The sequence below is a fragment of the Crinia signifera genome, chromosome 7, assembly GCF_055691185.1.
Source record: "Crinia signifera chromosome 7, ASM5569118v1, whole genome shotgun sequence".
NCBI classification, from domain to species: domain Eukaryota; kingdom Metazoa; phylum Chordata; class Amphibia; order Anura; family Myobatrachidae; genus Crinia; species Crinia signifera.
Genome location: NC_139223.1, coordinates 47,657,451 through 47,780,568, shown reverse-complemented (window position 1 = coordinate 47,780,568; position 123,118 = coordinate 47,657,451). Strand labels below are relative to the sequence as shown.

The following is a 123,118-nucleotide window of genomic DNA, read 5'->3' as shown; positions in this document are numbered from 1 at the left end:
CAGCATGACGGGATCTCCCCACCACGGGATCCTCTCAAGGTGGGGGGGTCGTCTGTCGTACTTCAGCCAGGTGTGGGATGCCTCGTGCCTAGATTCTTGGGCCAGGACTCTTATTTCGCAGGGCTACAGGCTGGAGTTCGACAGACCGCCTCCCAGAAGGTTCTTCAAGTCGGCCTTCCCCGCAGCAGTGGAGGACCAGATTCTCCTACAAGGGGCAATCCAGGGACTGCTCCAGTCCAGGGTAATCCTGCCGGTTCCAGTGCAGGGGCAGGGTTACTACTCGAACCTCTTCCTGGTGCCCAAGCCAGATGGGTCAGTGAGGCTCATTCTGAACCTGAAGGATTTGAACCCGTACCTGCGGGTGTTCAAATCCAGAATGGAGTCCCTCCATTCGGTCATCGCCAGTCTCGAGCCATAGGAGTTCCTGGCTTCCATAGACGTCAAGGACGCCTATCTACATGTCCCCATTTGGCCCCCACACCAAATGTTTCTGAGGTTTGCGCTGGGAAGGGAACATTATCAGTTCCGGGCGTTGCCCTTCGGCCTGTCCACGGCTCCGCGCATCTTCACGAAGATCATGGCGGAGATGATGTCCCTTCTACGGCAGCATCGGGTGAATGTCATCCCGTACCTCGACGACCTGCTGATCAAGGCAGGGTCGGCAGGAGCCTGTTGCAGTGCTATTCAGCTGACCAGGAGGATCCTCTCGGACCACGGGTGGATTTTGAACCTGAAGAAATCATCCCTGGTCCCAAGTCAAAGGATGCTGTTCCTGGGCATGATCCTGGACACAGCAGAACAGAAGGTATTCCTTCCACCGGAGAAGGTGGCTGCAATCCAGCAACTGGTGGTAGAGGTGTTGGCGGGCCCACAGGTGTCGGTTCACCTCTGCTTGAGGCTGATGGGCAAAATGGTGGCCTCCTTCGAGGCCATACAGTATGCCAGATTTCACTCAAGGACATTCCAGCTGGATATCCTGACAAAGTGGTCGGGGTGCCCCAGCCAGATGCGCAGGCTGATAACACTCTCTGCAACCACAAGGCTGTCGCTCCAATGGTGGTTGGAGTCGACAAATCTACTGGCCAGCCGTTCCTTTCAAATCCAGGATTGGCTTCTGTTGACCACGGATGCCAGCCTGAGAGGATGGGGGGCCGTGGTTCAGGGTGTCCATCTTCAGGGCAGATGGTCCCTGTTGGAAGCCAAGCTCCATATCAACAGGCTGGAATTGAAGGCGGTTTACTACGCCCTGTTGAAGGCTGCTCCTCTGCTCCAGGGCAGGGCTGTGCAGGTGCAGTCCGACAATGCGACCACGGTTGCCTACATATGGAATACTGGGCACCCGCCTCAGTGCGGAATTTTCTGATGCAGGTAACACCTTGCTTTCTTGGGCTTGTTGCCTTGTTGAAGGTTAACGTTCTTGTATTGGCTGGTTGCCGTTTTGAACGAGTGAAGTTCTAATATTGTCTTGTTGCCATATATGCATATATATATACAGATTATATATTTATTAAATATTTCAGTTATGGTGTTCACCATAGGTTATTATAGGTTTCTTCAGCTATTTGTTATTTTTGTGACGGTGTGCTGGTATGAATCTCACCACATTTACTCGCTTACTCCTCATATACTTTGCTCTCCTTCGGCACAGTTTTTCATTAACTGACTAGAGAAGGGAGGATAGAGGGGAGGAGCCAGTGCACCCACACTGAAAGATCTTATGCGCCTGTCTCTCCTGCGGAGGATCGCTATCCCCATAGTATTGAACCCCAGTATTCCATATGGACTACGAGAAAAGGATTTACCGGTAGGTATATTAAAATCCTATTTTTTCGTCTTTACTTATTTAATAATTTAGGTATGTCATTAACATATAGGTATATAAGATGTACACATTGGGCAGTATTCAATGCCTTTTTTTCGGCATGTGCAGCGAATCCTGTTTAGGATTCGCTGCATGTTCGCCACATTCCGGAGGGCTGGAGCATCCGCTGCCAGCCTTTATTGTCACCCTATTCAACGCCGCAGGGGCTCACTGCCCCTGGCGGCTATTTTTAACCCCTGCCGGGGGACGGCGCTAGGAAGGGAGACCCTGCCACACACCCTGCCTGTGCCGGAATGTGTGTGGGGGGGCTCCCAGGGACACAGGCTGATTTTTTTACACCAAATATTTTAAAAGATCACTTTCCAGTTCACCTTCAAAAGATGTCGAATGCAAAACGGTGAATCATGGCGAAAATCATGCTGAAAGCAGTTCTCCATCCTAGCATTGAATACACTCCCGGCGAATCCCAGTGAAAACCCCATTGAAATACACCAGTGAATTGCAGCTAGCATGAAACGGAGAACTGGCTGGCATTCACTGTTCGCTTTCGGCGAACAGTGAACCTTGAATAGGGTGAATCAGATTTTCAGTGAAAAAGATTCACAGCAAGGAGTGAAAACAGCCCGATTTGCCGAATCGGTGAATCGGGAGCATTGAATACTGGCCATTGTATGTAGGCATTAGAGAAATTACAATGAAGGATACAACAATAAAAAGGGAAAAGAATATTCATATTTGTCTGACGCTCACTCGCTAGTTAGTGTTATAGGGGGCCACCCATTAAGTTGTGGGTCTCACCATTCAGTTAGATGCATGGTATTATGGATCTGGGATTGCAGTGAAACCGGTAGGGTAGCGATAAAGCTTTCCCATGTATTAAAAAAGGAAGCAGCTTTCTTTTCCTTATCAAATATGGTTTCAATACAGTCCATACGAAAAATAAAGGTAAGTTTTTCCTTGTAAAGTTGATAGGTCTAAGGAACTTATGTTTCCTATCTGACTTCAGGACCATGGACAGGAAATGCACGTTGCATATAGTATGTCACCTGACTACTACACTGCTGCACTACTATTAGCAGTAGCCAACCGACCTTTTCTTACCCCCCCCCCCCCCATCCACGTTGGCGTGGAGTTGATTTTAGATAGTGTGGCGAGCGCAGCGAGCCACCAAGCCCGAAGCGTGGCGAGCGCAGCAGGCCCCACGCGGGGACGTGGAATACACGTGGAATACATGTAATACGCGTCCCCTCGCAGGGCTTGCTGCGCTCACCACACTTCGGGGCTCGCCGCGCTATGTAAAATCAACTCCACGCCGACATGGATAGTGGGGTATGAAAAGGTCGTAGCACGCGTACTGCTGCCCCTCGCAGGCTCGCTGTGCTCGACACACTTCGGGTTGGCATTGATAGTGGGGGTGCATTTAACATTGTAAGCACCCATTAGGGTGCTTATACAATTTAAAATCGTATAGGGTGCTTAAATCGCATTGCATGCGGCTATATGGCATGTGATGTGATACAATGCATAAGATGCCATACGACTGAAAATCGGGGGCGCCGTGCTAGGAAACAAGTACCAAAAGTTTTTTCCTGCCCCAAACTCTTAAAACGTACCATTCACCTAGGCCTGAACTGTCTTTGGTGTTTGGTAAACATTTCAGATTAACCTGTTATCTACCAAACTAAACACTGATGAGAAAGATGAAATATGATTTTACTTCTATGGTATCGCACCATGAGAATATTAGCGTAATCTCTGTGTGATAAGGGCCAAGGGTGGATAATGGGTTCAAAAGTTCTCCGAGATTACGGGACTCCTGAGAAGGGAGGACTGAAAATGCTGTGAGCGAGTAGACAATGTGACTGTCTGGTAAAATGAAAGTTACTGAGGTTTATAAAGTGGAAGAGAAGAAGTGCAAACATAGGCTACAAAGATAACTGTGAGTGATGGAGTCCAGGCCTGATTAAGGGTTCCAGCCACACTAGGCTAATGCATAAGTGGCCACCCCCGGCCTTCCCCACCACCAATTTTTTCACACAGACTCAGCTAAAAATCTGTAACAGTCTCAGGCCTCAGCTCCATTCCTATTGCCACTTAGCACCCTAGCAGTGCTGGCAAAGGCGCCGGTGGCATCAATCACAGCCTTGGCGGTAGAGCCAGCCACAGCTCTCACATGGTCTCCTATTCTCAGCATCCTTGCCTTGGTGACGCCACCAATCCCAGCAGGCATTGCAGCTCCCACAGTTCCCAGGGGAGTTCTAATGAGACCTTGCTCGTCCCCAACTCCAGCAGTGCTCCCATCCCAGCGCAATCTATTGTTCCTATGCACCCCTCAGGACCTAGCTCTCCAGGCTGCAGTCTGATCAGCCTATTGGTTAATCAGGCCCTGATGGGAGAGGACCTTAGGAGATAATGACATTTACCCAGACTGTTGCCGAGAGTATAGCATCTGGGGGTAAAAAGCCCTAGGGGCCCATTTACAATGCGATGGGCGGAATATTACCGCCCAGGATCGCATTGTAAAATGCGATATTAGCATACCTCCCAACTGTCACGCTTACCGCGGGAACGTCCCGATATTCGGGGACGTTCCCGCATCCCGCCCGGGGCCGCCATTGTCCCGCGGTGGGGGGGACAGTTGGGAGCCCCCCCAGCTTGCCAAGAATAGACGCTGTGCGCATGCGCACAGCGTCTATTCAGCGCCGACGAGCGCCGAAAACGGGAGAGTGGCCGGAGTTCGAGTCACCCCGTGAGGCCTTGCCCCCTTCTCTCGAGGCCGCGCTCCCTTTCTGGGAGGGCGCGCGGCTTAGCCGCGCGAACGTCCCGACCTCCCAGCTTCAAAAGTTGGGAGGTATGATATTAGCGCTGGAATGTATCATCCCACAAGTGCAGGGACAGGGCTCCGAAAGGAGCCCATCACTGCAATGTGCTCAGCTCAAAGCCGGGGTGTCTGTGCATGTGCGCTGACCCCGCTGACTGCACTGCCCCCGCATCAGTGCGATCCCATAGCCCATAGGCTACATTTTGCTATCGCCATCTCAGAATGGCGATAGCCCAGGGATGCTAAGCCGGGCTGCCCAATGTTGATACATCGGGCAGCTTCTCATCCCCCATAGAAACCTCCGGCAGTGATGCGGGGGGGGGGGGGGGGGATTGCAGCAGGGATCGGAGATTCCTGCAGTGGTTCCCCCTTGGTACATTCAGGGGATGCTTAATATTATCGGCTAACCACCGGGGAATCAGCCGCAAATATTGTTTGATCAATTTGGCCCTATATATGGGAGTAGATGGGTTTCAGCAGCAGTAATGCATAATCCTGACCACAAGTCTCATTGGGGCTAATTCCTAATCACCATATCTTCCGTTATGCGCACAAACAGGGAACGTTGCCATATCTGCAATCGATTCCCAGTTGGATGGGTATCGCTTTTAGTGCACTTGGCAGTAACCGGTTGGCACTGCTCAACAGATCTGTCACATGGGAGAATGGAAACTAGTGATGGCGCTTGCTGGGGGTGACATAAAATCAGTGGGCACTACGGGTTTGCACCTTAAAGACACATGGAGTTTGCCTTAGCAGCCCACAAGCTCACATTGGCATAAGGTAGTAAATCTGGCACTTTGCGGGCTCACGCCAAGAGCCACTTTGTGTCAACTGAGTATCAGGACATCATGCGAGTTCGGTATAGGGGTAAAGTGTTTATTGGGCATCCTCATCGGCTCATACATGCCCAGCATGGTGATAAGGGCAAGTATCTGATGGGTATGAGAGGGCTCGCCAGTCCGTGCATGCCCAGTAATACATTCAGTCTCTTAATACAAAGCAGCCTTTAGCCAGAGCTGGGAGTGGATCAGTGCATCAACTATGTTATCTGCATTAGGTCAACACCAAATGGTTGACATGCATTAGATTGACGAGAACAAAGGGATCCTGTCACTAGGTCGACATGCATGAAGGTCGACATGACTGAAGGTCAACATGGGGTTAGGTCGACATGGGGATGATCGACAGTCAAAAAGGTTGACCATGGATTTTTTTCACCTATTTTTTCTATAGTAGACATGTGCCGACAGGCGGTATTTCATGCCTTACCCTCCACTAGGGGACACGGTTCTACGTTTCAGTGTCCATGTTGACTGTGTTGACATTAGGGGAAAAAAAGTGAAAAACCCCATGTTGACCTTCCCCATGCCGACCTAATGCTTGTGTTGACCTAATGACCCTGCCAACCTAACCCCATGTCGACCTACAGTCATGTCGACTTTCATGCATGTCGACCTAGTAGTGTCTATCCTTACCCGGTACAAAAAGTCAAAAGATGAAAGGTTCGGGAAGCACAGAAGCCGCCTGGCTGGCACAGGCCTGGGAGGCCTCCTGTCTTGGATTCCCTGGGCCCCCTCTGGGAGACCTCCTGTCTTGTATGCCCTGGGGGCCCCAACGGCTTAATCTGGCCCTGTAGATATCACAACGCTCACCAATCGCTTCCTTCTCACTAGAAAGGGGGCAGGATATGGGGTTTCCCAAGTACTTCTGGAGTCCCTGGGACTGCCCAAGTGTTTATTTGTCTCTTGGATCCCTTGACTCGCGCTCATGTGATCACTGAGAGCCAATGTACTGAGAGCTAGCAACTGGATGATGTCATAGGATGTATTTCAGCAGCAGCGGCTCTTCCCATCCTCATCAATACTCATACATATTCATATCTGCAGCTGTCTGCCCACTGTATGTGGAGGGTACTCGCTAAATGCATGGTTTGTCTTTGGCACAAAAAAACAATGTTTTGCAAATTATCTTTTTGGAAAAAGATTACAAATAAAAAATGATGGCCATCTCCCTCCATTGATTTAATTGTTCTTGCCTTAGAGTAAACGTTGTAATGACACAGATGATGGATTGTGTATTTAAATGGCCTGCTGCAAATGTCGCTCCGTTCCTAATGCACAGCACAGAAAAAGCAACCAATTTCAGTCTGGAACAAGAGAAAACATAGGTGATAGTTTATCTGTTATCTGAAGGCAAACCGTATAAAAGTTTTGTTAATGTCCATCTAATGGCTTAAGCTAAGCTGCAGTCCTTGTGTGCCTAATGGATCGTGTAATTCATTGGAGCTCTCCTTAAGTGCAAACATATTGTAGCTATTGATTTTTGCCTAGTAAAATCAATGAGTGAAGACAAGGAGGGAAGGGGAGGGGTGTAGTAATAACAGAGGTTTGGGATTTTTTTTTTTAAGTTTCTGGGCAACCAACAGGCTATAGCAGGGGTGTCTCTGACCTCCAATGTGATGGGCTGATAAGAAAAGGTAACTGGAAATTCAGCACAGGGAGCTAGCAGGGTAGCAGATGCTCAGACATATGTCAGGTGTTGTCATATTGCTCTGTCTATGTGTGCCGCCTGATTGGTCGGGAAATATATCTAGCCAGGTATCTGGCTAGTGCAGATCGGGCCTAATTCAGATCTTGTTGGAGGTGCTTTTCGCTGATACTTAATTGGAAGCAGTAGCGATAGCGCTGTACGGTGATGCAGCAGGAGAGATCTATTACAAGTAGACGTCTCCTGTTGCCGTAGTGATGTGACCTGTGTCCTAGGACACAGCATCGGATCACTGCGGCACCAACTCGCCCGTCGCAGATGCTTGTAAGTGCCAGAAAATCTACATCCAATGACAGAGATCCCTGGCCTCTTCCCTCACCGATGATGACACACAGAGGCATCACTGGGTGTGGTGACACCCGGAGCACACTCTGCACTGCCCCCACGCCGTATCTTTGGCAGGAGTGGCCAAAATAAGAGTGGGGCCTATTTAATTCCCAGAGAAGTTGGCTGCCCCATGTAGACGAGGCTGTGTTAAGTGGCGGCTCATTGGTGTAACCCATTTTGAGACCCATTTTTTGGTGACACACCTCCGCTTCCATAGAGGCAGGCTAATGCCACTCCCCCGTTACTTTCCACAGATGGTCTCTGAAAATTCTCACTGCGATCGCCATTGCAAAACCATGGCTACATGTAGACACCGCGGTTTATACTCAAGCACCTGTATTATTGATTAGTAAGGTCTGATGTTTTGTGATATCACAACTGAGGCCATGATTAATCAGCTACTAAACATAAAATACACGTTTCTTGTGTTGTAGATACTACAGCTTGCAACATTAACAATGTGTTATTTTTCTCATACCAATATCAATTAGGGGGGAGAGAGAGATGAAGTGAACAGAGATAAATCATACCTCCCAACATTTGTTGTCTTTAAAGATGGACACACACTCCGCCGCACATGCCCGAAAAAAGGGGCGTGGCCTTGCGGAGATGCTGCACCTCAGGCCTTGCCCCCATTTTCATCACTATGGGGCATGGTCAGCACTTTGAAAGCTGCTGGCCATGCACCCAGCCCCTCTGCATCTCTGAATAGATGCTGTGTACAGGCAGGGGGTACTCCCAAGTACCTCCCCTACCGCGCGACACTGCCGGCCCGGGTGGGACGTCCAAAAAAACAGAACGGTCCCAAGAAAAATGGGACCGTTAGGAGGTATGAATAGGTACCTTCTTTTTTTTTTTTAGAAAAATAGTTTATTTGGTTTTAAACACATATCAAATGAAAGGGGAGCTGGTAAAACCAATAACAGAATTATTCAACCAGTCACTAGCTACTGGAGTAATCCCAGAGGACTGGAAAACAGCGAATGTAGTCCCACTGCACAAAAGTGGAAGCAAGGAAGAGGTAAGCAACAATCGACCAGTGAGCCTTACATCAGTAGTAGGGAAATTGATGGAAACACTCTTAAAACAAAGAGTTGTAGAATATCTCAAAACCAGCAATTTACAGGATCCAAAACAGCATGGGTTTACTGGGGGAAGATCATGTCAAACAAATCTTATTGACTTTTTTGACTGGGTGACTAAAGTAATAGATCAAGGTGGGGCTGTAGATGTAGCTTATCTAGACTTTAGTAAAGCTTTTGACACTGTCCCACATCGCAGACTGTTAAATAAACTTGAAAGCTTGGGATTGGATTCTAAGATAGTTGAATGGATAAGAGCGTGGTTGCAGGACAGAAAACAGAGAGTTGTAGTAAACGGAGTACAGTCAAAGGAGGGAAAGGTTACAAGTGGAGTACCCCAGGGATCTGTACTTGGACCGGTGCTTTTTAATATCTTTATTGGTGATATTGCAAATGGAATTGAGGGTAAAATGTGCCTTTTTGCAGATGACACAAAGGTATGCAACAGGGTAGACACACCAGGAGGGGTAAAACAAATGATTGAGGATCTAGGCAGATTAGAGAAATGGTCAAGAGAATGGCAACTACAGTTTAATGCCAAAAAATGCAAAATCATGCACTTGGGTCTCAGAAATCCAAAGACTCAATATAGTATAAATGGCACTATAATGGAAACTACAGAGGAAGAGAGGGATCTAGGTGTCACTATTTCAGGGGACTTAAAAGCAGGTAGGCAATGTAACAAAGCAATGAATAAGGCAAGTCAGATGCTTGGTTGCATAGGGAGAGGTATCAGCAGTAGAAAGAAAGAAGTAATAATGCCACTGTATAGGTCATTGGTACGACCTCACCTAGAGTATTGTGTTCAGTTCTGAAGGCCATATCTCCAGAAGGATATAAATACATTAGAGACTGTACAAAGAAGAGCAACTAAAATGGTGCATGGCCTACATCACAAAACGTACCAGGAAAGACTAAAAGATCTTCACAGGAAGAGGAGCAACAGAACACGAGGACATGCACTGAAACTAGAGGGAGGAAGATTCAGGGGAAATGTGAGGAAGAATTTTTTCACAGAAAGAGTAGTAGATAAGTGGAATAGCCTCCCAACAGAGGTGGTAGACGCAAATACAGTAGTACAATTTAAACATGCTTGGGATAAGCATATTGATATCCTTACAATAAAATAAGGATCAAATATGGTTTGAGGTAACATGTTTAACCCCTTCCTGACAGAGCCAGTTTTTGCATTCCTGACAGAGCCCTTTTTTTCAAATCTGACATGTATCACTTAAGTGGGGATAACTTTTTTTTGCTTTTACTTATCCCAGTGATTTTGAGATTGTTTTTTCGTGACACATTGTACTTCAAATTAGTGGTAAATTTGGGTCGATACAGTCTGTGTTTTTTTGTGAAAAATACCAAAATGTCGGAAAAAAATGGAAAATTTAGCAATTTGCAAAATGTTAAATTTTCTGCTTGTGAGACAAATAATCTTACCACTCAAAATAGTTAATAACTAACATAGACCATATGTCTACTTTATGTTGCCATCATTATTTCAACTTCCTTTTCATTTTTTTGGACACTAGGAGGCGTAAAATATGAATAGCAAATTCTCAAGAAAATTTCAAACACTGATTTTTTTAGGGACCAGTTCAGTTCTGATGTGACTTTGAGGGACTTGTATGTGAGACACCCCCATAAATGATGCCATTTCAAAAACTGCACCCCTCACAGTATTCAAAACAGCATTTTGGAAGTTTGTTAACCCTTTAGGTGTTTCACAGGAATTAAAACAAAGTGTAGGTGAAATTTCAAAATTTCATTTTTTTTGCAGATTTTCAATTTTAATACATTTTTCTAAGGAACACAGTAGATTTTACTAGAGAAATGTGACTAAAAATTGATTCCCCCAATTCTTTGGTTTTCATAAATGTCCTATATGTGGCCCTAGTGTGCACGGTGACCAAACCACAGGCTTCATAATAGAAGGAGCACCTACTTGATTTTGGAGCCTCCTTTTTATGAGATTATTTTTTAGGCACCATGTAGGTTTCTAGGCACCATAAGATGCTAAAAGTTAGGAACCTCCCCCACAAGTGACCCCATTTTGCAAACTACACCCTTCAGGGAATTCATCTAGGGGTATAGTGTACATTTCAAACCCCCAGGGGTTTCACCAATTTTGATACAACTGGGCTGTGCAAATGAAAAAATTTAATTTTTCATTTTCACAGCTCAGTTGTATCAAAATTGGTGAAACCCCTGGGGGTTTGAAATGTACACTATACCCCTAGATGAATTCCCTGAAGGGTGTAGTTTGCAAAATGGGGTCACTTGTGGGGGGGTTCCACTGTATGGGTGCTTCAGGGGTCATTCAACCAGAATCTGTGCTGCAAAATCCAAATATCACTCCTTCCCTTCTGAGTCCTGCCATGCACCCAACTGGTATTTTTTGGTCACATGTGAGGCATTGCCATACTCGGGAGAAATTGGGGCACAGATTTTGGGGTGCTTTGTCTCCTTCATTCCTTGTGAAAATGAAAAATTTTGAGCCAGATCTGCATTTTTGTGTAAAAAAATGTACTTTTTTACACAAAAATGCAGTTCTGGCTCAAAGTTTTTCATTTTCACAAGGAATGAAGGAGACAAAGCACGCCAAAATCTGTGCCCCAATTTCTCCCAAGTATGGCAATGCCTCACATGTGACCAAAAAATACCAGTTGGGTGCATGGCAGGACTCAGAAGGGAAGGAGTGATATTTGGATTTTGCAGCACAGATTCTGGTTGAATGACCCCTGAAGCACCCATACAGTGGAACCCCCCCACATGTGACCCCATTTTGCTCACCAGATTTTGGAGGGGGTCTGGCGCTGCGGCTGGTGGGGGGGTGGGAGGGGTGCTGGCGCTGCAGCAGCCGGGTGGGTGGGAGGGGGGACTGCCGGGTGGGAGGGGGGGGGGGGGCTGGCGATCGGTGGTGATCGGTGCTGTACTTAACAGCACCGATCACCACCGATCACTGTGTTACCGAGCGGCTTAGCCGCCGGTAACACAGAAAACGCTGCAATTGGCTGTTCACATTTGAACAGCCAATCGCAGCGATCGCCGACCGGGGCTCAGGGACAGCAGACATCTCCAAACTGTCACCGCGTCTATGGACGCGGTGACAGTTTAAAACCATGACGTATATATACGTCTTCGGTCGGGAAGTACCTCCCGACCATGACGTATATATACGTCTTCGGTCGGGAATATCTATCTGTATATATATATATATATATATATATAAGCAAGACAATGTTTTTTTGACAGCTGCGCTCAAACCGTGTTGGAGTGACAATTAAGCAGTCCAGCAAGAAAAGTCCTCCTCAGCTAAAAGTATCAAACTCGAGACACACCACTCCTGGGTCTCCTTGCTTAGGTCCCTTTAAACACGGACCGTCGCTCCCCAAAGTATAAGACCCGTGTCCAGCGGGTATTAGAAATCTGCAGAGAAGGAAGGACAATGGGGGCGCCTCATAGCGTAGTATTTTTAATAAAAATTTTGTAGACAATACAGCAGAGTTAAAACCAGTCAGAGGATGGTACCCGTACCATTTGATTCCTCCGCTGTGGGCTTGAATACCACAAGGTTTTTAATATCTACCCGTCCACGGATAACAGCACGCCTCCTCCTGCGGGATTACAGCACACCACTCAACACCTGCAGCCTTCCACAGGCTACAAGCGCGCCGGTACCTTCTCCTCGCTGGGTCAGGGAACGCCGATCACCGGGACACGGAGCACGGATGACGTCACACAGGCACGCCCCAAACGCGTTTCGTCATAGAGACTTCGTCAGTGGGTTGTCCTGTGTGACGCTCATCGCCATCCTTTATTCCCCGTACAGCCAATCACAGCCGGCATAAACCGGACAATCCCTCTAGCCTTAGAAGCCGGGTGTCCGTGTAAGCTTATCTATTAATGGGCAGACAGTGGCAATTATGTTTCAAAAAACATTACAATTAGATTCTAATAAAATATGAGCAAATGTAGTGATCAGCGCAACCAAAAATAAACTTTCTTTTAAGTCAATCGTAAATTTTCTTTTTAGAAGGTCATAGGTCAATGACCTCATATTAGCAGGCAGTGTATTCTCATACTCTAAACTTTTTAGAGGGGCATAGTTCATAGTTTTTGCCCACCGTCTTAGTAATAGTGCCGATATAGCCGGACAATCATATAGGAGTGAGAAACGAATAGAGAGTAGGAATAAGAGCAAAAATGCAGCTATAAATATAGCTACCATAGGGGATCTATACGGTGACAGAAAAAAACAAAGAAAGGATTTTTTTCTAGCTCACCCGTCTTTTAAAGCTACAGCGATTTTACAGTGCATAGTTATTAAACATACAGACTTATCGCCAATAAATAATCTTTGTCACTAAGACAATATCTATGATGATCCTTAGTACTGCTTTGTTCATACAAAGCAGTTGTATAAAAAATAGCACATAATATATACACAATATATACACAATATGTGCAACAAGCAATCAGCATAAAAGGAATATATAAATGAATAAAAAAAAATTTGCGACAATACAATCTTCATATTAGCGCCTGGATGGATATCATATTTTCATATTTTCATATAAAGTGGATCCTTTATTATAGTAAATATGTTTTAGATGTTAAAGAGAAATTTTTCATTTATATATTTTTACAATTTATAAGAGGATAGGAAAGGAAATCTATTTTGGCATTTAATTAATTCCTTAATGTTTTTTCCTCAAGAGTCTTCAATGAACGGTGTAATTTCATAGTTCTCGTTGAGGCCGTGGGGCACTATGGTGTTCAGCATGAGGATCCAATAGGTCTCTCTTTTTATAAGGTCTTTCTCGCGGTCTCCACCCCTTTTATTTTGTAAGACATGTTCTATTCCTTTAAACTTTAAACCTGAGGGGTCCCCATTGTGCGCAGTCTTGAAATGTCTTGGGATGCTATGATTTGTTACTCCGTTTTTAATATTTCGTACATGCTCAAGCATGCGAATTTTTAGGGGTCGTTTTGTCTTCCCTATATAAGACATCCCACAGGGGCAATTTATCATGTATATTGTGAATGTTGTTTTACAATTGATAAGACTTTTAATTTTATATTCTTTCTCCCCATTTGAGTTTTTAAATGATTTTGCTCCCCTTTCTGTTAGCGCACACATTTTACAACTATTACAGGGGTAGAATCCTTTGATGTCTCCTAGGATGGATATATTTTCATTTTTCTTAATTTCCAGGCAGCTTTTGGACACATAGGATTTAATATTTTTAGCCTTTTTATATATTATATCTGGCCTATCCGGAAGGTGTTCAGATAGGACAGGGTCCAGTTTGAGGATGTGCCAATTGTCCTTTATTATTTTTTCTACTCCCTTTTGTGAAGAGCTAAATTCTGTGACAAATGGACAAAAAATTTTTTTGTTGTTATTAATGTTACTACTGGTAGAATGGTTCCTATCCTCTTTCTGTTTGTATACCAGTAGGGAGTCTCTCCCCTTTTCCCTTATTTTAATTTTTGAACTTTCAATTAGGCTCACAGGGTATCCCCTCTCTTTAAATCTTTTTGTGTACACTTCAGCCTGTTCATCATACCTTTCGATATTAGAACAGTTCCTTCTTAGCCTTGTGTACTGTGATGCAGGGATGTTCTGTTTCCAAGATTTTAAATGGCAACTAGAGAATTCCACATAGCTGTTGCTATCTACAGCTTTAAAATGTGTGGAGGTTTCAATCTCTCCCGTGGTCCCAAAATTTTCTGTGCTTATCACAACATCCAAATATTCAATTTTAGTGGGGTTTATGGTGTGGGTGAATTTTAGGTTATATTCGTTGTTGTTTATCCACAGCATAAAGTTTTCAAAATCCTCCTCGCACCCCTTCCATATTATTATAATGTCATCAATATACCGTTTTGTGACAATCAGACATTCTGAATAAGGACAGTTTTTCAAAACCCTTTCCCAATGTGACATGTATAGATTTGCCAGACTTGGGGCACAGATACTCCCCATTGCCGTCCCGCAAGTCTGGATATACCACTCATCTAGGAAGGTAAAATAATTGTGTTTCAACACATATTCTAAACATTTGCAGATAAAATCATTTTTTTCTTTTTTTAAATCACCAAATTCCTCAAGGATGATTCTAATTGTCTCTATGCCCTTTTTATGCGGAATGGCTGTATACAGTGATTGTACATCGATACTACACCATTTAAATTCCTCAGACCATTCTACATCTTTCAAAATTTGCAACAAATGGGTGGTATCTTGGATATAAGTATCCATTTTTGGTACATATTTTTTAAGATATCTATCCACAAATTCAGACATCCGGGATGTTAATGATCCTATACCACTGATTATAGGTCTGCCTGGGGGACGGGATAGTCGCTTATGGATCTTGGGAATATGGTAGAAGGTGGCAAACCTTGGATGTTTATTAAGTAGATATGAAAATTCATCTCGGTCAATGCTCTGAGTGCTAAGACCCTCCCTCAAAAGAACTTCAAGTTCTTCTAAAAATATTTCAGTCGGATTATTCCTTAGTTTTGTATATGATTTTTCATCATGTAGTAAATTGAATGCCTCCTCTATGTAATACTCCCTATCCATCACGACTATCCCGCCCCCCTTATCAGCATTTTTGATCACAATCTCCTGGTTCTCTGCCAGGCCTTTAAGCGCTCTAAATTCACCAGCTGTGAGGTTATTTTCATTTTTCTTTATCGAGCACTCCATTGCATCTATATCTTTTTTTGCCAGTTGTGAAAACATTTCCACATACGGGCCTTTAGATTCAATGGGGAAAAAAGTGGATCTGGGTTTTAGCCCTGATGTTTCTTTGTTAGGTTCATTGTTTTCCCAATTTTTTATAATGGCATCTGATTTTTTCAAGTAGTGTCGTTTTAGAGTTCATTTTCTTACATACAGGTTTAGGTCGATATAGAGATTAAATTTATCTGCTTTACAAGAGGGAGCATAAGAAAGTCCCTTTTTCAATACAGTCATTTCTATCGGTGTTAGTTCTATTTTGGAGATATTGAAAATTCCCTTTTCAGGTGTTATTGGAGAGCTCTCTTTTTGGGGTCTCTTTTTGGTAGCTCTCCTTCCTCTTTTTCTATAAACCTTCTTTTTACCCCTACCGGTGTCGAGGGATTCCCTGTTCTCCAGTTTCTTAAATCTGGATTTTTTATCTGTTGAGCCTGTCCTAAAAAAACCTCATTTTCTCCTGCATTTGATCTGAGTCTCTCAAATCTGTTTGCATGTCTAAAATCATGATATCTATGCGGAACATCATAATATCTAGGGGGACCATTTCTTCTATAATTATTTCTGGGTGCCTCCCATCTTTCTTGTCTATATTCTCTATTGGAGAATTTTCGCCAGGGTTTTTCGTGGTAATTTCTCCTAGGGGGAGCTAAATTATAGTCTTCTCTCACGTTTTCTTTTTTATCCTCATATGTCTTAGTTCTGTGTTGAGCCCAGGTTCTTACTTCGCCCTTATCATAATCTTCCTTGTCTCTTTGGAATTTACGCATTTTTGAATCCTTAATTTTATCCTCAATTCTCTGTACTTTTTGGTTAATAATCTGTACTCGTTCTTTAAATTCACTTGTTTCTTTTATCTCTGTTACCTTTACTTCCTATTCCTCTAGTTCTTTTTCTACATCTTTCTGTGCCCTTTTCTTTTCACAGATTAAGAGTCTCATTAATTCGAGAGAGCAGTCGTCCAGTATTCTGAACCACTCCTTCTCAAATTTTTCATTGTTCTGAATATTTGTGGGATTTTTTGTTAATCTCAATCCCCTAGGGATTCTCCCACATTTTACATAGTTTTCTAAACCCGTGATCTCCCACCACGTTTTCACTTCTTTTATTAGTAGCCTCTCCATCTGGATATATAATGGCTCTCCTCCCATATCGCTATTTGTCACCATGTTGGCTTGATCATCAGATTTTTCATTTGCAAAGATGCGCATGCATTCTTGGCTTCTTTTTGATCTATAGTCTCCATTTCTGAACATGGTAACCACTATTAGATTCACTACAGCTCAGAATAATAACAATAAACAATGTATATAAAATACAAAAATAGAAAAAATAAAAATGGTAATAATAAAAATCAATCTGAAAACACAGTTATAGATTTCAATATAGAATACAAATCCAGCAGCAGCCTGTCAATGGACACAGCACATACACAAGCAAGACAATGGTTTTTTGACAGCTGCGCTCAAACCGTGTTGGAGTGACAATTAAGCAGTCCAGCAAGAAAAGTCCTCCTCAGCTAAAAGTATCAAACTCGAGACACACCACTCCTGGGTCTCCTTGCTTAGGTCCCTTTAAACACGGACCGTCGCTCCCCAAAGTATAAGACCCGTGTCCAGCGGGTATTAGAAATCTGCAGAGAAGGAAGGACAATGGGGGCGCCTCATAGCGTAGTATTTTTAATAAAAATTTTGTAGACAATACAGCAGAGTTAAAACCAGTCAAAGGATGGTACCCGTACCATTTGATTCCTCCGCTGTGGGCTTGAATACCACAAGGTTTTTAATATCTACCCGTCCACGGATAACAGCACGCCTCCTCCTGCGGGATTACAGCACACCACTCAACACCTGCAGCCTTCCACAGGCTACAAGCGCGCCGGTACCTTCTCCTCGCTGGGTCAGGGAACGCCGATCACCGGGACACGGAGCACAGATGACGTCACACAGGCACGCCCCAAACGCGTTTCGTCATAGAGACTTCGTCAGTGGGTTGTCCTGTGTGACGCTCATCGCCATCCTTTATTCCCCGTACAGCCAATCACAGCCGGCATAAACCGGACAATCCCTCTAGCCTTAGAAGCCGGGTGTCCGTGTAAGCTTATCTATTAATGGGCAGACAGTGGCAATTATGTTTCAAAAAACATTACAATTAGATTCTAATAAAATATGAGCAAATGTAGTGATCAGCGCAACCAAAAATAAACTTTCTTTTAAGTCAATCGTAAATTTTCTTTTTAGAAGGTCATAGGTCAATGACCTCATATTAGCAGGCAGTGTATTCTCATACTCTAAACTTTTTAGAGGGGCATAGTTCATAGTTTTTGCCCACCGTCTTAGTAATAGTGCCGATATAGCCGGACAATCATATAGGAGTGAGAAACGAATAGAGAGTAGGAATAAGAGCAAAAATGCAGCTATAAATATAGCTACCATAGGGGATCTATACGGTGACAGAAAAAAACAAAGAAAGGATTTTTTTCTAGCTCACCCGTCTTTTAAAGCTACAGCGATTTTACAGTGCATAGTTATTAAACATACAGACTTATCGCCAATAAATAATCTTTGTCACTAAGACAATTCAAAAATTAAAATAAGGGAAAAGGGGAGAGACTCCCTACTGGTATACAAACAGAAAGAGGATAGGAACCATTCTACCAGTAGTAACATTAATAACAACAAAAAAAAATTTTGTCCATTTGTCACAGAATTTAGCTCTTCACAAAAGGGAGTAGAAAAAATAATAAAGGACAATTGGCACATCCTCAAACTGGACCCTGTCCTATCTGAACACCTTCCGGATAGGCCAGATATAATATATAAAAAGGCTAAAAATATTAAATCCTATGTGTCCAAAAGCTGCCTGGAAATTAAGAAAAATGAAAATATATCCATCCTAGGAGACATCAAAGGATTCTACCCCTGTAATAGTTGTAAAATGTGTGCGCTAACAGAAAGGGGAGCAAAATCATTTAAAAACTCAAATGGGGAGAAAGAATATAAAATTAAAAGTCTTATCAATTGTAAAACAACATTCACAATATACATGATAAATTGCCCCTGTGGGATGTCTTATATAGGGAAGACAAAACGACCCCTAAAAATTCGCATGCTTGAGCATGTACGAAATATTAAAAACGGAGTAACAAATCATAGCATCCCAAGACATTTCAAGACTGCGCACAATGGGGACCCCTCAGGTTTAAAGTTTAAAGGAATAGAACATGTCTTACAAAATAAAAGGGGTGGAGACCGCGAGAAAGACCTTATAAAAAGAGAGACCTATTGGATCCTCATGCTGAACACCATAGTGCCCCACGGCCTCAACGAGAACTATGAAATTACACCGTTCATTGAAGACTCTTGAGGAAAAAACATTAAGGAATTAATTAAATGCCAAAATAGATTTCCTTTCCTATCCTCTTATAAATTGTAAAAATATATAAATGAAAAATTTCTCTTTAACATCTAAAACATATTTACTATAATAAAGGATCCACTTTATATGAAAATATGAAAATATGATATCCATCCAGGCGCTAATATGAAGATTGTATTGTCGCAAAAATTTTTTTATTCATTTATATATTCCTTTTATGCTGATTGCTTGTTGCACATATTGTGTATATATTGTGTATATATTATGTGCTATTTTTTATACAACTGCTTTGTATGAACAAAGCAGTACTAAGGATCATCATAGATATTGTCTTAGTGACAAAGATTATTTATTGGCGATAAGTCTGTATGTTTAATAACTATGCACTGTAAAATCGCTGTAGCTTTAAAAGACGGGTGAGCTAGAAAAAAATCCTTTCTTTGTTTTTTTCTGTCACCGTATAGATCCCCTATGGTAGCTATATTTATAGCTGCATTTTTGCTCTTATTCCTACTCTCTATTCGTTTCTCACTCCTATATGATTGTCCGGCTATATCGGCACTATTACTAAGACGGTGGGCAAAAACTATGAACTATGCCCCTCTAAAAAGTTTAGAGTATGAGAATACACTGCCTGCTAATATGAGGTCATTGACCTATGACCTTCTAAAAAGAAAATTTACGATTGACTTAAAAGAAAGTTTATTTTTGGTTGCGCTGATCACTACATTTGCTCATATTTTATTAGAATCTAATTGTAATGTTTTTTGAAACATAATTGCCACTGTCTGCCCATTAATAGATAAGCTTACACGGACACCCGGCTTCTAAGGCTAGAGGGATTGTCCGGTTTATGCCGGCTGTGATTGGCTGTACGGGGAATAAAGGATGGCGATGAGCGTCACACAGGACAACCCACTGACGAAGTCTCTATGACGAAACGCGTTTGGGGCGTGCCTGTGTGACGTCATCCGTGCTCCGTGTCCCGGTGATCGGCGTTCCCTGACCCAGCGAGGAGAAGGTACCGGCGCGCTTGTAGCCTGTGGAAGGCTGCAGGTGTTGAGTGGTGTGCTGTAATCCCGCAGGAGGAGGCGTGCTGTTATCCGTGGACGGGTAGATATTAAAAACCTTGTGGTATTCAAGCCCACAGCGGAGGAATCAAATGGTACGGGTACCATCCTCTGACTGGTTTTAACTCTGCTGTATTGTCTACAAAATTTTTATTAAAAATACTACGCTATGAGGCGCCCCCATTGTCCTTCCTTCTCTGCATATATATATATATATATATATATATATATATATGTGTGTATATACACACATATATATATATATATATGTGTATATACACACACATATATATATATATATATATATATATATATATATGTGTGTGTGTATATACACACATACACACACACATATATATATATATATATATGTGTGTGTGTGTGTATATACACACATACACACACACATATATATATATATATAATCATTTCATTTCATGTCTCATTTTATTTTTTTCATTTTTAAACTGTCCCTAGTGCTGCTGCTGCTGGCGGGGGGAGGGAGGGGGGAGGCAGCGCTGCGGCGCATAGCAGAGGGAGGAGAGCGGCTGCCGGGTGCCGGCCGGGTAAGCACATAGTGCTGCCGGGTGGGAGGGAGGGGGTGTCCGCGGATCGGTGGTGATCGGTGCTGTACTTAACAGCACCGATCACCACCGTTTTCTGTGTTACCGAGCGGCATAGCCGCCGGTAACACAGAAATAGCTGTGATTGGCTGTTCACATTTGAACAGCCAATCACAGCGATCGCCGACCGGGGGGGGCATCCCTGCCCCCCCCCGGGCGGCGAGGGGGGATGTCTGCTGTCAGGGACAGCAGACATCTCCAAACTGTCACCGCGTCTATAGACGCGGTGACAGTTTACATCCATGACGTACATTTATGCCATGTGTCGGGAAGTACTTCCCGACCATGACGTAAATGTATGTCAATTGTCGGGAAGGGGTTAAAAAAAGGGGCAGACTAGATGGGCCAAGTGGTTCTTATCTGCCGTCAAATTCTATGTTTCTATGTTTCTATGTAACATACATGAAATGGGTGCAGTAATAATTACAGGAAGACATGTATTGTTATGGTATTGACAGTAATATGCTTAAAGAAGACAGGATCATCATTGGATGGGGTAACCGTTCGTGAGAGTGCTGTGGTTATTGCAAGATATGAGTCCTGAACATTTTAAGCAATAAGTTATAATTGAAAGCGTGGGGATTAGTTGGGGGGTAGCGGGGGATAAGAATGAGTAGAGGAATGAGGGGCTAGCACAGAGGGGAAAGGCTGTGAAAAGGAAAGTGTGGTTAAGGAAGTGTCATTATAGGAAGTGGGTTGTCCATGGCGACCATATTTTGATAAAGTTAAGGGAGGTATCATGCAGGATAGAGGTGATTTTTTCAATTTTATAAGTAGCCCAGGTATAGTTAATCGCAGCAGTTATGGATACATACCTTCTGACTGACCTGCTTTTTGTGAGAACAACACGTTTTTTTGTTGTCCCGCGGCGGGGGAGAGCAGTTAGGAGTCCCCCCTGTCACCCATGAAGAGACGCACAGCTTCTATTCCTGCAGCCAGAGGGGCTGGGGGCATAGCCAGCAGCTCACGGAGCTGCTAGGCATGTCCCCACAGCAGCAAAGACAGGGCGTGGCCTCATGGGAGCGTCGCGAGCATAGGCCATGCCCCTTCCCAATAGGCCGTGCCCCCAAAATTTTGGGGCGTGCCTCCAGCGTGCGCAATGTCCCGCCTCACAACAATCAAATGTTGGGGGGTATGTGGCTAAATTCCCAAACAGCTTCTAACTGTCATTTTCAAACACAGCGTGTAACATGGTGGTACTTTATCTCTCAGCTTTATCTGTCTCCAAGCCTTGATATTTAGGGGTTTATTTATTAAGATGGGAGTTCTATTTCAAATGGGTTGATGCAATAGCAACCAATCAGAATCTACTTATTTGTTTTGCACCTTCTGGAAGATAATAGATAGAATCTTATTAGTTGCCCGTAGCAACATCCCATCTGAAGTAGGACTCCCATCTTAGTAAAGAAAGTCTAAAAGTCTGCAGTTTTTTTTTATAGTTTTGCGTAAAGTGAGCTCCTGAGATGATTGGATGCCAGCACATGTTCCTAGCAGCTCCCTCATTAATTAAAAGTAGCTTATTTGAAATTTGAAGTGTACCCATACCTCCCAACAGTCCCGATTACTGTCCCAATGTCCTGCTATTTGGAGACTGTCCCGCTGTCCTCCCCCGGGTGGCAGAGATCACCACTGCTCTGCCGGTGATCTCTTCAGTGCAGGCAGGGAGGGAGCTGGGGGCTGCCCAGTTGCTAGGGGAGCACTGGGTACTACCATGAAAATGATGTAAATGGGGATCGCAGGGTGGCAGGTCCCAATTTCAGAATGAATAAAGTTGGGAGGGTCCTTGTTTCCTAGCACGGCCACTCCGATTTCCATCGGGGTGGTCGTGTCGGAAAAATTGCGTCGGTCGCAATCACATGCGATGCGACCGACGTGATCGATGTGATTTTTTAATTGAATCAAATGTGAATAGGGTCCCTGGGACCCGATTTTACATTGGATTCAATGTAAAATATTCACTACACCCCCAATTTTACACCCTCAACGCCACCCCACGATTTACGCCAACCCGAAGCGTGGCGAGTGCAGCGAGCCCGCGAGGGGTGGCGGTGCGCGTCCTCCGACCTTTTCATTCCCCTACTATCCACGTCGGCGTGGAGTTGAGAATATAAAGTGTGGCGAGCGCAGCGAGGGGACGCGTATAACTTCACAGGTATACGCGGGGCTCGCTGCGCTCGCCACGCTTCGGGCTCGGTGGTTCGCTGCGCTTGCCACACTTTATATTCTCAACTCCACACCGACGTGGATAGTAGGGGAATGAAAAGGTCGGAGGAAGCGCACCACCGCCCCTCGCGGGCTCACTGCGCTCGCCACGCTTCGGGTTCGCGTCAATCGTGGGGTGACGACGGGGCCATATACAATGTTAAATGGGTAATATTGGCCAATTTCACATTGTTTCCTATGTGAGATGGACTTAATCAAGTCCATCTCATCTTGTGCCATTATAATGGCACAAGACCGACGCGATGCTCCCGATTTCAATGTTAAAAAATATTTTAACATTGAAGCCTATGGCAAAATCGCGGGCATTGCGTCGGTCGAGTCGGGGGCAATGTTAATGGCCGCGACCGACGCGATGCCCGCGATTTTGCCAAAATGGACCTGATTTCAAAGGAAATCGGGTCCATCGCGGGCATCGTGTACCTTAACTTTAAGGTTCACGATGCCCGCGATTGTGGCCGTAGTAGGAAACAAGTACCGTTGGGAGGTATGCATACCTCCCAACTGTCCCGTGGGAATGTCCTGAACAGACACTGTGGATCTATTCTCACAGCCAGAGGGCTGGGGGCATGGCTAAAAGCTCAAAAGAGCCTTTTGCAATGCCCCCACAGCTGCAAAATGGAGGTGTGGCCTCGCTAGATGGTTAAACTTTAGGCCACACCCCCAAATTTTGCCTGTGTGCCTTCGTCACGTGCAGATGTCCTGCCGCAGCATTTCATAAAGTTGGGAGGTATGGGTATGGTGTACCTGTGACCTACAGAGGACATACCATAAACATATCCATGATCCTGAAACTAAAACATATGGGCAGTGCTACAGAATATTGTGCAGACATTGTGCAGACATTATATTGTGCAGACATTGTGCAGACATTATATTGTGCAGACATTATATTGTGCAGACATTGTGCAGACATTATATTGTGCAGACATTATACTGTGCAGACATTGTGCAGACATTACATTGTGCAGACATTATACTGCTGAGAAAACAAACATTAGCTTTTAAAAGTTTCACCAAAACATTCATATAATATATTGATCAGGCTGAAATGATACAGGACATCCAGTTACTGTCAGAACTCCTATTCATGCCCATTGCAACGTACAGCATGTGAACAAGTAGGCATACATACAGTATGTATAATCCCATATCCATAACAATGTGTACACATCCCAACTTTGGGCTTCTTGGAAACGTGACCTGCCACACCTGAGACGAGGTCAGTGTGAACAGGGGGAGGATCCTTAAAAAGGTGGGTGTGACCACTGGAGAAAGGGCGTGGCCTAATGCAGCAACCCCCCGTGATCACCAGATCCCCCACCCAACATGGGACACTGTATTACTGTCCCACTGTAATCGGGACAGCTGGGAGGTATGGTAAAAGCAATCATTCCTACTGGTCTCCGCCTGATTCTTCTATGCAATGCTCACCTCAAGATACAGCACCAAGATGAATATTACATACAGATATGTTCTCCCAGTCACTGCGTGGCATCCCAGTTGCAGCATTTCATGGTGTGCAGTATGCCACGAGAGAATTCACGCCATGCAATGTACAATTGACCCGCTGGATGGCAAATGCTCCATGGACAAAAACTACAGTACTGAAAACAATAATGTGTGAGTGGACAGACAGTGATCCCTGATTAGCCGGCCAATCACATACAGGCAGTGATCCCTTATTAGCCAGCCAATCACATACAGGCAGTGATCCCTGATTATCCGGCCAATCACATACAGGCAGTGATCCCTTATTAGCCAGCCAATCACATACAGACAGTGATTCCTGATTAGCCGGCCAATCACATACAGGCAGTGATCCCTCATTAGCCAGCCAATCACATACAGGCAGTGATCCCTGATTATCCGGCCAATCACATACAGGCAGTGATGCCTTATTAGCCAGCCAATCACATACAGACAGTGATTCCTGATTAGCGGGCCAACCACATACAGGCAGTGATCCCTGATTAGCCAGCCAATTGCATACAGGCCGTGATCCCTGATTAGCCGACCAATCACATACAGGCAGTGATCCCTGATTATCCGGCCAATCACATACAGGCAGTGATGCCTTATTAGCCAGCCAATCACATACAGACAGTGATTCCTGATTAGCGGGCCAACCACATACAGGCAGTGATCCATGATTAGCCAGCCAATTGCATACAGGCCGTGATCCCTGATTAGCCGACCAATCACATACAGGCAGTGATCTCTGATTAGCCTGCCAATCACATACTGGCCGTGATCCCTGATTAGCTGACCAATTAAATATAGGCAGTGATCTCTGATTAGTTGGACAATCACATACAGGCAGTGATCCCTGATTGGCCGGCCAATCACATACAAGCAGTGATCCCTGATTATCCGGCCAATCACATACAGGCAGTGATTCCTGATTAGCCGGCCAATCACATACAGGCAGTGATCCCTATTCAGTTGTGCTCGTATGGGTCTGAATTCGGCCCAGTTTTTGATAGTGGTGAGGTCTGTGCATACGCGAATATGCGCATGAGCAAACCCCCTGTGCGAACTCCTTCACCGAGTAAGCGACCATCTAATGATTTCTCACCTGGGCGGCCGCATGCAAGGTGAAAAATACACGTACACATCTACTGAGGAGGAGGGGGGGAGGGGTGCTTACCCGTCTGAATCCATCCCTTCATTTCTATGCTGCGGGATTATCTGACTGAGGGGTAGATGTATGAAGCAGGGATAAGGCAGGAGACGTGATAAAGTGCCTGGTAATAGGCTCCTAACTGTCCCTTTTTTAAACCCAGCCTGTAACTTAACAGTCAGGAGCTGATTGGCCGGTGATAAAGTACCAGGCACTTTATCACTTCTCCTCCCATATCACTGCTTCATGCATCCACCGCTGAAGTAGATGTGGTCAGTGGTAAAGGTGGTATTTATCGTGCAGACAGTACAAGTCCACAGCTATCAGGAGAATTGAGAATTGCCAACAGCTCACATATCTCCATCTGCAAAGTGGTGACCTGGTTCACAAGGCTCTAAGACTTTACAGATTCTAAGGACTTCCACGTTCCGCAAGAGGGGGTTGTGGCTGGAACTGACAATTGAATTAAGATGATGTAACCAACATGTATAACAATATGGGTGTAAATAACTCACATCAATTTGTTGGTGGTGCTCCCTAGAGTTATGGGTAACCATATGTTTAGAGAAGAAAGAGATAACTCTTTTTTTAGGGGCACCATCTTGTTCTGTTAAAAATGTTTACATTTTTAATGATATATGTTAAAAGATAATCTAACTGGGATCTACTTTTGTAGCTCAGCCCCTGGATCACCCCTGTTGGAATCCCAGCGCAGGGGGTCACACACTGGCTGGCCGCAATGAGAGTCCCTTAGAGAGAGTTAGGAGATAGTGGTAACAAATTTCAGAATCAAATGTCAATTATGCATTACTCACAAGTATTTTACTCAGTATGCATTGTGTGCAGGTAAGTATAAATGTGAACTGATTTGATCGCACATCATATCACTATTGCTAGAACATCTCCAAACACAATGTCAACAGAGATAAACAGCAGCTGAAATTTTCTCTATCTAATCTGTAAGCACAGCAAATCTGGCGCAAATAGGAGAAGAAAAATGATACTAGCATGCAATTTGTGTGCCAGTCACAGATTCTACCATAATGAACACTCATTAACTCTCTCAAAACAGGTTACATGTGGGTGGATATAGGTAGATTTTAAGGTTATAAAAGATCCCTGTTTGCATCACCAGGGAATCTACAAACACAATTGTTTGGACATAATGTCTCAACCAAAATGCTACTTATCCTCCCAGGGTATGCTCAGATGTGCATATAGGTCACAGGCGTCCCCTCAGTGGCCGTCATGCCACCTCTCTAGGGGCCTTATTCTGGTCTGTGCGGCCGGAGCCGAATATGCGGCCAGGACAGTGCGTCCTAAACCCCGCCTTCCGTACGGATCGCTTACTCCGTCCGAATGCGGTAAGCCGCTGACCGCACGGAGCACGAGTGGATTTCTCATGTATACACCTCCCCCATCATTCGATGGTCGCATACCATCGAATGCAGGACCGAGTGGTCAGGCAGCTCCCGCGAGCTCAGACCACACGGGCATTTCTCTGTGCAAAAGCAGGGATCTGGGCGGGCAGCTGACATCCGGCAATGTCATATGTCCGCCCCCTACACGTGCGTCACGGCCGCATTACCATATGTACGCCCAGCGTTTTCATGGGAACGCCCATGAAATGCGGGGCGTAGGCATATGTTAATGAGGCCAAACAGCCCTTTACGCCCCTCTCCTCCCCCTGTTCGTAGTGTAAACAATTCATGCGGAATTTGGACGTATGTCCCTTTCGCACATGCGCAGATATGCCTCTGCACATGCGCAGACACAAAACATCGGCGGAACGAACGCACGCGGACATATCCGCACCAACCAGAATAAGGGCCTAGATGCGCGTTTCGCCGTGAAAGACAGGCTTGTTCACCAGATTCTAAGGACTTTACAGACTGAGCAGGTTGTGAAGGTGGAAGCGGCAGCAGTGTGAGATTGGCTGAATGTGGGGAGTCAAAGCAGGAAGCAGAGTAAAGGACGAGGCAGTGTACGTAAGGGACAGAGGTGGGAGTGGTGATGTAACAGACAGGGGCCAATTATCAACCATCACATTTGCAATGCAAGTGGATGCAGTATTAGCCCCCAGGATTGCATTTCAGAATGCAATCATATAGGGTGAATGTATCACTAGGCACAGGCAGGGACAGGGGCTCTGGCAGGGATGTACAGTAGTCCCATTTAGAACTACATCCTGCAAAGGGTAACCCATAGACTACAACTGCTGTGATCCCTCCATTGCTGCCTGCAGCCACCTCCCCCATAGAAAACTATTAGGCAGCAATGGAGAGATGCGATGCTGTCAGAAGTGCTCCTGTTATTGGTCCCCATAACAACCACAATCTTCTGATCGTGGTTGTTGTGTGGACCAAAATCGGGATGGCTGCAGGTAGCAATGGAGGGATTGCAGCTAGGGTTGTCACCTCTCCTCAATTTCTGGGATTCTCCAGGATTTGGTCGCAACACTCCAGCATCCCATCCCGTCAGGGTCTCTTCTAATATACTCCCCCTTGGCAATGAATATTTATTCCCCTGTGGCATTGCGCACAAAGGCCCTAGCATCAATGGCAATTAACATATAGGAAAGTGGCACTTATGTGGCATATGTAAAAGCCATTATGGTGTGTGGTATAATATGTAATGGGCATCATGGCATATTGCTTAATGTGTAATGGGCATCACAGTGTGTGGCATAATGTGTATGTGTAATGGGTATCATGGTGTAAGGCATAATGTGTAATGGGCATTACGGTGTGCAAAATCAAGAATAGAATTGAAGCAAAGGTTAAAAAAATCACCATGATAAGGTGGGTCAAGGGGCTGGGCTGGGGTTGGGTCAAGGAGGCGGGCCACTGACCTGGAATCTCTCAACATAAAGGTGGCAACCCTAATTGCAGCAGGTATCGGTTATATCAGATGCAATTCCTCATTCATATATTGCCCGGATATGTAGGGAAATGCCTTTGAAAAAGTTGCCTGTGTGCAACGAAACACATTAGGAGTACCAGGAGAACCATTGGGATTTATAAGGATCCAAACATTTCACCCAGCTTGTACCAGCTCACCAGACCATACCATCTAACCACCATTGCCCACCAACCCTTGCTTGGGTTCCGGACTGCATCTAAATACCATCAACCATTGGACTCCTTCCATCCGCATAATTGTGAGGACCCCGCCTGCTCCATTTCGAGCCAACAACCCCATTCCTCCAGTGGTAAATTCCATAGCAGTCCGGATTCAAATTGGTGACGTATATCAAAGTGGAGGACTCCATTCTGGGGGCCCCCTTGGAACTATCTATCTGTTGAGCATATAGGAACAAGCTATTTCACTCATTCATCCTTTGTCCCAATTCTTATATTCAATTTTATTTTTACTTTTCCATTTTTAAATATCAGTTTTTATACACTTAAGAAAATCTATGTGCTATATTGTTTATAATAAATCAAGTAGCATTCCAATCTGATCCAGTCAATCACTTCATTATTGTTTCAGCTTTAGCAATTGTTCTATCTTATTGTTTAGACTTATAGAAGCGCCGCTCATTTTGTGTTATTTCTCTATTTGTTTTGGGGAACTCACCTTTCCATAATACCGCTTTCAGACCGCACTCTAGACCCGGGTTATTGCCGTGTCCTAGCGGCCCCAACACGGGTCTAGGTGCGGTCTGAAAGAGCCACCACGGGTCGAGCAACACGGGATTTCATCCCTGGTGTGACACGGTATATGCAGTCTGAAAACAGTAACAGTGACATACTTTCCTTTCTTGTGTTCTGATGCCAATTTGTGCCCAGTGATAGCACACCCTCCCTTGCTCCATATAATACTATTATACCCCTTTCAGACAGAAAATCCCCCAAAACTCAGGTATTTCCCGGATGCAAAAACCCCGGTAGAACTAGGCTGAAAGGTGCTGACCCCCTTTCACACCGCAACAAAAACCCGGGTATTGCCCGTGTCGACCCCTTTCACATCGAAGCCGGATTTTTCCTGCAAATCTCTGTGTGTCATAAGAAAAGGACAGTTTTAAAGGCACACAGAGATGAGGTCATCAAAAGTGGGTGGTGACTGCTCACTGCATTGCATTAACCATGGCATGACACAAGGATATGTTGTAAACAATTTTTATTGTTTTTATATACTGAAAGGTACATGTTACCTCACATGGCTGTCAGTATTTTTGCAATGTTTGAGTACACTGTGGCATCTTTGACTGTCCCAGTCATCTGTTTGCAGATATCCTCCTGCCCTCTCACTGCCAGCAGCTCTCACCTCTTGCTTCTTCCAGTGGGCCATGCTATCCTTTCTTCAGCTCCCTAATGACCTCAGAGGCCAGCCCCATTGCCATGCTCTCCCAGCCAATCAGAGAGTCCCATCCTCACAACCAATCAGCCAGCAACCTACCAGGAGAGCCAATCAGTGCCTAACAATGTGTAATAATCCCAGGGCGTCAGTGAGAATACGCCGGAGGTCCACTGCCTGTCGGATGAGCCGGAGACTCGCAGTGTGGACGTCACACTCTGCGTCTCTCGCTCGGCGGGCTCAGTGGAAACTGACTCGTCAGGTGGGGCTGAAATTGAATGAATCTGAAAATTACATTTTATATTGGTATGTGGGGAGGGGAGAGTGGAAGTCACAACAGAGGCTGACTGGTCAGTGTACACTTCGCTATGGGAGCTTCATCAGGACCAACCTGGCCTGCTCCAGAAAGCCCTTTATATACCTTAATCCTCATGAATATTCATGAAAGGTGCCGGGGGTGGGGGTGTGCACCCGGACACCTGATCACAGGTTACCTTGCTTTGAATTATACATGTAACATATATCAATGTTACTGAGTCTGAACCTGACATTTCAGTTTGAATTTCAATTTCAACTGATACTAGAGTCTAGAGCAGGGGTATCAAACTGAAATTCATCGGGGGCTGCATCAGCAGTTTGGTCACCCTCAAAGGGCCGGTTGTATCTGTAGGACTATGTGTCCACTCTTTATTATCATAAATTATTGTCACTGCATTCAATTATTGTATACTCAGCAGTAGCATTTCCCTCCTGCTATTGCTGTGAACTGCAGTGCATTAGGGCACACGCTGCCTGCACGGAATGGGATCATTCGTCAGACTGCATTTAGGTCTACAGTCATTAGGTCGACCCCACTAGGTCGACTGGCAGGAAGGTCGACCTGACTTAAGGTCGACATGGGCCAAGGTCGACATGACTTAAGGTCGAATTTGCATAAAGGTCGACATGAGGAAGGTCGACTGGTCATAAGGTCGACATGGGTTTTTCACTGTTTTTTTATCCGAATGTCGACACAGTCGACATGGACACAGTTGGCAATGAGAATCGGAGGCTCGCTATGCTTCGGGCACGGTGCCTCGCTGCGCTCGGCACACTATTTTATTCTCCCACCACGCCAGAGTGGATGGTAGGGCATGAAATACCGCCTGTCGGCACATGTCGGCTCAAAAAACAGTGAAAAACCCATGTCGACCTTATGACCAGTCGACCTTCCTCATGTCGACCTTTATGCAAATTCGACCTTAAGTCATGTCGACCTTGGCCCATGTCGACCTTAAGTCAGGTCGACCTTCCTGCCAGTCGACCTAGTGGGGGTCGACCTAATGACTGTAGACCTAAGTTCATTCTAATAGATGACCGCATCCCGCCTGCACAGGGGGGCAGCACTCAGTCTTAGTGCATATGTCCTGCTTATTATCATGGGACACAGCAATTAATGATGGGCTGCAATGTGCCAGTGCACACACACACACACATAGGCAGAGAGTTTGACACTTACCCGCTCTGATGCGTCCACTCCAGTCTGAGCTGCTCCACCACCAAGGACACAGCTGCGCTCTCACACAGGCGCATTTCCCTCTCCCTCCTGTGAGTAGCGCTCCTCGCACTATCTATCCAGGAGTGGGGGGCAGCGTGCTCCCGGACACTGTGCAGTGCACACTCAGCAGTAAGTGACCTGGAGCGCACAGCAGCAGCAGCAGCACCATTCACCATTATGGACCTGCTCTTTCCTCTCTCTGGCTCCTATACAGCAGGTGGGAGCGGAGGAGGGGTTGACGACCGGCGGCACTGCGCTAGAGGGCAGACGTTTTCTGGCTTGTAGGCTGCCGCGCATGCGCTGAAGAGGCGGCTTTCTTGTTTAAAAAAAAAAAATCGAGAATAAAAGGTGAAGGCTGGCGGCGGCTGCGCGGGCCACATGAAGAGGTCTGGCGGGCCGGATTTGGCCCGCGGGCCTTGTGTTTGACACCCCTGGTCTAGAGGTACGAGTATATACACGAGTATTTAAATCACATTAAGTGTTTCATGTGTGTCATGGTCTACTGTGTGTCCATACTTCGCTACTTTTAGATGTATTCATTATAAGTTACATTTTAATAAAATTGTTCTCCATGTGCATCACACAGTGACATACTTTCCTTTCTTGTGTTCAAAATGAACTTGTTCTACCTAAATACTGTATTTACAACTTAAGGAGTTGCACAGCTCCATTCTGGTATAGAATTGGCTGTATGATTATTTGCCGACAGGCGGTATTTCATGCCCTGCCATCCACAAGGGCATGGAGGGAGAATAGTGAGCATGGCGAGCGCAACAATCCATGCGACGGAACGCAGTGCGCCGATACGATGTCCATGTTAACAGTGTCGACATGCGTGTCAAAAAATGTGGAAAATTCATGTTGACCTTTTGACTGTCGACCTTGCTCATGTCGACCTAATGCGTGTGTCGACCTAATGACCATGACAACCTAAAGCCATGTCGACCTTTTGAAGGTGTTGACCTAAGGCCTGTCGACATTCCTTTGGTCGACTTAATGATCCCAACCTGAGTTAGACACGGGTCCATCCTGGGAGCGACCCAGCATTTGCGCGGTTTGCTGCCATAAGCAGGTTCGCTGACGTCATCCAAGGGTAGGGCAGAGCGGTGGCATGTCAGGTGGGAGCGGAGGCAGCAATGAGGTGATGCCTCCTCCTTAGAAGTAAATGGGACCGGGGTGCCCAGCAGCCCGGATATTCGAAATGGCCTTATCACAACACACACCAACCCGGCTCGACCTGGCATCGACCCACGTATTTGTGCGGTGTCTTTCATGTCTGCATATTCCACCTTCTAACAATATTCCAACCGTTTTATACCAATAGCAGCGGCTTGCTCATGCCCATCACCAATGGCTACTATATAATTGATAAAAAGAGATGTGATCAAAACCTCCGAATTCGCACCTGATGAAGCCGGAGGTTTTGATTCCGGGAAACGCGTTGAGCACCTGTAAAACTCTGCTGTCTACATCCACCCATCTACTAGTGACGTGTCCACCACCCCACAGACGACCCTCAAATCCACCTGGATTTAAAATCATTTTTGGATATTGCTTGATCCCTTATTCCATTCCAGTAATCCAAAGAGGACAGCCTCACTGGGAACCTTGAGTCCTTGCAATTATAGGACAATCTAGGACATCATCTTCACGGATCCTGGACACAAATACACCAGGCAACAATGGGATGGTAATATACACAGCTCCTCTTACCAACTCTGTTTTTGAAACAGCTCAAAACCAACCTATACGCCTATTAGCCCTGTGATAGTATCTGATGATTGTGCACTATGAATTTTATGTCAAAGTGATTCACCTTTTTATTTATTTTTAGTATTAATAAATTGTTTTTTATATTTTTGAGAACCGTGTTTTGCTAGCATTCTTCACAGCCAGTGCTAGCACATATCTCTTTTTATTTGCTATAATATTAGGGCCTGACAACCCTGTGCTGGCTGCTGTTGATAGCGCACCACACACTTTCTTCTTTTTATTCTACTATATAATTGATAGCTGATAATAATGTCTTCCAATAGCCAAACACATAATCACCAGATAAAATAGTTTTTACGTTACTGTATGTATCAATTGTTCCCCACAAACAGTAACTATAGTTTATTTCAGCAGGGTCACCGGTACTTCTTTACTTTCACGGCGCCAGCATGGCGCCGCGCGTACTTCCGGGTTACGCTCGCCACTAATTAAGTAAAATAAACTAAGTTAACGCCATGCCAACATGGATAGTTCATACCTCCACTATCCATGTTGGCATGGAGTTGATTTTAATTAGCGTGGCGAGCGTAGCGAGCCACCGAGCCCGCAGCGTGGGCGAGCGAAGCGAGCCCCGCAAGGGGACTCAGACGCACGGCGCCATGCTGGCGCCGTGAAAGTAAAGAAGTACCGGGTCACCTTTAGCTGTATGGTATTTACTGGTACTATGATGTCATCAGTGTACAGTGCTATATGTAGGGTGCTTTGTGACAGATAATAATTATGATATCATAGACAGCTACTACCTTACTACAAGCCAATTTCCTACCATTTCGTTTGCATGGAAAATCCTGAATTTTGCTGAATTTTGGGATTCGTCTGTATGATTGTCCTATGTTTTCTCTATATTTCCTTTTACATTTCTTCTCTTTTTATCCCTTTTTTTTATTTTATTTGATGTGTCTCTTATCAAACACAGCCCTGTTTACAGCGCAGTCTATTTCTTTCCACCTGACTGGGAAAATGTCTATATCAATATTGACTGTTTGTCAAGCATCATGTCCTTTAAGATCCCTACTCCAGAAGTCAAAATAGCATGAAATGTGATTTTCCAGCTATCTGTCAGAGCTCGCCAGAGCCAGAGATCAGTGCTGGTGATAAGAGGCAGGGGTACAAGTGTCGGAGGCAGTCAGGCATCTGTGGGGCTAGACTTAATAGCAGAATTCACAGGTACACCACTTGAGAATCCCCTGGCAAATTGACCATTAAGTTAAAACTCACCATCCGTTCTAATTTGTTCCCTTCCCCTTTCTCCCTGGTTGCTGGGTGCTAAAACAAATCCCTGCTGTGTTTACCAAGTGTACTATTACAATACCCCTATCAAATATTTGTCAACCTGTCAGCTCCAACCTTCCCTATAAATACATTATCTAAAGCCTCAGGTTAGCAGATCAGGAGAACCTGGCTAACTAACAGGGTGAGTTTATTGTTTTTGTAGGTTTGGTTTTAATAGCTATTTAAATATATATATATATATATATATATATATATATATATGTGTATGTATGTATGTATGTGTGTGTGTGTAAGTATAAACCGCACATCGCTATAGAATCATCATATAATCATATCCATATAAACAGGTCATCTAACCTATTGAAGTTAACCAGCACATGACACCTTCATAATATAAAGTGCAATATATTTGAAAAAATCCAGTTCGATATGCAAAAAACTAGCAGCTACATAGGACATATTGATGTCCACACCCTCAGGCATATTTAGCATTATACACTATGGGATTGGTAGGTTCAATCTGCCAAACGTCTCTTGACGGCCGTTTCGGTGCCATGTGCACCTTTCTCTTAACCTAAGCTGCCATCCCTTTTGAGAAATGTGCACGTGGCACCGAAACGGCCGTCAAGGGACGTTTGGCAGATTGAACCTACCAATCCCATAGTGTATAATACTAAATATGCCTGAGGGTATAGACGTCAATATGTCCTATTTAGCTGCTAGTTTTTGCATATTGAACTGAATCTTTTCAAATATATTGCACTTTATAATATGAAGATGTCCTGTGCTGGTTTACTTCAATATGTATTATGACCTGTTTATATGCGAGTGCCGCCATATATATATATATATATACGTATATATACGCAGTGGCGGAGCTTGTGAGTATTTGGCCCAGGTGCAAAAACAGAATTTGGGCCCCCTCCTCCACTCCAACCCAAGTTCACAATATTCTACACAAAAGTGGGCCCTTTAGTCCTCATGGGCCCCGGTGCAATGCACCTGCTGCACCAATGGTAGTTCTGCCTCTGTATATATGTATATATATATATATATATATATATATATATATATATATATATATTCAATATTATATTCTAACAAAAATACAAAAATATAAAAAAAAGTCATTTGTCACTAGGATGTACTGTTTAAGTAACTTTCATTTATTTGATACATTTAGTTCAGAATATTATCTAAGGTAACTTTTTTTTTGGTCATATAATAATGTTTGTTTTTTACTTCTTTCTTTGCTAAATGATTTCTAAATTATATAATAATTGCTTCAGACCCAAGCAGTATTTTTTTTTTCTTTTAAAATTATTTTCTGTAAATTACTTTGGTTCAAAAAAATATTTCTTGCTATGTAAATGATAAATTTGGTAGACATTTATTCTAAAAGTTTTTAACTTTGCTTCTATTGAGAAAAAAAGTATTGCAGATATTGTCATAATTATTAAGACATTATGATTGATAAAAACATCTTCATCTTGAGTAATTTTAAAACATGCAATATTCAGATAAGGTAATATATTTACAGTATTATATATAAATATTGTCTTTTGGAACAGATTTTATTGCCCTGTAAATGTTACCAGGTATTTTACATACTGTGACTTATGAAGATAAAGACATTGATTATTAACTGTTATTATTATTGTGACCAGTTATTTATATAGCGTTTACATATTCCACAGCGTTTAACAGAGAATATTTGTCAATTCACATCAGTGTTTAATGATAAAAATAGTCAAACACTAAGGACTGTCTAAATACATTTAATTATTGTTGTAACAGTTATGAATTTACTAAACGTTAACTTGTTAAAAAACAATGTATGCTGCAAATAAATAAAAAAAAAATAAAAAAAATTACAGATGTGCAGTTCAATATTCTTGAAATGCGAATACACCTAAATGTAGGGATCCAGTCCCCACTTAGGGGGTTCCAAGTCGAAACGAATTGCAGCATACACTGTTTTGCACTTTGGAGTCGAGTGGTACAAAGTCTTGACTCAGGTCTGTTGCCAGTTTTGAATTTGGATTTGAAAATAGAACTTGGATTTTGGATAGCATGTAAACTAATTCCGTGATTTTAGCTGGATTTTAAAACCGATTTTAAAGGATTTCAAACCGAACCATAAACCGAATCTGAACCAGAACACAATGATGATTTAAGACCAAAACACGGGACACCATGTACATCTCTACTACAGATGTTGCCCAGTGATAATATCCAAAATAATAATGGAAATTAGAGCCATTTCTGCTCTAAGCTATTCTACTAGTCAAGCTGCTTTTACAAATCTATTTAACTATATAATATTTTATCTGATGTTTGGTAATTTTTATTTCTATGTCAAATTCAGATAAACATCCAAGTACTCCATGATAATTACACTGTATATATTACACAATCGCAAGGCTTAAATAAGACCGACATACATGGTTTAGGGTGGGAATCATTAGGTCGACCACTATTGGTAGACAGTGAAAAGGTCAACAAATGAAAAAGGTCGAAATGTGTTAGGTTGGCATGGTCAAAAGATCGACATATGAAAACTGTTGACATGAGTTTTTCCACTGTTTTTTGTGTCTATGTTGACACAGGTCTACATGGACACCGTCGGCAATCTGTCGGCAGTGGGTGCCACTGCACCTCTTTTTCTCTCACACATGTACAAACACAGAGGCAATCACAAGGTAGATAGCAGACTAGCTTTCGAAGCATTTGCTCTATTACCGCTTTCACATAGCTATTGCTGGGAAAGAGAGAAAGACACAGAGATGTGCAAATTAATCTCCCATGTTTTTCCTACTTTACACATTACGTTCCTCAGAGATATCAGCTAAATATTGCAGATCTCTATGAGAACAATAAAATATTTGTTACATGTAACTGCAATAAAAAGAAACAATAAATGAGAAGCTTTCAATACAGGACACGGATAAAAATAAAATGGGCAATTGTTTTTTTCCCCTTTGTTTTCCGGTCCTGTGTGGTCTTCTGGATTATCAGTCTGTCTCTGGTTTCTGAGAGAACCTGCACCTATGTAAACATCTCCCGGGTCTACCTGAGACAATGTGTAGTTGTAGATTTACTAATAGCTTGCATTTAAAATGAATTGTAAGGTCAAATATATATATATATATATATATATATATATATATATATATATATATATATATATATATATATATACACACAAGGCTATATATATATATATATATATATATATATATATATATATATACACACAAGGCTGGATTGAAAAGCAATCCCTCCATGGCTATATGTTTTTATTTGTAAACACATTTGAACTTTTTTTTTTGCACATGATAACTCAGTTTATCCTCTGTGTAATGCACCATTCACTTTTCAACATAGTCCCAATCCCTTTCCACGCATGTGTGCCAATGCTTGATGCGCCGGGCAAACTTGTCAGAGAAGAAAGCTGGCGGTTGATGTCAACAACAGGACCCAACGGCAGCTTTCACCTCGTCGTGAGAGTTGAAGTGTTGACCCTTAAGGTGCTCTTTCATCTTTGGGAAAAGGATAAACTGAGTTCTCATGTACAAAAAAAAGTGTTCAAACGTGTTCACAAATAAAAAACGTATAGCCATGGAAGCATTACTTTTCAATCCAGCCTCGTATGTATATATATACAGTAAACACACACATATATATATATATATATATATATATATATAGTAAAAAAAAAAATATATATATATATATTTTACAAAGGATAATCAAATATCACAATATTCAGTCTGTCTTAATCAATCTTTGTATATTAGTCCTAGATAAAGTTATAATCCTCCAGGATTTTTATTTATGACCCTTACCCCCATGAGGTCTTGGATAAATAAACAATAATTACCACCTTAAGCCCCATACACACTAGAGGATATTGGAAGTTATCTCTCAGAAGACCCTTTCTGAGCGATATCTTTTACAATATCCTCGAGTGTGTACACACGATATCATTAATGATGCTCCCTCCCATCTGCTGAACATCTGCGGCCAGGATCACCTAGTGTGCATAGGGCTTTATTCGTCTGATTCAAGTGTAAAGTTAAGCCCTATACACATTAGAAGATAAAGAAAAAGGTATCTGTCAGAAAACCCGCTCTATCTTTTACTTTATCTTCCAGTGTGTGTACTCTTGATGTTGGTCCTGGTAAACGTTGGTCATGTTTCAGTGGCTGCCTGACCATCGCTCACCTTGGAGCCGGCATCGGCAAGTGTGTATGCACTAGCCGGTGCCAGCAACAACCACCCAGTAAGTGTCTTTACTAAGACAATTACGGTGAATAGTAAATCACATGTAAACAATGATAAAATAATTAAAAAAGGTGTAATGATTGATAAAAGTTTTAACTCTCTCAGGATAATTGGTAGAGAATTTTGGGTTTGCCAAAGTGGAATAAATCGTCAAATGGGTAAGTGCACTTTACCAATTGAAGGTTTATTGTGCCGCTAGTAGGTAAGTCCCAGTCCCCGGATAGATTCAGTCCTCACTAGTTGTATGGAGCTCCTTGGCAGCCGCTGGAAGAAGGCAGATGGAATGATCCAATAGGCTGGAGATCAGCGTCCTCTCACACAGGTGGCCAAGGGAAAAGTAAGACACCGGAGATTCCAGAGTTGGTGTCCCAATTGGAAAACGGGGATAATGGAAATGGAGCATCAAATGGTTAATATCCACAACAGGCAATGATATCTCCCATAAGTAGTATATATCCTGGAGGTGAAGGCTGGAAGCAGAGAAGCCTTGACAACACCTTGGGGACTTACACATAAATGTGAGAAAATATATGTAACCAATATCTCTGAATTCTATTATCATGTAGTGTTCTAGACTGGTTACTAATACCATTCAGTGAGCTGGGAGAAACCATGGTTTTTTACTTACTCATTATTACCCCTTATTTTCATGCACCTGAATGGTATTACTAAACTAACTGACCACCTGCCTCTATCTATATGCACAATGGAACTTGTATTGGAAAAAATCTGCTGGTTTCTAAAAAAAATGCTAGAAGAATTAAGTATATCCAAAGTATACAGCTAATTCCCTTTTGAGTTCCATTTTAGAGAAATTTTCATATATTTGACTTTACTTTGCTCTCTTCTGTTCCTAGTGTGCCTATTTGACGCAATGGCAACTGGCGTGATACGGAACCTCTCTGAATTTAAATTACCACCATCCTTCCAGCATCCATTCTTACTCCCAGAACTAGCTCAGGACATAGACTTCCAAGATTCATCAGAAGAGGAGGATGAAATGCTGGAGGAAGAGGAGATGGATGGCTTTTCAGATGGGGAGCAAACAGCCATTAGGCCAACAAACAGTTTAAGCAACCATTATGACAATGTTACAGAAGACAGCTCTACTGAAATGACAGAGCAGCTTTTAAAGTTCTCGGAACTCATCAGCTCTGACATTCAAAGGTATTTTGGACAGAAGACCAAGGAAGAAGACCCAGACTCTTGCAATATTTATGAAGACTATTTCACTCCTAGACTTTCTGGAGGCCAGGAAATGTATTATCAAGATCTCATAAAGATAGCACAAAGCAGAGACCATGATAAGGCTGACTTATTTAACCCACTCACACCTCCTGTAGAGCTAGATCAGAAATTTTTGAAAACCATCTGCGCCAAAGAAGATCCTAAGAAGCTAGGACCTCTGACCGAGTTGTTCAACTTTGGTCTTCGTAAGTACACACGGCAAAAGATGGCGATGGGCAAAGATGGCCGGCTACAGAGACTAGAGAGGAAATACTCTCATATTGTCCCAATGCATAGACGGTTGTTGCCCCTGTCTTTCTGGAAGGAACCATCTCCCATTCTATCGTGCATCCTAAATACAAACACACCAGACTTCAGTGACCTTCTGGAAAACTGGACATCTGATACACATCAAGAGCTACACAACACTGGCAGAGACCTTATTGGTGAATTTACCAGATAGGTCAACACAATGACTGGCAAGGTGCAGGTTACCCAAAAGATTAGAACTTACACTTTGAAATGTTTTAAGAACAGCAGTGACTCCATATATCGGTGAAACACAACAAAAACTTTAATTCACCAAAGATGTATCTATTAGGGATGCTAATCTGGGGGCATTTTTGCAATCCTGGGATCGAATAATGCTCAATCCTGGGATTCCCGTGATCCTGGGATTGACATCTCTAATTGCGGGACACACAGACAGCACAGGCAAAAAAAACAAGCGATGTCCCCCCACACCGGCCACCCCGCCCATTTACTTACATGGGCGGGTGGCCGGGAGCAGGGCAGACAGCAGCAGTGCCTTTGGGAGTGGGTGGGTCGCGGCAGCAGCTGCAAAACCAGAGGCGGACAGCCAAAGCTGCAGACAGGGCGGTGTGGCCGAGACTCAGAGGTGCGTGGTGTGGAGCGTGTATGGGTGGTGCGGCCTGCACAGCGTGATGGTCAGAGGTCATGTTGCTGAGGCTGCAATGTCCAGACCAGCTCCAGACTGCAGGCCAATGATCGTGAACAATTGGGCAGCGTCTGAGCACCCGCTGCAGCTAATCCTGGAATCCCGGAATTGGAAGGTCCTATCCTGGCATTAACTACCCTAGTATCTATGATTTTTTAAAAATACAAAATTGAACTAGTTGATGTAGTTTTACATTTATCTGACTATTTTACTTTAAAGTTTATTAACCCCTTGGGTGGTATGGGCGGAAATTTTCCAGGCTCAGCTACGCTGCCACAGCAGGCTGTCCCGGGAAAATTTTCGGGCATACCACTGATATAGAATAGGTGCGTGCCAGTGGCGTCCAGATGTGCACCACTGGCACACCACCTCTAGAGCCCCCCACGTCACACCCCCCCTCCCCCCCATCACCTTTGCTCCAGCGATCATACGCCGGAGCTCCCCTGACTCAGCCGCCAGCCGTTACTTATTTAACAGCAGTGACGGCGTCAGGCTCGGGTATGTTCGGCGTGACTCGGGGGGACTGGGACTGGCGGCTGGGACAATGGGGGCAGCGGCGGCAGGGAAGCTCCGGCATACAAACGCCAGAGTGGAAGTGAGGTGGTGGTGGGGGGGGTTTTCCAACGTCCTGTAATGGGTTTTGCTGGGGCAGGACAAACCTGCCCTGGTAGGTTTGTCCTGCCCCAGCAAAACCCACCACTCAATAGGTTAATTATCTAAATTAAATATTCTATTACTTCAATAAGAGCGGATACATCTACAGACTATAGGTTAGTATTACATTATACCAAAGACACTTACATTGGTGTAAGATTACTGCATGATTAAAGTAACAGAAAGGTCTTGTTTGAAAAACATTCATAATTATCTGTAGTAAAATGAAATGTAACTACAGTACTGGGGAAAATTTACTAATACCCCTTTCACACCGGCCACCCGGCATTTACCTGGGATTTTTGAGTGCCGGGTCATTTTGTCGGGTGCCGGGTCATTTTGCCGGGTGCCAGGTTAAAGCTTATTAACTTTTTATGTGGTGTGAAAAGGTCAACATGGGTCTTGAATACCAGCACTCCGACCCTGGTCAAGAGCAGGGTCGGAGTGCCGGGATTTAAAATCCGTGTTGACCCTTTTAGCAATTCAATAAAGGAAAGGCAGATCTTTGGAAACAGGTTATTTGCAGTTTTTGGGAAATTATACATTTTAATATAGGTTCTATCTCAGGGAGCTGATATTTCTGGGTGAACATAAAATATATATATATACTGCATACTGTATGTAGAGTATCTTTCTGATGTACATAAATGATCTGTATATATTGTTATACAAAAATATATATTTTACCTAATAAAGTTTTTGAGAAACAATTACATACATTATAGAATTTTTTTGTTTTTGTTTTGTTTATGTAAACCATCACCATCTGCCAATATATTAAAGTCTATAGAAACAGTATTCTATGCATAGGCTCCCGTAGAACGAAATGGCGTAACTACTGAGAGTACAGCTGCTATGGGGCCCGAGCTGTTTCCAGGTCCCAGTTCAGTGCTCCCTGCTCCCCCTTGCCACAGCTATGCTCCCTAATCCTGCTCTCCTTCCTGGCCTGCTTTCAGCAGTTCCGCAATTCACAGACAATTAGGGGTCGGGAACTAATGCCATGAAGCGTCCACCCCCATAAGAGGCCCTTGGCTGTGCTCCAACTGCTGTAATGAGGTAAGCTCGCTCCCACTCTCTTTCTGAAGCTTTCTTCCGTCCCCCTCTCTTTTTGTAATGCGGACCCCCCCCCCTTTTTTTTACACGGTCTGATCCCCCTCTTTTTGATGCTGCCCCCTCTCTGACGCTGCCTCATTCCCCCCTCTTTGTCAGATGCGGTCTCCTCCACCTCTTTCTCTGATGTTGTCTACTCCCCCTCTTTCTCGGACGTCGTCTCCTTCCCCCCTTTCTCTGATGCGGTCTACTCCACCTCTCTTCCCACTCTCTAACCAGGGCCGTTTCTAGACAATTTAGATCCCAGGCCTGCGAGCTCTGATTGGCAGCCTAGTGCCACAGTGAGGGGAAGGAGGGACGCGTGATGTGCTCCCCTCTCCTCCGAACGGAATCACCTGTGGCGGCAGACGGGGAGAGGAGGAGGAAGGGGGGTGCGGCAGCTTGGGGGGGGAGCTGCCGTGCCGGGTGACCCCGGCTGTTTAACAGAGGCAGATAAGCTGTGTGGCGCCCCAGGCAGCTGCACGTCTCCCCTAACATCCTGTGTCATTAACTCCCCACTCTCTCTTGCTACCATAATGCTGGGTACACACTGAAGCAATTGCGGGGGGAGAATAATCAAGTGCATACATACTGACCTATATTGTTCACAATGTCAGTCAGTGATGTCACCCGCCCCGCGGTGCATGCAGCATTGCACATCTTTAACAATATTGACCATACACACGACAATATTCATGCAATATCAGTACCAGTAGTTCCTGATACATCCGCCAGAGTGTACCCAGATTAAGGGGAATTGTAGTGACAATGTGTGGGGGAGGGGGCCCCTTTTCAAAAGATTGCTATGGGGCCCACACTGTTCTAGTTACACCCCTGCGTAAACCTAAAATGTAACTGTACACATATGAACAACAAAATGTATAACTGTGTTGAGTGCTCCTCTGACATCGCTCGGTACCCTAGCTACCCATTAAAGACAGCCACATGTCACACATTGATAAAATGGGATTTGATGAAGGCCAAAAAGCTGCAATTTTATTTATCTGAGTTATGTACTGTGACTTGACCCAGGAGCATTTTAACACAAGAGGGCGCTGTGTGCAATTTCAGATGGCAATCCTCCCTGTATCAACTGAAGACTTTGGCATAGTGCAGGGCTGGGCAACACCGGCCCTCCAGATGTTAGTGAACTACACATCCCAGGATGCTTTGCATTAGTTTTGATATGTGGCCATGCTAAAACTGATGCAAGGCATGCTGGGATGTGTAGTTCATCAACATCTGGAGGGCTGGTGTTGCCCAGCCCTGGCATAGTGCATGTTCTGAGTCACACTGGGCCGGATTCAGAGTTAGCAATTTGTGTATAGCTATTTAATTGCGATTATAAAATCATGCTAAACTATGGCCAGAAAATAAAATAAACGTCAGATTTCCCAGTGGTTCCCAAACTTTTTTGAATCACTTGCTTCTCCCAGAGAGAAGGTTCATTAAGTACAATAACTTTGCAGAGCTTTACAATATTAACCTTGTATCAAATAAAACACATTAAAAATATTCTTTTTTTCAAAGACCATATACTAAATGTAGAGAAAGCTGTCAGAAGAAAGCACCATCTGAGGTTGCAGTGCTTCTTAATTCTCTTTAATGGGGTTTAATATAATGCATAGTAACAATTATTCTTATTCTAGTTCACTCTTTCTGACAAAATCCTTCTTAGATGGACAAAACCATGTGCACTGCAGGGGAGCAGATGTCAAATGTGCAGAGAGAATTAGATTTGGGTGAGTTATTTTGTTTCTGTGTAGGGTAAATACTGGCTGCTTTATTTTTACACTGCAATATAGATCTCACTTTGAAGTAAAACCCCACCCAAATCTAATTCTCTCTGCACACAACCTGCAGTGCACATGGTTTTGTCAATTAAAGAAGGATTTTGTCAGAAAGAGTGAACTAGAATAACCCCCATAGTAATTAAGGCTGAAAAAAGACGTTAGTCCATCGAGTTCAACCCATCTAACTTGTAACTACTGACTTGAATAAGTCATATCTATAGGATTCCCTTAGTGTACAAGAATGCATCCAGTTTTGATTTAAATTCATTAACAGTAGTTGCTGTAATCACCCCGACCGGCAATGAGTTCCAGAATTTTACGGCTCTAATGGTGCCGAATCCTCTTCTTAACTCAATGCGGAATTTATTTTCCTTGAGCCTCAGTATATGCCCGTGTGACATTACAAGCCACCTAGTAGTGCAGTGCCAGTTATGTTTCTCACTTTCTGACTAGGCGAGGGTGCCCCATATTAATTTACTTTCTCTCCTTAAAGCAGTGGGGTATCTATAATGCATGCAGAGCACACAGACAGCGGAGTTCAGATTGCACCCTAGCAATTCAAGTGTGTGTGTCCCAGTGATGTCTTTTGCCCAGGGGCCCACGCTAATGTTAAGATGGCCCTGCTTGCAATGACATAAAAGGGACCATACTGTTACGCTTGGTAGTGGCGACAGGCATGTCGTGAATGTTCTGAGTGTACTGAAGCAGAGCAATTTCCTCAGGCAGCCTGTGTAACAGGAGAGCTATAAGAGGACAAACGGACACTGTACTGAGCTGTAAATATGAACTGTGTAGAAGGGGATCCAGGAAACCATCTTAAGATGATGAAGGTTCCCAGTGTCAAGCTCTGATAGGTGAGCAGAATCCTAACAGGAGCTCAGAAGTATTCGGTCCTTCTACCCCTACCTTCTCACAACTTCGGGGAAAATGACTTCTACCCTCTAGTGGTATATTTATCCCAATGCACATATACCATTCGAATTGATGACCGTTGTGGTGTTATTAGATAGCCCTGTGTCCGCAAAGAGTAATGCATAGGCTTGGCCAACAAGCTGCACATGCCACAGTACAGGGTGACTATGGGCTAACACCAGCTAAAGAGAGAAACACTTCATATTCCAGAGCATGTTTATGTTTTACAAATTAGCAATATCCCATTAAAAGCTATACAAACTCTCACAGTAGGGCACAGGTGTTCCCGAGGGAAAGCCAACTCTCACGGTAGGGCACAGGTGTTCCAGAGGGAACAAAAAAAGAAACGCAACTCCAATGCGCTGTTCCCAGGATTCGTACAGAGATCCTTTCTAGCGGGAGAGATGTTGTTCCTAATTTCCAAACATAGAAGGAAAAATTCTTATGTTCTAAGATTTAGAAGAATTGTCTCACCTAAGTTGAAAACCATACGGGGCTCACCTAATCCTACTTGAAGACGTTCCCATAAAGGTATCTTTATAATTTTCACAATTTCAAATCCCACAAAGATACAAACTCGCCTAAGTAGTGATACCTATGTTTATTTGGATGGAATTGTCCTGTCGTTTGAAGTTTAAAGAATAAAGATACCTTTTGTACAAACCTAGAAATCACCACTTAGGTGAGTTTGTATCTTTGTAGGATTTGAAACTGTGACAATTATAAAGATACCTTTTATGGGAACGTCTTCAAGTAAGATGAGGTGGAGCCCCGTATGGTTCAACAATTCTTCTAAATCTTATAACATAAGAATTTTTCGTTTTATGTTTGGAAATTAGGAATATCTTGCGAACTAGAAAGGATCTCTGAACGAATCCTGGGAACAGCCCAGTGGAGTTGCATTTCTTTTGTGTCCATTTTGTATTGGGTTTGGAATCCCACTTACTTCTCCCTGCTGCAGTTCTTTTATAAGCGCAGGTGGCTTGGTATAATTTTTATATTAACGCTCTCCAGGGAAAGCCAACTCTCATGGTTGGGCACAGGTGTTCTCGAGGGAAAGCCAACTCTCACAGTAGGGCACAGGTTTTCTCTAGGGAAAGCCAACTCTCACGGTATGGCACAGGTGTTACCAAGGGAAAGCCAACTCTCACGGTAGGGCACAGGTGTTACTGAGGGAAAGCCAACTCTCGAGCACAGGTTTTCTCTAGGGAAAGCCAACTCTCACGGTATGGCACAGGTGTTACCGAGGGAAAGCCAACTCTCACGGTAGGGCACAGGTGTTACGGAGGGAAAGCCAACTCTCACAGTAGGGCACAGGTTTTCTCTAGGGAAAGCCAACTCTCACGGTAGGGCACAGATGTTACCTAGGGAAAGCAAACCTCACGGTTTGGCACAAGTGTTAGAGGATAGAGTAACAGTATGGAAAAGTAGAAAGGGAAAAAAGTGTTTCTACACAGCCTGCATTACATAAGCAAGTATCCCACAGGCATATTTTCTAAAATACACTGACTTATTGGGAATACATACAGTGATGTATTTGCATCTGTGGTTGGTGTGCCATTCGCCTATGTTTGGTCACAGAAACTAGAAGATAGTCATACGTTTTGTCACGGCAGATGAGGAAGACATATCAGAGATGTGTATTTGCATTTTATGTTAAACTTATAAAAAAAAATGGAAACTCATGAAATGTTACAGCAAGCATTTGGTGGAGATACAATTGGCCGCGCTGCAGTATTTCTGTGGCAGAAGCAGGGAGTCCTCCCTCGCTGCTTCAGGTGTCGGCATTGACAAAGTTGAGGAGATGTTACAAAAAGGATAACATAAAAAAAACAGAGGCCGTATCATTCATTTTGAATCTGTCCTCATAAAAAGGCACAGGTCTGTCTGGTTTTCTAGCAAGAACCTCTGCACAGAGCACAAAGCCATCTGCTGGTACCTTATACAATAAATATAATAGAATGTGAGAATCAGAAGTGAGATTTTTTCTAAAGCAGCAACAAATTACATGCCAAAAGCAACCTGGGTTTGCAGTTTAGAGGATTGCTACTTAAAAAAAATATATATATATAATAATTTGAAATCTCTCCCAAAACCTCTCACTTTCCGATTCTCAAACCCTATTACAGTCCACCCCAAGTCTTGATTTCAAATCCACCAAACACATGATAAAAGACTAAATATGCAGTCATCCTAAACCGAAAGATTTATTTAAAGGTTTCCTCAAACACCAACAAGGTTTAAAAACCATTAAATTCAAAGCAAAAACACACCCATCATACACGCATACTACTGTATAGTTACACAACCACACATATTGTTACATAGTCTAATAACCCTGTCATAAATTTGCAATATTTGGCATGTATAGCAAGTGGTCACTTATTGAGGTTTGGTGAACGCAGGATAACCCTGCAGCCATTCCATGTTTGCCTCTGGCTAGTGCATTGGGTACAGGCAGACAATTGAGAGTCATCACTGGAGTGTTTGGTGAATAAGTGTGAAATCTAGGTGTGCAGTACACAATGCGTGTCAGTCACTGTGGTCCACATTACAATCCATCAACAGATTGAACTTAAAGACACATGGCAACTACTCAATAAGAAAAAAATGTAACTTCAAGTAATAATGCTGGGTCCAACAAATAACATTAAAATAATAACTCCTGATACTTTAAGACTTTTGCCTACATTCAGCAGTTGTAATCTCAGAAACACACTGCTATGTCAGGTAGGTGACCAATCTCAGTTCAAACACTGGTACGTCAGGTAGGCGAGTGGTTTACAAATGATCTGTCAAATGAAAGCAACAGAATGTTTCTAGGGTTAAAACTGCTGATTTCTGGTAGAAAATTAAGTTTGTGGCATTATTTCAGCAAACATTAGCTACACTCTACTGATGTCAGAGACTCATCTCTGAGGAGACTAATGGGCCCTACACACATGCCGATGTGTGCAGGGCTACCTAGCTGCGCTATGTCGGGCTGTGCTGCGCCGCTATCGCCTAGCACACAGAGCTGACAGCCCACACACAGAGCGAGCTGTCAGCTCTGTGTGCTAAGCGAGCGGACAGCACCAGTGTTCTCCGGTGGGAGAACACTGCCGATGCCGAGATTGATGGACACTGTCCGTCAATATCGGCCACCGATAAAGACGCGCGGGGACGCGCGCCGATGCAGATACAGCCCCCACACATATACCGATGTGAGGGCATTTGCTAAGGGACTTTGCAAAACTAAGCAAAATCGCTTAGAAAATGCCTTAATATCGGCATGTGTGTAGGCCGTATTAGGATGCACATTTACTGTACAAAACCCAGCATTTGGCTGAAACATGGTCCAAGCAACAGCTGTATTTTCATGGAGACAAAGGGTATAAAATCAGTCATATTTTCCGTAAACTAAGCCAGAAGGGCAATTTTTGATATGTGCAATAAAAATATAAAATGTTCAATAATCTCAATAAAAAGGGCACTTTAGTTAATTTTTTTTTTGTTTGTTTGAAAGGGAGAGGGGTGGTAGGAAATGGAACACACACAAAATAACTCTTGGGACATTTGTTTCAAGATCCAATACAACAGACAGAAATGTGACAGAAATGCTGTAAATCGAAACACGGGTCGGGTTTAAAAAGCATAACACAACTGCTCAATAACTGATTGGCTATTGAGGTTTAGTGCATATTTTGAAGAAATAACATGTTAGAAAATGGGCCATACTGGCTGAATAGTACCATTACAGACATATGACAATGCCCAGACTACAGACAGGCCGTTGCTCAGCGGCTTACACAAGCAGCTTTACAAAACCTTGGTGTGTAAGTAGACTCTCCCCCACTAGCCATAATGTAATCCTTTCCAATTGCATATAAAAGTGGTTTTAAAAATCAGTAGTTCAATAAAGTATTCAACGAGCTGTGCAAAACCTAATTACACATTTAGGGATAAAATAAAATAGTCAAAGGTATTTCAGTTTAACAGGCCCCCACTTAATGGACATTTGGCTTGAAACCAATCAGACTGCTGGATAGAGAGAATATCCAGCTTATGTTTACTATGACGATTTCTATAGGATAGTAGTTGATTGCAGACATCGGAAGCGGTCATGCTGTAGGCTGAACTAACATCCAGTCTCACGTCCGTTTCCTAGTGAGCTGATTGGCTGGATTCTCATGAACATTAGACAAATAGACACAATCGTAACGCCCATGTGACCGCCCTGTAAGAATGGTAGGTAACATTTGTTGATTTGGAGATTCTATGGTTAAGCCATTTGAAGACCGAGGTATAAACTGAAGTGGTCCGACAATAATAATTCGGGTGAAGACCGGGCCTGCTGTTTATTCCTGGGCCATATAAAAGCACAGGCTGCCTCCAGTGCAAAGTTGTCTTTGTGCTGCAAGTTGCCAGAACTGCTAATGTCCACTGAAAAGCAAGATGACTACAGAACGTGAGGCGCTTAATCACGTCTGCGCCAAACACATCTCCTCCAGGCCGTTCTTTCCGATTCGATAGCGAGCGAGGTCTTTTCTGGTCACCAAACCCACAACCTATGGAGGAAAGCAGACACGTCAGAAACAGAACTGGCGAACACGACTTTAGCGCAAACCAAAAGTAATGACCTCCACCAAATATACAAGCAACATGGACTTATGAAAAAGGGTTTCTGTGAGAACCAAAAGTTGCTTTATTGGGATGCACTACAGAGTGGGCATAGGATAGTTATTAGAACAAACCTACGAGGGCTTCTTCCGATCATAGGCTGAGGCCATTACATTACTGAGGTCATAACTTCTGTCGCCAGCATTAGCGCAAAATCTCCTGGCAGCCAGGACTTCACCCTACAAAGCTTTACCTAAACCCTTATTATTACATCTAACCAGGCAGGTTTCTCCTGACTTCTCCAACTCCACTGAAAACAGATTCCATAACATTTTCTATCAAATAAACCCCTTTGTATTTGTGCGATGAGGAGATTATGGCAGAGATGCCTGTGCTGGTCACTGGAAGAGACACCTTTATATTACAGTAATTATCGAGAGTGCTTGGTAAAGGCACCAGGTAGGTTGGTTGCAGCATAAAGAGACACTTACCCGGTTATGATTATCCACCACCACGAGGTGCCGGAGACCGAGGGCTCGGAATAACTTGAACACTCTGGGTAAGGAGGCTTCCTGTAGTGCACATACAAGTCTGGATTAGTACACACAACTAGGTTACGTCTGAGGGCAGTATTCAATGCAGCCGGGGGATCACCGTAAACAAGCGACCCTCTCCAATTAACAGCATGCTCTTATAGCAAGAGGGGGCATTCTGGGATGTGTAGTACTACAGCAACTAGAGAGCCAAATGATGAAAATCCCTACAATACCCCTGCGTATCTCTGTAAAGGAGTCATGTGATTAAGAATTATTCATTTCAGTGGCATCGAACAGGCAGTTACTGTATGGGGAAAATGCAATCGGATGAGAGATTCAGAAAGTGAGAGATTTGGTAAGAAATCTCCAGGTTTTTTTAAAGCGGCAATCATTTACACGGCAAAACCAGTTTGATTTTGACGTGTAAATGATTGGAGCTTTAAAAATTAAAATGAGATTTCTTACCAGATTTTACTTTGGGAATTTCTGCAGTGAGGAGACCACTATCACCTGTGCCTCCCCTACACCGTAACACTGTCTGCTATCACCTGTGCCTCCCCTACACCGTAACACTGTCTGCTATCACCTGGGCCTCCCCTACACCGTAACACTGTCTGCTATCACCTGGGCCTCCCCTACACCGTAACACTGTCTGCTATCACCTGTGCCTCCCCTACACCGTAACACTATCCTGCTATCACCTGTGCCTCCCTACACAGTAACACTGTTCCGTTATCACCTGTGCCTCCCCTACACAGTAACACTGTTCCGCTATCACCTGTGCCTCCCCTACACAGTAACACTGTTCTGCTATCACCTGTGCCTCCCCTACACAGTAACACTGTTCCGCTATCACCTGTGCCTCCCCTACACAGTAACACTGTTCTGCTATCACCTGTGCCTCCCCTACACAGTAACACTGTTCTGCTATCACCTGTGCCTCCCCTACACAGTAACACTGTTCCGCTATCACCTGTGCCTCCCCTACACAGTAACACTGTTCTGCTATCACCTGTGCCTCCCCTACACAGTAACACTGTTCCGCTATCACCTGTGCCTCCCCTACACGGTAACACTGTTCCACTATCACCTGTGCATCCCTTACACAGTAACACCGTTCCGCTACGTATGTCCCATCTATGTAATCGGATGAGAGATTCAGAAAGTGAGAGATTTGGTAAGAAATCCCCAGGTTTTTTAAAGCGGCAATCATTTACACAGCACAAACAGTTTGATTTTGACGTGTAAATGATTGACAATTTAGAGCATGGGTCTTCAAACTGCGGCCCTCCAGATGTTGTGGAACTACATGTCCCAGCATGCCCTGACAGTTTTGGCATGCTCTTATAGGAAAAAATGTGGCAATGCATCTTGGAACATGTAGTTTCACAACATCTGGAGGGCCGCAGTTTGAAGACCTTTGATTTAGAGCCACACACAGGTTGTCTGCTTTTCTGCAGTGACCTGTGTACGGCGTGAGTAGAAAGAATATCCACCTGTATGCAAATTTGTATCCGTGTAAATATCCATCAGCACCAAAGGGCAGAAATAATGATATGTGAGCAGTGATGATAGGTCCGTACCTGAGGAACAGTGTAGGGTGTGGGATTCATGAATTCCGTCATATCCATCAGACACTCCCGCTCGTCCTGGGACACATGGATAGACTGGATTGGCGGGAAGCGGGGATAAGCATCTCGAAAATCCTTTAACTTCAAGCGTCCCTGAATCACGCTCAGATTTTCCCGCTCAACAAAAACCTAAAAGGAGATGAGATTGGTGGAAGCGGTCACCTTACACGTGATCTCATTAAAAGGTTTACTGCAGCATCACACCGTAAAGTACAGATACAGCAGCTTTTATTGCACTATTTAAGCTCACAGTCCTTGCCATAGTTTAGCAATCTCAATAGCACAGATCAAATGAGAAGAGCGAGAAGGGAGTGGACAATACAGTCCACTCCACCTGCATGCTTATATAGCTTTTAGTAAAACAGCATTTGCAAATGGAATTATATTTGTACATGTTCCCTTGCTTCCGTACACAGTGCATGCATTAACAAAACGGTACTTGCTTCCTAGCACGGCCACAATCTTATGGATCGTGTACCTTTAAGTTAAGGTACACGATCCATACGATGGACCCGATTTCCTTTGAAATCAGGTCCATTTTGCCGGCTAGGACACAATATCGGGGGCATCGCGTCGGTCGGGACCATTAACATTGGTCCCGACGCGATGCCCCCGATATTTCCATAGGCTTCAATGTTAAAAAATATTTTAACATTAAAATCGTGTCGGGAAAGGTAAAATATCGGGGGCATCGCGTCGGTCGGGACCATTAACATTGGTCCCGACGCGATGCCCCCGATTTTTCCATAGGCTTCAATGTTTAAATATTTTTTAACATTGAAATCGTGAGAAAATGTGAAAAATGTGAAATGGGCCAATATGACCCATTTCACATTATAGATGTCCCCGTCGTCACCCCACGATAGACGCCAACCCGAAGCGTGGCGAGCGCAGCGAGCCCGCGAGGGTCGGCGGTGCGCGTCCTCCGACCTTTTCATTCCCCTACTATCCACGTCGGCGTGGAGTTGAGAATAGAATAGCGTGGCGAGCGCAGCGAGCCCCGCGAGGGGACGCGTATAACTTCACAGGTATACGCGGCCGCTCGCCACGCTTCAGGCTCGGTGGCTCGCTGCGCTCGCCACACTATTCTATTCTCAACTCCACACCGACGTGGATAGTAGGGGAATGAAAAGGTCGGAGGACGCGCACCGCCGCCCCTCGCGGGCTCGCTGCGCTCGCCACGCTTCGGGTTGGCGTCTATCGTGGGGTGGGGTGTACGCCGTTAAATTTGGGGGGGGGTTGGGAATATTTTACATTGAATCCAATGTAAAATCGGGTCCCAGGGACCCGATTTACATTTCATTCAATCAAAAAATCGGGTCGAAAATCGGTCGGTCGCGTCGATCGCATCGCATGCGACCAAATCGCATGCGATGCGATCGACCCGATTTTTCCGACACGACCACCCCAATGTAAATCGGTGTGGCCGTGCTAGGAAACAAGTACCAACAAAACCATTTATACCAGGATGTCTGACCGATACGCACATGAAAAAAATTTACCACCACTACATCCCACAGAAAATCCTATGAATAAAGTCAAAAAACACATAAGTGGATATAAAAACAGCCAATTTTCACATTTTATACCCGAAATGACAGATTTTACAAGGAATTAGCCATGCAGCATCCCATTACCGTGGTAACCAGAAGATAGCGTACTAATGTACCTTGTGTTTGAGGAGCACAATGAGCTGGGATCTCAGGATCAGGCCACATAACCGGGGGGGCTGTAGAGGGAGGAGGAGCCAAAGGTTTGAAACAAGGCAAAACAAATAGAGCATAGAACTGAAGAAGCGTAGAACATACATGTAATATCAACATCTTCAACAAGTAAACATTATGGCAGTGTGGACGCGGTGAACGTGGAGCTCATACACCATACCCATTCTAGACGGCACATCTCACTATCATAGAACAGACACCCTATGGACACTGCCATCATCGCCACTTCTTGTTAGTCTTAGAGTTTATTAGAACTGTTCAGATTCCCAGTGTTTTGGGCCCGATTCAGACCCTGCTCGCCGGGCTGTGAGCAGTTAAACGTTATCCCACACGACTGAAATTCCACCCACGTGCACGGCTGCAAATGAGCTCACAGCCATGTACATCGGGCGAAATACATTCGGAATCACTCACCAGGCTGTGTGTTATATACAGCAAGCTCCAATACCCGCTCCAGGCTGTGTGCTATATACAGCAAGCTCCAATACCCGCTCCAGGCTGTGTGCTATATACAGCAAGCTCCAATACCCGCTCCAGGCTGTGTGCTATATACAGCAAGCTCCAATACCCGCTCCAGGCTGTGTGCTATATACAGCAAGCTCCAATACCCGCTCCAGGCTGTGTGCTATATACAGCAAGCTCCAATACCCGCTCCAGGTGGTGCGCTACATACAGCAAGCTCCAATATCAGCTGTGTGCTATATACAGCAAGCTCCAATATCAGCTGTGTGCTATATACAGCAAGCTCCAATATCAGCTGTGCGCTGTTCTTTGCATTCCATATAAAAAAGGATTTCTATAAAATTGGTTATTGTTCTTCTTGACAGGTCTGTTAGATACATGGATAGGGTTCAACGCTGCAGACAATTAAGGCTCCCCCATACATTAGTCCAACTTGCTCTAAGGACAAGTGAGACCTGTATTCCCTGGGAGGGGTCGCACATAATTCGCATGCGATTTATTATATGAAACTCCCAGGGAACTGCAGGTGGAGGGAGCAGGGGGCGGCAGACAGAGGCAGCAGGTGGGGGATGCTGGTGAGCAGAACAGAGAGCCGGGCAGTGGGAGCTGAAAGAAGCTTTCCGACAATCAGAGCTCTTAGCCAATCATTGGCTGCCCATTCATTTGTATTTGTTTTCCCTTTTTGCAGCTCCCTGCTCCTCATGCAGCCTACCCAGCTCTCCGTTCCCCTCGCTGGCTCACCAGTGTCCCCAGCCTCTGTGTCCGCTGCCCCTGCCTGCCTCTCTTGGTCAGCTAGCAGCATCCCGTGCCCGCCTCCCTGGTCGGCTCATAGCTTCCCCCCACCAGGAGGCTGCACATAAGATTTAGCAAATCTTATGTGCAGCCGGTCCGACCTCCCAACTCCAATGTGCATGGGGCCGCATATCAGGTCGGACGGGATATGTACACATGCTATTTGGCCCAATCCATCCAAATTGGGTGAAATTGGCCCCAAATCGAATAGTGTATGGGAGACTTAAGCTTTTACCCCCTCATCAGAGGAGGTAATGGCTAAGACAGTAGAGCTAAGTAAACATGCTTAGGATAGACATAAGGATCAAATATAGCGGAGATGACCAAAAGTCTAAAATCATGGCAGACTAGACGAGCCAAGTGGTCCTGATCTGCCTCCACATTCTGAGTACGATTCAGTGTGTACATGGTGAAAACATGATTGCTCAGTGGTTATATCTTGGCATGGATGGCAGAAGTACGTGTGTTTAAAAAAAGAAAATAAAGGTAAAACTTTTATGTGTATGTTTTGTATATTAAGACTTACAGTAGATGTTGAGTGACGGCGGATATGCCACCGTATGCCATCCAAAATCATGCATGATGTGTGGGACATTATTTCCAAAGTTACAGGGTGGAATAGTGTGCCTCCCCTGCATACTTAACAACTGTCTGAACTGAGAACCAACAAGGCCAGGGCATAGCACCCTTCTTCTTGGTCATGTATTCCTGGACATTAGTCTTGCCTGCATGCTGGAATTCCAACCCTGATGCCACCTAATAGGAGTAAGATTGTGTCCCTCTACATAGAGTGGGAGGAGAAGACAGATCTCTAAGGTAGTGAAGTCCTGGGAAGGAGACAGCCGGTGTAGGCAGGTATCAACAAAGGCACTCTGGAGCTAGAGTTCAGCAGACACAGGATCCTGTAAACCAAAGCCCCACCGTGCATAACACCCATCAACCTTGAACTACTCATTCGCATCAAAACATTGAGGAAGCTCCAAAACAGGATGGAGGGATCACCTTCCCTGTCCTGGATATTGTTCTATGTTTTGGGCTAGCTTGGTCACTTGTCATTCACACAGTAGATCGTCTAATAGCTTGGACAATAGGGACGCCTTCTGCTAGGACTGTAGCATTATTGGGGCTAGATAGATTCCACCAAGCTCAGGTCATGTAAGCTTTATACTTCACTATAGGTCCTATCAATCTATCCAATACAGAGTTTCCCCCCTGGATATAATCCCTTTGTGAATAGCCCCCTCCTCACCTCGCCGGTTTGTCCATTGTTCTCCACCACAGGAAAGCCATTGTGGTTGGATGTAGGTTTGCTCAGGATGTCCACGATGATGCCGACTTTCTCCCTCCTGCGCAGGTAGGTGACCGGGGTACTCATTATTTCCCTATAATAAAGCACCAGCGGGTGAGTACAGAATGGAGATATGTGGCATTGTATCTACATGTACTGTGCAATTTAGTGCATGCTAGTGCTCTCGGATATCAAGCATTTGTTGGACAAGACGTAAAGTGTTCTTCAAAGAATGGAGATGTGCAAATAGAGCATGGGAAGGCACTTCAGCTGCTGTGGAACTACACATCCCAGCATTCCCTGCCACCCTTTTACAATGATTTAACAGTTAAACTGTGGCAGGGCATGCTGGGATGTGTAGCTGCAAACTCCATTTATAGATCCTGTGTACATACAGATCACAGATAAATTTCCCAGGTTCTAATCTTTAGTGTTAATGCCTCACACTATACATCAAATGGTTCATATGGTTGAATAGAGGAATCCAACATCTTGCTGAATATGAGAATCTTCAAATATACATCAGAAGCCTTCATATCAACAAGCTTGTTAAAAAGAATAAGAGTTTGCAATGCTGTGCTGGGTATAATAAGCAACATATGAAGATTGCCATGCAATAACACATACTGACCACAAGAGGGCAGAAAAACACCATCATAACAGAAAAAAGTAAATGCTATGACAGTGACACTTACACCCATTCTTTCTTTTGATTCCCTTTGCCAGGCAATGGTTTACAGGCACCATATTGCTAGTATCTACCTTTGGTGTTAGAATATCATTATTCATCCTGCCAAATACCTCAATCCAACAATTTCTATTAAAAAAGGATGAGGAATATATCAATTGCAGGCGATAATTTGTAAACTCGAGCAGTGCTGGGATTTTCCAATCCAGCTGAAGCGGAGAAAATGAACAGCGGTGATTATTGTAGAAGATAGCGCAGCCCTTTTTACGTGCAGCTTCAGAGAAAGTCTAATTTTATTCCCCTGAAATAGTTATTTGAATGAAAAACTGTCCGGACTTGCTTCAGAACCCCTTGGGTACGCACTGATGTCTAAAAAGCTATTGGAGTCTTCCAATTTCCTTAATTAGTCTGTAATTACTTCTCTTCTGGTAGCGCTGTGCTCCTCCTGCACTTCCCCAAAACGCTGAAGTCACTTCCGCCTGATTGTTCAAAGCGTGCACCCATGTGTGCGAGACCTGTCACTACCAGTCGTAGCAGAGCATGCAGCAGCCGGGCGCAGCAGAGAGAGGAGCAGTCAGAACTTGGTATGTGCTCGTATGGTCGACATTCATTAGGTCGACATGAAAAAGGCCAACATGGGTTTTTCATGATCCATACTTTACCATCCCAGTGGACATAGAGGGGGAATATAATAGTGTGACCAGCGCAGGGGGATGCAAAACACTTTTACGGTGTCCACTGCAACATTTGTCGACACACACCTAAATACAAACCCCATGTTGACCCAGAACACATGAGCGCGTGCCCAGGTGTTCCGTGGCTGCACCATTTTTGTTGTTGAGGTGGATTAGAAGGTTCTCTTATACTTTGTAATATATCATATTTTCATGCTGCACTTGGCCTACACCAGTACCATCTTTTTACGTTTTTAGATACAAAGGCATCGAAACCATTACCATATCGAAATGGTCATCACCACCTTTCCTAACAAATATGCCTTACAGTTTATAATTCCGGAGAAGTCGATTAGAATACAATCAAATTTTATGTCTACACGAATTAAAAAAAAAAAAGAAAAAAAAAAAAAAAAAAGAAGGGTACAATGACTACAATACGTTTTTACATTTTTAGTAAATTAATGAAGATAGGTGTGCACACACTATGAGATTCGTCCTGATTCGTTTGTGATTGATTTGAATGATACGCAGTGTACGATTTGGACTGTATAGTACAGATCTGTACTATATAGTCTTGCCTGCAGTCGTATCGATTTACACTAAATGGACGCGCACATCAGGATTGAATCAGCATCGAATGAGGCTGAAAAATGTTTGATGTCCATTCGATTTGATTTTGACTATATAGTTAAAAATCGAACACAAGATCTCACCGTGTATACACAGCGTAAGAGTGAGTGTTTGTACTGACCTGGCAGTGAGGGAATGAGATGTGACTGGAGCTTCCCAATGCAGGAACGGGACACTCTGCAGCTTAATGTGAAGATCATAGAGACCCTGCAAAGAGATAGAAATCAGGTCGCAGAAATTAATACACAGTCACATTATTATGACCACCGCCTACAATTGACATTGGCAGTGTGTAGCCCATGACGTATATATGTCTCCTGTTGTGCGCTGGCTTGGTGGGTATATAATGTGTGCGATAGGTCCTCCGCGCACACAGTATTACTCGTTATCAAAGTTGCAAAAAGGGATGATTTTTGGCATTTAGGCAGAAGGAAGGTGGAAGTATTTTTGAACTGCTGCTGTGGTGAACATATATTGTGATTGGACAAATCGCACAGTTGAGACATGGAAACCGCAGAGAGCCATAGGTCATTTATGTGAGGTGAACATTGGCTACGAAGGTGCGGGAGTCTTGTTCCTTCCCATATCCTCTCCTCATGGGGTAGTCATTCATGAAAATAAAAAATAAAAGCGAAGATGTGTGTGGAAACATCAGGGAGATAATGGGTGCAAAATTTGTTTTAAAATGATAAAATCTGTGATCTGACTTACCATACTCACATATTGTGTGTACAGTGTCAAGTGTAGAATGAAATCTTTAAAATAGTGGCGTGTTTTCTAATAAAGATGGGCAATGTCCTCGGACACGGTATAGTTGTGTATAAATCATTGTCTAAGCCATTGGCATATGACCGATGAAGTTGCCATGCCATGCCTTTTGTATTATATCTTTCTTTACCTACGATATATGTTGGGTTTTTTGTTTGGAAAATTTGGAAAAATGTGGACTGATCCTCATTGAATATTGTCATATTTCCAGTTCTATTGCTTGTAATAACGGTGTTATATGAGGTTCAATAAAACATATTTTGAAAAAAAAGTCCCTCACCAGATTCACACTTTGGAACTCCTTGAAGGTATATGTATGTATCAAACATATTTTTCACTAACAATATGGCAGACTAGAGTAAACATAAAGGTTTCTTTAATATAGGGGAATACCTAACTAACACTTTAGTAGGGGAAATTAATTGTATTAAGGTTTCTTAGTTTTTTTAAACAGGCCGCATACAGTATTTGTTTTTTTAAATACTTTAATTGTTCCTCATATGTAAAAACCATAAATAGGTTAAAACAAGTTAAATGAACAAATAGTCCAGTAATCCAAAACAGACCACAAGTGTAATCCCCCCTATCATGGGGAAAATGGGGCTTTAATCATCTGGTCTGTGGGCCCCAGAAGTTCCAAAAAGCCAAGGTTTAGGGTGATGCTTAAAGAATGAAATAAATGAAAAAAGATAGCCTGGATCAGTGCATTCAAATATCAGAATTCAAGCAAGTACCTTGGTTTGGGTTTTCACCACAGTGGCCCACCTTAGAGCAATGCCATTAAACCAATGCATTTCAATACATAGATCTTTCTCAAGGTCTAATATCCATATCAATATAATTATATCATCATCCCTATATGTCATGTACAGGTGCAATTGTGAAAAGTAACTTTTTAATATAAATTTTCTTACTGCCTATTGCACCCTACTCACACACAGGGCTCTTACCTCAATAAAGATGTCTCCAACTATTTTGGCCGTTATGAGGACAAGCATAATTGGGAAACCATAGGTGACGTTTCCAGTGGCCTCTACCATGATAACGGTGAGACTCAAGGTCATCCTTACGATGCCACCTGGGAAGGAAAACAGGAACCAGTTGAGTAGACCAAGCATCTTGACAAGCCTCTCACCAACCACCAGTCCAGCCCCAGCCATTTGTGTATGCCATCTACTATTTCACTGAAGACTGGGCACATTTACTAAAGCTTCTAAAACGGAAATGTGGGGATGTTGCCCTTAGCAACCAATCAGATTCTGCATCCTAGGATGCAGCTCGGATCAGTAATGCAGTAAGAGACGCGACATCGCCTGCTGCCTTACCAGATTAGTGCCATCACTGCTGCCTCCATGTAAGCAGCAGAGACAGCAGATCATTCCACATTGGAATCAGACCCTTTGTCCCTACATCTGCTTATACACTCCTGGCAGTCACACAGAGAATTACTAAACACTCACATTCCACACAACAGGATACAACAGACAGCCTTGCGTGCATTTCCTCCATCTGCTGAAACACTCACCCAGCTGCGCTGCGGCTCCCATCAGTGCATACTTCCCAGGATCGGCCCATGACTGCACAAGGGGAAAAAAAGGGATTAGTAACATCATTATGTCCAAGGATGATCACACTTTACTTGCAAAGCAGTTACCTACTGCATCCGGTGACGTGGTCTAATGCAATGCAAACAATGACTTATATTCTTACCTTTTTCTTTCTTTTATGCAATGGCAAACACTAGAGTAGTACACCAAAGCTGTTCACATTGCTTAGAAACGACATAATCCCCTTCACCTACAAAAACCACCATGCTTGTCCTGTTGAAAGCACGGTTACCAAAGCTGCCGCATTACCGCATCTGACCAGCAGGTGGCCTGACCTATAAGTGGCGCACAATAATAAGGCAGGGTTTGGTATTGTAAAAGTGCATACACACAGCACGATCTGTCATTTAGTGGCGCCAGCGTGCAAACATTTGAATTCCCCACGTAGAGGTAGGAAACAGTGTTAGTCTTTCATTACCTGGGATAAATATACAAGGTAATCTGATAACCAAATATAATAGCTGGGACATTTCCCAGGTGACACAAGGAACTTACAATGGACTCGTTTGAAATGTTTGTCAACAGGATTCCAAAGAGCCTCCCCCATGCAGCGCCAAGAAGTAGAGAAGGAATGAACACGCCGGCAGATACAGTCAGGCCATACGTCCAGCAAGACAGGCAGAAGTATATCAGGGTGAAGAGGCCCAGGGTCTGAGGGTTAAAGGAACCTGTGCAGGACATATAAGGTGACATAATATTTATTTCTCGCTCACACAAGTTCTTTGGTGATGCCCCACCCACTGAGCGATAGGTGGGTATAGTCTATATGGGCAGGTATGAAACTGGGCCCTTGAATAAGTGCAGAGACACTGCAGTGCTGCCAGCAGAACACTTGTGTGACTAAGCCCTACACAAAGCCATGTCGGCATGTTCCCCTTTTCTACAGCAGGATCAGAATTTTTATGTAAATCACCAACACGGTTGATCTCCCAATGACATCAGAAATTTGCCATCGGCAATTGTATAAGCCCCTATATGATTTTTAATTGTATAAGCACCCTAATGGGTGCTTACAATGTTAAATGCACCCCCACTATCAACGCCAACCCGAAGCGTGGCGATCACAGCGGTACGCGTCCTCCGACCTTTTCATACCCCCACTACCCACATCGGCGTGGAGTTGATTTTATATAGTGTGGTGAGCGCAGCAAGCCCCGCGAGGGGACGCGTATTACTTTACATGTATTCCACGTCCGCTCGCCACGCTTCGGGCTTGGTGGCTCGCTGCGCTCGCCACACTGTCTAAAATCAACTCCATGCCGACGTGGATAGTGGGGGTATGAAAAGGTTGGAGGACGCGTACCGCCGCCATTACGGTGCCTATACAATTAAATTATCTTATAGGGGGCACATTTAACATTGAAAACACCCATTAGGGTGCTTATACAAATTTTAAACCGTATACCATTGTATATGGCATACAATGGGATGGTATACAATTTAAAATTGTATAACATCGGCTGCCATCGCGTAACATCGCATGCCTTATGGTATGCGATGGGCACCGTGCTAGGAAACAAACATATACGTGTGTGTGTGTGTGGAAATGGATATAGAGAGCGCTTGAGATAAAACCTCCACCCACCTTAGTGCAAGACTTAATAGTGGGTACAATGTTTTGTGATTTGTAAAACAATTTTATTTAAAATATATATAACATAGTAAAAATTCAGACACTGTAAATGTTTGACATGATAATTTGGCAAAGCCATGTTTCCACATAGAGTAGAGACCCGAATAGAGGGGTCTAAACTAAGAGATACTGCGGTGGCCTTACCTGCTGGATCATGGAAAAGCCTGCGGACGCTGGTCTCCGGAGTGGTGAAGAATGCAGACGCCATAGCGTTATACTCTCCATCCGCGCAGAACAGCTGAGGGAAACAGACATTCAACAAAGTGCAAATACCACCACAATCCTCAGTCTGGTCATACACAACAGCAGCAGCAGCAGCAGCCTACAACATGAGTAGACCCAGTATCCACCTTAAGGCTACCCATACTTCCACATGCAGAAATACAACCACAATGGCTCTGTACCTGTAGTGGGTATTCCACGGATCCCTCCCGCACCGGTTGGCAGTCTGAGGAGCAATAAATCATAACAAAGGACACAGCGGCTGTCACAGCGGCCACCAACATGGCTTCAATCACCTGCAAGCCCCGGCTGTGCAAGTACCTGTGGAGAAAGATCATCAACCATTACGCAGTCCACAAATTACTTTAATCCAGTATGGCAGGAGAATAATCATCAGCCTCAATTCTAACATTCTAATAAGGGTGAGGTCTATATAAAAATCTAATATTTACATGGTAAAAAAAAAAATAATATCTAAAAAAAACCACACAAAACTAATTATTCTGTTTTTTTTTTTTTAATGATACAATTGGAGCAGTTAAGTTGTGGTGGTGACAAGATGAGCCGAGTACTTAAATAATACTGAAAGTAACTCACTAGTGAAAACCGAGGTTCTGCCCAAAACTAAAATCCCAGAAACGGTCCTACTAAAGGTGATAAACCAAACTTAAGTTTAATTTTTTATTTTTATTTAAAGACGACCTTTATACAGCAACATATTCAAATAATATATCGTGAAATGTGTTTTAATAACTGCACAGTTTACGGTCACCCCAGAACCTACTACTCTCCAATTTTACTGAGCTCAGCCGGGAACATGGTCTGCTGTGAGCCGCAGCCAGAGCCTTCCCAGGACCTACAATAGTGGGCAGTACATACCTAGAGATAGAACAGTAAAAGGGGCCTACACACACAGAGATTTGCTGAGTGTTCTGAGCGATGCGTCAGCTCTGAGCGATCTTTCTGGTCGAGACTTCTCCAGTGAGAACACTGGCCCTGACCGATTAATATTCAGCGTACTGGATATTAATCGCCGGGTGATAGCGACTCCCGGGGCCACATATCTCTATGGTCCCTACACACGGAGCGATGTAGGGGGATTTTCTAAGCGATCTCACGTGATTTCTTAGAAAATGCCCCTAAATTGCTCCATGTGTAGAGGCCACAAGGCCAGAGCATGCGGTACTGTACCACATAATATATCAATAACATAAGTCCCGTAATGAATTTAAAAAAATTCTAAAGTAACAACTCATTGAGGGCCGTGATTCTTAGCAGGATGATGCGGTGCAATGTCTGTGTCTTTTGCCAAAAAATATCAGCCACAACATGGGACAATTTCCTGAATATCATTGCAAATAACTCAGAACCAGGCCGGTAGTCTGTACGTCTGTTTCCGTAATTGGTATTAAGCTCTGTAACAGCCCTTCATCCGAAATAGGCACCCACACACTAAGTGTACATATCATTCACATCCATCATCCATGGATTTAAGTTCCTCTACTAATCTAAAAATACATTTAGGCTGAAATCTGTGGCAAAACCATTATGTATAGATGACAAACATAACAATCCGACCAAGGAAGGGATTAAATAACATTTATCCATTTACTGCTGGAAACAAAGTCCTTCTCCAGGAGTCTAATGCAAAAAGCAGGACATTAAATGGGGGGAAAACAAAAACACTTTTGTTAACAAAAAATATTAACGATAAAGGGCCTGATTCAGACCTATTTGCCATTCTGCGTATCTTCGCAGATTGCTGAAACGGGGATGTGTGCTGACGTCCGCCTGGGGAATGACCAGCGTTTTTAAGGGGACACCTATAAAACACTGGGCCTTCCCCCTGCTACCGCCCATGACAGGCATTCTCACAGGTGGTTTGCACTTGGCCATATTCGCACATGCACAGACCCCCTCACCATGCAAAACGGTCCCGAATTCGGACCCGAAAGAACGTGTTGGACCCAAAATTCCTACAACCCAACCAGTAGGATAATTCAGCATCAGAATCCGACACTATCATCCTAGGAATTATTTATATAAAACAGGATTCACTTTAATGCACACAGCAGACTTCAAACTGATACTGCAGGGTGCTACCAGAATCCAAAATAACCCGTAAAACCTTACCCAGAGCTATAGGAATAGCAAAGACAGGTTCTCTTTAGGTACCATGGGGTAGATGTATGAAGCAGTGATTAGGGAGGAGAAGTGATAATGTGCCTGGTACTTTATTATGATCACCGGCCAATCAACTCCTGAATGTTAAGTTACAGGCTGGGTTTAAAAAGGGACAGCTAGGAGCTGATTGGCTGGTGATAAAAGTACCAAGCACTTTATCACTTCTCCCTGCTTCATACATCTACCCCTTACGCCCTTATTCTGGTTCACTTGCAAAGGCAAATTCCTTCTCAAATGGTCAAAACCATGCTGCACTGCAGGTGGGGCAGATGTAACTTGTGCAGAGAGAATTAGATTTAAGTTATTTTGTTTCTGTGCAGGGAAAATACTGAATGCTTTATTTTTACACGGCAAGATCTCACTAGATCTATCTTGCAGTGAGTACCAGGCACTTGATCGCGTGTCCTCCCTTTTCATGGCTTCATACATCTACCCCCATAATCTGTATACTACATAGGTAAAGGTATGTGGACACACAAACATTCCTATGTTGAACATATTATCCTAATATCATGTGCATTAATATAGTCGGTTCCCATTGGGGAGCTATAACCATCTCCAGCCCTTTAGAAAGAATTTCTAATCTATTCAGCCTGTCAGGTGATCAAGCCTGGCCCACAGCTGGCAGTGTAACTCAAAGGCACACAATGAGGTTGGCATCAAGGTTTTGTGCAGGCCAGTCACGTTCTCCCAGATCCCACTGGGTAAACCTCCCCCCGTGAAACCGGCTGCATACAGTTGTAAGCAAACAATTCTCTAGATCACAGGTCTTCAACCTGTGGCCCTCCAGATGTTGTGAAACTACATGTCCCAGCATGCCCTGACAGTTTTGGCATGCTCTTATAGGAAAAAATGTGGCAATGCATGTTGGAGTTTCACAACATCTGGAGGGCCACATGTTGAAGACCCATGCTCTAGATCAGGCATGTCCAACGTTGGCCCTCCAGATGTTGTGAAACTACACATCCCAGCATGCTTTGCCACAGTTTTGCTATTAGAGAATGCTAAAATTATTGCAAAGCATGCTGGGATGTGTAGTTTCAAAACATCTGGAGGGCCAACGTTGGACATGCCTGCTCTAGATCATCATAGTATGCTGTAGCATTAAGATTTCCTTCAATGGCCAACCATAAATAAAAACAGGCCCAAGTTCATTATTCCTACTTCAAACTCTACAAGTAAACTTGGAATTGAGCAAATCCCGTGTTTTAGATCTGATGTGTGGTCCAGTTTGCATTGGATCAGAGCCTCTAGATCACAAGTGGCGCATGTAGGAAGTGGATCGGACAGCCTCTGGCAGCACTTGCTAGGATCACATGCAAAAGGCAGGATCGGCTGAGATTCCTACCCCTGGAGAATTTGCAGTAATGTATGGGGGCAATAAGGTTTGACTAAGGTGTTAGCATGGCTGAGTGCTGGATGCACCAGATGATAATGAGATTTGGTTGATACACACACCCAAAGCGAGCAGGGTTCCAGTTTTCTAGTCTGGGACAATATTTAGCAAAAAATGGTTTATGGCCGATGTTGAATACTTTTGTCAATGATGGGGGAGAAACAGATTGTTTCCCTCCATCTATGGCACAGCAAAACCAATGATTTGCTTTTTTTTTTTTAAAGTGCCGGAACATGGAGCATAGCTCCACCTCGACAACCACGAAGCCACACCCCTGTGTTTTGATCAAACACAATGGATGACCAACAATATTTTCACCTATCTATAGCCAATTGCACTATTGCCATCGATGGCAACCGTTGATGGCAATGGCAACAATGACCATCCCTACTGCTCCTCAGATATTGTCAGATGTCTACTTTCTAATAGGGATGTTCATCTGCCAAATACTTTTACCATCAAAGATGTAGATAGTTGGTTTCCTGACATTGATAGTAGCTGCATGAATGATATTTTCAATGAGCCCTGAGGGTTGGGACTGCCGCATATGATTGGCTGTGAGCCAGCCTCCCTGCACCACCCGCTAGCTCTTATACAGTGTAAATAGGATGTCCCGCCTCCTTCGCAGGACCAGCTGTCAGTCACAGATCAGTGCATTTTTAGAAACATTGGGAAACCCATCAATGGCAATATACAGAATGGTTACCCGTCATTGATGGCTTGTAACTATTGATGGAGGCAACACAGAAGACCACCCCTTTTTTTAAGCTGCACTAGAAAAAAGTCACAGGTCCTCCATTCTGGCAAATGGGACAATTTTCAGAAATTACCCGCCTAGAATCAAAGCAAAACTGAAATGCTAACTAACTGGTTGCGGCTAAGGTCAGTGTGGACAATGCTTTGTGACACAGACCACTTAGATCTTATCATCATCTGCACTTGAACTCTATGACCTATAGACCATAGGTGGTCCATGTAAATAACTCAAACATATAAAAATGAAGTACACGACGTGGGGTCTGTAGGAAAACAAAGACTCAAGCAAAAAAGACAGCATGAATAGATAAATGGTGGAACTTCAGGTTACCTGATCCTGAACATGGTCAGCCAGTTGTTCAAGGCATTAAACAGAGCTCCCAGCATGCCACCTGCCAGACCAAGAAAGGAATAAGGCGTCACATAATGCAATAAAGAGAAGCACAGTCACTGGCGACTCATTTACAAGGCCTAGGCCAAGAAACTATTATGGGACTACAGCTGCAAAGTGACAAGATTAAACAATATAATATTAATAATAAAAATAATATTAAAATAAAGAACATTCGGTAATGATGGTCTCTTAGCCCCAACTCCTCAAGTAGCAATATAATAGTGGTTTTAAGGACCAAGTATATACTGCAGCATCAAATGAGCAATTGGCCAGATGCTTCTCTGTGGAAGAAACACAACAGTACTGCCAGATAATTTGATCCGAAAAGACAGAACCGTTAACAGTGCGGTTATCATGCGACCTTGCTAACCCTCCTCATGCATGATGAAATGGACCCTCAGCCCCCATGCCCAAGCCAATTCTGCCACTTACATAAATGGCTAAATTAAACACTCATTAGGTCATAGGTTGAAGATGACAGATGTGGTGGTGGTTTACTCACCATCACTAGCCAAATGGAACATTTAGTCATTTACTATGTGAATGTAAGAAAATGGGGCATACTGAATAGCGCCAGAGGTACGGGATGCCAGACTTACTGTTTTTGTTTTTTAAAGCGGCAATCATTTGCAAGGCCAAACCATGACTTAAAAGGATTGCCGCTTTAAAAAAACACCTCAGGCGAACTTGCATGATATTACATATGCCCAATGGGGCGGATGTATTAAGACTGGTGAAGAGAAAGTGGAGATTAAGTGGAAGGTGAGAACGCATCAACCAATCACCTCCTAACTCATTATTATTATTTTTTTTTTTTTAAACATAGCTGATTGGCTGTTGCGTTATCACCTTCTACTTTATCTCTTCAGCAGGATTAATACACCTGCCCCAATATACGCTTTTATATAACTTTGTGGCAGAAGAGTCCATCACTTTACTTGCTGTCTGCTCAAACTTACCCACTGCACCCATCCCAATGAAGATTGGAAGCTCAAAGTACTTGTAGCTGTTTTCCTGCAAAACAACAATGCATAGCAAGACATCAATACTGAGTGATAGCTGGGCTCTTCCCTCTCTAACCATTTACACACCCGAGACGCAACAGTAGCGAGGACCCCTCCTATCATCTCACTATTATCCAGGGCATTTGCTGAGCCGGTCACTATGTGAGCTGAACAGATAGTGGGGGTTATTCAGACTTGATCGCTGGGCTGCTGATTGGCAGAACCCTGCGATCAGGTAACAGTCGCCCAGCCAGAGTGAAATCCCGCCCCATGCAGGCCTGCAGAACGATGTACACAGCTTGCAAAAATTCCATCCATCGGCAAATAGCAGCAAATTCATACACAAGACACTCACTATCGAATGATCTTTCCACTGTGTGCAGTATTTGCATAGTTCAGGACTTACTCGGCGGCGATAAATCAGATTGACTGGGATTGGATGGGTGTGGTATGTGACTCCGACAGTCGGGATCCCGACAGTCATTAGCCCGACTGGCCGGACTCAGACAGCATGGCGAGCGCAAAAAAGCCCCTTGCGGGCTTGCTATGCTTACCATGCTGCGGGCACGGTGGCTCCCTACGCGAGCCACCTATTCTAATTTCCCTCTATGGGAGTCGTGGACCCCCACGAGGGAAAATAGCGGGTGGCTGTCGGGCAAATGACTGTCGGGATCTAGACTGTCTGGAACGCGTCCGGCACCCAATTGGAGCAGGCCTTCCCCTAAAATGCCTGGGAACACTGGTGTTTTCCCTGATCCTACCAGAAAATGACCTGTTTCCACCCCCAGGGATCACAAAAATGCTCTTTATCGCATTTTTTTACTTGAAAATAAGGACGGGGCTCACTTTCTCCGAGTGGCTACGTCCCCGAGGACATGCTCTGTTGCTATTGGCTAAAATGATTGACGTCTCCTGGCTGCAAAGACAGAAGTAATGGCGTGTACACATGGTGAGATTCCTTTGCTAGTCGACTAAAAGTTTCGATTACTATGCAATCTTTGCTAACTCATGTGCTATTTACATATAATTCCTACGATCTACATTCAAACTGCACTATAAAGTCATTGCTGCACTGTCTATTTGGCTTTTCGATTTCAGCTGAAAGGGAGCGCGCATCAGCATCACATAGATGATAGCTTAAAAACATGGGTACTTGTGAGTTATCCGGGCGTCCGATTTTTAAATCGGGTCGGATCGGGACATCGCATCGCATCGCATGCGACCATCGGATGCGATGCGATGCCCCGATTTTTCCATAGGAATCAATGTTAAAATGGACTGAGTCCATTTTAACATGGAATTCAATGGGAAAAAGGGGTCCTTTTCATACCCCTACTATCCAAGTGGGCATGGAGTTGGATATAAACCTGTGGCGAGCGTAGCGAGCCACCGAGCCCGAAGCGTGGCGAGCCCCGCGAGGGGACACGGAATACCGTCCCCTCGCGGGGCTCGCTTCGCTCGCCACGCTTCGGGCTCGGTGGCTCGCTACGCTCGCCACAGGTTTATATCCAACTCCATGCCCACTTGGATAGTAGGGGTATGAAAAGGACCCCTTTTTCCCATTGAATTCCATGTTAAAATGGACTCAGTCCATTTTAACATTGATTCCTATGGAAAAATCGGGTCATCGCATCCGATGGTCGCATGCGATGCGATATCGCATCGCATCTGATTGTATGCCTTAACTTAAGGCATACAATCAAAAAATCGGACGCCCAGATAACTCACAAGTACCAAAACATGTTCTGTCTCCATTCGACGTCTATGCAATCCCGATTCGATTTTGACTATATAGTCAAAACCGCATGTCAAATTGTACCATGTGTAGGCAGCATAAAACCAGGAGGAGGAGGCGGAGCCATGCAGTCCGGGAGGTATCGGCAGTGCAGTGGTGGGCTGTTCAGGCTGGGTGCACTGTGCCATTGACAGTGACTCGTGCCTTACGGATGACCCTGGTTCTTAATCAGTTAATCGGCAACAGTTTCTTAGTCTTAATAAATAAGGGAATAGGACTGCATTTCCCTGGTGGACCCATGCATTAGGTTCACACATAGTCGCTTAAAAACAGTCATTGATGTAGCATTACTGTACAGCTGCTGAAGTTCACTTATGGCTGAGAGTATTAATAATCCTGGCAGTAAAAGCCTTCAGCAACTGGCAAGTTCACTGCCGGCAATGGGGGCGTCCCAAGTACGGAACACAGAGAAATGTCAGCACAATCATAAGACCCACTCCTGACTTGTGCATCTCCATTCCTATAATATAGGTTTAATGATCTGACCCTATAATCCAGGGGCACCGTGATGTAACGAGCTGCACACAATTCCAGGCTTGTTCCAAGAACAATTAGCCGTGTGTGTCCTCTCCGCTCGGTTTCTCGAGGCCCTCAAACCAGACACTCAAAAATGTGGATGTTTTCTACCCTAATTTATGAAGATTCAATTAAATTGTATAAGTTTGCAGTGGCGGCAGCCAGGGCTATATAGATTGTATTTATATGCCCCACCGCACAGGAAAACAGACAGTCTTTATTTCTAAACACATACTTTAATATTGTAGCACAGCTCTTTGAACTAATCTGATAGCGTAACCTAACAAAGTTCAGTCATTTGCAAAGATCAAAAGCAGATGGTGACTTTAATTGAGACTCTAATGCGTAGCCTGACTAAATAAATAAACATTCATTATAAAACAGAATACTATTGTAATACATGTGTTCATATTATTGGGAGGACCTTTTTGGAAGCCAGAAATACTTTTGCACCAACCGCGGTCTAGGTATCTAGCTAGGACAAAGTTGTTCTCAAAATGGGCAGAACCTGCGCTGCAGGTGGGGCAGATGTAACAGGTGTAGAGAGTTAGATTTGGGTGATTTATTTAGTTTCTGTGCAGGGTAAATACTGGCTGCTTTAGTTTTACACTGCATTTTTAGATTTAGTTATTTATTAACAGTTTCTTATATAGCGCACACATATTCTGCAGCGCTTTACAAAGAATATTTGAACATTCACATCAGTCCCTGCCCCAGTGGAGCTTACAGTCTATATTCCCTACCACATGTACACGCACTCAGACATTCTAGGGTTAATTTTGTTGGAAGCCAATTAGCCTACCAGTATATTTTTGGATTGTGGGAGGAAACCGGAGCACCCGGGGTAAACCCACGCAAGCACGGGGAGAATATACAAACTCTGCACATTTAGGGCCATAGTGGGGATCGAACCCATGACCTCAGCGCTGTGACGCAGTAATGCGAACCATTACACCATCCGTGCTGCCCCAAATTTGTTCTCAAAATGGGCAAAACCATACTGCGCTGCAGGTGGGGCAGATTTAACATGTGCAGGGAGAGTACATATTTAGAGAGGTTATATTTGGGCGAGTTATTTTGTTTCTGTGCAGGGTTAATTCTGGATGCTTTATTTTTAAACTGCAATTTTAGATTTCAGTTTAAACACACCCCACCCAAATCTAACTGTCTCTGCACATGTTACATCTGCCCCACCTGCAGTGCACATGGTTTTGCCTATTTGAGAACAAATTTGCCCTGCTATCAGGCCCGTAAATGTATTGTCAGAACAGACTCGACAAGAGACATTTGAGCCCTATCTACCGGTTTAATAGGGTTGCAGGGAGTCTAATCCTGCAGTCATTAATAGAGCAATGTGGAATTTATTGTTATCTGTGACATTAATAGACACATGGGATCTTCAGACAGTATGACTACATGTCCACATGTCAAAAGACAGAAAGGATATATTAAGAATAAGGGAACAAAAGAAAATGAATAGGAAACAGCATGTAGAGAATCTCGGGGAATATTTGCAGAATATTCAGTTACTATTCTCAGTTTGTTTCATTTTAAACCTAATCCCAGCTGACCTTGGCCAGACAGTGCCTGGAGCTTTATAGAAGTGTTGGTCCTGTGCTTTGCATTGCTGGTGGCTGAGAATGCATCCTAAAAACAAACACAACAACCAGAGAGAGACTCACATCGGTGTCAAACCTCCCAAAGTTTATGAGACCAGGGTTGGACAGGTCTCCCGGCTTGCGGTTGTAAAAACTCAGGACAAAGTTCAGGGTGAACGTGGAGATCATGGAGGCGAAGAACTGGGAAGAGAAACAGCAATAAATCACACAAGCAATGCGAGAAAGTAACAGCTGCAACAATACATAGGAAAGGACTCCCTTTATTATTACATATTATTTATAAGGCGACACAAGTGGTTGACAGCGCCGTACATATGGCACATATCACAATAATACAGGATGCACAGAACATAACATAAAACACAGCACATGAAATGGGATTGGTACGAAATTTATTCTCCCTCTATGGGTATCGTGGACACCCATAGAGGGAGAAAGTGTCGGGATTTTGACCGCCGGGATTATAACTGCATCCCCATGTAACAATGATCAGCACAATTCAGCAGAGATGTAGGTAAACATAGGAGTTATCCACATATTAGCAGGGGAGTTCTGCAGATGAAAGACTGGTGGGCTGAGAGAACAGGAGGGAAAGGGCCCTGCTCCCAGTAGCTTACAATCTAGAGGAGGAGACAGACAGGTGACATGAGGTGCAGTACTGCACTTAAGGGAAAACGCACCAATCTAATTTCACATAGATTGTTATTATCTCATTGTTTTTAAATGATCAATGTCCCAGTTAGTACTACGATGTTGTGTTCTCCCCTTACCTATTAGGGGTGGTGCTAACAGTCTCTAGATATATATCACTTGTGTACAAAAAGAAAGACAGACTTGTTTGTTGCACTCTTTACACTCTCTATTAGGGCTCCAGTGAAAAGATTTTTATTAAAAAACAAATTATTTAGATTCCTCTTAAAAACCATGTGGGGAAAAATATCTCCCTTGATATAGATTTCTATAAATGTTAAACAATGCAGAAGAAATGAAAACAGTAATAGAATTGGTGATGGAAAAACAAAACAAAACAGATTGTACTGTTTTTAGTTGTGGTGTTGATAATAATTTGTGATACTTCTATTAAAAGCTGGTAGTGCTATAAATAAACTTATTCTCACTGTTGGTGTGTTTAACTTTCTCATTTATTTAGAATCATTAGAGATCCTCTAGGGTAGGGGGGCAGGGAACTGTGGGGCAGATTTATTAAGTTTGGAGAAGAGATAAACTGGAGATAAAGCAGAGAAAAGGTAAAAGGAGATAAAGCACAGCATCAGCTGTGTTTGAAAAAGACAGTTGGGAGTTGATTGGCTGGTGCTTTAGCTCCTTTTACCTTTTCTCCGCTTTATCTCCAGTTTATCTCTTCTCCAAGCTTAATAAATCTGCCCCAAAGCTTTTAACCCAAACTGCCAAAATTTGTACCACACACAGTCATACGTGGTATAGCCATTGATGGTGTGACGTCCAAGCAACTATTAGCATCAGAATTTCAAGATGATATAGTGACAGTCTGTTCAAATCCTTAGACTAGAGAAACTTGGCACCACAGCGGCAGTACAGACTGCGTGCTGCCGAGATGGCGCGGCAACTAGTTGACTCTACTGAAGAAGTGGGCAGACTTGGAGGCGGTTCCCGGGGGAATCACGAAGGAAAGTGTGTTATACACAAGGGCCTGACGCACTGAACTGCATCAGGTCCTTACACACTACAGTACTGTAACACACACACAGCCGGGCATGCATATAGAATCTATGTATAGATTCTACAGATGGAGCCGGCGGCTCCATCTTTGCAGTGGACGGATCCACCGACAGCGGCCGGCTACCGCCAGGGGAGCGCGTGCACGAGACGCTCGCGCCGTGGCAACGGAGCTTGGCGCGGGTCACTGCTGCCGTCGCCACCAGTCCCCCTTGTCGTCCCAAACCCCCCCCCGAACTGGGCAGCCTCTCCCTGAAGCAGAGACGGGCAGGGAGACGCTGCCCAGCCACCGTGATACTGGGACCGGTGAGACGCACGTGCGTCCCATTGTCTATCACCGGCGCATGCCAGAGAGGAGTCTCTGCCAAGCGCCGGGCAAAGATAAAGCCGGCTCCATCTGTATATGCAATGAAATGAAATTCCTGGGGGTACTATAGATTCACATGCATGTCCGGCTGTGTCTCGGCAGCGTGACCGTCCATTACCCCCAGGAATTTAATTTTGACCCCATTTGGGGTAAAGTACCCCTGTTCCCTGACCACTGCTCTAGAGAGAGCAGCAGCATTAAGTCACTCATCCTGAAAGTTTTCCAGAGATGTCTGGTATTGCTACGGTTACATATCGGGAGAAATTTACTAAAATGTGCATTCTACTTCAGATGTGATGTTGCTATGGGTAACCAATCAGATCCTGTCTACTATCTTCTAGGGTGCTAAATAAATAAGAAATAGATTCTGATTGGTTGCCCATAGCAACATCACATGTGAAGTAGAATACACATCTTAGTAAATTCACCCATCATGTTGCAACATTGTATCTCTGGGAAAGTAATGGTGTGTGCACACAAGTACAATCAGCATGAGATTTTGACTATATAGTTTTAATCTTATGCAGATTGCACAGGTTTTTAACCTTGCAATCCCAATGCGCGCTCCCGTGACAGCACAAATCAAAACCCAGATAGACAGGGCAGCAATGACTATATCAGTGGTTCCCAAACTTTTTTGAATCACGGCACCCTAGAGCATCAAAATATTTTCAAGGCACCCCTAGGCCAAATGCTTCTTATCGAGAAATTCAGAAAAAAATATTAAATTAAGTGCAATGTGTTTGTGTCACAGTTATCTGGTGAGGGGATAGGCTTTGCTTCTGTTTGTTGTCCACATATATTATGGTTGGCAGCCACAAGCACTGGTTTTGCCTGGTACATTGACCATAAATAATATGAATTGATCTTGCTCCACCAACCCAAGGCACCCCTGCAAGTGTCCTGAGGCACCCTAGGGTGCCTAGGCTCACAGTTTGGGAACCACTGGACTATATAGTGCAGATTGTATGAATTGTATGTAAATAGTAGTTAGTTAGCAAAGATTGCATAGCACTCGAATCTTAAGTCGAATAGCATGGGAATCTCACCGTGTGTAAACAGCATAACATTCTCACTCAGCTCTGTATTGGTGTGTACACACTGAGATTCCCTTGCTATTTGATTTAAAGATTCGAGTGCTATGCAATCTTTGCTAACTCTGTAATATTTACATACAATTCATACAATCTACATATAGATTTGCACTATATAGTCATTGCTGCCCTGTCTATCTGGGTTTCGAGGTGTGCTGTCACAGGAGCGCGCATCGGGATCGCAAGGTAAAAAACCTGTGCGATCTGTATACGATTAAGACTATATAGTCAAAATTTAATGTGAAGTCTCACCGTGTGTACACAGCATATGAGATTAATACCCCCTTTCACAGCAGAAAATGCAGGGACATTCCTGGGTTGGCCACTTTCCCACCAGCCTAGGCCCTACATTTCAGAGCGTGCGACGCTCACTTTCAGCACTGCGGCCAGGACAGGAAAGCCGGGTAAGTACCTTTCACACTGGCCTGTATCCGGGGAAGGTCCCGGAAGCAACCGTGGCTAGATATTTTGGCCCAGGACCCTTTCACACCAGCGCTTGTCCCGGGTCGTTCCCGGGGGGCCCTGGGAAAATAATCATAGAGCAAAAAAAAGGGGTATGGAGGGTCGAATAACATGCGCTTAGGTCTGATGTATTAATCACTGATCCTTATAAATGTCAAAAAATATTAGGTCTTTATAAAAAAAAAACAAAAAAACAGATTACTAGTAAAAAAGGGCAATATTTCTTTAAAAAGCAAAAACAAAACAAAACCATACATACATATGATCCAGCTGCTAATGTTAACTGTCCACAAGAGATGATACGGGATGGGAAAAGCAAAGCAAAAGTTCGTACCTCCACTCCCGCACAAACGTTTGCTTGGCTTTTCCCACCCTGTATCATCTGTTGTGGACAGTTAACATCTAGCAGCTGGATAGATTGCCTTTTAAACTATTAATCTGCTTTTTTTTTTTTTTTTTTTTTTAATACCTAATATTTTTTTACATTTATAAGGATCGGTGATTAATCAGACCTAAGCGCCTGTTACTTAACCCTCCATACCCCTTTTTTTTTTTGCTCTACAATTATTTCTGGATAATTGAACCAGAGGTAGGAAAAGAATAGGCAGCTGGGAAAGGCGCACGTGGACTAAATCACACAATATATTGGCCCGGGAAATAGGCTGGTGTGAAAGGGGTATAAAGTGTCTTTGGCATACTCCAATTAAAAAAAGGATTTCTGCATCCAGGTCTGGGGTAGTTAATATATGGCAGTTATTTATTGTGTGGCTGGGTAGGTGTCAGTGTATAAGGATGTCCTATGTATATTCTTTCACTCTAAAAGGTGTAATAATTATGGTGTAATCAGAAGATGTTTCTTATCTATGTTTCTGGGAATTCCTCATGGATGCATGTCCGCAAGTCCGTGGCTCCATGGAAGATTTCTATCCCTTATGTATTGCACCTCTTGGAATAGATTCACATTCAGGGACGGCTATTCCCAAAACATTGAATTGAAGGGTACAACATTAGTGATTTGTAGTGCTATTAATAAGCAACTGTGTATATTCATATACAACCAAGTGCCGTCATATATTTGGTCAGTTTCCCCACTTACTTTATTTACAGTATAATTCATTAATTTCTTATTATTCGATTTTTAATGTTGCTGGGTTACTGTACATATTGGCGGTCATATATCTATGTCCCGATGATCATTTATATTATGGTCATCTACATGGACACGAATCAACTAGGATCTAATACAGTGCTTCTGATACAATATCTGACCCCTTCTCCCTTGGCTCTTACCCTTATTACGGTCTCCTCCAAGCTGAGTTGCACCTGTGCTAATTAACAGAAGCCGTTACCCGATACAAATCTGCTGCTATTGCGGCGCTCCTAATCTGGGCAAACTTGATAACTTAATGCAGGTGTTTTACTAATATTAATGTACTGCCGTATACAGCAAGCAAGGTTTCTGTGTTACACCGGACTGAGTGATCGGTTTACATTATATTTTATCGGTAATGCTTGATTCCCTTTGGATATATTTAATATTTTATTCTTCACAGAGGTCACAGCGGATATCAGTGTTTCATTGTTGTTAAATGAATTTACTTGTCATTTTAGGTTTTATTATAGGTGTGGTGTTTAAATTTTATGATACAAATGAGTGATCTAAAATCTAGTTATTCCTTCATCGATATGGCTCCTTGTAAAGTATGGTGTGTCACTATACTAGTGAGATTGTTAATCTAGGTCGAAATTAATATGAAAAAATGTGTTGTTCCATAGTGAAGGTGAAACAATAATTGTGGTGAAAATTGTTATGAACTTGACACCAAAAAAAAAAAGTGTTTTATTTATCTGTGCATATATTTGAGTAACAACTGAAGGTCGGTGTTATGGCTGTTTCGGAATAAACACTAAATTGTGCGATTGATTATTTGAGATGAAAATAACTTATTTATTGGGGTGCAATAAAAGTATTTGATTCAATTATTAAGTAATGGGTTCCTTTGGTGCTAGTCTACTTGTGTTTTGGTGGCAGGTATCAAAAGACTAGGTTCTGCAGAAGGGTGTATGCTTTGAAGAACAGGTGCATTTTCAGGGCCTGTTTGAAGGCCAGGGAGAGTCTAATAGAGTGAGCTTGTTCCAATAAAGGGGGGCAGCACAGGCAAAACCTTGGATTCACATAAGGTATACAGTAACCTGGGTAGGGGAGAGGCGGCGGTCATTGGCCGACCGGAAAGGGTGGTGGGAGGGAGTTTGTAGGGAAATGATGTTGAGGATATAGGGGGGGTATTCAATCTGGGGGTCACGGCTGTCGAGCCTGCTCGACAGCCGTGACCCTGTCCCGTTCTCGGTCTGCTCGACAGAGAACACGCAGGCAGGATTCAATGTCCCGCCTGCAGTGGGACGATAAGGGGGCGTGGCCACGAGTTGCGGCCGGGAAGAGGCAAGCTGCAGCCGGCAGCTCGTCACATCCTGGCCGTTCTCGACAGAACGAGCCCGATAGCTTGTGAAGTCCGGCTCGTTCTGCCGAGCTCCCCTGTTCAATGCTGTCGGGGAAGACAGCATTGAATAGGGCCCGGCAGCCATCTCCCCCTCAGGAGATGGTCGCCGGTGATTGAATACCCCCCATAAAGAGCAGCGGAGTTAGAGTGGGCATTGTATGTGAGGGGGAGGAATTTGAAGAGGATTCTGTAGGGGAATGGGAGCCGGTGCAGGTTGTGTTGAAGAGGAAGATAAGTCTAGCTGCTGAGTTTCGAACTGACAGCTATTGTTTACCAATGTTAGAATAATAATATATTAGATTAGTCTGCAAAGGAACAAATACTGACAGTGAAAAAACTATGACTGGGAAATACTGAGTATTAGGAAACATTGTGACATCCGGGAAGAAATTAGAGGAACAGTGGTAAATGTGGTCATCATCGGCATAGAGGGGGTAATGGTTAGCTAAAGAACTGAAAGGTTCATAAAGGGATGAGCTGTAGAGTGTCAGCCAGATTACTAACACTGGCAATCACTGGGAAATAGCATGTGCTGCGTACACAACAAAATGTATTAGGACATTACTCTTGCACGTCCCTATAAATACCAGAAACAACTCAGTCTTACAGAATCACCAAGGGCCCATCATGTGATTTTATGTATGCGATCAGAAGTCTGGCTTGAGGCTGTGTTGGCACTAAATGTCCCACACTGGTTCTATTCTAATCCGCTGTCATATGGAAAGTTTCCTCCACTCCAAGGCAGTGTGATGAGAGGGTTGGAGATACACTGAGACCTAGACTATGCCAGACTGCATTGTACACAAGAATGCATGACATAAGTACTCCTATAACTGGGGACATCTGCCAATATACTACACTATAAAATATATTACCAGGGCTGTAGGGAGGCGAGCGCCAGTAGCATAGCCATCCAAATTTCAGGGTCCTGCGGGCAACAAGGAAAAGCGTCCTACCGGGATGGTAAAGTATAAACAAGAAAAAAAAAAAATAGTGTAATGTCGACCTATTATTTATTTCTCTATCTATCATTTATTTATTATTATTGTCGACCTTTTGACTGCGGATCTAGACACTGTTGCCTTAATGACACATCCCAATCCATTAATGCCCAACAAAGTCACACGCATTGCCAAATAAAATACATACAATTTAAAAAGTTACTGTTGTGTAACACGCAGCAATAATGCTACAATGTGTCTAGAAGACCAAAGTCATTAGGGACTAAAGGGGGAAAACAGGAATCAAAAACAAAAGCCAAGCGCAAGCATCTATGATGACACCGAGTCACAAGCATCAGAGTCCCCCTCACGACTGAATGAGTAACTGGGGAGCAGTGGGGCAGCCACATGTAAGCTGTATAGTGAGGGTGTGTAGTAAGCAGTTGTGTACATGCAGAGATGCAGGTATACAGCTGGTACAAGCGCATCCTGATAATGGGCCTTATTCTAGTTCACTGACAAAATCCTTCTTAGATGGACAAAACCATGTGCACTGCAGGGGGGCATATGTAAAATGTGCAGAGAGAATTAGATTTGGGTGAGTTATTTTGTTTCTGTGCAGGGTAAATACTGACTGCTTTATTTTTACACTGCAATATAGATCGCCTCAAAAATATTTCCAGGATCAGACCCTATCTCACCCAGGATGCTACAATGGCCCTCATACACTCACTAGACATCTCCAGATTGGACTACTTTCCTACTACTTTCCGGCCTCCCTGTAAAACACCTCTCCAGGCTCCAATCTATCATCAGTGCTGCTGCCCGGCTCATCTTCCTCTCCAAACGTACTATGTCCTCCCCCCCTCTCTTATAAGTTCTACACTGGATCCCCTTTCCCTTCAGAACACAATTCAAGCTACACACACACACACACACCACAAATGCATGCCGCCTCTCCTGTCAGCTGGTTACTTCCTCCCACCTCCAAGATTTTGGCCATTGTGCTCCATATCTCTGGAATATCTACCCCTCCCTACAAAACTTTAAACGTGCCCTCAAGACTTCTTCATTAAATCTAACCAATTTTCATAAAATTATGATCATGCTCACTTCGACCCCTGCTGTGTCACCCCAGTCGGTCTGCCCCTTCCCTTTAGATTGTAAGCTCTCACAAGCAGGGCCCTCTCTCCTCATGTGCTTCTCTAAGAATACTGTATATTTTTGTGACTGGTAAAATAGCGTCAGTGTCCACTACTGCAACTGGTTTTTTATTTACCATGTACGGTCAGTCACTGTTTTCTTGTATTTTTGCTCATCTGTATATTGTCAGACGCTACGGAACCCTTGTGGCGCCATATAAATAAACAATAATAATAAATTAACTCAAAACATATATGGGGTTATTCTGGTTCACTCACAAAGGCACAATCACTTTCTAATGTACAAAACCATGTGCACTGCAGGTGGGGCTGATGTAACATGTGCAGAGAGTTAGATTTGGGTGTTTTATAGTTTCTGTGCAGGGTAAATACTGGCTGCTTTATTTTTACACTGCAATATAGATATCAGTTTGAAGTACAAACCATACCCAAATGTTACACTCTCTGCACATGTTACATCTGCCCCACCTGCAGTGCATATGTTTTCTCCATTAGAGAGTGATTGTGCCTTTGCGAGTGAACCAGAATAACCTCCATAGAGACAATTCGTATCTACTTACTATTCTCCAGGTGAGCAGCTGGTTCCAGAAAGAGGCCCCTTCCTCCAAGCTAAAAAGCACCCCGCCTGTAAAAGACACAAAGAACCAGGTGAGAGGAGACGCAGTACCCGCATGGATACCAGTAATGCCACATAACACACATACGGTACAGTTCAGTAGCAGAGGAAAGTATAAAAATATGATTGGTCTACTTCGGCTTCAACAATTATTCCTTGAAATACCTTATTATTATTATTATTATCTGCACACAGACCATATTTAAAGGTTAGTTGTGCATGGTGACTGCAATGGTTCTACATCAGACAGGATAAAATGTAAATACAATTATTTCATTTTTATTGATTCAATTGGATGCAAATTCACTGGAGAGCTCCTTCAATCAACTTATAAAACAAGTGGCATAAAGCAGAGAGATTGTAATGAAGTCCCTGCATAACCACCCCAATGTTCTAAGCATGTTCTTATGTTCTAACAGGTGATAAAATTATTTAGGGCTCTGTAAGACATGGGCCCTGGTGACCCTTTTGTACGAAGATGCCATGGTTGTTGTATAGTTTGTGTCCCTATATCACATAAATCTTACATAGGGATATGGGCAAGCCAGAGTAGACATTGAATCGTATGGTATGTACAGTCATTAGCATAAGTCATTATAATGGGCCTTGCCATTAAACAGTAACTTCTTATGGAATACAATGATGAACCCGTTATAAGAGGAGATCCTACCCCAAACATGGAAATTGGGGCACCAGATGAAGCTGTGGTCACAGTGTCAAACCACTGGCTGTGCCTTTTACTGTTCCTAGCTAGAAATAGCAATAACACACACACACGGTGCAGCTCAAGCTAATGTACTGTAATAGATAATGAGACCCAGCTGTACGGTTGGATTCCGGTAAGGACAGGTTACTGCCTAAAAGGCTAACAGGGAGAGCAGGGAGGAAACAGACTGAAGACACAGACTGCATGGCGGATGCTTTCACTTCCAATATTACAATTCTCATACTTAGAAAAGGGAACCAATAACCCAATTAGTAACTTGTTTCTTGTAAGCAACCAAAAAAAATAGAAGCTCAAAAAGATTCTAGGAAATAATATATATATATATATATATATATATAAAATAAAAAAAAAAAAAAAAACAACCTCAAAACAGCGTAATATATAAACAAGTTTGCAGGTTCAGAGACCGTATTACCCAAAACCGGTGCATTAACCAACATTCCCTGGTACTGTGCATGTTTCAATCTGATCACATCTTTGTGAATGCAGAAGTCACAAACAAGCAATATTACTTTCCCATCTTCCCATGGTGTTGGCTGCACATATATAAGACTTCATTGAGGGCAGTCTGTAAAGGTGCTTTTATAACAGGTAAAACTCGATGCCCATACTGAAATCCCCCCCCCCCCCAGGTGTATTTTGGAGAGAGATTACATTTGTGATTGGTCTAGTACAGGGGTGGCCCAAACCAAACCAGACCCCAACATCTAGCAACGTTTTCCAGCCCACCTAGCTGGGGCACAGGTGTGGTCATTTCTAACGGTCACATTTTCAATCATTTCTTGCATTCATTCCTAACCGACACATTCTACAGGTGGCCTGGAAAACATGAACTGTTGGTAGATTTCGAGGACCGGTCAGACCATCCCGGTCTAGAAGTGGCTGCAGCAAATCACTTGTGCAATGAACAGTACAGTGTACACAACTGCCACATTTATGCTAACCTGGTGTACAGAAACAAGCCAGGAGCGATACAGAGGGCTAACAAGTTGGCTGGCAGGATAAGAAGAGATTAACATTAGTTGACATCTGATAAAGCAGCTGTCTGTTTACAGTGGAGGGAGCCATTTTTCAGCCAAAACCTTTGCTGCGCCTATTACAAGGAAGAAGCACGGTCACTGAGGCATGCAGGGGGGGGGGGGAAGCTCCTGTAATGGGGTGTGAATGTGAATTATGGCATTTACACAATAAGCAACCCGCAATGTAAGTTTTAAGTACCAATAAACCAGCAAAAGAATCATACCGACTGGTGCCCCAAAAGCTGCAGAGACACCGGCTGCCGCCCCTGCCGACACAAAATCCCTTTTCTCTGTGTCTCTACGGAAATATTCAAAAATCTATGAGGAGAAAAAAGATGACATGTACAGAAATGGTGGCAACAGAGAACATTACCTAATAGGATTAATATGACCTAGTCGTCATTAAATTCCCAATATTTACAACATCCAGTTAAAAAATTGATGATCACTATGCAATGCTTCAAGGCATCAGTGCCCCAATAAATCTAAAGGTGACCTAGTGCGTTGCCTCTTAATGGTGGCTAAGTACACTGTCAGCGCTTGATCCAAGTGTCACCGGTTGGCCAACATTTCCTATGTGGGTCATGTCATATCAGCCCGCGCCAGTTAGAGATTCTGATAAAAAGAGATCACCTTTGATATACTTTTGACATCTAATCCCCAGTCTGCCAGGTATCATCCAGAAGGGGCACTAGTGACATGATCAGCCATTGCTACCCAGCATCACTCTGCTCTGTTGACCTACTGAGGTTTCAATGCAGGGATGAGGAACCTTTAGCCCTCCAGCTGTTTTCGAACTACACATCCCAGCATGCCCTGCTATTTGGCTATGCTAAAACTGTTGCAGGGCATGCTGGGATGTGTAGTTGAACAACAGCTGGAGGGCCAAAGATCCCCCATCCCTGCTTTAGATCTACAACTACACTCGGAAAATACAGTGAAACTGAAACGAAATCCCCAACTAGTGCATACACACTGATCGATATCATTTAGTGACATCAGATCCCTTTCTGTACACGCAGTCGTTGACGATATAGTCAAGATTGAGCTGTACATAGACGACTAAGGACATAGTCAACGACGGTATAAAAATACTGTGTACAGCAGGCATGTCCAACCTGCGGCCCTCCAGATGTGCTAAAACTACACATCCCAGCATGCCCTGCCACAATTTGGGAATGCTAGAATGATGGCAATGCATGCTGGGATGTGTAGTTTTAGCACATATGGAGGGCCGCAGGTTGGACATGCCTGGTGTACACATTAGACCAGGGGTGGCAAAACCTGTCCTCAAGATCTACCAACTGTGCATGTTTTCCAGGCAACCTGTGGATCTATACTAGGAATGAATGCAGCAGGTTTTAAAATGTGACAGTCAGTAATGACTACAGCTGTGCACCAGCCTAGGTAACCTGGAAAACGTGGACCGGTTTGGCCACCCCTGCACTAGACGAACTAAACCATCATCAACTATAAAACCCTTAGTGTGTATTGGGCTGAAGAAATGCCACAAGCACTTCGAGAACCGCCAAATCCTAAACACGATAGTAATAGCCTGCCAATTTACGGGATACAGTCATTAGGTCTACAGCAACTGGGTCGACAAGTATTGGGTCGACACCACTAGGTCAACATGGGTCAAGGTCGACATAGGGTTTTTCAGTTTTTTCATACAACAGGTGGTATTTCATGCCCTACCATCCACTAGGGTGGGGTGGGAGAATAAAAGTGTGCTGAGCTTAGCGTGGCACCGTGCCCGAAGTATTGCAAGCGAAGCGTGCGCTTGAAACTGTGTCCATGTCGACTGTATTGACATTCGGCTCAAAAAAAACAGTGTAAACCCCCATGTCGACCAAATTGTTGTAGACTTAACGATCCACACCCCAATCGACTGGGGTTCTTTTTTACTACAGTATCTATGGTGGGAATCTTGTCTGATATCAGAATTAAGTCAAAGTAGCTTTAGAAAATCAGAATTAGATCAACTGACCTTAAAGTCTTTCTTGAGAGAGGTTGACCTTCCTTGAGAAATACCAGCCGCCACTACAGCCCCGGAGTGAATCATTGGCCCTTCCTGAATTGGGAGCAAGCAGAAGTCAGCACAAGGTGATCCTGTATAGCTCAGCAGGTTAAATGTGGGATTCCCATTGAAACATAAGAGAGACAGCTTATGGCAATAAACAAGGTTTATTGGACAGTCAATTCCGATGTCAGCAGCATTATATGCAAATTAGGTGACAAGGGATTGAATGAGAATTTTAAAGGCCCATACACACTGGGCGACTGAGCTGAAAGCCGCTCAAAACAACAAGTTTGAGTGGCTTTCAGCTCAAAGCCATCCAGTGTGTATGGGCCGGTGATCGTGGTCATCGCTGTCCATACACAAATCATTATCAGAGGGAAATTCTAGGGGTAGGGAGAGCAAGAATAAGAAAGGGCAACTGATCCCACTAACCTTTCCCACTGCCAGTCCTCCTACCACAGACATTATGACTCCGCACACCTTTATCACCAGAGTCTGCAAACACAAATACAGAGTTTTAGATGAAATCTGTAGGCAGGGTCAGAGGAATACGGGACATACAGACAGTATATAATAAAATAGAACAAAAAAAAAATTGCAGAACACGAACACTGCTCTGTTGTTTTTGGAGACATCTTTGGACTTGATTTATAGTTGTAGACGAAGTAGTAGCAGCTGCTAAATTATGCTTATGCTGCAGGAGGAGTCTTGTATAAACAGCCGGCCAATTAGATCAGAGATCCAGTCCCAACTAACTTCATGTAAAGGACAGTATTCAATGCGCTTTTGTGAGCTGTGACGGCGAGCAGTGCAGTCAACTGACCCCCTGCACAAACCGTTTCCATCTCGCTGGGATTTTACAGCGAGTGCGGCCGCCAAAACAGCGAGGCTTGCGTCTAAATACAGCGGGCTCCCTGCATTAGCCACAAGCCTCACCGTTTGGGGGAATCCTCGCCGTCGTCTGCCAGCGAGGATTCCCCCGGAACGTTTAATAGGATGAGTGGCCGGCGCGGGGGTTAAAATGCAAGGGTGGTTTGTTTTTGGCGATCCTCGCCGTTTAACCCCTCACCGGCTGCATTGAATATGGCCCAAAGTGATGTCTGGTCACATCTGGCTACACCACTGCATGCACAACTCCCGTGAGGGACATTTCACACAATTTGAATTAAGTTTACAGCTACAACAAACATTGCAATGGCTTTCCAGACACAATGCAGTCTATCACAATATGACACATTACACAAACCACGATCGCCACTCACCTTAAGTCTCACCACATGAGGAATCTTCACACCATTTAGGAAACACTTAATTTGAGGGATCCCACTCCCAGCTGCTACAGGCTGGAACCCGGGAGTTAGAGATTAAACAAAAAAAATTATAATAATTAAATGTGAAATTGTCACAAAATCCCTTTACGCACAACAAGAGAATATCCTTATATTTACCTCTATGAAGGCAACTAGCAGGGATCCAATCATAACAATGGCAGCATTTAGAGTTACCCAGAGCAGCAGCGAGAACGAAAGTCCTCCCTTTTCCGTGAATTTGTCAATATCTTAAAAGTTATTTGTTAAGAAATAACTAACAGATGATAATACAGGCTGAAACAGGTCCCAACTACAGTACTGAATGTGACAGGGGCAGTGATGTGATGTGATGCGAATAGGGGGGGGGGGGGGGGTGCCGGGGATAGAGACAGCAGGAAGCCACAGACTCAGAATTAAATAGCTGAAGGAGCAGGGTCCTTAGCAGCACAGAATATATCTTGAAAGTTCAGTGACATTAACACTGTCCCCGAAACAGAGGTGTCTGATGTGCAGCTTCTGATAGAGGAATGAAATGGTATGGCACACATTTACAAGTTCATACATCCAACCAATTTCTTCAGCTCACGTATAAGGTGCCCATACATTACGGCAACTTCTCCGAGGAAAGAAGTCACCCGCGATCTCCCTTGAATATATCATATTGTATGCGATCCGATGCGATTTGGTCACTTTTTATCCGATTTATTGCTGAAATCGGATGAAAAGTGGTCAAATCGCAGGTGAATCGTCCTAGTGAATGGGCACCTTAAGCAACGGTTATCGGTTCCACTGGCATGGGCCCTACGGCTGCCTATGAGGCCCCTGACACATGCCCAACTCGACACTAGACAAATATAGGTTGACTTACGGTATACATACTCTACTAACTGTCCAACCACAACCTTTGCGCGCGTCTCCTCCTTACCTTTAGCTTTTGGATTAGTAGCCAAATGGAAAATGTAAGCAATGTTAATATAAGCGAGTCAAATCAAGCAAAAAAAAAAAAAGCAGAGACAAGAGATTGCGACAGACCATGGCACTTGCTAGTTGGTCAGATCTAATCAATCACAATGGAAGGATACTGTGTTTAATGACTTGGTATTTGACACCTGCCAGTTGCTCCACCATAATGTCGATAAAACAAGCGATGAGCCCGGTGAAAATCCCAATCATGCCGCAGATGACCCATCGCGTGACCTCCACAGTTCGGAATGCCTGAAGCAGATACACAGATGTGTTTAGTTAGAAGACAAGGGTGACCAGCCAGAAGGAATTACCGTGGAACAATCATCACAAGCAGATGTTCCTTACACAATACTGTACCACACAGTACACTGGATGATGCAGAACTTGTGTGTAGAATTCCAAGACCCCTAAGGGCCTATCAGTCCATGCTATTGTAAAACCCTTTCTTTTACACCCGCAGCCCCATAATTCATGCCAGTCCAATACAAAATTCACCAATGACATTTTTCTTTTCAAAAGTTTTCCTTTTAAAAAAAAAGCCAACCCCTTTAGCAGCAGGCTGGGTCCCTCTTCCTTCTCTCAGGACCTGACCCATATACGGCCATACACAGTAAGCTCAACCACCAGGTTAGTTTGATCATCAAAGCCAGGGCGCACACAAATCCTCTCTGTTGCTGGCTTCTCAATGACAAGTGCATGTGTCCACGTCAGAGGAATCCAGCAACCTTCACAGGACATGGTGAGCTTCCTGAGTTTTCCAAAATGTGTCTTGAGTCAAAGTAAATGGGTACCGGAGGAGCAACCAATCAGTGAGGTGATGGATGGGATGCCTCTGGAAAGTAACGGAGGCCATAGACTTAAAGGATATTCCTTTCTGAATGCTAGTATTTCCGCTCGCATGGAGAAGTAGAACAAAAAAGAAAAAAAAAAAGACTAGGGGTTTAAAAGGACTTTCCCATGAGGGGTGCACAGCGGTTAACATATGTTACTTGGGCATAAAGGGGGCATCAAGTTTAGACTAGTTAAGCCGCGAAAAACTGGTCACTTTAAACACATTCAGCTCACCAGCGGCACAGACCACCTGAATGGAGAAACAATTGAATTGCACCACTGGGCGCCTTCTAAAGCCAGCCTCGGGAAGAAGAATTAAATTGCCCCCAAAACGACCAGGGCAGCAAGAAGAAAAGAAAGAAAACGAAGCAGAAGTAAATCGTATAGTTACCGCATGATTTATCCTGCGCTCCTCTTCCATAAACAGCTGGTTTTCACTATTGTCATAATCCAAACTCTGTAACAATAACATAAAGAATTAACACTGCACGCAAGACATAAAATAAAACAATGCTATAGTACAATGTCCAAGAACACCTGAGATGCAGAACACCCGAGATGCAGAACAACCCAGGAAAAGGGGAGACCGTGAAAACCCCAAATGTATGGCCACAGCTATTCTCCATAGGCCCTACACAAATGGGGGCAATCTACAGTATGCTGTTTAATTGACTGCCACTTGAAAAAAAAAAAAATGTTTGGCCACCATACTGCCCTTATTACATATGATCTCCTATAGGGGATTGGTGAGTAAAGCCATATATATAGTACAGCAATATGGTTGGTTGGGGGGGTTGTCTGTCATCTGCAGGTCACGGAAGCAGAGCAGTGACATCTGCACCAGCTGATCCTCATCCTGGGGTATAATTTACCAGCAGGTCAACCCCACTGCTGAATCTGGATGTAACACTGGAAACCCAAGGTTACTAGCGGATGAACAGATGTACCTCATATTTCAGGGAGAGGAGGTTCTCGTTATGTGGGATTTCTTTAACGATTGAGGAGGACAGGTCTGTTTCCTATGGAAATAAAGAGTATGTATTACAACTTACACACAGAATGTACATTAATTGGTAAATGGTGTTTCTACTGAAGGAATCCCTGCACTGTATAATATACATGGACCTGATATAAGGTTTCAGGCTTACTTCTGGAGCACATCTACCAACAGATCCAGCACTCCCCACCTGAGTCTGTTGTCCATTATGTCCCGTGTTCCCCGCTTAGATCCGCAGGAACCAGGTCTGCAAAAATGGTATAACCACTCTGGCAAGGTCTAATATGGTGCTAGGTGTAAGCTGTCTCCAGCAATGCGACCGTCTGCCAAGGAAGAAACTATAGTGTGGAGAAAGTGGCTTCATTACCGAGGTATACACTGCGGTCAAGAGGTTCATTTCTGAAAATGTGGACATAAGTGGGCAGCGTGATCCAAATCTAGTGCCGAAGCGGATGAGGGCAAATTCTGCAAGGGTGACTTTGCTATTGAGCTCCACAAATGCCTACGGAGTTACTACCAGAACAATCTGTGAACAAGCCTCTTTTATAAACGGATAAGCATTAAGAACATATCTCACCAACTCCTGGTCCTCATCTTCCAGGTCCACAGTACTCAGCTGCCCAATGCGGAAGAGGAGTGAACTAGAAAACTATCGGAAACAAATATTATGTGTGAGATTGGGTATACATAAAATCGGTACTTTTTCCTATCTGGGCGCCCGCTAAGTTAATTGCGCACCATGCTATTCTCCGTAGAGAAATCTGATCGCATCGCATCGTACACATACACGATATTGAACGATGCGATGCGATTCGATTTCCCATAGGAAACAATGTTAAATGGATCAATTTACCCAAATCAGCATAGGGAAGAATGGTAAATGGGCCAGAAACCCCAAAAAAACCCACAGAGCAGTGGAATGTCCCCCCAAAAGTAGTTGACGCCACCCAGCCATCAACGTGAACCTGAAGCGTGGCGAGCGCAGCGAGCCCGCGAGGGGCGGCGGTACGCGTCCTCCGACCTTTTCATGCCCTACTATCCACTAGGGCGTGGAGTGAGAATAGAATAGTGTGGCGAGCGCAGCGAGCCACCGAGCCCGAAGCGTGGCGAGCCCCGCGGATACCTTCACAGGTAAACGCGTCCCTTCGCGGGCTTCCCAGGTGTCCGCGTCGCCATGGACACCTGGGAAGCCCGCGAGGGGACGCGTATAACTGTGAAGGTATCCGCGTCCGCTCGCCACGCTTCGGGTTCACGTTGATGGCGGGGTGGCGTCAACTACTTTTGGGGGGACATTTCAATGTTCAGGGGTGTTTTTGGCCCATTTACTATTGTTCCTATTATAATTTGGCTAAATTGAGCCATTTCACATTGTTTCCTATAGGAAATCGAATCGGATCGCATCGCATCGTTCAATATCGTGTATGTGTACGATGCGATGCGATTTCAGTACGGTGCCGTACGTAGAAAACCTGGGCGCCCAGATAGGAAACAAGTACCATAATATCTTAACTCGCACACATCAGGACAGCTTAATGGGCCTTATACAGATGTGGTTCCTTTAGCTGTTGCCACTGCTAGAATTTCTGATTATGTGCTAATATAGGCAGACCTGACCATAAGCATGCCCACTGATGTCTCTTCATTTTCATCCAACATAATATAATTGCTTATACATTGGTGCCATGATCGCAAATTGGGCTATGTCACAGAATGTGAGTGCCTCTGTACAGGCGCAAGCTGAGATGCTCTCCTGGAATGCAGAGGGCTCTCCAGTAACCAGTGAGATCGCAACTGATATTTATGCACCGTCTGAAAGGCAATGACACGCCGTTCAGTGGCATAACTATAGCGCCGCAGACCACGCCACGGCGGGGAGGCGCTGACAAAAGGTGCCCATACACAGGACAATGGTGCTGTGCAATGCGCGCTCCCGTGGGCATCCCATCACGCCCAGCACAGCACATAAAGTCTGTGCAGCCCGTGCTTTTAGTACTACATTGCATCGTATCTAGTACAAAAAGTACAGTGCTGTAGCACATTGTGGGGTAGATTTATTAATATTGCGCTAAGGAACCTTATGGGCGAAAGGTTCGCTTCACCACTTTATCGTGGTGAAGAGAACCTGACTTTCGCCCGAATCCATTAATCTTTGTGTGCACGTTATAGGAGTGCGTTATCCCCTCCTGCCGGGGATACGCTTCCTCCCATAACGAATGCTCCGTAGGCGTCCGGCGGCGTCTTCTGCGCATGCGCCGGATACCTTGGTCTCACGTTGTGTACCCGCCGCATGCGCAGTTTTCCGCTTGCTGGTCTCCGGTGTCTTCAAATTCAAACTGCGCATGCGCCGGGTAATGTTTGCCGGGGATGCTGTGTACCTGGCGCATGCGCAGTTTGAATTTGCAGACGCCGGAGACCAGGAAGCGGCGCGGAGGAGAGACCCGCAGTGCCAGATAATTTTGGCGATATGTACATACGGAAAAAAGGAGCGCACGGCCATACAGCAACTTAATAAATAAGGTATATTAGGCAGGCACCCAGTTAGATAACGTATAACGTTATCCCTCCTTTCCCATAGCGCCGCCGTTACAGCACCCGCACAGCGGGTTTGATAGATGAGGGGAATCGCTATCCCCTGCTTTAGCGCATGGGGATAGTGCATATGCCCCATAGCGCTGTTTGATAAAATCTACCCCTGCATGCTTTTTGTACTAGATGCTATGCACCATGTATGGGCAATATAGTGTGGGCGCCGGGGGTCTACGGGGCCATTACCCCTCCCGTTCTGTGTGCAGCATCGCAGGGGATGTATTACCTGTGCCGTGTGAAGCGCCAGCACCGCAGTGTCCGGGAACTGAAGTGCTGAGAGCGGACACTGTTAACGGAAAGCAGCGGCCGAGACCGCTGATTGGCTGAGAGAGAGCGCACTCTCAGCCAATCAGCGGCCTCTCTTGAATTTTCAAACTCTGCCACCGCTGTCCGCTCTCAGCACTTCAGTTTAAGGATCGGTGCAGATGCCATCGATGGAGATTCTGCACCCATCGATAGAAGTAATCTATTTGATGGCTAGCCATCGAAACTATAGATGGTCAGCCATTACATGTGACTGAACTCAGAACTCAGGGGGGACGGACTTCCGTGTGTCGGGGGGGTGGGGGGGAATATTCCACATCAGCCATAAACCATCGATTATTTCAAATCGGTATGAGTGCCATCCCAATTATCTCGCTGAACGTGCACACGGTGGCCCAGATGCATGCACAGTAAAAAAATGTCAACCTATTTGCGTACAATGGGCCTGAATCAGTATTTGTTGGCAGTTTGTGTCCCCCCCCCCCCCCCCCAAAAAAAAAAAGCCAACTGGGGCCTCCCGCTTGCTGTCCTCCTGCGATGCACTTGCAAATGTGATTACTAGGGTAGCCCTCTGCCGGCAGGGGCAGGGCCACCATTTTACAGCTTGTAGCGGCTGAGTGTGAGGCCACACCTGTGTGCACGCTTCGATGCCACCACCCACCATCACAATATGTAATCACATCCTTAAGGGCTGCGACCACAGCTTGAGCTTCCTGCATGCGCACTGGGGCAGCCACGCATGTGCAGGAGTACAAGATTCACCCAATAGCAATTTTCGCACTTCTGCGATTCATACTGAATTGTGCTTAATAGCCACTTTGTGACCGCAACTGAATTAGACCCAATATGCGGGTGAGTTACAGGGGTCTACTAAAAACATTTATAAAGATCATAATACATTACACTGACCATCATCTCAGAAACCAATGCGATGCACATTATAGCATACTCTGCTTGTAGAAAGATTGGGAAATTAGCCCAAATTTCCGGGACTGGCACAGTGGCTAGCAAACCAAACAATTCTACTCATGCTTACAGGGATTTTCTCTTGGCGCTCCAGCTGTATGACATTATGCAAAACTATGTTGTGTATGCGAGACTGTGGGCATGCATACATTTTGCTATCAGGCTACCTTCTTATGCTGCAAGTGCCCTCCGGGTCTCTGGCGGACCAAGAGTATTTCCAGCACATAACAGATATGAGCCATGGTTCTAGATTTCAGATTCACGTAGCAAGAGTGAGAAGGATAAGAGTTAGGCGGGGCACTGAAGTAACATCTATAATTTGCATAATATAAGATTACACCAGGCATGTCCAAACTGTGGCCCTCCAGCTGTTGTGAAACTACACATCCCAGCATGCCTTGCAATTGTTTTAACATTCCCTAATAGCAAACTGTGGCAAGGCATGATGGGACTTGTAGTTTCACAACATCTGGAGGGCCATAGTTTGGACATGCCTGGATTACACAGAGCAGCTGATTGGGTGCCATGGGCCCCTTCTCCTCCCTTATCACCACTACTAATAATAATACATCTAACCCTATCCTTACCAGTGCCATTTCAGGCTGTTACAGCCCACAAGGCAAATTAAACTACAGATCTGAGCGCTCAATAATGGACGGTAAAATTTATTGCAAGAAAGAGGAACAGCTTTACAAGAGGAACCAAGATAACAGTATGTGTTGCTCCACCAAGTATAAAAGCAAAAGGAGAGCAGGAATATTACAGCAAATACTCAAACTGATCTTATACAGGGTGTGGTTTGATCAGAACATAAGCCTGATTCGCAGGGTCTGGTCATTGCTTATTTTGTCTAGAAGTGTTCGGGTTTGTGATAGTCCTACAATCTATAAGTATATATCAATCCCCATAGCATCAGCACAATGCAAATGCACTATACAGACATAAAAGCTGACAATTAAAACCAGGGCATCAATTTTTTTTTAGGAAGTCTTGAAATCACAGCGATAATAATAACAAAGTGTGTATGCATCGGGATGCCACCATTCCAGAGCCAATCAATTGGTGAATACTGGCTGCCTTTACTGTGCCTAGCCCATAAGCAAACTTTAATGTCAGGTTGCTGATCTGGGGAAGGGACAATGAGATGGGCAGAATGACTTGTGTCTATGTAACCAGTGACGGTGGAGGCTGTATTGTGGTATCGGCTGGACCCACTGCAGCCCTATGATTACAGATGGCAGCGAGCCACGCAGACTAGATACAAAACCGCAGGATCTTATAAAAATCATTCTGTAGATCAGACGTGACACTCTGCTAACCATGATAACGCCGCAGAGATATCTCTACATCAGTGTGTACACTGCAAACAAATCTGACTGCCCACTTATACGGTTACTTGTTATAAATAAGAAGCGCTCTGCTGAACCCTTCAGGGGAAAGCAATATGCCGTGAAACCGGTTCTATCACACAACCTCTCCTATGCTCCACGCCGGGAAACAAAGTATTATAGATGTGTGATCCGAACAGGAAGTCAATTTACAGTCACTTAAACCATTTAATTGTGACACTTTACCACAAAGAGTATGTTCAGCATGGTCATGTGACAACAGCAGCAAATATAAGTGAGCCGTGCAGTCCGAGGTTCGGGTGCTGGACGCGGTGCTGACAGTCGGAATTCCGACAGGTGCCCGACTGCTACCCTCTATTTTCCCTCGTGGGGTTCCACGACCCCCATAGAGGGAGAATAGAATAGGTGGCGAGCGTACCGAGCCCGCAAGGGGCTTTGTTGCGCTTGCCATGCTGTCTGAGTCCGGGCAGTCGGATCCGGACGTCGGGCTAATGACTGTCGGAACCCTATACCACACCCCGAGGTTCATGCTGCAACGCCTACTGGGGTACAGCCAGATTCTCAGTCTTATTCTAAATGGGGCACAAGAAGCGTATGGGACTACCATGTCCTCGCACACTTTTGCACATGCATGCCAAACATCGCTTCTTCATGAGGGAGGTTGTAATGTGACTCTGCTCAGTCTGAGCATCTATTTTGTATCTTCGTTGCAATGAGAGAAGTCTGCAACAGAAGACCGCACCGATTCATTTCATACGCGGCACTTGTATATCTGTGTGCGACTGAGCCTTAATGCTCAATAGAAGTGTAGAAAATGCAGCAAGCGCAGCTTGTTTTCTCGCCAGGAGCCTGATTCAGACATGTTCGCTAGGTCAGCCCCACCCCGCATCCTCTCACACGCGAGGGGATGTGTATGAGAACACATTCCCTTGCATGCGGGGGAAACATTATTTTTCTCCCCTTCAGAAATAAAGTCTAAACTGACTTATTCCCGCTGCTGTTCGCCGAATACGGGGCAGGTGCTGACGTTAGCTGCCTGTCCCGAGCAGGCAATGCAGGGGGAACAGCCAGCATTTTTATGGGGTTGCCCATAGAACACCGGTCGTTCCCCTGATGCCACCCCCCTCCCTCCGCTGCGAACACCTCAGCGAGTGTGATACTCCCCGAAGACATGCGCACAGGGGATCTGCAAAATGTGCATAAGAGCACATGCACAGCCCCCCTCCCCATCGAAAACAGGGCCGAAGTCAGACCCAAGTACCCTTGTTCTACACGTACTGACTCCGTCACACACAGATATACAAGTGTTGCATCTGAAATGGTATAGTGTAGCCTCCTGAAGTGGCAAAGTTGTGAAGGATACGCCAATTCCCCCCCCCCCCCCCCCCCCCCACCGTACCATAGCAAGGCTTACATTTACAGGCTGATGTTGTACATAGCTAACGTGCTGCTTCCAATTTCCTGATGTGTTATTCAGGCCATAAGCTACTGAGTAATTCAATGCAATGAGTGGGTTGTGCTGCATTGGAAAAAGCTGACCGAGTTATCATTTACTGGGTTACACCATGCTGTAAGGGGTCTGTGAAAGCCAAACAACTGACCCTCGGACCTACAGAGAGCGGCAGGGGTTCGTTACCTTGCAGGGGGAAAAGAGGGATGCTTGATGCAAATAAACTGAGAGTAAAGAATTCTCTTTATAAGGCTAAAGCTTGTACCCAACGAATGGGGGTTCAATACCCACCATGGCCCCAACTGTACGGAGTTTGTACATTCTCCCTGTGCTTGCTTGGGTTTACTCCAGTTTCCTCCCACAATCCAAATATATAGGTAGGTAGATTGGCTTCCCAAAAAAAAAAAAAAAAAAAAAAAGTAACCCTAGAATATATGTGTGTGCGTGTACATGTGGTAGGGAATATAGATTGTAAGCTCCACTGGGGCAGGGACTGATGTGAGTGTTCGCCTATACTCTGGAATATGCGGGCACTACATAAGAAACTGTTAATAAATAAATAAATAATAAATGAGGACAATACCCATGACAGTTCAATGGGTGCACTCGTTTTCCAGCCACGTAACATTGTCCCGCAGGATTTCTTATGCGAATATAGATATACATGGAATTCTTGAATGTAAGCGTGACAAATGGGAAGAGGAAGATCTTGGAAAATGTGTTATTTTTACTCTATGCAGGAATAAACGATTAGCAGTCATATGACTCCCAAAGTCACGATGCGTTACACAAATATTCACCAGAGGGTGAATGGCCACATACTGGCATTTTCCAGCCATGAAAGTACATCACCTCCAAAACGACTCTCAAAATTGTGTAGCTAAACTATGTGCTTAAAGAAAAAAAATATATGTAAAAACACTAAAGAGCAGTGTGTGAGAATATTATATAATCTGTTATGATGACTATTACATAAATGGCCTTTTAACATTTTCTGCATAGAATCACACAAATTCTATATTTGAATTATTTTCCCACTTTAGCATGACTGTGGGGGGTATTCTGGTTCCCTCCTTCTGGCAAGTTCCTTCTCATATGGGCAAAAATATCTGCACTGCAGGGGGGCAGATGTAACATGTGCAGAAAGAGTTAAGGTGCCCACACACTAGAAAGATCTGCGATCATAAGATGTGCACATAAATTAGCCTTCAAAACTTTTGCCTGTCCTGGACAAAAGATTTCAGGTAAGCGCACATCTTTACCAAAGATTTTTCGCTACTTGTTTCCTAGCACGGCCACAACGATCTTAATCGCGGTCATCGGGGGTAAAATCGGGGCCATCGCGGGCGCTAAAAAAATCGGGTGCGATGAGCCAGACGCGATGCCCGTGATTTTCCCATAGAGAACAATGTTAAATGGCTCAAATTACCCGCGATGACCACGATTTAGCATAGGAAACAATGTTAAATGGATCAATTTCACCAAATTATCATAGGGAACAATGGGAAATGGGGCAAAAACACCCCTGAACATAAAAATGTCGCCCCAAAAGTAGTTGACGCCACCCCACCATCAACGTGAACCCGAAGCGTGGCGAGCGCGAGGCCGCGAGGGGCGGCGGTACGCGTCCTCCGACATTTTCATGCCCTACTATCCACTAGGGCGTGGAGTGAGAATAGAATAGTGTGGCGAGCGCAGCGAGCCCGAAGCGTGGCGAGCCCCGCGAGGGGACGCGGATACCTTCACAGTTATACGTGTCCCCTCGCGGGCTTCCCAGGTGTCCATGGCGACGCGGACACCTGGGAAGCCCGCGAAGGGACGCATTTACCTGTGAAGGTATCCGCGTCCCCTCGCGGGGCTCGCTACGCTTCGGGCTCGGTGGCTCGCTGCGCTCGCCACACTATTCTATTCTCACTCCACGCCCTAGTGGATAGTAGGGCATGAAAAGGTCGGAGGACGCGTACCACCGCCCCTCGCGGCCTCGCTGCGCTCGCCACGCTTCGGGTTCACGTTGATCGCGGGGTGGCGTCAACTACTTTTGGGGGGACATTCCACTGCTGTGTGGGTTTTTTGGGGGTTTCTGGCCCATTTACCATTGTTCCCTATGCTGATTTGGGTAAATTGATCTATTTAACATTGTTTCCTATGGGAAATCGTGGTCATCGCGGGTAAATTGAGGCATTTAACATTGTTCCCTATGGGGAAATCGCGGCCATCGCGGGTGGACCATTTAAGCATTTTTAGGTGCACACGACGCGACCGACCCGATTTTTCACTGTTTTCAATGGAAAAATCGGGGGCATCGCGTCGGTCGCGTCGCAGGCCACTAAAATTTACCCCTGATGGCCGCGATTGTGCCCGAGCTAGGAAACAAGTACCGATTTTTCTAAAAATCCCGTGTGCGTTCCTATGGAACTTTTGTTAAATCTTTTGACCTTTCATGCAGGCCATAAGATCAGAAGATTTAGCAAAAGATCCACGGGAGCGAGCATCGGACCGAAATCGGCAGATTTTCGACCGATTATCAGTACACACCGGCCGATTTCTCGGAAATCGGCCAAAATATCGTTCTAGTATCTGGGCACCTTAAGATTTATTTTGTTTCTGTGCAGGGAAAATACTGGCTGCTTTATTTTTACACTGCAATATAGATCTCACTTTGAAGTAAAACCCCACCCAAATCTAATTCTCTCTGCACAAGTAACATCTACCCCACCTGCAGTGCACATGGTTTTGTCCATTTGAGAAGGAATTTGCCAGAAGGAGTGAACCACAATAACCCCCTATAAGAGCACTTCTAGAACCAGATTATTTATAAACTGACTCCAGTCTTGTGGGATCACTATAAGTATTAAGGTGCCCATAGACGGTCCGTTCCCGGACCGTCCGTTTTGTACTATGCGATGCGCATCACATAGTACGGTACAAAAAGTATGTGCTGCACATACTTTTTGTACTAGCTAAACTTCGCAACGGATCGCATTGCATGCACACCGCATGCACTAGGCATGCGATCCGATGCCAAGCCTGCTAATTAAGACCCAAACGGATCCGTTTAACGGACCGTGTATGGGCCCTTTTATTCTAATTTGAATACTGAGGATCAAGTATTTCAGGAGATTCCAATAATGTTATATGTGCTTATTTAACTAACATGGTCCAGAAGTTCCCCATCCAATTGTAAAGCGCAACGGAATGTGCTGCGCTATATAAGAAACTGTAAATAAATAAATAAATCATTCCCCTGAATCACCTCTAATTGAGACAAACGCATGGCTTTCAGGAAGGCAGAAAATCTCTTCTGGATGGGATTCTGGTAAAGACCAATAATTACGGATGGTTGTAATGGTTAGCATTAACCAACAACTGTCAGGTGGCAAAATTCTGGCCTAGTGGCATAAGAGGGGGGGTGGGGTGGACTGTATCCATGCTCTGATGTAAATAGGAATGTAGTCATGTTTGGGGAGCTCGCTGCAATTTCTCCAAGCCTGTACAGAGAGAGGAAATGATATTCAGGACAATACACACATCAGGCTTTTTACTCCGCAGATAAAACCATTTATACTGCCTGTTACATATTGGATCTCAAAATTCTGTACTGAGCCGGAAACATAAAAGCAAAATAGTAAGAGGATAGCACCAAGCAATGTGCTTTCCACCTGCCTGCATGGATGGATATACAGAATATCTTTAAACTGTAGAAATCACAACAGTCTTTACCTGGCAGACAATTTGGATAGGGTGACCTATTAAAATGACAACATATATTGTACTCTAGGGCTGGCCGAACCAGTCCTCCAGACGGTCCACGTTTACCAAATCACCTCACTACTCAATGGCCCTTATTCTAGTTGAATCGGACAGATGCGTATTTCGGACAGGAACCGAGTGTTCTTAGCCCCGCCTACCTTACGGATCACTCACACCGTCCGAATGGGGTAAGACGTCGACCGAACGGACCGCGAGTGGATGTTTCATGTGAACACCTCCTCCATCTGTGGAAACCTCCCCCATCCTCCGATGGTCGCCGTCCATCGAAAGATGGACAGAGTGGTCAGGCAGCACTGAGTGCTCCAGACCACTCGGACATTTTTCCGAATGAAAGCAGGGATATGGGCGGGTATCTGACATCCGGCTATGTCAGCTGTCTGCCCCCCACATGTGCGTCATGGCTGCATTACCATACGTACGCCCAGCGGTTTCATGGGAAAGCCCAAGAAACCTGGGGCGTACGCATATGGTAATGAGGCCAAACAGCCCTTCACGCCCCCTCCACCCACTGCTCGGATTGTTCCGTACGATCATTTTCCGCACGGAACTCACACCGCATTCGTACTTGTGAGGCGTTCGCACATGCGCAGATATGCCTCCGCACATGCGCAAACACCAACCATCGGCCGTTCGTCCGCATTCGGAGCCATCCAAACTCAATCAGAATAAGGGCCAATATGTAAAAACACAAGCCTACACATCACACTGGCCAATAACTGAGGGGGCCATTGCTGGGACAAATTCCCTAAATAAACCAACAAGTAATGAGAAAACATTGCATAAGGGTTATGAAAGGCATCAAAACCTTTTTCTCATGTGACTGAAGTTTTGTCAGAGAAGGATCTTACAGATATAGGGACCATCCTTATCTGTCCATAAGATTGCATACATCTCAGATATGCATATTTTAATCTTTGTTTGCACAATCTCTTGCAGACCTATTGCTGCCAGTAACTCTACAGCCATCTTCAGTCCAGTCAAAGCACCAGCCGCCAATAAAGTAGAGAAAATATATAGAAATGTATTTCTAAATTTTTTTGGTAACCCTGATTTGGCAGCCAATGAGACAGGTGCCGTGATTTGGCAGCCAATGAGACGGGTGCCGAACGACGATTCCGACGTCATTCTCCAACATTGGAATACCGACTGCTAAATGCCTTACAGTTGGGAACCTGACTGAAGGGGGCTATTTTCCCTCGTGGGGGTCCACGACCCCCATAGACGGAGAATAGAACCTGCGGCGAGCACAGCGAGCCTGCAAGCGGCTCAAATGCACTCGCCCCGCTGATGGACTACTGACAGTTGGGATTCCAATGTCAGAGAAACGACCGTTGGAATCCGGACTGTTGGGGGTGCATACCACACCCAATGAGACATCTGGGATTTTCCAAGTACAGCAACAAACCGCAGGATCTATTGTGAAACAGCACACAGGGCTGTACTGAGAACAACCACGGCATGCAAAACGCTCTGCTAGTGACTGCAATAGGAAGTGTGAGCTGCTGGTACTAGTTGCATACACACTCACATGAACGATCGTGAAATGGTTATTGTATAAAGGAAATGAGCTGCTACATTATATAGAGCAGACATGAATATTCCTCTGAAATTATAGGGACAATGAGGAGTACAGTACAGAGCTCTGCAACTGGGGGTCATGAATGGTTAACATTTCAGAGTAACGCAGGTAAAATGAATTGATTCTAGTGCTGACAAATCTTTTGTATGAAAGAACAATGCTTATATAAACAGAATTAAGGGGGGAATGTAATAAGCCCCAATAATGTAACGGCCACAAACGCTTGGAAAACCACACATTAACCTTTTGGGTGCCAAGTGAATTTGTCAAAATTGGTGTGAAAATTGCCAAGTAAATATTTTTATTCATTGTAATGACCTGTAATGTTTACCTCAGGAAGTTTAATAAAAAAAACGTATGAAAAGTCCATAACGCCATAATTCAGATGCCCAAATGTGAACTTTTGCCATTTTTTGTAGCTCAACCTGGTGCTTTCAGGTGCTGTAAAATGCTAAAGGCGTGATTGGAGCAACATTCGAATAGTTCCGATGGACACCTGTTTGTATCGACACCGAGCAGGAGGCACGAGCCACAACTATATATACAGATGGGATCGGATCGTATGCAAATCGTTGCATCCAATCCAAATCGTTTTGGTGTGTACACAGCACAACTCCCACTGAACCCGTGAGAAGCTCAGACCTATGTGTTTTTACTGCTGCCTTCACAAAAACCAGATTATTATCGGAGATATTTGTTTTTGGGGCCTTCTGATGTCGCATAAAAGAAAAAAAAACAGATTAGAGCTGCCAGCATCTGTGATTTAGGGCTAATGGATATCCCCAGGGAATTCAGAGTCCCATACATTTTTTATAAAACCCCCCCTGCAAGGTGATAAGAATAATACAACAATCCGTGGCACAAATATATCTCCCAGAGTAAATAAGACCACTTACAAAATACAAGTGGTTTAAAGAGGACACATACGTTATGATAGTATTCCCTGTACTATACCCCATCCGCATCAGCATGTTATGGGTCTTTTACGTCTGCTTTATAATCCATCGTGGATTAGTTTCACCAAGTAAATATTGTATTGTCGCAACATTAAAGCCCTTTATCAGCTTATTCATAGGTTCAGTGGCTCTCCAACTGTGCTGAAACTGTAGGTCACAGCATGCCTTGAAATCTGAAAGGAACTTAAGGTTGCATGGTGGTGCAATGTTTAGCTCTGTCGACTCAAAACACGAAGGACCCCAGGTCCTATTCCAACTGGGGCTTTGCATTTCCTTTTCCGGGTAGGAATTACAGATTTAAGATCCACAGAGACTCCTGTGAAGGACTAATTACTCTCTGTACTGAATAACATGTGCGTTACAAACATAGCTGTTAATAGATAAATCAGTTCGCTTTGATATTGTATAGGCTGGTTATCGGTTTACCTTCCTCATTCTTTACCTATCTGCAACTTTACAAGTCCACCTCACATTTATTCATTGCATATTATACAGATTTTCTTCCATTTATATTTATTAAAATGCACATCTCATCCACACTCTGCTGTTAGTGCACCACCCCGGCCCTCACTCTGCTGTTAGTGCACCACCCCGGCCCTCACTCTGCTGTTAGTGCACCACCCCGGCCCTCACTCTGCTGTTAGTGCACCACCCTGGCAGCACACAGTGACACATACTATTCACATAATCAAACATAAGTAAATCCTGCCCCTCCACACATAATTAAACCTAAGGATGACATCTGAACAAAATGTATTTGATTTAATATTTTTTTCACATTTCTTAAGAAACTTTATTATCCTTGGGGCATTGTGAAAAAAAAAATCAATACTCCAGGGTGCCATGTAAGTATAGATCTGTCTCTTACCACTTGTGTCTGGTTTTATATGCTGAGTAACTGGTGCTGTAGTAAGGAACTGAAAAGAATATCTTTTGATACACCATACCCACATTACATCGCACCTCAGACCCAGGTTATTGCCGGATCAGTGACGTTTGGACCTGGGACAAGGTGTGATGTGAAAACACCAAAGCTTATAATATCCCATTCAGATTGCAATGCCAGGTTGCACCTGGGTCCTGCACTTTCACAATAACCTGGGTTGCCTATTCAGAGAGCGACCCGGGTTTAACCATTTTTATAACCCATGTGGAACTGCCCGGTTGGTTGACATGGGTTACGGTGTGTGGTAACTCGTGTCAACATGTCACGAAACCGCTTCCAACCCAGGTTACTTTGACATGTGTAAAACACAGGTCTAGGTGAATGACCTCGGTTCGAGCAAACTGGGCAATTCATCCTGGGTTAATGGAAGGGTTAAAACTGGGTTTGCAATGTGAGAGCGATAGTCATTCACAATCTCCCCGTGTCTCCTAATGTACTGCCCCCTAGGGTCTCTGGGTTCCCTCTCCCTACCACAAGGGACCTCTCATAAAACCCCTTAACCAACAAGGGTCCCTCAATCCCCACCCTACACACAGCCCAGGGGGTCCATCCAATACCTAGGGGTGTCATGCCCTCTGACCCTATCCCCCCGAAATCCCTAAGGGTCTCTAGTGCCCTCTGACCTCTCCACCCCCCCCCCCCCCCATTAACCCCTAGGTGGTATCTCTTGCCCTCTGATTTCGCCACCACCAAACCCTTGAGGTCGCACCCCAGTAGTTTTTTCCGGTCTCTCACGCCCCATCCACTAGCGGACTCTGGCACCCTGTCACCTCACCCACACAGGTCTCTCGCACTCTTTTCCCCCATAAATGTCCCCACTGGGGTCTCACCGGTCTGCTGGCTCCGTTCAGCAGCGGCGTGTGCTCCCCGTCCTCCTCCGGCAGCTCCCGCCCTGACCAGGACACCCTGTTGGACACGTTGGCCATGCCTCGGCTGGCTCCTGTCTCTGTACAGGCGCTGCTCTACTCGGAGTCTCTCCACTCTGTTTGTGCATGTGATACGCGAACCCTCAGCAATCACTGGGAATCACATGATCTATCGGCTACGGCACGTCAGCTGGGTCATAGCGAGATTGTCCACCGAAGGCATGCCGGGAGCTGTAGTTCTATCTGTGGGGAGCCAGCATGGTGCGTTCCCATAGTGACAGACTTCTCCATCAGGCGGGCTCATCGTAGTACCACTGCCGGCTTCTCTCTCTGTCAGCAGCACAGTCCGGGCTGGTTCCACTGATGTAACAGCCCCTCGCTGCAAGCTGCACTTATGTGAACAGCATTTTAAATGCAAAAACATCTATGATAGGTCAGTGATTATTATTATGAAGTAATAATTCTAATAATAATGAACGTGGGGCCAACACTGTGTTCCTGTGGACATATAGTGCATGCGTTGGTGCATGTGCAATGCACACCTTGCACCCATTATAGATATGCCAGTGACCAAGCCCTGGGGGTGCACCCGCATGTACAGCAGAACCTGGCTGGTTTACCATGGAATCAATGAGCACGGTGGCACGGTGGATTTAGACCTCTTGTGGCCCTAGGCAAGATACAGGTCTGGGGTCTACCTCCCTCCAACAATCCATAGCACTATATTTTTGCTGCTGATTGCAGCTGTGTAAACATCGGCATTATGTACAAATTTGAATTGGGCTCTAGGGTTTTTGGAACCTGTCACAGTAACCTGACTGCCCAGATACAGTGGATGATACCATTTTGTGTGTCCAAATATTTAGTATCTTATCAAATACCATCAAAGGGACTTTTAGAGCGCGGGCAGGTCTGTATGATGTCATAACCATAGTCAACCAATTAAACTCTTGGAAAGTTTTGAACAACCAGGTTATCTTTATGGGGCCCTTTGAGACCTCCAGGGCCCTAGCTAAGTTGCCTTGTGGAAAACCCACCTCTGTTTGCGGTGCACCTGCTGCTGCTGCAGAGTTATTGGCTCTATCCCAGGAGCCCTGCGAACACCTGCAATAGGGGCCAGGACGGATCCTGCCTGGTAACACTCAGCCTGTTGTCAGCAGCAGACAGAGGGCTGAGGCGGGTTGGGGGATGTTACATTTCTTGGCTGGGGGGGCGCCAAACTTTTGTAGCGGGTTATTACCCAGTCTTTGTTACGCCACTGATAGATGCTGGGCAAGTGGAGCCAATACAAAGCTTTGACACTAAGGGGCGATTTGCCATTTTTGGCGTAAATATCGCCAAAATAGGCCAAAATCGCCCTATAAAATGTGCGATTTGCACTTTTTGCCGCAAATTCGCACATGTTAAAGGTGCGGTCTTTAGTAACACTAAAAAAATCGCATCTAGATGTTTTCCCATTAAAAAGTATGCAAATTTAATGGGATGCAATTTTTAGTTAACTAAAAGTTGCAAAACAAATAGACCAGGTTCTGACTGGCGATCTTTGTGATCTGTGCATGGATCTGGTGTAAAAAAAGGGTTAAAACAAAAAAATTGATAAAAAAAATGGCGTGGGGTCCCCTCTCCTTAGCATAAACGGGATGCAGTTAAGATCCCGGCGGTCGGGATCCCGGCGTTCAGAATCCCGACGCCGGAATCCCGACCGCCGAAATGCCGACCGCCGAAATGCCGACACTTTCTCCCTCCTGGGGTGTCCACGACACCCCTGGAGGGAGAATAAAATAGCGTGCCGAGCGTAGCGAGGCACCGGGCCCGCTGCGTGGCGAGCGCAGCGAGCCCGCAAGGGGGGGCGATCCACGTCCCCCCTTGTCGGCATTTCGGCTGTCGGGATTCCGGCGTCGGGATTCTGAACGCCGGGATCCCCACCGCCGGGATTCAATACTGAATCCGCATAAACAGCCCCGGGCTCAAAGAGCCAGTCCTGGTTTCATAAAATCACAGGGATAAACTAGTTGGGGTTCCCTTGATTTTACAAAACCAGCACCAGGCTCAAGGGCCGGTCCTGGTTCCCAAAATACGGAGTACAAATTAGGGGTCCCCCGTATTTCAAGATCCAGCACCAAACCCAAACAACCAGCAGCGTAATGCCACAGCTCGGGGGAGACTTTTTATACAAGTTCCCCCAGCCAAAGCATTCTCCCTGTGACTGTTCAGCATGGGCAGGGGTCCTGGGGAAGTGGGGAACCCCTTAATAAAGGGGTCCCTCCCTCCAGAACTTGCCTGCCCATGCTGAAGCCTGGGGCTGTCCTCGATGCACCTGGGCGGTGTGCATCGAGTTGATTAAAGTGTAAAAAAAGGGAAAAACTATTGTGTATTGCTGTGGAACTACAAGAAATTATGATTAAACATTTAAGCCTAAGAGTTATGGAATCAAAAGGGAGACTCACCATCAGAGTTTGCCAGGAGCCTCCAAACCTCTAGTTACTCCAATGACACACACCTACACACACACACACACACACACACACATATATATATATAGCATTTGTGTAGCACAAGCGCTGTAGGATTTCAGGTAAACAATCCCAAAAGATGGTAAATGCGATTATATCGAAATTGTTTCATTTGAGCAGACATATACGGTAAGTACAGAACCACCGATTATTTGAACCTGACTAATTTCAGCACTGGGCCTGATTCATAGACTTATACAGTACACACAGCATCAGCACTGCAACTTACAACACACAATCTGTCATACACTGGGACAGAAAGGGTCCAGCCCATGCCCAGGTGGGTCCAGCCCATGTCCAGCTTGCATGTCATGAGGGTTTGCTTACTAGTGAATCAGGACCACAATTTAATACCACCTAGCACAAGTAAAGGACTGTCATCAATACACAGTACCAATAATACTTACTGATCAGCCAAAGACCAGTCAGGATGACATCTCCAGGATCTAAGCTTTCAAAGACCTGAGAGTACTACAGCTATACGTTTCCAATTTATAGGGTTACACAGACATTAAAGCTCTGGTGCACATCCATGTGTATCAGTATGTAAGGCCTGGGACACCCAGTTTCAGGAAGCCTACATGCTGTAATGCTGGGTACACCCTAGGATGATAGATAGGCCGTCCCACTTATCCACAAACCCACAAACCCATCCGGTGATTGGTAAGTATGTAAACACCAACGGCTCTATGCGTCATAACACATTTCTCAAATGGGCGAGCATTTAGATGTGTCCGCCCCGTTGTGGCTTTCACAGCAAGAGTTTGGTGGTTTGCAGACTACATGTACTGCTTGATGCATTTTTAGATGCCGTCATGAGTAGCACCATGGAAGCTTGCAGGAGCCGAGATGGGTGTGCCACTCTGGGACTTAGCCCCTTATTTTTAGATGCCGTCATGTGTAGCACCATGGAAGCTTGCAGGAGCCGAGATGGGTGTGCCACTCTGTTACTTAGCCCCTTATTATGAACTACTCTCTCCCTGACCTGGAGTGGTCCAGATGAGCAGTCTACATCTCAGAGCAAGGGATGGAGAAGCAAGAAGTCTGTGACTGGGCAGATGGGGGAAGCAGGGCTGCCATCAGGAATTTTGGGGCCCAGGACTTATTTCCAGTCTGGGCCCCCCTCCTCACTTGACTTACTGTAACCCAGCTCCTGCTCCCCCATCTCCTCTTCCGCTGAGCTGCAGTCCAGAGCTCAGGATGCCAGCAGCCAATTAAAATGCAGCACCGCTGGTAAGCCAATCAGAGTTCACGTACTGGCAGCTGCTCTGATTGGCTGCTGGTCCATGAGCACGGATTGGCTCAAAATCCAATGCAGCATTTTACTTGGCCACCATAGTCCTGGGTTGAATAAGCTTTGATCCGGGACCTGCTTTGTTCAGCGCAGTGCAGCGGAGGCAGTCGTGGGTTGCGGTGGGCAAAATGAGCTGCCGGAGCCTGGGACAGCTGTACCTGCAGCTCCCCCCTATTGGTGGTCCTAGGGGGAAGTCCTAGAGTGGCATCCCCGCCTGCTCCTGAGCACACGTAGGACACCAGACCTACTGTAAGTGCAGATTTTCCATCTGAGTACGACCTCCAGTGTGAACAGTTTAGTGTCTGAGTTCGCAAACACTTCAGCAACATGTCCGTGACACTCCCATAACACGCCCATAAGGCGGACCATCTCTGAGTATCTGTTTATCCACCTCCCAATCACTGTTCAGGAACTCCCAGCACTTTTCAAAACATTGACTTTGTGTGTACAATGTCACCTACATATTGCCAATGCACTCAGCTGTATTTCTCATAAAACAGAAAATAACACAGTGTCTCACCTGTTTTACATCTTCTGACTTCCAGCCTTGGAATGTTGGTTGGTCCACCAGCTTTAGGGCCTGGTCCACTTGTCTGATGTCCTCATCTGAGAGCTCCTCACTGAGCGTTGCCCATCTCCACAAGACAAGCCACAGACAAGACAGAAGAAAACCCCAACCAAATTCTTCCATGAGATCATTATGGCTCCTTGAGCCATCCACCACAGCGCGTAGTCGGTCCCATAAAAGGACACTTCTAAAACATTGTTGTAAAATAAAGCCATAGAGAAACAGTGGTAGAAGCCGCCAAGATAGGACGGAGGTGTAACCTGACCACTCTCCCACAGGCACTTATTATTCTTGGGTTATTTAAAGTTTTTCGCACATGACACAATAAAAGTTTACTGTAGCTGGGTAGACTTTCTCTTCATGCATACCAGCAAAGCAGAGTACAATTACTGCTCCCATAGGAGCTGATGTGTTCATATATTAAACAGGTGGCTGCTATGTTGATTTCCCCAGCTTGAAACCCACGTTCAGACCTGTCTGTCAAACGGGTATGTGACTTTTAGCATACTGTGGCTTTGTTAAGCATAATACAACTAATACAGTATACCATTTGTGCATCTGTTTCTTAAATACATTTAAGAGTAGAATGTTCAATATAGGACAGGGTAAGACACAACAGGCAGGTGATTACGGGCATTACCAATTGGAATAATTATTTCTGCTGCATAAATGTAAAAGAAAAAAGTAGCGCCAGTACACCAATGAATTACTTAAAATAAATGGGGTATTTAATAAACACATAAAAAACATGTAGCTTGAAACACCTCAAAAAGATAGTTGCATGGGATCCGTTCCTAGGTACACAAGTGGATAGTTCCACAAGAAACTCCAATGTAACGGTCTCTCAATGGCCCTTATTCTTATCGCTTTGCTCCGACCCGTGCACAGGCCGAAGCAAATGTTCCAAGCCACGCCTTGCGAATGGATCGCCAGCACACCCATTCGGACAGTCGACATGCAAATGGACGTTTTTTGTGAACATCCATTGGTATGCCTGTGGGAACCTCCCGCATCATTCAAAGGTCAACAACCGCCGAATGATGTGGAAAGCGCTCACCCATGCACGAGAAGTCTAGACCACTCGTACATTTGAGTGAAGAAAAGAGATTTATTCCACTCCAGAATGCATAGCAGCAGTTTTCTCCATAGGGGTGGTGTTGAAGAGAGAGTCCAAATGCTGTATATATGAAACAATGGAGTAGGTGGAAAGTTCTTTAAAATGGGTGGCTGGTCCGGATCCAGATAGAGTGCAATGAGGTGCTAGATGGGTATCCAGAGTCACAATACTGACGCGTTTCACTGCAGTAAGGTACAGCTTTTTCAAACCTTTGATAAAGCTGTACCTAGCTGCAGCGAAACGCGCCTCCCCCCCTCCCCTTACGGAGATTCCTTTGTAGCAAAGTAGGCAAACTCCGCCTTACTTAGAGATGCTGCTTTGGGTGTAACACATATTGGAGGTGAACATTCATCAGTGAGCAGAGTAGAGGCCTTTTTCCTTCTTTAAATAATCTGAAGCAGATCATTGCATTTGTTTCAAATAATTTATAAGCTTTCCAAAAATACACAAGCCTGCTCCTGTGGCGGCTTCTAAGGGTGGATGATGGCTTGCATATCTGACATCTACCGATTCATATCTTGTGGCCACATTCTGAGAGACTTCTCAGTACAAGACTTACTACTGGTAAGAAACAAAAAGCCAGAGATAAGCAGCTCTGAAATAACTCCCAATATGACACGTGATTGCAATATTGCAATGGTATTATTGTTATTATTACTATTAATATTTTTATGATGTCACAGCGCCTAACAATACATGTGGGGAGAAGTGTACTACTGCTTTGAATTTTATTTGTAATAGTAGAAAACTACAGTATAATAAATATATATATGACATGCACCAGAGCGCCCTAGGAAGGGGACTGTGTGTCTGCCCCGGCGCTCACCCTCTCCACCATGTTTTTTTTTTTTATGCGGCTTCCGCCACTTCGCTCTGCAGGGGGTGGGGGGTTGCCGGAGATGCTGCAGCATCACTTACCGGGGGGGGCGGTTAGCGATGTGGCGATAGCTGCAACTCCAGGCAGACTCCAGGGGGGTCAGTGGAGTGTGGGCCCTATCCAGGGGCGGGGGTATGGCTCACTCACCTGCTCCAGTCCCAACTGCTTTCTTCCTGCTCTCCTCGGCGCAGACGGGAGCTCTGTTGCTGCTGCTGCTTTTGTTGCTCACTACCGCTCTCCAGTGGCCGGCCCTGATCACATGGACTGGACGCCACTCGGAATAACGGCTCACAAACAGTGTATTGGCTTATGGTGCCCATACACGTTACAATTATTGTATACAATATTGTATACAATATCGCATCTCATTGCATCTCGGTTTTGCAATGAGATGAGATCTAGTACAAAAAGTATGTGCTGCACATACTTTTTGTACTAGATCTCATCTCATTGCAAAACCGAGATGCGAAGAGATGCGATATTGTATACAATAATTGTAACGTGTATGGGCACCTTAAGCCAATACACTGTTTGTGAGCCGTTATTCCGAGTGCCGTCCAGTCCATGTGATATGTTTGGTCTCCATGCCAGGAGATACCTAGGAAGGGGACCAGGGCAAGCTGTACATTGAGAGGAGTGCTATCCTGCTAAATTCTCTCTCTCTCTCTCTCTCTCTCTCTCTCTCTCTCTCTCTCTCTCTCTCTCTATCTATATATATATATATATATATACATACACACACAATACAAAAATATCTAAAATTGCACTATTAAAATACTTGAATATGGTCATTGTTGACACTCAGTCCCCTACTAGTTGGAACTGGATACTCCTCAACACACCAACAATAGTGTCTTCAGCGGCCTCAGATTGTAATGTCATTCAATAAAATAAGTAAATACATTCGTGGTTGTTTCTTTTGAAGAAAGATTTCTATTATTTTTCGAAACCGTGACCAATACCCAACGCGTTTCGTCTCCGTTAGAGACTTCATCAGGGGTTAAAAATAAACTTGAGACCCATCAGAGTCATGAAATGGAGAATCGTGATCAGATATATGAATGTCTGAATATAAACTGGATTCTTCCGGTAGACGATTGATATAATAGAAACCTTTCAACAAAATATGTGTACACTTTAAAACTCCTCAAAAGAGAGTCAATGGGATAAATATAAGATTCCCAATGGGATTTGATAGGGGTATATCCGGTGACAATTCCAGTTAAGATATATTTCACAGATATAATCCCCAGAAAATGGAACAATTCCCTGTGACTAGAATGTGTGTTCACCTGGAAGTCCCGCCCCCATCCCACCCAGTCAGTGGCTAGGAAGTCAGCAACCCTGCCTTATTGGCAGAAATAGGAGTCATGGATATAAACAGTGACTTATAATAGCTGACATATTCTACGGTATAGGACATCTGCTAATAGTATGATTTTGCAGTGGATTTATAGTCATATTTTTATTGGTTATGTATATCACGGTAATAAGCATGAATTGCAGAATATAATGCAATATGACCTGGTAGACTAACACCACTTTGAACTTAACCCACATAGTCCTATATACATTCCATACTGTATACAGGTATTGATTATTCAAAAGAAGAAACGTGCACTGCACAATGGGCCTCATCCAGACTTGATTGCTGGATGCGAATCTTTGTAGCCCAGCGAACAGGTAAACGCCGCCCCACCAGAGTCTCTCCTCACCCCTGTGCACGGATGCAAATGCATTTGTAACCTTTTGGACAGGGGGGAAATCTATTTGGAAACACTACCGTCGAATGGATCCCCCCCCCCCCCCCTGTGGGCAGCAGCCGAGTAAGTCTAGGCTTACTCGGCGCCACAATGGCCTTGGGCTGTTGATGATGTCATTTTCCGTCCCTCCCAACGGCCAGAAGCATCCTACAGTTTTAGGTGGCACTCCTAGAAAGCCGCGGGGTGCCGACTACAAAAGCTGGCTGGCTGTCAGTTGTCTTGCGAACAGCCATCACTGGCTTCGTTCACAGGGGGACCTCGTGCATGGGCACAGTGTATTGTCCGCATGCATGGTCTATCGATAATCAGCAGGGCGACAAATTTGCAAAAAGGTCCCAATATCAGACCCAATATCGAAAAGCAATGTAGAAGTCATGTGTCCAATAAATCTTGGAAGAATGTTAGGAGATCTACAGCGGCACCTACTGCAACATGCTAAGAATACTCAAATTGGCGTTCGGGGGCCCATTTATTATATAATATTTGCAGCTAATTCTTTGAAAACACTTTTTTTTGCTATGTTAGCTACAAATATTAAGTATCCCGTGAATGTATGTAGGAGGGACCACAGCACGAATCTCCGATCATCGCTGCGATCTTTCCTTCCCTGCTCGCAGACGTTCCACCCATAGGTTACTAACTTACTATGTGGCATGCAATGCTGCCTGATGTATTAACATAGGCCAGCATTGCAACAGGTCCCTGGGCTACCACCATTCTGAGATGGCGGTAGCCCATTGTAGCATATGGGCTACAGACCGCACTGCTGACTCCTGGCACACAGCAGAGAAGAGTGCAAGGACAGGCCCCTTTCGGAGCTCCTGTCCCTGCGTCTGCAGGAGGATATTTATTGCAATGCAACCCTAGGCGGAGTTGGCGGAAAATGCCGCTCAGATTCCATTGCATAAGCGATCCAATGATAAATGGACCCTTCTCTGTTTTTATACTGTAGTTCTTAAACTTTTTTCAATCACGACACCCTTGAGTATCAGAATTGTTTAAAGAGCACCACAGGCCAAAGCATTCTTATTAAGAATTTTAAAAGTAACTTTTTTTAATTAAATAAATTGTGTTTATATGTCATCCTTGGGTTCAGTTTTATGGTCAGGGATCAGATTCACTTCTGTTTGTCTACATATTTTATAATTGGTAGCCACCAACACTGGTTTTGCCTATTATATTAAATATAAACAATTGAATTGGTCCTGGACCACCAATCCAAGGCACCCCTGCAAGTATCCCTCAGCACCCCAGGGTGCCATGGCACACAGTTTGGGAACCACTGCTGTAAGCACTTTGCCTCAAAATATGACGAGATAAGTAATCATTATTAATACAACAACAGGTATTGCTCATCTGACAGTGAAAAAGGTCTGTGTGTTTCTTTGGATGAAGGGTGAAAGGCCTGTATGTTTCAGTCAGTAACATTCCACGTCGTCCAGCAATTGTCCAATATGGAAGCAGTATTATCTTCTATTTACAAAATATTGTTCATGGAAGTCTACACGCAGTGCTCCAGACAGGTACAGTTCACCCTCTGTACTGAACCATGAAGGGAAGTGGCATCTGCCAGGGTTAAGATGGTACCTCTAGGCAATCCTCTCCCTGTGGCAATGCCAGAGACTTCTCCTGGCGACAAAGCCCGATTCCACATGGCAAAACCTGCCAAATGACCAACAAATGCCTCAGAAGGGTCAAATCCACCACCTAAAGTGTCCTGTTCCTGCCCAAGAACCAGCGATCCTCCAGGAGGGATCTCATAACCTTTCTGAAATCTGGAACCGGTAGACATTAATCTACGGTCAACATAGAACCAGTACTTGCCCTGGATGGATGACCAGATGAAGCATGTATGATGCCAGTTGCCATCCACAAAGGGTAGAACTGGCAGTTCCCGAAAGGCTGGATCTCCAATGACAAAGTGGAGAGAGTCGTAGGCCACACCATTCCTGCCATGGAGGACAAGCTTGTTGTCATTCTCTTCAGTTGCATACGAAAGGATAGTACCCAGGTATCCAACACTGGTCTTTACCCAGGTGCAGATGGACAGTTCATGCAACGCTTCCCTCAGTCCTTTACCAAAGGTGGCAAGGTTTTCAGTGGAAGAGTTGGGAAAAATCAACATGGCATCCACATTACATACTAAAACAACAATAACAAAAGGAAAAGAATTAGTAGAAATAAACATAAAGTCACTTTGGCTTTTATCTGTGACAGAAAACTAAAAACATGCAGTATCATGATACTAGGATTACTATTTCAGGTACTTGTTTCCTAGCACGGTGCCCCTGATTTTGATCGTAGTGCATCTTATACAATCGCATCGCATGCAATATAGCAGCATGCGATGCAATGTGATTTTTAATTCTACAAGCACCCTGATTGGTGCTTACAATGTTAAATGCACCCCCATTGTCAACGCCACACCCACTATCAACTCCAACCCGAATCGTGGCGAGCGAGCGCAGCGAGCCCGCGATGGTCGGCGGTACGCGTCCTTCGACCTTTTCATACCCCCACTATCCACGTCGGCGTGGAGTTGATGTTACATAGTGTGGCGAGCGCAGTGAGCCACCGAGCCCGAAGCGTGGTGAGCGCATCGATCCCCGCGAGGGGACACGGATTACTTTACATGTATTCCACGTCCCCTCGCGGGGTCGCTGCGCTCGCCACGCTTCGGGCTCGTATTCCACGTCCCCACGCGGGGCTTGCTGCGATCGCCGCGCTTCGTGTTTGGTGGCTCGCTGCGCTCGCCACACTATCTAAAATCAACTCCACGCCGTTGTGGATAGTGGGGGTATGAAAAGGTTGGAGGACACGTACCGCCGCCCCTCGCCACGCTTTGGGTTGGCGTTGATAGTGGGGGTGGCGTTGACAATGGGGGCGCATTTAACATTGTAAGCACCCATCAGGGTGCTTGTACAATTAAAAATCGCATTGCATGCCATTTGCTGGCATGCAATGCTATGTGATATTTCATTGTACAAGCACTCCTGTTAATTTAACGGGAATATCGCATCGAACACATCGCACACCACTAAGTACGGTATGCGATGGGCGCCCTGCTAGGAAACAAGTACCCTATTTCAGTATTAGCATCTACCAATAATACACGGAATATGTCAATGTTCCGTGTATGTCTATCAATGGTACAAATGCAGCAACTGTTGAATAAAAAACGTTACTGAGACATGGTATAGGCCAGAAGTTGACAAATGGGGACACAGAGACTACCCTTTTCTTGCCCCCCTCCACCTCTGTACTTCGGAGGAAACTGGGTGCCCATTACCATTACCCAGAGAAATGCGTCAAGCTTAATATTGGACTTCAATCACTTTGTTTGCCAGATTTACCAGAGTCACCTACCATGGACCGTACTAAGATCAATCTTTTATGGACCGAACCTGTTTCTCATTTATATCCGGAAAGCTGAAGTTTTTGGATATTCAGTGGATAACCCTACAGCCTACCATCTGGCAGAAATCTCGAAGGGGACTGCTAAGGACAGTTCCTACATATATGGTAATATCGCACTGCTAAATACGGAACTTTAATGAGTAAGGGTCCATATAACAGGTCCTATTATAATATCCGGTCTAGTGACTAGTCCAGATGAGCCATTGTGTGTGTTTTATATACTTTTTTTAATTCTGATTTTATATATATATTCACCAGATGGCTGGCACTCACATGTTCAAATAAATAATTGCTGGGGTGACATTCAAAAAGGGCCAAGGAGTGGTCCAATATAAATACACGTATGGAGCAGGAGTCACTCACCAGTCTTGCAGTAAAAATGTTTTTTAATCAGGCAGCATGACAGATATTAGTGCGGTCGACGTTTCGGTCCACCTCTAGGACCTTGCATTTTTACTGCAAGACTGGTGAGTGACTCCTGCTCCATACGTGTATATATATATATATATATATATATATATATATATATAATTTTTTGATTTTTTGTTTAAACCGGTACCTTTGTTATGATACTTATACATCCTATATATTACTTTTTAGTAACTGCGCTGGTGATTTTATGTATTTATTTACATAACATAACATCACTGACTTTACCCAACACATTATATTGTTGGCATTGACAAACCACACTCTGCTAACCAGTAAGTAAATAATAATACCAGGAGCAGTGACTAATGGGTAAATGTACGAGAGAAAGACTGGGAACTGATGCCAGTATCTGATATTTGCAAGCATGATTTCACAATGGACTTACTTGTGGCTGGTGCTTTGGTGCTCTCCACCTGGTGTTTTGGGAGGCTTGTGGTATATGGAGGCTTCCTGGTGGTTTGCAAATAGGGTGTTTTCGCTACCGGTGGGCTGTAGTCTCTGGTCACATTTCCATGAAGAGCTGATATCTGGGCAACATAACCTGTGTCAGAGAAAGACTTTCCCAGGTGAAGGCTCGGCCTGGAGTTGGGCATTGGAAGTTCTGTTGTGCTTGGTAGTGCACTCGTAGTTTGTAGGTCAGATGTCTTCTGTTCTGATGGACTTATTCTCCTCGTCTCTTCTCTATGTGGAGCAGCCATGTGAGACATTTTATTATTGGGTGGTATAAGCAGCTGCTGTTCTTCCAACAGCTTCTTTCCCTGGTTATGCTTGGCCTTCAGCTTGACCATACGCTGCTGGACAGTAATTGACTCAGGCTCATTTTCTGGAGACACCAGTTGCTTACTCTCAGGGGTCCGATTGAGCTCCTGTGCCAATGTCAAGGATCTCAGTGGTAGAATCTCATTCTGCTCCATACTTTGTAACTTCTTCTCTAATTCAGCAATTTTGCCTCCCTGCCTCTCCACAGACTCTCGAAAGATCTCCATGCCCTTCTGCATCTCAGTCTTGTCTTTCACCAGTTGGTAAATTATCCTTTTCTGGCTGCTGAGGGCTGAGGTCAGGTTGGCTATTGTCACATCCCTAGCTTTATTTTCTTTGGTCATCTGCTTATTCCTATCAGCCATGGATTGCTCCAGGGCAGAGATCTTTATGTCCAACTTTTTTGTTTTCTTCTGAACCTTTTTCAGCCATACTTTGATGTCATTCAGCTCTCTTTCAGTCACTTCACTAGAGGCATTGACCGTTTGTGCGAATGACCGTTGTTGGTCATGAATGTGGTTGAAGCGAGCATCAATGTTATAGGAGATGTTGTAGTTCTCAGCAATCCCTTGTAGACGGGTCAGTGTCACCTCTTGAAAACGTCGAAACTGCAAAGAAATAGAATGGCGGTATATTAGCCAATTTCCAAACACAATCTGCAATGGGTCATATAACAAATAAATAGGCAATTGTGAGAATTATGTTCTTTGTTACGTTTACCAACATGTATACACCAAAAACAGTCTCTAGTATCCAGTAACCACGAAAAAGAGTGTATGCTTCATTAGCATAGGACCTCTTAGCTGATCATTATAGGACTACAATAGAATATACGCAAATGTTTATGATAATTATATTATTATTTTTTTCCTTTCCTACTCTGTTTTGCTTCTTTGTTCTCACTGTAAGCCAGTTTTTTGCTGATGAAGCAAAGCATAGAAATGACTGGGGCCTATGCATCCTAGCGCTAATGGACCCCACACAGTTGACGATGTTGCAGAGCAATCTGAGCGATGCTAGACCACTCAGATTGCTCAGCAAGATCACAGCGCTGCATAGACGTGAAATGTGTATTACTTAGCATTGTAGTGCGGTTTATAGCTTGCGGTAAGTGTGTATTAAATAGGCTTGATATCAGCTGCTGAGAATGCAGAACATGTCCCTGTACAAAATAAAAAACAGTTGCAAATTTAAATGAGGGGAACAATGACAGAGGTGATGTAAGGCATTTCTTGAAAACGGTACTTGTTTCCTAGCACGGCGCCCATCGCATCGCATACCATAAGGCATACAATGGTATGCGATGCGATGCGATGCGATGTTAGCCGATGTTATACAATTTTAAATTGTATGCCATTGTATGGCATATACAATGGTATACGAATTTAAATTGTATAAGCACCCTAATGGGTGTTTTCAATGTTAAATGTGCCCCCTATAAGATAAATAATTGTATAAGCACCGTAATAGGTGCTTACAATGTTAAAAGCACCCCCAAGCCACCTACTATCAACACCAACCCGAAGCGTGGCGAGGGGCGGCGGTACGCGTCCTCCCACTTTTTCATACCCCCACTATCCACGTCGGCGTGGAGTTGATTTTATATAGTGTGGCAAGCCACCGATCCCGAAGTGTGGCGAGCACAGCGAGCCCTGCGAGGGGACACGGAATACATGTAAAGTAACGCTAACGTGGATAGTGGGGGTATGAACAGGTCGGAGGACGCATACTGCCGCCCCTCGTGGGCGCGCTTCGCTTGCCATGCTTCGGGTTGGCGTGGGGGTGTATTTAACATTGTATGCACCTATTAAGGTGCTAATACAATTAAAAATTGTATATACAATTTAAAATCGCATCGCATTGCATTGTATGCCATATACAATGGTATACAATTTTAAATTGAATACAATGCCATACGACTGAACATCGTGGGCGCCGTGCTAGGAAACAAGTACCTTGAAAACAAATGACTTACAGTATTAACCCTAAGGCCCTAACCCTGGCCATACACACTGGGTGACTTTAAGCTGAAAGCAGCTCAGTTTTGTAATTTTTTCTGAAAGCAGCTCAAAAGTTGCCCAGCAGATGAGCAGTGAGCACTAATGCGCGCTCCCGCATCATCGCCACCCGCCACCGCTCATCTGCTGGTATTACCAGCAGATGAGCGACGGAATGTATGGCTTTCCATAGCTTCCTGCTATGAAAAGTCGTCCACCCCCGGGAAACTTGTTAAATGAGCGAAAATCACCCAGTGTGTTTGGACCTATAGTTCTAAAGTAGTTTTTATAAATTAATCTAACCATCTAAAAAATGGCAAGTGGAGGTATTGCCCAGTTTAACCAATAAGTATAGTATCTGGGGGGAAATGTAATAGGATGAGAGATTTAGAAAGTGAGAGATTTGGTAAGAAACCTCCAGTTTTTTAAAGCAGCAACTATTTACACTGCAAAAAACAGTTTGATTTTGCAGTGTAAATGATTGCCTCTTTAAAAAAACTGGAGATTTCTTAACAAATCTCTCACTTTCTGAATCTCTCATCCTATTACATTTCACCCCTGGAATCTGATTGGTTGCTATGGGCAACAGCTGTGTTTGTCATCTTTAGAAGGATTAGTAAATCTCTGCCCCCCAAAACAGCTGCAAATGTGCCTACAAATTCTAAAAATATCTGAAATTGCCTCACACATAAAGATTTTATATCAGGAAAACTAAAAACAAAACTGTCTCATGTCTCATCCCTGCCTCACTCTATAACAGTCATTAGGGAAAGATGGATTCATTAAATATAATCGTGGCTGTGCTGAGAAAAAAAAACCAAGGGCCCAGATAAAAATGATAGGCATGGTCCCATTTGTATCCAGAGTTCCTATCTAATATACAAAATCTGCAAAGTCAGTTTCTGATTGGTCCTTACGCTCATAACCCAGCCCTGCAGATTCACACTGCCTAGTTTAATTATTGGGACTGTGAAATAAATGTCAGAGCCCCAGGAATGGTTCTGGGATAATGGGTCATCCTAGTCACTATTGGTCAACAGTGACTATGGCGACATCTAAGAATGGTTGACATACCATACATAACGGAAAGTCAACACAAGGTCGACATGTACATGGTGGACATTCTAAAGTTTTTTATGGGTATTTATGTTGAGTGTCCACGTGCACTCGCATGGCGAGCTGCGAGCGCCATAATTCCGGCATGATGTCCACTTGGATAGTAAAGTATGAACTTGAAAAACTCATCTTGTATGATCTTGAATTTTTTTTTAAAAACTCACGTCGACGTTTTGATGGTCGACCATTTACATGGCGTCCCTAAGCCTGTATAAACCTTCTGTCATTGTCAACCTAGAGTATGTCGACCATTCTTAGGTGTCAACCAGGTCACTGTCAATCAATAGTGGTCATCCTAGTGACTGTCGCCCTAAATGTACCTCCCAGAAAGCCACAGGTTGCCTAACCCTACCTGTTACAGGCTGCCAGGACATGAATGGTCTATGCAGCCAGAGGCAGAACTCACCTGTTCCTCCAACCTCCTGAGACGCTCAAAAAAAGGTTTCCTTTGCTCTAGAACCCGACTTTGTTCCATGAAGGCCTTGTGCAAACAGAGGGAAGTGAGGACCAGGAAGATCATCATGTTGCTGCCACCTTTGGCCATTGTCTCTTCTGTCTTCTAGGGTTGAGTCTTCTCACCTTACATCACCTCCAACCTATGGACCTTGTTTCACTATTGCCTCTACAGTGTTCATTATCTTCTTTTAAAAGAAAAGTTCTTTGTTCTTCTGAAACGATGAAATGTATTAGTGTTCTCTGTTTCCAAAAAGTTTTTGTAGGTTTATTTTTGTTCTTCCCTACCCCGTCCAATGCTCTTTATGTGCTCCCACGTGCGGCGCAGTCAGCCGAGATGTCGCCTCTTGTCTGTCTCTTTCCCCATCTGATCCTTGAGTCTCTCTCTTTCCTCCCCCCACCAAACAGGTTTTGTCCACAAATAGATGAGTTTTGCAGGCACCAGACTACTGCCAATGAGCCAATTTTAGCTGCAAGAAGAAATTTCTTGCATGCCGAGGCTCCAGAAAAAGTGATATTTATGGGAGACTATGAAAGTGACCAGGTCAGTCTTATTTTAAGTCCTTACAGATACCAAGATCTCCGCTTTCAACTGTGCTGAGAGCTCTGCAGGCTGAACAGTACCCTGGAATATACACAGTATTAATAAAAAGAATTATTCCAAAACACCAGGCAAAATCTACAGTATAAAAATACACCTTCCCAATTCCATGACCAGGACTATTTATACGTGTTCCCCTTTATGTGTTTGATTTACACGGAATAATGCATTTATTTCTTAATTTATGCAACTGAATTATAGACTGTCTTATTCTATACTGGGGTGTACTCACAGTGCAATGTACCTTCCATTCAATTCCGATTGGATCGGGATCGAATCAGGATTGAATGGCACATTCCGTGTACACATTCGATTTAGACAATATAGTACTGCTCTTGCCTGCACAGTCTATTTTGCTATTTGATATCGATGATGCAGGACCACACATCGGGATCGAATCAAAATTGAACACATTCGATTTCCATTCATTTTGCATTCAATTTTACTCAAATAAGCAAAATCGAATAGCAAAATAGACAAGATTGAACCGTGTGTCACATTGCATATATTTTGCAAAAAATATGATGAGCCTCTGTGCCCCGGAAAGGCTTCTCTGAGGTCCATATACAGCATGAAAACAGCACCCATTCTGGGTCATACAATTGTCTACTGTAAGGCTACACAATAACAGCACTTATCAATATATCTAAGTTGAGAGCCAGCCTGTAAGAATACAGATGCTGGAATCCTTGCAACCGACATCCTCAAGGTAAGTGTCATGGGTTAGGCAGTGGTGAGGGAAGGTTAGGGTTAGGCTGTGGTGAGGGAGGTTAGGGTTAGGCTGTGGGGAGGGAGGTTAGGGTTTGGCTCTGGGGAGGGAGGTTAGGGTTTTGCTGTGGGGATGGAGGTTAGAGTTAGGCTTTGGGGAGGGAAGGTTAGGGTTAGGCTGTGGGGAGGGAAGTTAGGGTTAGGCTGTGGGGAGGGAGGTTAGGGTTAGGCTGTCAGGAGGTAGGTTAGGGTTAGGCTGTTGGGAGGAAGGTTAGGGTTTGGCTCTGGGGAGGGAGGTTAGGGTTTAGCTGTGGGGATGGAGGTTACAGTTAGGCTTTGGGGAGGGAAGGTTAGGGTTAGGCTGTGGGGAGGGAAGTTAGGGTTAGGCTGTGGGGAGGGAGGTTAGGGTTAGGCTGAGGGAGGGGAAGTTAGGGTTAGGCTGTGGGGAGGGAGGTTGGGGGTTTGGCTGTGGGAGGGAGATTAGAGTTAGGCTGTGGGGAGGTTAGGGTTAGGCTGAGGAAAGGGGAGGTTAGGGTTTGACTGTGGGGAGGGAGGTTAGGGTTAGGCTGTGGGGAGGGAGGTTAGGGTTAGGCTGTGGAGAGGGGAGGTTAAGGTTAGGCAGTGGTGAGGGAAGGTTAGGGTTAGGCTGTGGTGAGGGAGGTTAGGGTTAGGCTGTGGGGAGGGAGGTTAGTGTTAGGCTGTGGGGAGGAAGGTTATGATTAGGCTGTGGGGTGTTAGGTTAGGGTTAGGCTGTGGTGAGGGAGGTTAGGGTTAGGCTGTGGGGAGGGAGGTTAGTGTTAGGCTGTGGGGAGGAAGGTTATGGTTAGGCTGTGGGGTGTTCGGTTAGGGTTAGGCTGTGGGGAGGAAGGTTAGGGTTAGGCTGTGGGGAGGGAGGTTAAGGCTAGGCTGTGGGGAGGAAGGTTAAGGTAAGGCTGTGGGGAGGGAGGTTAGGGTTAGGCTGTGGGGAGGAAGGTTAAAGTTAGGCTGAGGGAGGTTGCAGCTTAGACACTTGCACAAAAAAAGAATACTGATCCACACCCACATCTGACATCTCCAGAGCACTGGAATCAGGCTCATTTTGGGGCTTATGCAATAGCCCGCGAGATGCAGTCCAAGGCAAAACAAGACTGTTTTATGTTTTCCAGGCTATGCCTATCTTATTGTGACATAAGTATATTTAATGTGGACCACCCAAGCATCCGAAAAGGAATCTCTATGACATCATAGTGATATATTTAGGTTTCCTAGTATATTCTGGGTGGCTCACATGCAGCGCTGTGCTGGGAGAGAACAAGAGTGTGAACTCTTTTATTCGGGGGTTCCTGGGACACGATGTATCATTTTAAATAGGGGAGTTATGGGAATTTTGGATTTATTATCTATTTGTTGTATGTATATATATATATATATATATACAGATACACATTCAACTGAATTGCCACTCCATGCGTATTATAACACTGGCATTTTGAGGCTGGACGCCTCTTTATCAGGGTACACACCAAATTATCACCAATGTATATCCGGGTTGAACAACTCCAGACACCAAAAATACTCAATGTATGCATCTTGTTTACTACTTTGTAATATGTTTTGTAATATAGAATTGTAATCTTAATGTTCTGACTTATGGTTCCAGTGAGGCTACTGAGCTGCTACTAAAAAATCTCAAGGGAGCAGGGGATTGTCCGCTGAGCCCGGGCCCCATAGCAGCTGCACCCCCTGCACCCTCCATAGTTACGCCACTGGGCAGATATAACATGTGCAATAGAATTAGATTTGGGTGGGGATTTTCTTCAAAGTGAGATCTATATTGCAGTGTAAAAATAAAGCAGTCAGTATTTTCCCTGCACAGAAACAAAATAACTTACCCAAATCTAATTATCTCTGCACATGTTACATCTGCCCCCCCCCCCCCTGCAGTACACATGGTTTGTCCATTTGAGAAGGAATTTGCCTCTGAGAGTGAACCAGAATAGGGCCCATACTTACTTCTAACACCTCTAGTGTGTCACTCCTGTCTGCCGAAATTTGGCTCCTGATCGGCCAATAAGCGGGCAATAGTGCACTTCGGGATGAGAAGTGCCAAATGTAAACATTACATTGGCTGT

The 123,118-nt window shown here is 44.5% G+C and overlaps 3 protein-coding genes across 4 annotated transcripts; 1 reads left to right on the top strand and 2 right to left on the bottom strand.

The window, feature by feature from the left end:
• Window positions 1–39,167: 39,167 nt before the first annotated feature.
• On the top strand, window positions 39,168–40,313 carry PERCC1 (proline and glutamate rich with coiled coil 1). The gene has a single exon (XM_083151980.1). The coding sequence runs from the start codon at window positions 39,271–39,273 to the stop codon at window positions 40,084–40,086; it is 816 nt and encodes a 271-aa protein (XP_083008106.1). The 5' UTR covers window positions 39,168–39,270; the 3' UTR covers window positions 40,087–40,313.
• A 6,909-nt stretch (window positions 40,314–47,222) lies between these two features.
• CLCN7 (Cl-/H+ antiporter 7) lies at window positions 47,223–103,569 on the bottom strand. 2 transcript variants are annotated; one of them, XM_083152988.1, is made up of 25 exons: window positions 103,357–103,569; window positions 89,237–89,308; window positions 88,610–88,681; window positions 88,054–88,119; window positions 86,948–87,080; window positions 86,004–86,113; window positions 85,818–85,898; window positions 84,988–85,050; window positions 84,523–84,606; window positions 82,757–82,850; window positions 80,731–80,795; window positions 72,014–72,130; window positions 67,976–68,030; window positions 66,954–67,014; window positions 62,469–62,607; window positions 62,209–62,302; window positions 60,927–61,099; window positions 60,350–60,401; window positions 59,775–59,902; window positions 58,178–58,263; window positions 56,023–56,155; window positions 53,465–53,524; window positions 51,748–51,924; window positions 50,120–50,200; window positions 47,223–49,576 (listed from the first exon to the last, which is right to left on the bottom strand). In XM_083152988.1, the coding sequence occupies exons 1-25, from the start codon at window positions 103,450–103,452 to the stop codon at window positions 49,490–49,492; spliced, it is 2,379 nt and encodes a 792-aa protein (XP_083009114.1). In that variant the 5' UTR covers window positions 103,453–103,569; the 3' UTR covers window positions 47,223–49,489. The 2 variants fall into 2 exon arrangements, with proteins under 2 accessions (XP_083009114.1, XP_083009115.1); XM_083152989.1 differs by lacking the exon at window positions 89,237–89,308.
• Window positions 103,570–112,474: 8,905 nt separating this feature from the next.
• Window positions 112,475–120,296, bottom strand: PTX4 (pentraxin 4). The gene is made up of 3 exons (XM_083151979.1): window positions 119,652–120,296; window positions 115,759–116,740; window positions 112,475–113,666 (listed from the first exon to the last, which is right to left on the bottom strand). The coding sequence occupies exons 1-3, from the start codon at window positions 119,787–119,789 to the stop codon at window positions 113,026–113,028; spliced, it is 1,761 nt and encodes a 586-aa protein (XP_083008105.1). The 5' UTR covers window positions 119,790–120,296; the 3' UTR covers window positions 112,475–113,025.
• Window positions 120,297–123,118: the final 2,822 nt, after the last annotated feature.

Excerpts from the sequence above, each read along its gene's own strand:
- PERCC1 (XM_083151980.1), top strand. The coding sequence starts at position 39,271 with ATGGCAACTGGCGTGATACGGAACCTCTCTGAATTTAAATTACCACCA.
- CLCN7 (XM_083152988.1), bottom strand. The coding sequence starts at position 103,452 with ATGGCCAACGTGTCCAACAGGGTGTCCTGGTCAGGGCGGGAGCTGCCG. Across the intron at positions 72,131-80,730 it reads AGCTGCTCACCTGGAGAATA|TTCTTCGCCTCCATGATCTC; the intron begins GTAAGTAGATAC and ends TTCTCTTCCCAG. Across the intron at positions 53,525-56,022 it reads ACAATGGACAAACCGGCGAG|CCCCCCCGGTTATGTGGCCT; the intron begins GTGAGGAGGGGG and ends CTCCCTCTACAG.
- PTX4 (XM_083151979.1), bottom strand. The coding sequence starts at position 119,789 with ATGGCCAAAGGTGGCAGCAACATGATGATCTTCCTGGTCCTCACTTCC. Across the intron at positions 116,741-119,651 it reads TCAGGAGGTTGGAGGAACAG|TTTCGACGTTTTCAAGAGGT; the intron begins GTGAGTTCTGCC and ends ATTTCTTTGCAG. Across the intron at positions 113,667-115,758 it reads CACCAAAGCACCAGCCACAA|TATGTAATGTGGATGCCATG; the intron begins GTAAGTCCATTG and ends TTGTTGTTTTAG.